The sequence below is a fragment of the Fistularia commersonii genome, chromosome 23 (genome assembly GCF_037954325.1).
Source record: "Fistularia commersonii isolate RoL2024-O1a breed Wild chromosome 23, RoL_Fcom_v1.0, whole genome shotgun sequence".
Lineage (NCBI taxonomy): Eukaryota > Metazoa > Chordata > Actinopteri > Syngnathiformes > Fistulariidae > Fistularia > Fistularia commersonii.
Window position 1 is genome coordinate 8,522,655 of NC_141306.1, and position 141,000 is coordinate 8,663,654.

At 43.3% G+C, this 141,000-nt stretch overlaps 8 protein-coding genes, 1 long non-coding RNA gene and 1 other non-coding gene across 22 annotated transcripts; 5 read left to right on the top strand and 5 right to left on the bottom strand.

Moving 5' to 3' along the window:
- The first annotated feature begins 1,202 nt into the window (after positions 1–1,202).
- On the top strand, positions 1,203–7,038 carry LOC147220950 (AN1-type zinc finger protein 5-like). The gene is made up of 6 exons (XM_086170630.1): positions 1,203–1,398; positions 3,599–3,783; positions 3,894–4,044; positions 4,283–4,386; positions 4,870–4,998; positions 5,700–7,038. Exons 2-6 carry the CDS (start codon positions 3,627–3,629, stop codon positions 5,846–5,848), a joined length of 690 nt encoding a protein of 229 aa, XP_086026756.1. The 5' UTR covers positions 1,203–1,398; positions 3,599–3,626; the 3' UTR covers positions 5,849–7,038.
- Positions 7,039–11,391: 4,353 nt separating this feature from the next.
- tmc2a (transmembrane channel-like 2a) lies at positions 11,392–21,508 on the top strand. Its single transcript, XM_086170615.1, has 20 exons — positions 11,392–11,428; positions 12,507–12,545; positions 12,634–13,075; positions 13,202–13,360; positions 13,448–13,538; positions 13,631–13,712; positions 13,780–13,886; positions 14,792–14,890; positions 15,630–15,772; positions 17,449–17,596; positions 17,678–17,866; positions 17,958–18,149; positions 18,548–18,730; positions 19,026–19,154; positions 19,234–19,301; positions 19,522–19,761; positions 19,832–19,957; positions 20,079–20,157; positions 20,298–20,418; positions 20,710–21,508. Exons 1-20 carry the CDS (start codon positions 11,392–11,394, stop codon positions 20,904–20,906), a joined length of 2,871 nt encoding a protein of 956 aa, XP_086026741.1. The 3' UTR covers positions 20,907–21,508.
- A 452-nt stretch (positions 21,509–21,960) lies between these two features.
- On the top strand, positions 21,961–27,207 carry LOC147220952 (annexin A1-like). The gene is made up of 12 exons (XM_086170518.1): positions 21,961–22,032; positions 22,138–22,211; positions 22,354–22,459; positions 22,564–22,658; positions 23,316–23,429; positions 23,824–23,914; positions 23,993–24,129; positions 24,519–24,612; positions 25,665–25,760; positions 26,221–26,279; positions 26,873–26,995; positions 27,077–27,207. Exons 2-12 carry the CDS (start codon positions 22,143–22,145, stop codon positions 27,131–27,133), a joined length of 1,041 nt encoding a protein of 346 aa, XP_086026644.1. The 5' UTR covers positions 21,961–22,032; positions 22,138–22,142; the 3' UTR covers positions 27,134–27,207.
- A 1,090-nt stretch (positions 27,208–28,297) lies between these two features.
- On the top strand, positions 28,298–34,860 carry slc30a5 (solute carrier family 30 member 5). The gene is made up of 16 exons (XM_086170307.1): positions 28,298–28,787; positions 29,030–29,152; positions 29,447–29,513; positions 29,617–29,702; positions 29,859–29,946; positions 30,238–30,325; positions 30,414–30,490; positions 30,575–30,745; positions 30,854–31,142; positions 31,743–31,951; positions 32,412–32,569; positions 32,671–32,800; positions 33,321–33,573; positions 33,652–33,878; positions 33,971–34,099; positions 34,572–34,860. The coding sequence occupies exons 1-16, from the start codon at positions 28,717–28,719 to the stop codon at positions 34,740–34,742; spliced, it is 2,337 nt and encodes a 778-aa protein (XP_086026433.1). The 5' UTR covers positions 28,298–28,716; the 3' UTR covers positions 34,743–34,860.
- A 933-nt stretch (positions 34,861–35,793) lies between these two features.
- Positions 35,794–47,368, bottom strand: LOC147220954 (MAM domain-containing protein 2-like). Its single transcript, XM_086170308.1, has 15 exons — positions 47,149–47,368; positions 46,909–47,019; positions 44,380–44,657; positions 42,931–43,015; positions 42,562–42,699; positions 42,196–42,473; positions 41,139–41,232; positions 40,121–40,258; positions 39,682–39,801; positions 39,455–39,594; positions 39,053–39,149; positions 37,914–38,069; positions 36,773–37,026; positions 36,167–36,251; positions 35,794–36,072 (listed from the first exon to the last, which is right to left on the bottom strand). Exons 1-15 carry the CDS (start codon positions 47,177–47,179, stop codon positions 36,026–36,028), a joined length of 2,052 nt encoding a protein of 683 aa, XP_086026434.1. The 5' UTR covers positions 47,180–47,368; the 3' UTR covers positions 35,794–36,025.
- Positions 47,369–54,252: 6,884 nt separating this feature from the next.
- LOC147220955 (uncharacterized) lies at positions 54,253–69,702 on the top strand. Of its 4 annotated transcripts, none has more exons than XM_086171086.1 (13): positions 54,253–54,414; positions 57,930–59,682; positions 60,558–60,857; positions 61,533–61,572; positions 61,740–61,885; positions 65,044–65,076; positions 65,200–65,286; positions 65,376–65,576; positions 66,385–66,564; positions 66,974–67,186; positions 67,270–67,389; positions 68,442–68,582; positions 69,243–69,702. In XM_086171086.1, exons 2-13 carry the CDS (start codon positions 57,997–57,999, stop codon positions 69,312–69,314), a joined length of 3,219 nt encoding a protein of 1,072 aa, XP_086027212.1. In that variant the 5' UTR covers positions 54,253–54,414; positions 57,930–57,996; the 3' UTR covers positions 69,315–69,702. The 4 variants fall into 4 exon arrangements, with proteins under 4 accessions (XP_086027212.1, XP_086027215.1, XP_086027213.1 ...); XM_086171089.1 differs by having other exon boundaries at positions 57,934–59,682; XM_086171087.1 differs by lacking the exon at positions 54,253–54,414 and adding an exon at positions 54,441–54,930.
- Positions 60,793–63,428, bottom strand: LOC147220956 (uncharacterized). The gene is made up of 3 exons (XR_015107986.1): positions 62,015–63,428; positions 61,799–61,933; positions 60,793–60,882 (listed from the first exon to the last, which is right to left on the bottom strand). It is a non-coding gene; the product is annotated as an uncharacterized LOC147220956 (long non-coding RNA).
- Positions 69,703–70,006: 304 nt separating the features above from the next.
- Positions 70,007–99,731, bottom strand: tjp2a (tight junction protein 2a (zona occludens 2)). 8 transcript variants are annotated; one of them, XM_086171084.1, is made up of 26 exons: positions 99,567–99,731; positions 91,586–91,627; positions 90,889–91,018; positions 86,096–86,149; positions 81,917–82,041; positions 80,965–81,067; positions 79,692–80,442; positions 79,349–79,452; positions 78,794–78,947; positions 77,636–77,747; positions 76,409–76,539; positions 76,229–76,313; positions 75,973–76,123; positions 75,637–75,745; positions 75,187–75,406; positions 74,862–75,049; positions 74,688–74,783; positions 74,483–74,562; positions 74,188–74,398; positions 73,883–73,983; positions 73,581–73,805; positions 73,358–73,462; positions 72,562–72,756; positions 72,183–72,260; positions 71,961–72,046; positions 70,007–71,309 (listed from the first exon to the last, which is right to left on the bottom strand). In XM_086171084.1, the coding sequence occupies exons 3-26, from the start codon at positions 90,892–90,894 to the stop codon at positions 71,153–71,155; spliced, it is 3,627 nt and encodes a 1,208-aa protein (XP_086027210.1). In that variant the 5' UTR covers positions 90,895–91,018; positions 91,586–91,627; positions 99,567–99,731; the 3' UTR covers positions 70,007–71,152. The 8 variants fall into 8 exon arrangements, with proteins under 8 accessions (XP_086027210.1, XP_086027205.1, XP_086027209.1 ...); XM_086171079.1 differs by lacking the exons at positions 91,586–91,627; positions 99,567–99,731 and adding an exon at positions 94,856–95,138 and having other exon boundaries at positions 79,692–79,939; positions 80,090–80,442; XM_086171083.1 differs by lacking the exon at positions 91,586–91,627.
- A 1,098-nt stretch (positions 99,732–100,829) lies between these two features.
- Positions 100,830–112,029, bottom strand: pip5k1ba (phosphatidylinositol-4-phosphate 5-kinase, type I, beta a). Of its 3 annotated transcripts, XM_086170810.1 has the most exons (16): positions 111,894–112,029; positions 111,712–111,755; positions 111,538–111,606; positions 108,411–108,541; positions 107,957–108,074; positions 107,729–107,881; positions 106,822–107,118; positions 105,441–105,625; positions 105,004–105,084; positions 104,653–104,701; positions 104,471–104,555; positions 104,242–104,379; positions 104,059–104,149; positions 103,485–103,581; positions 102,735–102,800; positions 100,830–101,643 (listed from the first exon to the last, which is right to left on the bottom strand). In XM_086170810.1, the coding sequence occupies exons 3-15, from the start codon at positions 111,604–111,606 to the stop codon at positions 102,762–102,764; spliced, it is 1,533 nt and encodes a 510-aa protein (XP_086026936.1). In that variant the 5' UTR covers positions 111,712–111,755; positions 111,894–112,029; the 3' UTR covers positions 100,830–101,643; positions 102,735–102,761. The 3 variants fall into 3 exon arrangements, with proteins under 3 accessions (XP_086026936.1, XP_086026935.1, XP_086026937.1); XM_086170809.1 differs by having other exon boundaries at positions 111,712–112,028; XM_086170811.1 differs by lacking the exon at positions 102,735–102,800 and having other exon boundaries at positions 100,832–101,643; positions 111,712–112,026.
- A 5,867-nt stretch (positions 112,030–117,896) lies between these two features.
- Positions 117,897–117,968, bottom strand: trnad-guc (transfer RNA aspartic acid (anticodon GUC)). Its single transcript has one exon. It is a non-coding gene; the product is annotated as a tRNA-Asp (tRNA).
- Positions 117,969–141,000: the final 23,032 nt, after the last annotated feature.

A 141,000-nucleotide genomic window follows, 5' to 3' on the forward strand; every position in this document is an offset into this window, starting at 1 on the left:
CTTCCTCTCAAATGCGTTTCCAGGACTACAATTGGTCACATGGTGTATTTTTTCATGTATTTCCTTTTCCGGTATTCCGTTCCCAAATGCTGAAAAAAACATATTTATTGTTAAAAAATAACAATAACTTTAGTTTAATCTTTAAAAAAAAATGTCTGATATCTATGAGTAGTATTTTTTTACTAACACAATTCTACTCGTACATTTTACACCGGATAATTTTCAACTCCAGAGAGTCAACAACATGTGACCGTACACGATGGCTTTTCACAAACAAACAAAAAAAACGTTCAATAACCTAAAATTGTGAGTAATATTTTCTAATCGGACAACACAGTAAGCAAGAAACAGTCTGCTATAACATAGAACAAATGGATCACAGATGGTATTTTCATCTCAAACACTGAAAGCAACCAAACACAACTGAGCAACTGTTAACAAATTAGGATAAGAAGGAAAAATAGCAATGATAAGTATGATACAATTGCAATAAGAAAAACAATACAAATACAATAAACATACTAGCAAAGGCTCAGATAAAATTGAAGGGAAAAATAATTAGTATTATTTTTAGTGTTTTCATACTTATTTTTTAATCATTATCCGTATCGTCTTCTTTTGTTAGGGTATTTATTATTTTATGTTGAAATTGCTTTTTAATGTTGAGCTTTTCGACGCTTCAGTGTGTTTCGTTAATGAGATTGATGGTTTTGTATTTCAACAGACGTTGTTATTCTGGATTTGTTTAGCGTATTTGTTGTGACCTGTAACAAAAAACATTTTGAATAAATCAATGAGCCTCTAAAGGCTCTTATAATAGTCATAGGCAGTGAATACGTGTCACTTTTTGTGCACATTTCAGCTTGTCTATTTTAAGGGGGCACCACGTTGTGTTAATCCAGACCGAATCCATGCCAGTAGAGAATTAATCTGATAGAATGATCATTATCCAGTTTTGCAGGGCAGATTATTTAGCATAATCCTCGGTTAGAATACAAAATGTGAGGGAAATTATTCCCGGGTCTCTGAGGGCAACATATATTATTGTCATGTTGTTTTTTTTTTTTATTGAACTCGTGTTGCTTTACGGAGCTCTAATGTGGGGTCAAAACCTCTGTTGACCAATCATAGTTCCGCGATGTATATGACGTCAGCGGAAAAAAGCTACGCAATCGCACTACGTAAAACACAACAGATGCCACCACACACACACACACACACACACACACAGGCGACAGAGAGCGACGACATTAGCCCGGGAGACAAGCATATTTCGGCTGGAAAAGCTTAAAGAAACAAACCATTTACCTAGACGGCCCTAGTTCATGTCCTCCGATATAATCTAGTTATTTGGTGAATTCAGACAGATTCTAAAACCAGCGATCATCTGTCAGGGAGGTACGTAAAGAATTGAAGTATAGGTTTTTGTCTGAAGTTTCGATGTGAACAGTTAACGGCATTTGCCTATGCTGACAGTCACACTTTACCTTAAAGCTAATGTCGTGCTGAGTCTAAAGGAAGTAATTCCTTGAACTGAATTGATACCTAGTCTTTAGCATGTGTCGACAGAAACATTATTTTCATCAGAAAACATTCACAGCTTTTTAATGGCTACCGGGAACTTAACTAATAGGAATATGTCTCTTTTCAGCATTTTTGTCCTTGCATCGAATAAACGTTCATTTGCTAACAGCACTAGCATCCTTAAGACTTATGTTAACTTCTTTTTTGGGGGCTTTAATTTAAGACAATCATCGTTGATGTTTATGCTTCACTTCCTTTGACACCACATTCATTCCACGTACTTTTAACGGGACAGTGTGCGGTGTCATAATTTTTAAATTACACCGACCGTCTGCGAGGAGAAAACACGAAGAACAGACAAAGCGAAAATAACCGAATTGCAAACGCTCTTCCGTTCAAGCAAACCGCTAATGTGATATTAGCATGATCACGTGAAGCTGCTTCCATTACCATTGTGCTAAATAGCAATAGCGTACTAGCATTAGCATCAAAACCATGCCTTTCTAACTTCTCCCAGGATGCGTGTGCTATTATCTGTGTCCTTACAGACTGTCTACGTATAATAATAACCCCGCCGTCTGCTGACATTATCAGAAGCTACATAAAAACGTGAATGTTAGCTGTTTGCCACGGACTTTAGCTTGCTAGCATGACTCAGTGGATTTGTACCAAGACATGGTTGTGGCCTGCGTTTTGTCTCGACACAGGGACTGATCGATTTAAATTAACATTTTAGTGTGCTTATATCACACAGATGTTGAGTGTGATTAGCGATGGGTTCATAACGACAGAATCGCTGCTCTGATGCTTGCATGATGAAAGCGTTACTGCGCTAGAGGTAATGGAGTGACCTGCCTTTGTTTATAAATGTAATGTAATCAGGTCTCTGTACGATCTACAGGTGTTTTATTCTCGCCTAACATTACAATCGGCTCACACTAATGCAGAACTGTCTCGATCATTAAATTAAGCGTTGATCATTGTGCTCTTCTAACAAGCAACGTGATGGTATTTTTGAAGTATCCCTTAACAGGATTCGTTTTTTTGGAATCACCGAAGCGCTGATGGCAGGAGGCATGCTATAAATAAACGTGTTCACGGCTTTGCTCCACCGACTGCGTGCATGCATATGTGTTTATGCACCGTTGAGATCAGTGCCACATTACACCTCAGTGTCACAGCGGAGCTATCATGCACCGGTCCATGTGAGCGGAGACTTTGAGTGTTTCTGCAGACTGCAGGCTCCCACACGTGAAGGGACTGGCAGCGTTTTGTTAAAGGAGCCTCGGATGCACTTGGCTGGAATCCGAGCCCTCAGATGTGAATGCTACCCCGATGTTTTATCAGTAATTTGAACTTTGCCTCGGGTAATACCATCACAGCGCATGTTTAACCTTGCATGGTAATCTGGGGTGACTTTTGGTTAAGAAAGCAGTCGTTCAGTTTGTCATTATTCGGATTAGTAACTGATTAGATCAATATTCGTTCAACACCTAGGTATAATATTTATCCAAGGACATAAAATGGTGTCATTGTATGTAAAAAAGATGTAACTGAGTGATTGTCAATGTCACAGGGTTGTGGTTGAATGATAAAGAAAAGTTACATTTCCTCATTTTGATGGCTGTTGAGTCGACAGGTTTTAGTATCAAATTTGCACACTTGCAAAATTACGTTTTGGATTTTAATGTTCTTTCCATTTAACTTTACCATAAACTGCACCTCTAATCAAACAACACTGCAAGCTAAGCATTCTTTGGCAGTAATGTGATTTAAAAAACTCAAGGATTCATGATAATTCTAATCCATACTAATAATTGATACATAATCCATGAAACCAAAATCTTGAAATGTGAACTCCTCAGTCACCATTTTTTGTGTGTGTATGTTTGATATAGTAGTTTCCGGTGTATGGAATGACTGACAATCACCATCCTAGCTCATGTTTTTGTGTCTCTGACTCACACCATAATAATAGAGATTTTAGATGGTTGTCAATTTCGGACTGATAATTTAAAAAAAAAAAAAAAAAAAAATGGAACAACAACTTTTGTCTCTTTCTTCTTGTCTCCAGGACAGTTTACTTAGCATCAAAGTTCACTATGGCCCAGGAGACCAATCAGAGCCCAGCTCCAATGCTCTGTGCCACTGGCTGTGGTTTCTATGGTAACCCCAGGACTAATGGCATGTGCTCTGTGTGCCACAAGGAGCACCTTTCAAGACAGAACAATGGAGGAGTTGGTTCTTTGAGTGCTGTGGGTAAGACCCGCTTTGTCTGTCACAGGTGTTGTATTGTTCCCGTGTTGACAGAAAAAAAAAAAAACCTTATCCCGCCGTCTTACCATTCCATGTGATGAATCCACCCCCAGGCAGCAGCAGCGGGCCCACAGCGGAGGCCTCGGCAATCCAGAGGTTAGAGGCCACTCTGAATAATGCCGCAGCTGCTGCTGTCGCTGCTGCAGAGGTGGCAGCTGAGGCTGCTGCTGCTTCGGCTGAGGCTGCAGCCACCGACGCTTTCAGGTGAGTCACTGTTTGTCTGCTTCCGTGGAGATCTCAGCAGTCCTGTTTGGTGCCGACATCAGAAAGAAAAAGTCATGGCAAAATATTAGAATGAACTTCGCTCAGTCTATGTACGGCCGTGACCTGAAACTGCTAGCATCTCATTGCTTGTATTCTCCAAATTCAACAGAAATGTGGAGAATATGGTAATGTGTGACTTGCTTTCAAAATCCTTTCCTCTTATTATTTATCCTCACAGTGGGATTTCATCAGCCTTCTCAGTAACGCAGCAGATGGCTGAGATGAGTCTCTCCAGTGAGGAGAATGGAGCATCAGGCAGCAAAGTAGATTTCATAGAACCAGGTGGGTGAAAAAGATCTGTGTGGTATCTCTTGAGAGATGATTAGTGTTGGTTAAGAGATACATGGTCTGTGATATTAGATACATATGATTACTTTGAAACAAGTGAGTCATCTGTGTTATGCTACATTGGATGCAATTTGATATCAGCCACTGACTGAAGACTCGTGTCATGTCTATTTTGGAGTTTCTCTCCAGAATTTGATCGAACTTATTTTTGATTGTACTGTGGTAAATTATCTTCAACAAGAAAGTTGACCTCAGTAAATTGGCCGCAGGTTGGAGGAAAAAATAAGCTCCAGCAGGACCTCATGGCGTGACATGCGTGTGATATATTGTCTGTACCAGTTTCCTAATATTGGCCTCCACCCAATGTTACAGAGAATTTTCAGAACTGGCTTAGCAGGCTTTCCTCTGAATTATCGTTTTATTGAAACATGCAGTGTAGTCTTGAGGAAGGAGATCTAACTGAGTATTTGTTTGCAGTGTTGATTCAGCCAACAGTCTTGGCCTGTCATCCTTCCGCTGCTGACAGTGAAGAGTCCAAGGCCCCGGAGCCCCCCAAGCCCAAGAAAAAACGTTGCTTTATGTGTCGCAAAAAAGTAGGCCTGACAGGTAAGATGTTTAAGTGCACGTCGTCTCCTTTGTTTTCCGCTGGAATTTGCAATCAGATGCCAACAGTGCGTTCACAGTGCCGTGACCTGTTTCTCAAAATGTAACTCCGGTATGAGCTGTAAAACACACAACATATTGACACTTAAACCTCAACAGAATCCATCAAACTGTTATTCATCAAGGAGTTGGCTGCGATAATTATGCCGCACACACTTCTGAGTCAGTCAGGTTTTCCATTACACACAAAACACGACTTCCAATGCTCTCATGAGCGAGAGAAAATAAGCACTAATTTTCTTATCATTAGAAATAGTCAAATGATTCCCTATTAAGTGGTATAACAGGATGTGGCTGAAATATCTTCATTAAACATTTCAGTAACTTTTTTTTTTTTTCACTAACTCTGTTTTTCATAGGGTTGCAGACAGTTTTCTGTTGGTTTGTCGTGCACCGACCTCCAGCAGTCAAAACTGTATAAATGTACATTGAAGAATTGCAGGTTTAGCACAGAGAATAGAAACTGCAGAATTATTCACAATCATTAATAGGAAAATAATTGAAAATGAACTCCCTGTGCTTTAAGGTGTTGTTCTTATCCATCTTCTGAAATACAAGAAGACTTTTCCTGATAACGGGTTAACTACTTAATGAGAGAAGGAGCTGTCTGACCGTGTCCTTACTGATCTGTCCCCTCGTTTCAGGTTTCGACTGCCGTTGCGGGAACCTGTTCTGTGGACTCCACCGTTACTCAGATAAGCACAACTGCCCGTACGACTACAAAGCGGAAGCTGCTGCCAAAATCCGCAAAGAGAACCCCGTGGTTGTTGCCGACAAGATCCAGAGAATATAAAAGAGCGTTAAACTCTCGAGACTCTTATCCCTCAATGTTACAGACCGTGGACTAGAGCCCAACGTTCCCTCTGTCAAAGGACCCATTATCGCTTTGTTCGTTAACACGTTCAGGATCCCCCCCCCCCATGCATGGAAATTCACTCATGATTTCATCGATGTTTGTGTGACTTAACAACTTTTTTTGAAGGCTTGTATTGAATGAAATGTGTGAGAGAGAATTGTTTGGTCGGTGTTACCTAACAGGGCCGAGGAATGCCGTTTTTAGAAGAGGTTTTTAATGGTAGCCAGCCGCCTTCGGATCCCCGTACTGACTGTTACTGCTGTCGGCTGCCGCTGGCGGATCGCTCCTGTGAACTGAGGAAGGAGAGGAAATGCCGGTGTTTCTTTTGCGTCCTTTACCGTTCTGGTTTTAAGTTCAACCCACCTGGTCAGATGTCACGTCCTCCCAACTTTGATTCCTCGTCCATCCTGCTTCATACACCTCAAGACGTATTGCTACAGAAAGACTGCAAGCTTGCGTGCGTGCGCGTGTCTTTTTCTTTGCCCCCCCAAGAGTCATTGAAGCACAATAAGGGCCAGCTGGGACCTGGATGACAGGAGGGGCTACATTCTTTTTAAGGCCTTGAAAACATCACTGGGGTCACGTGATAATGATGATCTGCTAACCCTTTTTTTTTTTTTTTTTTTTTTTTTTTTAATGAAAGCTGTAAAAGCTGTGTGCTGTATGACAAGTAGATTAAACCCAAATTGTTCCTGCCTTCGAAAGGGTTGATTTCCACTAATGTTTTCCTCTCTGACTTCACTTTTGAATGTTTTTATGTTTTATGCGAGTTGACAAATTCAGTGTTCAGAGTGTCGGACTGCTGCTGTGTATCAAACGCAGGTGTGTGTGTGTGTGTCTGTGTGTGTGTGTGTTGTTGGGGAGGTGTTGTGTGTCTGTGTGTGTGCGTGTGTGTGTCGGTGTGGAGGTGTCTGGTAAAGTGCAGCACTGACTTAGTGAGCCGTGTTCGTAGGTTATCAATTTTCTGTGTTTTTGGTGTGTGTGTGTTTTTTTTTCTTTCTTTTTTTTTTTACCCTTTAGTTATGCAAGTTTGTACAGTACTTTATTTATATACTGCAGTTTGCCTATTCTTCCAATAATACAAAATAAATTGTATGTTGTAAATAAATTATGTTCACAAAGATTAAGTTAACTGTTTTCGGCCCTTTATTTTCCACATCAGTGGTGTTCAGACCAGATGCTTCCCCTCTTTCTACAGATGTTTTCTTTACAATAAACGTTGTAACCCTGACCTGAACAGCCTTAACACATTACATTCAGTCTTAATTTGTAGAGGTAGAGAAATTAATGTGCCTCAATCAATAATGGAAAAGTCCTCGAGGGCCCTTTTTTTTATTCTGGGCCAATATAACCATGGAGGACATTTTACCTTTGACATGCATTTCTGCTTTTTTTTTCTTCACCAAACCAAAAAGTTGACAAATTACGAGGTCGAAGAGGTCAAAATTATTTGGAGTAAACAAACCACATGTTTGCCAACATAACGTCTCATAATAAAATAACATGCTGTGTTGTTTTGTGGCTCGAGGTGATGAGCTCAATAAAATATTGACATTGTATATGTGTCATTGAGTTTAAAATGGCCTGGTGAAAAGTCTCATATTTCACCAAGTTTCAAGCTGGTGATGTATCTCCCTCATGAACCTCATGACCTTTGACCTCAGATGACCTTTTAGAAAAGGCCACATTGTCTTACATGAAGGGGAATGACAGGCAGGTGGTTCGGAAATGTGAACATTAAACAAACTATCCAAAGGTATATGGATGTCGTGGGGAAGCATCGTTGTGGGTTGATATTATGTTTTTTTGCTCAGAAAGAGCCAAGCGACACTGCCTCGGTCTCGAAAACAACGTGTCAGTTGATCCGTCTGCGTGTCATGAGACCTACTGGTGGTGGAAAAAAGAAGGATCTACTTGCTGGGGAAAGCCTTGGGTCACATTCTGACACCCGCTCTCTTCCCTGCTGTGTGTGTGTGTGTGTGTGTGTGTGTGTGTGTGTGTGTGTTTGTGTGTGTGTGTATTTACAGTAATGACATGTACAAGCAGGGCAACCCCCATCCTTAAGACCCTCTACAGTTACCCCATTTTATGGGCTTCATGCTATAAGTCCTTCCATTGCTTTTAAAATAATTTGACTATGCTGATTTGAAGTTCTGTGTTACTTTGACGGTGAATTCTGAAATTCATCTGCCCTCATAAAAGACTGCGCCAGCAATGTCACCCATCCAGATAGATGTCACTCCAAGTGTGTCAGATTTGTCTGATCGCCAATATTCTGTTCGGACTCAACCCTATGAATCCCCTGGATAAAGTGTCTGTAATAGCTGTGGTTACAGAAACACCCCTCTCTGTATTTCAGCTGACACGGGATCTATAGCTTTCGAAACCTTTGAATGGCAACACCGACTGATGTTCCTAACATGGTGCTTTACAACTGTAATTTACAATTGTTTCCACTGTAGTTATACAAATATGTACATAATATATATATTTGGAGCAATCAAGAAAATTGAAACGGATTTTCATACTTGGTGTACTCACACCATAACTATTTGTACGATCAAAGTAATTAAATAAGAATAAGAATAAGAACGACGTTAATTATCCCAAGGAAATTATTGTGTCAGAGTTACAAGAAAAACATAACAATAATAAATAATAGTAGAAAATTGTATAAACAATATAAACAGTAAAAAAAAGGGGGGGGATAAGACATACAAATAAGCTATAAAGTGTCTTAAGTAACAAGTGAAGACTATAAAGTGTCTTAAGGTCTTAAGTACCGAGTGAAAGATAAGGAATGCACAAGAGTATGAAAAAATATTGTACATGTAGCTGTTATGAAGTTAAATATTGCACAGTTATGAACATATTTACAGATAAATGATTACAATTTACAGTAAGTGGGTGAGATTTTTTTTTTTTAAGGTTTAAGATTTTGAGATTCCCTGCAGCTGAAGGGAGAGGAATTAAAAAGTATGATAGCCTCAGGTAGGACAGACTGTAAAAGGTAAAATCCTTCTAATACACAGAAGTGCGAAAAGAACAAATCTATAAAATTTCATAAAAAAGCAGTTCTGCTATTTGCAGCTGAAAGAAACTAATTCAGATACTACTAAATACCCATTAACCTCCTGAATGTTTTCGGACTGCGGGGGGAAACCAAACAACTTGGAGGAAATCCATCCAGACATGAGGAGAACCCACTACCAACTGTTAATAATAAAAAAAAATGCATCCACTATAAATGTGTATCCAAACATGACTCTTTTGTAGTTATTCGTTTTTTGTTTTTTTTTGGTTCAATAAATTAGATCACTGTCCTCTGAGTGTTGCAGCCATGCAGCAGGATCACACTGCAGGCCAGACACATTAACTTTTAATTTCTCATGTATCTTTCAGTGCAATCACGCATGAAACATTGATGGAACATCTGAAGGCTGTTTTAAGACTTGTCTTTTTACATATTTTGTCACGACCGATAATTTGTCCTGATTGCCTCCCCACCCACAAAAATTAAAAATAAACGAAGAAGCCAGTTTCTGCTCAGGCTCTCTCCAGCTTGCTCACATGCAATGTTTCATACAGTGTACAAAGTCTGCATACTCAATTTGTATGGAATGCTACTATTTTTGTCATGCAATTTGACACTTGCTCATTTTATCGGAAAGTTTTAAAAGATCCATTAAATCTTGTTGCGTTGGACACAAACCTGTATTCACGTTTGCTAATTTTTTTACTTTTTTAAATTTGGATCAACTCGTAACACTGCAATACTTTTACTGTACATTGTCTCCATCACTTTTAATCTCTCAAATAAACGGATAACTACGCAATCTGCAGATTTAAAACATGTAGTCAAAATAATGACCTTACCAATGTTATTATCCTGAAGCACCTTTTCCACTGTTATGTGCCGCACAGCAATGCAGCAAATGACCTCGAATAGAATATTGTCATGTTTTCAAACTGAAATATATTCAAATACATTCACTTTAAATATTTCAAAATACTGCTACTGCATCTTCTTCTTCTTTCCCCTTCAGGGTTCGCCACAGTGAATAAACCCTCTCCAACTAACGCTATTCTCTGAATCCTCTTCTGTCACACCAACTAACTTCATGTCCTCTTTAACTACATCCATAAATCTTCTCTTAGATCTTCCTCTAGTCCTCCTGCCCAGCAGATCCAACCCCAACATCCTTTTACCAAAACATTCACTATTCCTCTTCTATATATGACCCAACCATGTCAGTTTTGCACACCTTTCCTTTTATTCTGGCTGATACTCTTACATCACACTTTCCCCTAACACTTTTCTACAGCCTTTCCAACCTGCTTGAATCCGTTTTTTCAACTCTTTTCCACACTCTACATTGCACTGAATTGTTGAGCATAAGCACTTAAAATCCTCCACCTCCTTCATCTCCACTTCCTGTAGTCTCACCGTTCCAATTGGGTGCCTCTCATTCACGCACATGTATTCTGTCTCCCTTTCCAGGGCATTCCGCTACCTCTCGAGATTTTCTTCAACCTGTTCCCTGCTCTTACTACAGATCACATTGTCATCTCCAAACATCATGATCTATATAGATTCCTGTCAAAACCTCATCTATCAGCCTCTGTCACAGCTACAGCACACCTCGCCTCGGTCTCACAGCATACATGTCCTGCACCAGTCTTCTCTGCCACTCCAGACTTCCACATACAGTACCATATTTTCTCCTTCAGCACCTTCTCGTATGCTTTTTCTAGGTCTCCAAAGGTAAAATGAAGCTCCCCCTGACCTGCTCTGTGCTCCTCTATCGACATTTTTAAAGCAAATACTGCATCTACAGTACTCAAATACTGCTACTGCAGTACATATTGAGTATGTGTGTTTTCTGCACTGCTATATGTGCCCGAATGTGACCTGATCACTATTAAGAAGATTCAGTGATGTAAAAACTGAACTCATGTTTTATTCAATGAGAGTTTCTCTGCATCTTTACTCTCCACCTGCTGCGTTTGGCTGGAGCGAGTCAAAACACAGACACCCGCTGCTTTAGGCTCGAGGTGGGGTATTTACTGCTTACCTGGGATACGGAAACCTGAACCCTCATTAAATCTTAAAGTGTCTGGACTTTTGTGTCTCTCCAATAGCAAGAAGTGAGAGTTTCTCTGACAGATAATAGAGCTTTTGGTTTCAGGTGGAAAAAAATAAATGTTTTCAGGTAAATACTGACATGTTTACCTGAAAGAATTTTTAAAATATAATGCACTTCGAGGTGAGCCACACCTGAGTATCAGCATCTGCCGGATGAAACCTCCGATATCAACTTCAGGCGCTGGAATTTACAGTAACCTCACCAAGAGCATCCCTGTGAACGGGAGTTGTGGCAGCGGTCGGCATAGAGACGGCAACAACCTAGGAGAGGAGTGCGGAGAGAGGAGAGCGACAGAAACACTTCAGAAACACTCTTGGATATTCACGGTTCACAATGCCAAGGAAAAGTGACCTAGCTGTGATGGACGAAGGTGAGCTACTGTCTCTGCTGTGTCTTTGGTGGTGGTTTATGGGGTTCCATGAACTAACGTGTGATTTGTTCTTCAAACACCAAATCATGTGGGCCAACTTAATCGCTTATCAATGGTAACATTTAATTTACAAAGTATTTGAAAGTGCAAATTCATTCCTGCAATTTCCACGCGGCTGCACACCGGGTCACTCGATAGTCTAAACTGTTTGTGCAGTGAGTAAAAGGTCTTAACCACAAGTAACACATTTGCTAAAGTCACTTTCCAGAATTTTTTTAAAAGCTGGAACTTATTGCTGTGCGATGTTGTAATGTGTTGCTGCGTTACTGATCTCCAGTTAAGCTCTGTAACTTTTTTTTTTTTTACATTAAATGAAAAACAAACTACTCTGTGAGAGTGAGGGTAAAAACAATAATCATTCTCATTTGCCATTTTTATCTCAGTGAAAGACGACACCCAGGGTGCACGCAATGTCAAGGTAGCCATGTAACCCGTCTGGTGCCAAAGTGTTATTTGATAATTACTGACATTGACCCTTTACTATAGAGTGTTGAGTTGATGGCAGACTCTGCAGGGGGATTCTAATGCTAATCAGAATGGCCCTGGATTTCATATAAAAGCAAGAGCAAGTGCAAGGTGAGATCTATAACAGTGCCTGCCTATAGATTCCAGGCCAGCTGCAAAGAAATACTCCTTGTCACAGCTCCACAGTTTGGAAAACATAGTCAGTGCTGAAAAGAGAGAAGAGGTCAACTGTTTTCAATAGTAGTATATAAGCATTCATTTCAACTTAAAGGATGTGTCGAGATGAAAATGTCCATCTGAGTGGGTCTGAGGGTCTCCTGTGAAAAGTTGACCTCCACAGTTACATGTCGAGGTCATGGATGAAGGAAGCTCTCCAACCCTGGGGTTTTGTCCATGAGTGGGCTGATGCTCCTCCAAGGGGAGACAATATGGATTCTTGCACAGTGGAGATCTTGCGTATCGTGTATTTTATCTTGCAATGTTGGTGCCTCATTTGCTTGGATTCGCTGTGTTTTGAGGTAAATATGTGTGTTCTGTGTGTTTTGATCCTCAGTTGGGATTGAAATAGACGCAGAGCTGAGTGACAACAGTGGTAAGTGGATGTAAAGAAGTTTTGTTGGAAGTGTTGAAGAAGAAGAGGAGGAGGAGGAGGAGTCTCTCAGGTGTGTTTCTCATCGCAGCTGGTACAGAGAGCAGAGCGAACAGGAGACGGCCGGCTGGACGAGGCGGCGCGAGAGGAAGAGGCCACGGGAGAAAACCAGTGGGCAAGGATGATGAGGATGAAGATGAAGATGAAGATGACGATGAACCTCCAAGGAGACAAAGGGGAGCAAATACAAAGAAGGTGGCCAAGAAACGTGGTGGTGGTGGTGGTGATGATGATGAAGAAAGCGACGATCAAGTTTCCAAGAAGAGGAAGCGAGGAGCGGCGGCGAAGAGGAGAGGTGGAAAAGCAGCGGACAGCGAGGAGGAGAACAGTGATACAGAGAAAGGAAAGAAGGGGAAAAAGGCTGGAGGGAAGAGCGGGGGGAAGGAGGAGGTGAACGGTAAGGGAAAGAAGGCCGGAGCCAAGGAGAAGGAAGCAGAAAAGGACAAGAAGAAGAAGAAAAAGAAAGGTGACAGGTAAACTAGAGGATGGTGATAGTTATGTTTTTTCTCACTGTTTTTTATTGTAATGCAAGCGATACAATAGCAGAAAGATAATCAGTCTGACTTACAGAGCGGATTTACGGCCCGTTTCTCCCGCAGCTCCTCAGACTCCAGCTCCGGCTCTGACTCGGAGGAGGAGGACTCCATGTCGGAGGGAGAAATGAGCCGCCTGATGGAGGAGGTGGAGGAGAAGAAGAAGCTGATCGCCAATATCAGGAACAAGCCGTGGAGAATGAAGAGGAGGCTCACACACCTGAAGTATGTCCAGCATCACTTCGAGCATCCATAATGATTTGGTTTAAAATCTCAGTAAATCTGTGTTATTTGTCTCATGTTCTCACACAGAGAAGCTCAAGAGTTTGTGGATAAATTTGAAGGCGCTTTGGGCAAAGGAAAAGGCAGGAAGTGGTACGCCTACAAAGTGATGATGATGAAGGTTAGAGACCAGACTTTACAGTCCTTGTCTGTCATTTACTTCATACTTTTGCCTGTTTGTCCTTTTTTTAAATTAATCAATCCATTTGTCAGAAATGGATCAAGTTCCAGAGAGATTTTGAGAACTTCAGAACAGCCTGCATCCCCTGGGAGAGGAAGATCAAGGAGGTGGAGAGTAAGTTCACATGGGCCAATGTCGCCCCCTAGTGGTCAGATTTGGAACTGTCTCTGGTTGTCCTCAGGTCACTTTGGATCATCGGTCGCATCGTACTTTATCTTCCTGCGCTGGATGTACGGGATGAACCTCGTCCTTTTCGGCCTGACTTTTGGTCTGGTGGTCATTCCGGAGGTGAGATTATGACCTTCCGTCTGTTCTGTCTCTAGTCAAATTGTAAATTCAACGCAGAACAGCGGCTCCTTACCTGTAGAAGAATCCCAATTTTGCGCCACTTTAGCACCCACTAGCGGCAAACCTCAATAAATGAATGCGATTTAATAGCATGAATTTAGAATATAAAACTCTTAAAATAACAACACCGACAGAAATAATTTTAACCAAGATGTCGTAGAAATTGGAAAATAGAAAAGCGTTTCTTTATGTTCTATAATCCGAAGGCAAAATAACTATTAGCATTGAGTTAACTAACACTAGCAGCAAACCCCTAGCAGCTCAGGCCCCTACAGTATGTGTGTTTGTGTGTGTTTGTGTGTGTATGTGTATGTATGTGTGTGTGTGTGTGTGTATGTGTATGTGTGTGTGTCTGTATGTGTATGTGTATGTGTGTGTGTGTATGTGTATGTGTGTGTGTATGTATGTGTATGTGTATGTGTGTATGTGTATGTGTATGTGTGTGTGTGTATGTGTATGTGTATGTGTATGTATGTGTGTGTGTATGTATGTGTATGTATGTGTATGTGTGTGTATGTATGTGTGTGTGTATGTATGTGTGTGTGTGTGTGTGTGTGTGTGTGTGTGTGTGTATGTATGTATGTGTGTGTGTGTGTGTGTGTGTGTGTGTGTGTGTGTGTGGTGTCTATGAGTGAGAGTAGAAAGGTGGACAGGAAATTACAAAATAATAAAGTAAAATATTTTTTAAAAGTTTTAAGAATGGATCTTTTAACATTGCCTCAAATCTGCATTTAAAAACACCATGTGTTTAATTTTAATATATATATATATATATATATATATATATATAGATAGATAGATAACATAGATAACAATGTTATAGATAACAAAGATTTATTTTGCAGGTACTGATGGGCCTTCCTTACGGATCAATTCCCAGGAAGACGGTACCAAGAGCGGAGCAACCCACCGCCCAGGACTACTCTGTCCTGATGGACTTCAATGTGAGTCTCCGCAATGATGGACAGAGCTACTTCAGTTCAATAATTAATTTAACACAATAAAAACAATTAACTCTTTTTTCAGCTGCTGTCAGCAGGAACAAAACCAAATACAATTTTCCAGGATCATATTTTAATGCAAAATGTAATTATATTTATGCACTCACTTACAAACCGCAAGATAAATAAAAGGAACAGTTGATTGGTACTGGGAGCAAATTAAAAAAAATAAATCATAAACTAATTTTAAAATATTTGTTGGTTAGCAGTGAGATCTGAAATGCTTTTAAAGCTTGAAATGGATTCAAATGAATAATGTGTTCTTTGTGGGTAGAGGTAGCTGCTGTTTTTCTGTGCCATCAGGGCTGAAGTTTGAAAACCCTGCAAGCCAGGTCATGGATTCTATTCAGATTATAATTCAAAAAGCATCAGTCAGTGTTTTTACATCAAGCATGGGTATGATAAATATTCAGCTTTTTACCTTCTAATTACTGAAGAATTTATATTTCAATGGTTCAATATTTCCACAGGTCATTTCTGAAGAAAAAGCAGGGTTTTGTTTTTATTCTGATGTGACAAATAGAAATATATCCTGATTTATATATAAAATGCCCAAGAGCAGTTGCTGTGCAGGATTCATCCGGATATCCTGGATAGGAAACCAGCTGTTTACACAAAATTCCACTAAAATAGGACAAAAAAGGAAGGCGTGAATCAAACTGAAGTAGGTCTGTTTCCTCAGGGTTACTGCAAATATTCGGTACTTTTCTACGGATATTACAACAGCCAGAGGACCATCGGCCTGCTGAAGTTCCGGTTACCTCTCTCTTACCTCATGGTTGGAATCGGCACGTTCGGCTACAGCCTGATGGTTGTGATTCGCACGTGAGTCTGGCTGCGTATATATATTCTCACCTGGCCGACACTTTGAGCTAACCAGGTTAATGTTTCCTGTCAAGGTCTGATCATTTGGTTTTCTAGGCTGTAAAACAAAGGCATCGGGGATCAGTAAAGCTTAATTAAGTGAAAAAAATGATCATTCTAATTGAGCATACAGTCAGTTTTGAGGAAAGATGTCTTCATATGTGATTGTTTTATTTTACTGTAGCGAGATGTTATCGTTTATTATTTATTATCTATACTACTATTATCTATACATGCCTAGAAAGAGTACTACAGATGCAGTATTTGCTTTGAGAATGCTAATAGAGAAGTACAGAGAAGGCCAGAGGGAGCCGCATTGTGTTTTTGTAGACCTAGAAAAAGCATATGACAGGGTGCCAAGAGAGGAGCTTTGGTATTATATGAGGAAATCTGGAATGGGAGAGACATATGTTAGACTGCTGCAGGTGTTAGACATGTATGCTGGCTGTGAGACAGTGGTGTGGTGTGCTGTAGGGGTAACAGAGAAGTTCAAGGTGGAGGTGGGACTCCATCAGGGACCAGCTCTGAGCCCCTTCCTGTTTGCAGGCTGACAGATGAGGTAAGACAGGGATCTCCATGGACAATGATGTTTGCAGATGACATTGTGATCTGCAGTGAGAGCAGAGAACAGGTTAAGGAAAATGTAGAGAGGTGGAGATATGCTCTGGAAAGGAGAGGAATGAAAGTTAGTCGAAGCAAGACAGAATATATGTGTGTGAATGAGAGAACCTCGGGTGGAACGGTGAGGCTACAGGGGTTGGAGATCAAGAAGTTGGAGGATTTCAGGTACTTTGGATCAACAGTCCAGAGCAACGGAGAGTGTGGAAAAGAGGTGAAGAGACGGTTCAAGCAGGTTGGAATGGGTGGAGAACAGTGTCAGGGGTACTATGTGGTAGAAGACTATCAGCCAGAATGAAAGGAAAGATGTACAAGACAGTGGTGAGATCAACGATGCTGTATGGGCCAGAAACAGTTACAATGGCGAAAAGACAGGAGGCAGAGAGGCAGAGCTAGCGGCCACAAAGATGAAAATGCTAAGGTTCTCTTTGGGAGTGACCAGGATGGATAGGCTCAGGAATGAGTCTTTCTGAGGGACGGCTCCTGTTAGATGTTTTGGAGAGAAGGTCAGAGAACCCGGAGTGAGATGGTTCAGTCATGTACAGAGGAGAGCCAGTGAATATATTGGTAGATGGATGCTGGAATTGAAGCTGCCAGGCAGGAGGTCTCGAGGAAGACCAAGGAGAAGATTTATGGACATAGTAAGAGAGGATATGAAGGTAGTTTGTGGGAGAGAAGAGGATACAAGAATCGGGTTAGGTGGAGAAGGTTGATTCATTGTGGCGACCCCTGAAGGGAATAGCCGAAACGAGAAGAAGATCTATACCACTGATCCTGCAGTCAGGGTTGTGGGGGGAGCTTATTGTTGTCTATTTTTGACCAATTACCCCTCTTCCAGTGCGGATCGTAACAACACAAGATGTTCTTTCCTCAAGCCAGCATTTTCAAAAAGTTCATGTTTATGTGTTTGCCATCGAGCGTTATGTAGAAAGAAGTAGTAAAAGAGGTTTAAGGTCTCTGGATTACAAGTGTTTTTTTTTTTTTTTGGTTGTCTTCTGTCTGCTCCGTTCTCCAACAAGAATGGCCAAGAATGCAGATGTTGGCGGTGGAGACGGAGATGAGAGTGAGTTCACCTTCGCATGGAAGATGTTCACCAGCTGGGATTACCTTATCGGAAACGCGGAGACGGCCGACAACAAGTATGCCTCCATCACCACCAGCTTCAAGGTAACCCTGGCAACTGAGCGGATCATGGGCATTATATTTGCTTTATATTATATTAATATTTGCCATCCCGCACAAGAATAGGAGTCCATTGTGGATGAGCAGGAGAACCAGAAGGATGAGAACATCCACCTACGCAGGTTCCTAAGGGTTCTTGCCAACTTCCTGATTACCTGCAGCCTCGGCGGCAGTGGGTACCTCATCTACTTCGTAGTGAAGAGGTCACAGGAGTTTGCCAACCGTGATGACCTCAGCTGGTACGAGAAGAACGAGGTAATGACCAGAGGAAGCGTGAAATACTGGGAGCTCGATGATTAAATGTTCATCGGCAGTAAGGATGTGACTGGTGACCTGTGGGTTCCAGTTGGAGATCATCATGTCTTTGCTGGGTCTGGTTTGCCCTCCGCTGTTTGAGACCATCGCAGAGCTGGAGGACTATCACCCCCGCATCGCCCTCAAGTGGCAGCTGGGACGCATCTTCGCCCTGTTCCTAGGAAACCTCTATACCTTTCTGTTCGCTCTGTTCGACGAGGTCAACACCAAGGTCTGCGCGCGTGTGTTTGTGTATGTCTGTGGCAGCGTGCACATGTGTGTTTCCTATTTTCACCTCCAGCATCAGGACATTGCCCATTTCCAGTTCTTAGACGAGCTCTCCATCCGACAAAGCATAAATATATACTTTTAATAACATAACATAAGGTAACTCTTTGATATTTTGAGCAACATTTAACCATTTTCTGATTTATTTACTGAAATGTACTTTTCTACAGTCTTGTCGATTAATTTTTTCATTTACTATATGGAGTCTAAAAACATTGTGTTAATGGTTAAAATAAAATGAAGGGGGAAAAAAAGATAAAGCTTTGTTAAATATAAAAATCCTGACTGGGAGGTAGCTGTGGGTTTGAATGAGGGGGGAGGTTCTGCCAAAACCTGAAAGTGTGAAAATGCCAGGAATCTCCTTGTCTGTGTCTCCAGCTGGAAGAAGAGCAGTCCATCAAGAACGCCTCCATCTGGGCCATGAAGGAATACTATGCCAACTACTCCCGCCTGGTCAACGACACTGAGGCCACCCCGCCCCCCATGAACCCCGCTGATGTGATCAGGGGACCCTGCTGGGAGACGGCTGTCGGCATAGTTACGGAGACAAATGACTATTTACGCTCGGGGATTGAATCCATTCCTGTTATTATGACCGAGAAACAGCAGTTTCAAGCTATGTCTGTGTTTAAGTCTCATTTTAAAATGATGCTGGTTGATTCAGCTCATACAGACACAGAACATCACTGATCTGACCCTAAGAATGGATTCAACATGAACGAAATTGAATAACTACAATTAATTACATGTCAATTTCAGATCAGAAGCATCCAATTGTAAGACAGACACATGATGATGATGTTGGGGACCTGAAGGTTTTGTCACCTTGCAGGAGTTCGTGAAGCTCACAGTGTCGGACATCCAGGTGACGTACCTGACCATCCTGATTGGCGACTTCGCCAGAGCCGTCATCGTCCGCTTCCTCAACTACTGCTGGTGCTGGGACCTGGAAGCCGGATTTGTGAGGCGACCTTTTGTTTTGACAAACCTAAACTGAGATGATTGACGAAATGGTCAGTGATGAGTTTTTTTCCTTGCAGCCGTCATACGGAGAGTTTGACATCAGTGGGAATGTTCTGGGCCTGGTCTTTAACCAGGGGATGATCTGGTATGAATATGTTAACATAATGTGGTGTTTACAAACACTTTTTAATGCTTTTTTTCTTTTAACAATTTGATTGATTAATACCCTCAAAATGGGACTAGCATTAGTAAAACATTGATTTCCTCTGCCTGGCATTCAACATATGTATTTCCTATACAAGTGAGCCATTTAAGCTGGATAGTGTGTGTGTGTGTGTGTGTGTGTGTGTGTGTGTGTGTTTCAGGATGGGTGCATTTTACGCTCCCGGTCTGGTGGGTATCAATGTGCTTCGGCTCCTCACCTCCATGTACTATCAGTGCTGGGCTGTAATGGCCACCAACGTCCCCCACGAGAGGGTCTTCAAGGCATCCAAGTCCAACAACTTCTACATGGGGCTGTTGCTCCTCATCCTCTTCCTCAGCTTGCTGCCGGTGGTGTACACCATCATGTCGCTGCCGCCCTCGTTCGACTGTGGGCCCTTCAGGTAAGGACGCGCACCAGACGGACCGACCCCTAAGGCTTGAGCGTCTCCGTCAGCGTGTGGATGTTTGCAGTGGGAAGACCAAGATGTTCGATGTCATCATCGAGACCATCGACCTGGACCTGCCGGCCTTCTTGGGGACGCTCTTCGGCTACGTGGCCAATCCGGGCCTCATCATACCCGCCGTCCTCCTCATGGTGTGAGTCTCTCGAATCACTTCTCAAATCACCTTTTCTCTGCACGTTTCCACGAGCGACAAACCTTCCCTCCTGATCTGTGCAGTCAGAGAAGAGTAAAGCAAGCCATTCCTCCCTCCGCAGCCTCGCCATCTATTACCTGAACTCGGTTTCTGAGGCCTACCAAAACGCCAACGTGGAGCTGAAGAAGAAGATGCAGATGGTAAATAGAAAAACAAATCAGGGCTTTCTCAAATTGAGAATTACCAGTGAATTTCATGTAGGCGAGGGTTTCTTACAATTTACATATGTACATTTAAGCCCCTCATGTAATTTGGCCCTTCTCTGTTTGTCTGGTGACAGGCCCGAGATGAAGAGAAGAACCGAAGGAACAACACCGACAGCACCAACCAGGTCATGAAGGACCTGGAGGACCTGCTGCCCAACCGCTCCCTTGCCCCTCCTTCTCCCCCACCCGAGCCCGGTCAGTCCACAGAGAAAAATAGGTCATGGCAAAAAGGTCATGGCGTCTATTCCATCTGGGTTTATGGGAAGAATGTGACACAAACATTTTAAGATGTGATTATATAGCCAGTAGAAATGAATAAACTCAATTAAAAGTTGTTTTGTCTATTTGTTACTAATTCTAAGCAAAAACATGCTCTCTGTGTATGTAAACATCAGTATTAATGTTGTAAAATTTCAAGTTGATATTGTTATTGAAAATCATCAGATTACTGTTTTTGTCTAAATGTTATTTGCGCTGTCCAAACAGAAAAGCAAGAAGATGTGAAACCGACCAAGACGAAGCCCGGAGAGGCAGGTAAAGCCGTCAACCTGCAAAAAAACATCACCCTGGCATCCCCCAACCCTAACGTCCAAGGGCCGGTCAGCCGGGCACCAGGCCCCCGGGGGCCAGGCCCTGGGGCCGGCAGGGGTCGGAGCCCCGGCAGAGCCCCTCCTCCCAGGTAGCTGGATGTAGAGTCCAATTACTGTTTATTTGATGACTGAGGACAAAGAGGACCGACACATGGCTTGGATGTTCTTCTCCTCCTCTTGATATAAATTCAGTCGCCATGTATTTAGCCAGACAACAACTGTGTTTCAAAACCTGCAACTGGTCAAGATCGGAACTGTGTTGTCGCCGCTCATGTTTCCTCACCGACATCGGAGCAATTGCCTGTTTCAAGTAACCCAAGTCCATTTCAAGACATTGCCATTGGACGAGCAATTTTAAGGTTTTCTTCCTCGAGTCTTACAGCTTTTGTCTTCAACATAGATATCGGGCTGCAGTAGAAACACACACTGTCAGAAACAATGGGGAAACTAAAAGGTCCATGCATTTTGTTTCTGCTTTAAGTCTCAGACTCAATTGTGTCGAAATGTCTTGCATGAGGTGATGATCTCTGTCAAAGGAGCGATGTTTATTCTTTATGACAGCCAATAAAGTTTAAGTGTTGATAATATACATATGACTTGTAAAAATGAGACCAAAAAACGGTATCAACCGCTTTGACAATCCTTTGAATGGACCCCCTTAGAAAGGATGAGAAAGCTTAGTCATGTTCCCAAGAGTTGGATGCTGTCCTGGATTTCTTCCTGTATTTTCTTAATTATTCAACATATTTTGTTTTAATTGGTTCATTTTTTTGGCTTAAAAAATAAAATAAAAAATGTAATCAATCTTGTTCTTATGTGCTTGACACAAGAGCAAAAAATAAGAGTTAGCAAATGGGCCGTGGCTGGATTTGTTGCGTGTGACTCTGTGGCCACATTAGCTACAGAGGTAAATATGGGTTAGCAGGGTTCGGTCACGAAATTGTACAGAAAAAAATATATAATAAGTCAGTGTTTATGTGTTTACTCCGCTAGGAAGCTATGAAATCCAGCTGCTAGTTGTACCTCGTAGGTTTGCACGTGAGAGAGAATTCCACGTTATTTGATGAGAGGGTGAAGTCGCCAGACCAGTCAGACTGTCACCAGACAGGTATTCTGTCAGGGGGGCAGGGAAAACCTCTGCGGGACGAAAATAAATCAGCCCAAGAATCATCCGGAGGCTCACTCCAACGGGGCTGAATACTAGGAACAGGCCAGGCAGGTGAGCTGTCTCTGATATTTGTATTTAAAGAAGACACATAGATTTTCTTGTCCTCCTTCGCTGCTTGCCAGTCTACTTGACTTTTGGTTTAATCTTTCCTTCCAGTCAACATGTCGTTTTTCAAGAAGTTCTTCAACAATATCGTCCATGACAGAGACCCGAAGGACGACACCGTCACCGTGAGTACCTGCTGTGTTCAGTGTTGCAAGCCTGTTAGTGTGCAGGAAGCTGTGTAGTTTTTGCAGTGATTCGGAAGATAGTCATTTTGAATCCCTAGTGTTTTGCTCGGTGAAACGGTTGTGCGATTTCATGTTCCGACAGGTGAAAGGCAAGCCGGAAACGAAGTTCTACGGAACCGTGACTCCTTACCCCGGCTTCAGCGCCAGCAAGGACGTGTCGGTTCTGGAGAGCGCCATCGAAAGCAAAGGTGAGCGTGACCTCACACCGTTTATCGGGGATGGGGGGGATCGGTGCGAAAAGTCAAGTGATGGAACAAACAGCGAGATAACACCTGACCTTCTGTCCTCGCAGGAGTGGATGAAGATGTGATCATTTCAGTTCTGGTGAGGAGAAACAATGAGCAGAGACAGAAGATTAAGGCGGTTTATGAGTCATCGACCGGCAAGGTGAGTCAACGCATGCTGACTTTTCTCCCCGGCTGGTTGGCGTGACTTCATATTAACATCACCATTATTTCGAACTTTTATTTTGGTGAGGATCAGTGCCGCTGGCCATCTGGGTACTCCACATCTTAACTGAAGTGGAACTGAGTCAAATCAAAGCAGGAGGGGTGTTCTCGGTCCGATCCCCGCCTCTACTTTCATTTATGCAGTACAGGCTGACAGTCTGAGGAGGAAGGAACAAAAGGCTCCTCACTTTAGACCAAATTTTATTAAAACCCAAAGGGAAAAGCGGTTGTTCAACAAAAAGCACAACCATACATTTACCAGAGAGAGCAAATAAAAAGACAGTCTGTAGAATAGAAATATTAATTAATGAGTTCAACAATAAAATCCTCCATTCACTTCACACTGCTTATTGTCCCTAATGTTTGGCTAATATTGAATACCTTTTATCCTATTTGATTGGATATTTCTATGCATTAATCTTTTGCTTTTCAATTGGGCCTTATTTAAAATAAAATAAAAAGGGATTGAAAATAATATAAAAAGCGATACTTATGTGTGCAATTTCTAATTTCTGATTTTCTGTGTGGTTAAAGAGAAGACAGTTTTTTGCCTCTAACCCAGCGCGGTCCAACCTGCATTATACTCTCACCGCAGAGACTGGAAGATGCTCTGGAATCTGCTCTCCGGTCCGATTTAGAGGACATCTCTCTGGCTCTGCTGATGCCACCCGCACACTTCGACGCCAAACTTCTCAGGGATGCCACCAAGGTAAGGTCACTGGAAGTATACCAAACGAAACAAGAAAAAAAAATAGTGAATATTTAGGATGTTTTTTTTCCACTATACCAAGTCTTTCATGAATATGCGTCGATACTTTTAAGTGAAACTCTTGCACAGTAAAAGAAATCCATCGTCCTCTTATCGTGACATTTTTTTAAAAAGAGGAAAAAGAAGAAGCTGCTCTTGTTCAAGAGCTACAGATCCAAAATAGCCAGGAAACCCGAAAAGTGCGTAACAAACGGTAGATAAAAAGCAAAATGTATCAAAGTCGGACACATGTGTTCTCAGATTTGAAACAAGGGAGGGAACCCTGAATCAAGATTCCTGATTGACAGCTAGTATCAAAACAGTGTTTTTGAGCCTCGTCTAACTGCTCCACCAGGGTCTGGGCACAGATGAGGACATCCTGGTGGAGGTTCTGGCTACAAGAACAAACAAGGAGATGCAGGAGATCAAGAAAGTCTTCAAAGAAGGTCTGGTGAGATTCAGCACAGTTTAATCACAGCTGAACATTTGCTCCCATGTAAAAATGACCTCTCTGGCACCCTCAGAGTACGACCGGGACCTGGAGGATGTTATCAAGGACGAAACCAGTGGAGATTTTGCAACGGCCCTTCTCGCTTTGCTGGAACACAACAGAGACGAGAGCGACAAGGTCGATATGGCTCGAGCTCAAAAGGATGCAGAGGTACGCCTCATCATTTCTGACAGTCAGGTGAAGTTAAAGCAAATAAAAAAAATGAATCAAATGTGTTTAGAAAAGAATTTATGAAAAGTAGACTCCTTGTGTCAGAATGACCTTTCATTCCGTCTGTGCTTTCTGTCCCCCTGCCCCATCACATTGAGAATGTGTAAAGCACTGTATTCTGCTTTCATTTGCTGCTACACAGTACATGCAATGTTTCATACCACGTTACTTACGGCGAGTTGTTAGCAACTATACGAACATTTCTTTTGCCGGCATTCAAATTAAAGTCAGGACTTGTTAAATTTTTTGGTGAGGAATTTGTTCTCTCTCAGCAACACACTGTAAGACCAGGACTGAGGTACATAACCTGATTTTGTCTGTCGGCCCAGACTCTGTTTGAAGCGGGAGAGAATCACGCGGGAATCGACGTCTCGACCTTCATCGACATACTGACGTCACGCAGCGGCCCGCAGCTCTGCAAAAGTAAGCGTCTGATGGTTTCAGCTCTAAGAGTCCTTTTACTTTAACTTCACACACACACACACACGTACACACATACCTGGACGGACCGGTGGAACCAAACTGGTCTGGTGAGAACACACCCAACACTGTTGGAAAAACAGAGCAAAGTCAGGCTGATTTGTGGAAACTGAATTTTAGATTTTTCTTTTTATTGTCACCAGTGGGTTAATATTTTTTTCACATTTTCGAAACAAAGAAATCTCAGTTAATAATCCAATATTTGGTCATTGTTATTTGCACAAAACCAGATATATTGATCCAAAGGAATAGCTGTTGAGGTTCCTTTCTGTGAAATAATTTGGATTCCAGGAGTGTTTTGCACAGTAACAGTGTTGCTTCATTTAAAACCCAAGTGTGGGTTGTTTCTTGTTAATAAATCCCATCACAAAGAGAAGATAACCATCTAGCACAGTATTTCACAACCTTTTTTGAGCCCTTTCTTTTTTACAGTAGAAATATCACACAACACACCACCAAATAAATATGTCAAAAACATTTTCAATGAAATAGAATAAAACTGTAGTCTCTGGCCCTGTTTGGTTGATCACAAAGCTGATATTCTTGCAGGAACTGAGAAAATGCAATATAACATTCATTATTGAACATAAGCATCACTAATTACTCTGCTGTTTGAGCAGCATCAGGTAGATACACAGGTTAATTTACTCGTTGCCATCTAGTGGAAGAGCATTTAATTATTCTGCTTTACTGCATGCCCACATAAATAGAAGAAGACACATTATTTGCATTGAATAAATCATTTTTGGACCAAACAGGTGAAATTGGGCATTTTTCCACAGCACAGTAGTTGGGAAACACTGATCCAGCATATGGTTCTGGTCTCACACTAATCTATTCACACTCTTTTTCATGTCAATGAAATGCTACTCGCTGCGTGATTGAGTCTCATCTCCAATGTCATGAGAGTTTTGTTACCAAAAAAGCAACTAGAAAGATAAAATGACATTAGATTAATATACTTTGTGTATTATGTTTGACTGTATCTCCACCAGCATTCCAGAAATATGCCCTGGTCAGCGACATCACATTACCCAAAGCCCTGGACCTGGAGCTGAAGGGAGACATTGAGGACTGTCTGGTTGACATTGGTGAGGGCAATGGCCTCTTTTCTTTCCCAATCCATTTGATTCAGGATCAGGAGATTCTCACTGGTGACTACAATAGTGGCGTGAGAGAGCGAGGAGGAGGAGGAGAAGGAGGGTGGACTGACCTTTGAAAGCCCCCTTTCAGCTGCAAGTTTCATAACTTAATGTGAAGTTGCAAAATACTGATAACTACAACCCAGAGATGCTAATGCAATGTGACTGGGGATTGTTTTCTTTCCTGGGAGTGTTTCAAATTCTTACAACAGGCTTTGTTGTGCAAGAAAACACAGTTGTGAGATTCCACATATCCACCAATTACGGAGATTTGTGAGTCTTTTGGAGTGATTGTTTGATGAAAATGCTTTAAGGTGACATTAGTGCACAAACAAGACTGAAAACTGTATCGCCTCCTGGTTCCAGGAGAATTGTTTTTTTTATACAAAACATTTTGTTTATCTTTTAGTTAAATGTGCCTGGAACATGCCAGCCTTCTTTGCGGAGAAGCTCCATCGGGCTATGGAGGTTAGTAGCGGGACAGGTCAAGAATGCTGAAATGCTTTCGCGCAAGATGAAACAATGTGCCTTTGGTCAAAATAAGCAAAACACAAGAGTGCATTGTCTCAACTTGTACATTTGAAAAAAAAAGAAGGTCAACAAATACCAATCTTTCTGTAAACATCCATCCACCCATCTTCTTCCGCTTATCCTGCACTTTCAGTAAACATCTTATTTCAAAATGATTTGTAATATTTGCTGTTCAGAAACTAGGACAGCGGGATCAATTTACTATGTAATAGCTACACAGAACAAGTGAAAGGTTGCCACTGCTAGCAGGCACGTAAAAAAAAACAAAAAACATTCCTATATGATGCAAAAAGTGAAAGTTGAATAGAATGAAGTATCAGGTGTAGCTAGCTTCAGTTGTTGTGTCATCACATGAGGACTAATGTTTGGAGAAGAATGTAAAAAATGAATATGGTTGGGACTTTTAGTTTCAGTCATTGATAAGCCTGACAAAGTGTGTTAAATAATCACATCTGAAATTGTGCTACCAACTCTGACCTGTGGGATGAGGTTCTGGATGAACCCCTCAGTGACCGAGTCTGTCCTTGCAGCGTTACGGGACATGTGAGAAGACGCTGATCAGGATCCTAGTGAGCCGCTCGGAGGTCGACCTGAAGAAGATTGTGGCGGAATACGGCGCCATGTACGACAAAACCCTGCAGGAAGCCATTCTGGTAAACTGAAATCATCCAAATGATCATCCGAGCCTTTTTGCCGCTTTTTTTCCAATGAGCTCCCGCCTGTGTCTTTCACAGATGGACACCAAGAACCATTTTGAGAAGATCTTGCTTGGTTTGTGTGGCCCCTGCTGAAGCTTCCACTGTTGGACTGATACCTCAAATCCATCATAATGATTTGATGCACTAATAAAATCCTCATATGTACAAACCCTTTGGTCAGAAGTTGAAACATGAAGTTGAAAACATTTTTTCTCTGTAGCTACTTTTTGTACTAGTAGGAAAGTCAGAGGCTGAACACAGTTCTAGCATCCACAAGCTTTGATGATTATTTAATTTCCTCATTGAAGTTACACACACACACACACACACACACACACACACACACACACACAGATGCAAAATTGAATACCACTGAGACTCTCTTCCGGCCACACAGAGGACAAAATGATTAACTTAAAAGATAGTAATTAAAGTTGGGAAAGACGAGCAACTCACAATCATGTGACTGTTATGACAAATAGTCAATGACCATTAGCCACTGGCACACACTCCCACACACTGATCGTGTCAGAGCTGCCATGCAAGGCAGTAACCAGGCCATCGGGAGAAGGTGGTTCTTCGGGCATTTTGCCCAAGGATGCTTCAGCATGCAGACAGGAGAAGCCAGGAATCAGACGCCTGCGCTACCAATTCAGCTACGGCCGAACCCCTGTATGGATTGTTCATTTTGATTTTTCCACTCAAATAGCTATGTGGGAGATGAATGGCTAAATAATTGTTCAGCTCTGTGTACGTATGATACTAAAAGCTTCTCAATTTTTGTTAAAGACAAAACAACCCACTCGCATTGCAAAAAAACAAACATCCTAGTTATAACTGCAATATACAATTAAATAATTACATGACCCCTAACTCTCGCCCAATGGCAACTGGGATAGAACCCCAGAACCCCTGCAATCTTAAGTATAGGAGTTATACATAAGTTATATAGATAGCAAATGAATGAATGAATAGTTCCATGGTAAACTCCAAAAATTTAGAATCACATAAATAACAAGAAATATTGAAAAGGTTTATGATGTGATATGGGCATGATAAAACAGAGATTTGGTTTTGAAAAAAAAATCATGTAATATGATAAACATGTAATGAGGTTATGATCTCAATAAATAAAGGTATAAAGATAAAAAGTAAAGTCATTGGAGGAAATAATCATCGTGAGCTAAAACGTGGCATTGATCCTTTTTCCTCGGTCTGCTGCGCAGTTGTGTACTGCGCAGACATACGTCACTAGTAGATACACATGTGACGTGAAACTGTTTACCGTGTCCGGAAGTGCGTTGTGGCTCTGAGTTCTGCTCCCAGATGGAGCGTTTTTGTCTTGTAATTACATAATTTATTCTTCATTTTCATGGATTTTAACCTTGAAATATTCATTGTCCTAACTGGAGCTAAACAAGGAAGTATATTCGCTTGACATACAAAGAATAAAACCGGACGCGTTTAAGCTGGAAAGTTTTGGTCGAAATTTGGTAGAATGCCGGCTAAAAGGTTAGCTAGAGGCTAACAGACGAGTAGTTGCTAGTTCTATTAAATTCTAAGGCAAAGTGTCGGTGAGCTCAACCATAAATGGCCCGCAGCTCAGACTCACCTCTTAGATAACAGTAATGTCACCGATACCGGGTAGATTAACGGGTTGAAGCGGCCTGTCGACAATGGAGGAGAAATACAGCAGCAACGTCCTCTCCGGGGGGAGACTGGGGATGGTGGAGGTCCCAGACTCCAGGTGTGTTAACTGTCACTCAACGTCAGATTGCTGACTTCCTGCTAACTATTGTTAATAAACAGTCGATCTATCCAAACGACTTTTCCATTTGACCCACATTAGTTTATGATGAATGAGATGTGACCGATCCGCACAACGATGATGGCGAATGTTAATCCACAACATGAGAGCTGATCATCTCAGTGTCAGAGTCTCTTTGCACTGGAAACAGTAATTTGGGTGATGATCAATGTTCTCCGCAGGTTAACCAGGTACATCGTGTTGCTGGTCGTCTCCAAAGTCCTGAAAGCCCTGGGAATATTTGAATCCTATGATATCCTCAAAGTCGTGCACATCGTCCAGTTCATCTTCATACTGAAGTTTGGGTAAGGGATCCAGGTGTTAGCTGCTTGGGTTTAAACCACAAATGTGTAAAGTAGAGCACACATATCAGTAAGATCTGAATCCTTTGTGTGAAATTTCTTAGATAAGTGCTGGCAGATCTCCTCCTCTCGTGTTTTAGAAAACGTCTAGAAATTAGACAGGTTCAAGGAAATGTCAAACAGTCCTTGATGTATGTCAGCTGTCTATTGAAACTGCAGCTATTTGATGGGCTATTGATTGTTGATGTGATGGGTGGGGCGGTGCTATTGCTGACAGTGATCTGACCTCTGTCACAGGAGTGCTGTTATTTTGCTGTTCTTTCAAAAGCCCTTCTCCTCTGGTAAAGTCATCTCGAAAAGACAGGTTGGTTGGATTACTTCCCCCTCGTCCTAATGTGTGTATTCAGTTCCTTATGTTCTACCTTGATGATTCACCGGCTCCCTTTTTATATCTGCCCTCCTTGCAGTGGATAAAGTTACTGAAGCATGCAGTTTTCAGCTGTGTCATATCCTTGCTGGGATTCTTTGGTCTCACTCTCTGCGGGCCTTTAAGGTAAAACATTTAACTCACCAGAAAAATGATACATATCTGAAAGTGTTTTCCGATAACATTAAATGTAATAGGACATTTTAATCTTCCTGCTGTATTAGACATTTTTATTTTGGACTGCGTTGTTGAAACTCTTATTCATGCATGTTTTTTGTGCAGAACGCTGCTGTTGTTTGAGCACAGTGACGTGGTGGTCATTGCTCTCCTTGGTGTCCTCTTCACGAGCTCGGGAGGCGGGCCCTCCAAGGTAGAAGCTCACAAAGGCTCTAAAATCTTGCAGTTTTATTGTGTTTTCTTTTCTGGAAAATAAGCCTGGGAAGTATGCGTATTTGACCCTGATGAATGTGCAATGACATGTTATAGAACTTATACATATTATATCTATTTATATTACACGGTTTATATTCAGATTTTTGTTGGAATTCTTTTTGCAGATGTTTTGTGTGTTTTTACTTGATACGGTTTCGGGCCCAGTTAGATTCAAGCAACTGTCACCCAGTAACAAATAGTCATGTATTTTTGTTTTTTTGTTTTTCAGACCAGAGGAGCTGCTTTCTTCATTATCGCCGTGATTTGCCTGCTCCTCTTCGACAACGATGATCTGATGGCAAAGATGGCAGAGCACCGTATCTTTTTTTTTTTTTTTCTTTCAATGTAGTTGATGCTAGTGTGTTTTTGAGGCACGTGCCTTCCTTAACCCGTAACACTGCCCAGCTGAGGGACACCATGACAGCACGCTCACTCATTTCCTCTACACAGCCATTGCTTTCTTAGGAGTAGCGGATCACAAAGTAAGAGAAGCTCACATCACACGTGTGATCGGATGCGAAGAGCAGTGACGGTTCAGAAGGTCAGCGTCTGCCTTTCGCCATCAGGGTGGCGTAGTGTTGCTGGTGGCCTCCCTGTGCCTGAAGGTGGGCTTCCACACCGCCTCCAGGAAGCTGTCGGTGGAAATCGGCGGAGCCAAGCGACTGTATGCCCTGGACAACCTGGTGTCGGCTGCGGTGCTGCTGCCCTGGGTCATCGTTCTGTCGGCCTCCACCGAGGTGGGACGGATCGCGACCTTTACATAAGGCCCATGGCGTCTCAGATTGACGTCCATGTATCTCCGTTGCCGCAGACACGAGCTTCATATTTTCCCTCTCTCACCTCAGAGTAAAGTGGAATCCTGGTCGTCCCTCATCCTGCCCTTCGGGATGATCATCTTCTCTGTGATGATCCTCGAGTTTTACGTGGAATCCATCTGCAGCGCAAAGATGGAGACACCGAGATGCGCCCGCTACGGCGCCTTCTCCCTCTTCCTCAGTGCCCTCCTGCTGGCCAACTTCTGGACCCACCCGCTGACCGACCAGCTCCGCTCCATGAGCAAGCCAGGCCAGCAGATCAGTACGGAGCACGTGCTGTCCGGGGGGGTGCTGGTCAGTGCCGTCTTCTTCATCCTGTGTGAGTTACTGAAGTGAAAGTTTCATTCATTCACACATCTTTTTGCTATGAGGCTTAGAAATGCCAAGAATCAGAATAAGGTTTGTGTTCTTAGATCTTTCAATAGTGCTGTTTCTATGATATGTGTCATCCATTTAGGATAATTAGCATTGTAACTTTTCCCATGATGGGAACCAAAGCTAATTTCACATTGTCTTGTTTTTACACACAGCTAGTTAAGACTAGTGGGATTTCCTTTCCTTTTTTTGTTCTAATGAAGTCACGAGATTCAGAGTCAATATTAGCTATTAAAATACACATTCATATGTTTTCTACCTTACATGCCGTCTTATGAATCCCACAAAAGAAATAAATACGAAAGAAATGTATCCACTGTTTTTCATGGCACCGTAATTTGAATGCGGTTTTAACATGTAGCCAATGGGAAAGGAGAAGCAATTCTTCAACACACTTCCACAATTCATAGGGGCGGAAAACAACGATCGAAAAGAAAGAATCAAAATTTTACCTTTTCTGAGCAAACCTGGAGCACACCTTGGCCGATAAATGCGCAAATTTGCCCATTGGCTCTTTATTATCCGGTGTCGTCTTCCCCCGCAGCCTCCAGCATCCTCTCCAGTCCTACAAGGAAGGGCCAGAAGGGCACGCTGGTGGGTTACTCACCCGAAGGTACGCCATTGTACAACTTCATGGGGGACGCCCTGCAGCACACATCCCAGTCCCTGCCCCGCTTCATCAAGGACTCCCTGAAGCAGATCCTGGAGGAGTACGACTCCAGGCAGATCTTCTACTTCCTGTGTCTCAACCTGGTGCGTTCCCCGACACCCGGAATAGAACAGTGCTTCATGATCGTCACTTGCTTGCATGCCTAATTTCATTTGATTCATTTGCTCCAAATTTGTAATTTCAAAATAAAAGCCTTGAAAATAAAGTAACAGAAAGGAAAATTCTACAAATGACAGTGTGATAACTTGATCAAATCGTTATCGATTTTGAACTATGAATTTCATTACTTGACATAAAAGTTTGGGAAAGTACATCCTTAAAAAAGTAAAAAGAAATTTGACTTCATATTCAGATGCGGGTCGAGAAACTCAGTTTTCAACATCATTTCAGTTGTCGATCCGTGCACAGCATCTTCTTAAAATGTCCCCAAAATGTTGTATATTTCTTACTCCGGTCTTTTAAGTGGAGGTCGATGGTCCCAAAGCAGGGAGATTGAAAAAGAAAAACACTCCGGCTGCGTGTGATTGTGAGTGTGTGTTTCAGGCGTTCACTTTCGTGGAGCTGTTTTACGGCGTTTGGACCAACAGCCTGGGTTTGATCTCCGACGGCTTCCACATGCTGTTCGACTGCTCGGCTCTGGTCCTCGGCCTCTTCGCCGCCCTGATGACCCGCTGGAAGGCCAGCAGGATCTTCTCCTACGGGTATATCTGCGCTCGAGGAAGGGGGGTTACTGAGAGGTGCTTGGAGAATTCAGCTGGACGTTTGAAATCCGGCCTCTGTTTTTTTTTTTCCCGGGCTGCAGGTACGGCCGTGTGGAAATACTCTCGGGGTTCATCAACGGCCTGTTCCTGATGGTCATCGCTTTCTTTGTGTTTATGGAGTCAGTCACCCGTTTGGTGGATCCTCCCAATATAAACACAGACATGCTGACGGTGAGCAAAGCACTTTCATTCCACGGCGGGCTCAGGTTCGACGTGTCACATCAATGTGATTTGACAATTCTGGCTTCAGCTCTCAATTGTTTGTTTATTTGTGCACGATTGTTCGAATGATCATTGTTTTCACTGTAAATCACCGGGCTTGTAAAGTTTCAAAGCCTTTGAATGTAGCATCAGTATGGAATTGAAAGACTTTCTTGGGGGTTTAAGAGCTTTCCCACTTCTAAAGTTGTGAAGACGTGTCCATAAAATCGCTAAGCGCATCCTGAATATTCTTGCGACCATTGAACGAATTATATACCCCAAAAAATATCGGTCCCAGTTGGTGGAATTGAAAGTGGACCAATCAGGAAACAGCTACGTCTGGTTCTGGGTGATACTGGCGATGTAATGTCTCACACTTCCTGTTTACTGTCCAGAAGCCAGTCATATTTGTCGCTGTTTTTGTTTTTTTAAACCATCTAATGTGCTCATCATCGCTCGATTCTGACGTCTGTGGCTTTGGCCTCTGCAGCCGGTGTCCGTGGGTGGTCTGCTGGTCAACCTGGTTGGGATCTGTGCCTTCAGTCACGCTCACTCTCACGGCGGCAAAAGCTGCTCTTCGCACGACCACGGCCACTCCCACCACGGCCACTCTCACAGCGAGCACGGCCACGGCGTTCACGGCCACTCCCACGGTGGACACGGACACGGGCACGGCGGCCACGGACACGCCCACGGCGGACACGCCCACAGCTCCGGCGGCGGAATGAATGCCAACATGAGAGGTGTGTGTCGGGATGCGCCAGGGGACGGGTAGAAGGATTTGGAAACGATAACGTTTTTGTTTCCCTCTCCTCTCCCAGGCGTCTTCCTGCACGTCCTGGCCGACACCCTCGGTAGCGTCGGCGTCATTATCTCCACCGTCCTCATCCGCCAGTTCGGCTGGCTGATAGCCGACCCCATCTGCTCGCTCTTCATCGCCACGCTAATCTTCCTGAGCGTCATCCCCCTGCTGAAGGACGCCTGCGAGGTCCTTCTCCTGCGAACCCCCCCCGAGAACGAGAAGGACCTGAACAGCGCTCTGGAGAAGGTGACCGCTCTGTGACCCCCGACCCGTTGAATTTGCCGCGAAGCGCTCGCTACTTTTTTTTTTAAACAAAGGGGTTTCACTCGCCACCTCAGGTGGAGAAGATCGAAGGAGTCCTGTCGTACAGAGACCCTCACTTCTGGAGGCATTCGGCCAGCGTCATCGCCGGGACCATCCACCTGCAGATCATGTCGGACGTGGTGGAGCAGCGGATCATACAGCAGGTCAGCATGGAGGCATTCATCTCCACCAGCTCCTGCAGACGCTGTTTCTTTACCGCAGCTTTGCGATTCATTTTTTTCCACACACTATCAATATGCGTTCACCCGATCAGTCTGGCCATGCTTGGATTTCCATTCAGAGTCAATCATGACTGTTAACAGTGACATCAAGTCTCTGAAACACAGTTATTAAAACAAAACACAGAGTAGATTCAGACCACAGCTCGTCATTTGACATTTCATGAAACTGTTTCAATCACTTACTGATTTGTGGTTAGATTTGAGCTTCGTTATGACAGTAAATTTTAAATCTGAGTAAATTATTACAACACAGCAGTATATTTTACCCAAATCGAATCCATGACCGATGACTGATGACGATTAGTCAGACCGCCAGTAATCTGTTAAGCGGTGAAATTTGTTATCAATGAAATCTGTCCGACCTGATCGACCGCTGCTGTTCTGGGGAAAACAGGTGACGGCCATCCTGAAAGACGCCGGAGTGAACAACTTGTCGGTGCAAGTGGAGAAGGAGGCCTACTTCCAGCACATGTCTGGCCTCAGCACCGGATTTCATGAAGTTCTGGCAATGACGCAGCAGATGGAGTCCATGAAATACCCGAGTGATGGGACGTGCATCATGTGACACGCTTCTCCTCTGTGGGACCAAACCAAACTATTCCAACTTGCCGTCGCTTTTTCGATGAAATGTACAGTGTGTTTATGTGGGTTAAATAAATTTCAATATATTTGTTTTATCTTTACTTGAGATGTTTTTTTGAAACAAGGCATCTTTACCCATGCATTATTACAAACGTGAAAAAAGGGAAGCATAATATATTAAAATGAGGGAGAAGATGTGACATTCACAGGGTTTTTAATCTGGTTGTTTTTTTTTTTTCCCTCGAAAATCGAAAAGAGGCAGGAGAGGCTGCAGACACTGATATTTAATGCAGGATTATTTTACAGGGATCATTACGATATGGATACCTGTCAACAAATGAAATTTTGTCTCAGTAGATGAATGTACTGGATAGACGTTGCCTCAGAACCGCAACTCCCAAGGGATGCTGCCAGAAAACCGACGAAGCCAGATGGTCCCGAGCCAGGTGACCCGGGGTCACATTTACACCGTAGCCCTTAATCCTCTCGTTCCATTTCGTCAGTCGCTAATATCCGAATGTCTCATAAGTCCTCTTAAAACTTACCGCAATCCAGGACGTGTCAGTTGACTGATAGTTAGATAAATAGGCGTTAAACACGTGAACTAGCAAGCATCGTTCCGTATTAGACTGACGTCTAAATGACGTCTGTGTCTGATGCTTATTGAAGATAAACACGCAGACAGAAACTGCAGTACATTCTAGTCCTTATATGTCGTGTTTTAGCCTTTATAAATGTGTGGAAAGAGGATCTGTAGTGATGCGTGTTTCCTCCTGAGTGCGTAACATCCAGTGAAACGTGGCGTGTGTTTCTCATCCATAACACACACCGATGCTGCAGAGTTACTATTTTCCTCCCCGGAGAATTTGGCTCTTGCTCCGCCAGGCTACTGTGTGGGATTTGATTTAATGGGAGGGACATTTACAAGAAAAACAGCCTTTCCGTCGACGGATAATGCTCTGTTGTTTTTACCAGTGGGTGAAAGCATAATCCTGTATTTCCAGTATCTATAGTAACCCAAAAAAACCACATTGAATAACCACGTTGCTTTATTTGAGCAATGAGCATTAATCTAATGCATATAGATGTGAGAAGGAACTCAGTGTGACGCTCCGTTGCTACAGTGCAGAGAAAGGCTTCAGACATACCTACATGGATAAGATTCCTTCTACCCACATGCCTACGTGTAAAGGTGACGTGCAGCTGTGAGGGGTCGCTTCTGAAATGTGCAAAAACATTCATGCATCCGATGCGGCATCCGTCCTCCTACACGATGTCATTGGACGTCTCCACGACAGTCTGATTTACTTTGGCTGCGGAAGAAACGGAACGCATTCAAACTATAATAATGGCGCATGCTAACAAACAATATAATTAATTGTTTGTTTGAGATGGATGGCAACGTACCAGGGCAAGGTCCGCTTTCCAGCACGATGTCATCGATGGCAATGTCGCTCCTGACGGACGAACCCCTCGTTGCCTCGAATACAATCTGGACCGGAGAGACAAAGAGGAACCGCAATTTTGAGAGGTTTTCTGATACAACGATGACATTCTGAAACTGTTCTTGTTTCTTTGACGGTCATTTTATTGTATCAGTGCTTTTCTAGCGGCCCTTTCAGGGGAGGGATGAGTGATGATGAATCTGTACAGGTGCCAGAAGAAGTATCATGAGGTGACAAAATAAAGAATGGATACTTTGGGGTTTGCAGGTTTGGGATGTGACCATTCTATTGGACAAGGAAGCTTCTACAACCCCCATTATTTTCTTTTTTTTTCGATCGCCTCTGCAGTTAATTGAAAATTCCTGCGTATTTGATTATTAGACCGATGAAACGATCAATTGTCTAAATTTTACAGTGAAAGAACTATTGATCGTCTGACCCTCCGAAGACCAAACAATAAAAGTCTATGAATAAAAGAAAAACAGCTCTCAAAGTTGCATATTTGGCATTGATTTTCCTTCAACCCGAACTCCGGAGACAAAATGCCCCTGAGATCGTGGCGCCTCACCTGATGCGGCCTGTCAGTCCGGAACTGGACGGTGGCTCTCAGCCAGGCGATGCTCTGCTCGCCGCTGCGTTGCCACAGCAACACGGCATCCCCGTCCTTCTCCAGGCGAACGGCGAGCTGGCCGGTGCCCGAGCCGTACATGTGGTAGAAGAACTGTAGGCACTGCGGCCCCGGGGAGCCCCTGAGGGCCCGGGACAGCAGGCGGACGCTCTGGCCGGGCAGCATGGGAGACGCCTCCATGTGCAAGTAGTATCCTACACGACAGAAACACAGATTTTTCTTTTCTCTTTGTCCAAGTCACGATGACTCACGATAAATAACATTCAATTAGAATTAAGCGTCGTAATTACAGCTCACGCAAAAGGGTGTGTGTTGGCTGCGAAGCAAAGTTTAGATAAGGGGTCGGCAACCCTTAACACCCAAAGAGCCATCTGGACTCGGTTTCCTCGGAAAAGAAAACACTGGGAGCCGCAATTACTTTTTGACGTCTAAAATAAAGGTACCACTGTATATATTGCTTTTCATTACCTTTACACTTTGTATGAACAAGTGTAAAGTGTGTTGCTTCTGAAATTCACAAAGTATTACGGAAAAAAAATAAGTTTTATTTATGTAATGAACTCATTTTGAGCTTTGGGCTTTCAGAGCGTGTAGCGGAGCCTTGACCTGAATTTCAAAAATAAATCGGGAAAAAAAATCACAGTGTCAGTAAATGATAAAAAATAAATATTTGCAAAATATCTTCATAAATATTTATTTTACCTGGTTTATGGAACTTCTGCTCCCGAACTTCTGCGCACAGCATCTGAAAATCAGGACTTTACCGGCTTCCGCGAGTATGACGTTATTTTGAGCGGCGAAAAATAATAAATATAATTTCATGCAATATTTCAAGATCACAATAATCTTCCAACTTAGAAATAAAAGTAAAAAAAAAAAAAAAAAGGAATTAACACAAATGAAATACACTTCAATTAAATATCTATAATTTATTTTCCCAAGCCACTCGGAGCCGCAGTGTAAAGATGAGAGAGACGCGGGTTGCCGACCCCTGGTTTAGATGAAAAGTACTACATATTTCAATTTGAACGGTAACACCGTCTTTTAAATGACAAATACGTCAGACTCGAACGACCCTCACCCAGCCCCGAGGTGTGGTCCCCCCTGGGCCCGGTGTACGAGGTAGGGGTGGGCCCTCGCCTCCTCTCCCAGTCGGCGGCGTCGCCTTGCTTGTCCTGAGTGTAACCGCACAGGCCTCCCTCGAAGTCGCAGTGTCCAGAGAGGGAGGACGGCGTTCCTGCGGCGGGGAGGGAAACCATCAGTTCGACTGAATCTACACTTAACCTTCAGTTACCAAATGTGAGCCTTCATTGGTGTTGGGAGGGAGGAGGGAGGGAGGGTTCACCTTCAAAAAAAACCAGAGGTCCTTCTTTATATTGATTACATTTAATATCTTCTGGATCTGTGCAACCTCAACAAACATAACGGCATTTAAAGAGCGGCATTTAAAGAGCGGCGACCCTCACTAACCCAAGCTTACTGTTCTGTATATTTCCTGTGCATCGTGTATTTGCAAGTGTATTTGCAGTCCCTATGTCCTCTATTGTAAGTCGCTTTGGATAAAAGCGGCTGCCAAATGCAATGTAATGTAATGTAATGTAATGTAATGTAATGTAATGAGCAGATTTGTCCTTATATGGGGACAATGGTTCTCTTCACTGTATGACAGTTACAATAAAACAGTCCATAAATCAAATGTTCCCAATTTTTATGTCCATTTAACAAGAGGATTCAGTCCTTTTGATAAATGGATTCAACCGCTTGTCATTGACTCGACTCGCGTAGAATCGAAGGGAAAAAAAGGAGGGATGGATACGTTTTATATGGGGAGGGATCTTCATTAAGTAAAGGAGGAGAGGAGGGAAGAGGAGAGCTTTCATTTAGCGGATACAGAAAAGAAATAAGGAAGAAAGAAGCCTCTTTGTGGAATGAAGGAGGGGGTTGTAGAAATAAGAAAAGCGAGGAAAGGAGGAGAGAAGGAAGAAAGGAAAGACCCTCATTAAGTGGGGGAGCGAATGTATGTGAAAGACGGAGGAAGGGACTTCATTAAACCAGGATTTTTCCTTCTACGATGGAGGGAAAGGAAGAAATAAGGATGGAAAGACCCTGTTTAGAGGCTGAAAGTGGAAAAGGCAGGGGGGCGTTGGAGAGCAGGAAAGAAGGAAGCGAGGGATGGAGGAGTGATGAAGGACACGTGAGGGAAGCAGCTCCAGCTGTTACCCGCGGTGAGCTCGCAGTCTCCCAGGGTGAGGTTGACGTCGTCCACGGCGACCGAGCCGCAGTCCCACAGACTCTTACAGGTGCTGATGAAGACCATCTGGCGGGAGGCAGGAATACCAGTCACCGCCTCGGCGGGAAGAAGGCGTGTTCGTACACACACACACACACACACACACACAAACGTCCACGCGTGATGTTGTGAGAGATGAGGGTTAAATCCCTTTAAATCGTCCGTTTGACTTCCTCCATCCTTCCATCAGTCATGCATCCCTCCTTCCATCATGTCCTCCGTTGATTTGATTTCTCCTCCCTTCCTTCCTTCCTGCTTCCAACCTGTCAAGAGATTCTTTCCCTCCTCCCAACATGTTCTGGGGGCAGATCCCGAAAACCCCGTCTCCTGACCTTGGCGGGTTTCGAGGTCTGAAAGGTGACGTCGGTGGCGATCCAGATGCCGATGGATTTCTCCCCCAGCACCCAGATCTTTTCCTGGCTCCTTTCCTGCTGCAGGTAAACCGTGAGGGCCTGGCCCGTCTGGTTAAAACCTGCGGGGCGGCGAGATGAGTCACGGCGGCGGACGGGTGGACGGAAAAAAAATCTGAAAACAGACAAGCGGTATCGTCGCCACTGACCCCGTAGAGAGAAGTAAAACCGGAGGCAGAACTTGGTGTTGCCAGGTAGGGTCGGACCCAGCAGGCTGCTGACGTAGCCGGAGCGTGGGTTCAGCCGGGAGTGAGTCATCAGGAAAGATCCTGAGAGAGAAAAAAACGGACATATTTCTTCGCGAGGCTCTTCCTGTGAATCTGCTGGCCATCAACGCTCCCGCTCTTAATCCCGCTTCTAAACTATTCAATTATTCCCAGCTGCGCAGCCTGCTCTGCATCAAAACCTTTACAAAAGGCCCCGAGTGATTTATCGACCCGCGGGGGAATAATTTACATGACCTTATTAACATCCATGCTCTGATCGGCCGGGGAGTTTTGGCAGGAATTATGAATGGTGTAAAAAAAAAAAAAAAACTGAACATTCCTGAAAATAAAAACAAAAACAAATTCCAAAACCCAATCTGACCTTCTCCGGTGGTGTGGTCTCCGCTCCTGAAGATGTTGGGCTCCACAGAAACCCTCTTCCACATCTCCTGTGTCTGGCTGTACTTGCAGAAACCTGACTCAAAGTCGCAGTTGGCGATGGAAGGGTCAAAGGTCGGCTCTGTGGGCGGGTCGGAACAAGGCGTATATCAGCCGGCTCTCTGGTTTTGCAGATTCCCCGAGGGGGAGCGAGGCTTGATCTACTGCTGCCTTTTGACGGGTGTCTGCTGTTTCTTTTAGGAATATTAACGCTATAAAGGGTAACATCTGGCCGTTTGTCATCGACTAAGGTGAGCCCGGCCTCTCGCCCGATGAGAAATGGGATAAGCTACATAGATAATGAATGAATCTACCGTTTCAACTATTACCATGTAACTATCAGCGCTACTGGCATCAATATCCCCTCTGTTTCCGTCCAAACCAGTTGAGGCAGAAAGTCGACCAAACTGAGCTGGGATCCGTTTCCGCACGGTAAAAGGCAGCGTTTCCTAGCAGCTGTCGCCAAGTGTTTGCTCGTGAGGATACGTCGAGTTTTCGTTTGCATTACTGTTTCCCAGACCTTCTCTATATGTAAAGCGTTTTGATTTATTACTTTTTTTTTTATGAATCCCTTGCATGAAATCATTTCTCTGCATTTAACCCATCGTGGCTGCAGTTAGAGGTTCAGTGTCTTGCTCGACAACACGTGCAGGGAATCGAACCGGGAACGTTCGGTTCCAAGGACAACCACCTTTTTCTTTTTTTTTTTTTACTATATTTGATTTGGCACAATAAAACTAAAATCTTACAATACAGAAAATATAGCTGTCCGCTTTGTTTGGGGTAAATAATCAGGCGGGGGATAAGGAAGAGCATTAAAAATCGGATTAAGTTATAAAATATATAAAATGTACGTGGGGTCTGTGCAGATTTGGTCGTTGTAAAAAACAAAAAATGTGACCGTATCCATAGAGCGTTACATCACCTGTGACGGTGACGTGAGAACGGGTGTCTCAGCTCACCGGTGTCTTTGCTGCAGAACTCCGAGGAAAAGGAAATGTCATCCACCGCCACGCGGCCGCCTCTCGGGCTGCTGAAAGCCACTTCGAAGACCACCTGGAGGGAGAGACGCGCACAAACTGAGCTGCAGTGGGAGTCGGGGGATCCATCTGGGAAATCGAACGTGAATCAAAGGAGACGTTCCGCACTTTTGTCAGATCGGCCGTTGTTTTACGCCCCGTGCCGTTGGCTGCAAATAAAAGGCCGGTAGATAACTGTGCGAGATGATGCATTGTGAACAAGGCTGATTGAATGTACTGTATGTAATAGAGACCAGCAGAGCGGTGACGCCGGCTGTTTCCTGTCCAGATGGACTTGGAATGACATGGAACGCGTTCGTGCATGTTGTTGTTGTATGTTTAGGGGGGAAAGATTAGAACACTGATTTGGTGATCGCCAGGATTTTATTTTAACTCTTATGTCATCATGGAGGAAATGCAAAGTGGAGTAGTTTATCTCACCCCCTTTGCACCACATTTTATCCAGGTTATGAATTTCTCAGCAGATCTTAAATATTTGTAATCGCTGGTGTATTAGTAAGTAGTAAACTTAAGTACTTGTACTTTGTACTTAAGACCTTAAAACACTTGATAGCCTTAACCTTGGCAATTTATATTTTATTGTATTTCTTATTCTCCCTCCTTCCTACTATTATCTATTACTGTTATGTTTTTGCTTGAAACTCTGGCACAACAATTTCCTTCGGAATAAATAAAGTTGTTCTCATCTCATCTCAAACATATCGAACAATCACATTTTCCAAATCCAGCTTCGTGATAAACATTCAACAAAGAGTCCGTCCTGTAAACAACTGTCGATCTTTTATAATGATTGCAGCCGTAATATTTCCTGTGCATCGTGTATTTGCAAGTGTATTTGCAGTCCTTATGTCCTCTATTGTAAGTCGCTTTGGATAAAAGCGTCTGCCAAATGCAATGTAATGTAATGTAATGTAATGATCAAATATTGAAACGGTACTTCAGCTTGTTATCACTCGGAAAAGACGTTGCTCGGACTGACCTGGACCGAGTACGGCGCCTTCAGGTCCACCTGCATGGGCGTCCATTCTCCCGGCGTCGCCCTCCACTCGCTCTGGTTCTCCGGCCCCGCCCTCCACAGCTCCTGGTACTGGCCGAGCCGGTCGCGGGTGAAAACGGAGAAAAGGTTTCCCCTTCCCTCGCCGCGCTGGTAGTGAAAGCTCAGGCAGCCGGACATGGGCGCCCTGGTCATGGGAGACACCAGCCGGGCCACCTCTTTGAAGGTCTTGGAGTAGATGGAGTCCACGTACATGTAGTGACCTGCAAAAAGATGTCACGTGCACTGATGAATTTACAGCTGTTATCCAAAATTACCATCCCCGAGCGTGTCGGCCCCGCCATCCCTCACCCGTGCTGTTTTTGTAGGTGTGATCGTCCGGCAGGTTGTTGTGGACCAGCTGCCCGCCGCCGCCGCCCACGAACCAGTTCACATTGGCGTTCCACTGGTTACTGTATCCACAAAGGTGAGACTCCTCGAAGTCACAATCTACGTGTGGAGAAACCGGGAGGACTCATTAGTGACGCCGTTACAAAATCAGCCCCGGGGAAAATGAGCTCACTGTTCAAACTGGATTAAAAAGGAAAACTTTTGCAATGGAAAGTGAGACCGGTGACATGATTTTAGTTCCCTTTACATTGACGACAGTGACAAATTACATTGGAAACCATTTCAACATGCGTGAGTGATGTCGGGCTACGGGGCTGATGTGTCGCTGACCCAGGCAAAACCCCGAGCTGATGTGGATCTCGAATATGGCCACGCTGCTCCCGGACGCCCCTCCGGCTTTGCCTTCGATCACCACCTAATCGACAACATGTGGTCAGCAACGCACTGATTCGGAGACACATGACATCATATAGGCTGCGCAGCAAAGGTTAACGGTGAATATGCGTGTGTGTCCGCAGGAATCGTGGACACACACGCATTCTTTCTTCAAAACTCTTGTATCTAGGGAGTTGACATTTATAATGAAACTCATGTAAGTTTAACAAACTAAAGTGTCAATTATTAGTCACGACTCAATCGTTTCAGGTCATCCGGCCCAAGAATCCAGCAGAGTAGCGCTAACAGAAATTTCCACATTTTTTGAAATTATAAAGATGTACTTCAATGTTTATGTTTTTGGTTGAGTGGGCTTCCCTCCAATGTGAAGATCGGGGGTTCGATCACCAGCTCCTCCTGTCTTCATGTTGAAGTGTCCTCGGGCAAAACACTGAACCCGAAGATGCTGGGTATCATTTACCAGCTAACTAATTATCTTACCAACTAAAGCTACCACCGTTTCTTTTTCTAAAGCATTTGTCAATGAATTACTAGGGGGAATGAGGTTGTGCAGACATTGCAGAAACACAATGCAGCAAAACACAAACTAGTGCTTGTTCCCAGATGTTTTATTTTGCAACCTCTGCAGCTCATCAGGGAAGCAGGAAATTGTGCATCCACATTAAAAGCACCACAGAGGAACAGACTCCCAAACCAGAATGATGCGCGCCTGTTTCATTTTAAGGTTGTTTCACACGTTTGACATAGATAATAACAGAAAGATAAATATCTACTTTACCTTCGGCTGATGAACGGCAAAGTGTTGCTTGAAAAATACCTACGCATCAGTTGTGATGACCGATAAAAGATCAACATTTGATTTCACACAACGTCAACGTTGAACTCCACTGAGACGACGTCTTACACAGCGATGTGACGTCTTTCTGGCGCTGTAATTGTTGTAAAGTGGAAAGCCCGGACACGTACGTCTATCCGCCAGATCTTGGCTGATAGGTTAAACCTCCGAGGGGCCCACGGCAACAACTCCGACAAGACTCACCCTCGTACGGGTCGTGACCCGATCACAATGAGCTCCACCTCGGCATGTAATGTAAACATGTGCTGCTCTGCCTCCACAAAATGTTTACATTATGTATATGTATATGTGTGTGAGTAGTGTGTGAGTAGGGTGTGCGTGTGGTTTTCCACCCACATCATACCGTTCCTCAGTTTGTTTAATTTTAGCTTACGTGTGTTGCTTGTGATCTATTTATAGTCTAAATGGATAATAGATTCACGCCGGGGTTGTATTTTTCTTACTGTTGACTACTGACGTCAATCCTTAACGTTTGTGATCATTAAAGAAATATTATGGAAACAGATATAATGGAGATTGTTTTTGACCTTGAAGGGCTCGGTGCTGTTCTGCAGGTCCATGCTGGAGATGATCCAGCTGTCGGAGGCCTCCTGGCTGCTCCACAGCGGCCTGTCAAAGCTCTTCCCCTCCGAACGCCGCAGAACCTCCAGGCTTCCGGAATCGCTGATCTGGTAGACGAGCCTCAGGCAGCTCCAGTCCCCGTTCTCGAGAGACGGACTCAACAGGACTCCGGTGGTCGCCCGAACCGGATCAGCCTCCGCGACATCGGCCTCGTTGGACTTTGTATCCAAGGCGACGAACCGGCCTGAAACAAGAGTGCGTGGAGTTTTGAGACGGATGGAATTTGCGATTCTATTTTTCTGTATCCTCAACCTTTTATGAGTTGGCTTTCTTTTTACGCTGGCAAAAGGAGGTCCGGCACTTCACCTCCCTCAATGTCACATCAGTTTTACATTACATTACATTTGGCAGACGCTTTTATTCAATGCGACTTACAATAGAGGACGTAAGCACTGCAAATAACACTTGCAAATACAAGATGCACAGGAAATATACAGAACAGTAAGCTGGGGTTAGTTGTTTTTTTTTTGTTTTTTTTTAAGACAAAGACGTACACATACGTACACACACACACACATCATGTACCCAGATTCTTTTTTTTTTAAACCCTAAGATTCTACAAGCTCCCTTGTTTATTTAAATAAGAGCTCCTCTTTGTGTGACATACAGTTTATGTTTCAGTCTACAAGTCTGGCCTAAACAGAGTGTCAGTATGTAATGTATGCTTTTATTCTCTTGAGTCACAAGACAATCAGCAATTTCAGGGAAGGAGTAACGTTGATATTTCACAGTGCGCTACTTTTGGAACTAAAAAGGGGCACAATACAGGACATCCTTTGTATTTGTTATAACACACACGCACACACACTGAAACTGTGCCTGATGGGAATGTTAAAAAAAAACATTGAATGTTTCTTCAGTTGGGTTTCCAGATGTGTGTCACCTGCCCATTGGAAGTCCTTTCCCTTGTTGTGAGTCAGAACTAGCTCTCCCTTTGTGTTTTATGCCGTAATCCCCTGGGCAATGTGTCCACGGTACCTGCTCCCAGATGGTGATTGGTTAATTTTCATTTTACTTCCTGACCCAGGTGTCCAATCAGCTCCTCCCTTCACCTTCTCGCTCCCTCGTCTTCTTGCTCCAGTATCATTTTAGTCATCTGTCCTCCATTTGCTTCTCCGGGGGGCCAGTCTTCCAGGGACCGGGTCCCGTCGCCCCAAAAACCCTGCTAATCACAGTTAGGCCATGTTTGGTCCGAATGCGGCGGTCGGGATCATCTGATTAGGCGACGCTGAAAAACCGCTACTGCTTTGCTCATCTGTTTCTCTTGTCCTGACGGATTCACCGCAGCAGGGGGGGGCCGGTTGTTGATCTTTTGTGGATATCAGATCCAAATTTTTGTTCTACCTTAAAATCCTCCCAGCTGTGGAGTTTAATATCACCGTTTTAGATCCATCGCTATATAAAGTAGAAATACATATTAACATATCAACTATGCTGAACTCAAACCTGGGTGGCAGCAACAGTGAAAAAGGTTGGAAAACAGGAAACAGAAGCAGTCGATTACTCCCAGAATGAAGACAAACAGCGAGGCAAGAAACAGGAAGGATCTTGGTGGAAAAATGGAATTTAAAAGTTCTTTTTTACCTTTTTGGCTACAGATACAGTAGTTTTGCAGCTCTTGGAGCAGCAGGACGCTGCCATGCTGGAAACTACTCTGAATCACCCGTCAAAAGGATATAAATTAGAGATTATTCTTAAAATGAGGTCAACGTTTTGCTAATATAAAAAAAAAAATGGCAGCTGAAAAAAAATTGTCTCAGTGGAAAATAAAAAAAATATTTGACTGTAGTCAAACTGTTGGCTCAGGAGGGAGCAGGTCAAAACTGCCGGAAAACTAAGGTAACCAGCCGTTTATATGAGAAATACATTTTTTAAACCGTCAAAACAAATAACTGCAATGCTGAAATGTACTGTGCATATGTTGGCAGAGTTTTTATTGATTATCTACATTGCTTAGTCTGCACTCACAGAAAGACATTCACCCTCTCATTCACACATCTGGGCAATTTAGAGTCTCCGATGAACGTCCTGCATGTTTTTGGACTGTGGGAGGAAACAGGAGAACCTGCTTAAACAGGGTGAACACGCACGCTCAACACAGAAAGGCCTAAAGCACTGATTCAATGATTTGCGTTCAGCGGTTATCTACAATCACGCTGACATGACTTAAACAGCAGCGTTCACGGCGTACTCCTGTGCCGGCCACAGCCTTGAAACTTCATAAATGTCTGCTTTTACTGTCTCCATATGACCAAGGACCAGACGGAGGGGCCTGCAGACCAGATGTGCCCCAGTGGAAAGGACAGAATCGCACAACACAGCTGCGGCATCACAGCAAAACCAGCTCAGAGGGTCAAAGACAAACAGCTTTACATGAGCCATATTCACTCATTAGGGTGAAAGATGAGGTGCGATATCTATTAAATGCCTCGTACCGTCTCTGTGGAGGTTCCACGCGGTGAAGTCTGGATCTGACGTGTAGCCGCAGGTGTCCAAGTCAAAGTTGCAAGAGCCTGGAAGCAACTGGGTTTGGGCCTGGATGGTGGCTTGGAGCGGGACAGGGGAGAAAAAGTGAGAGCGAACGGTAAGAGTGAATCATAGCAGTACAGCCCTGCCATCTTTCACCAGTGCTGGTATGGGCATTAAAAATGTTGAAATAGGAAAAAAGTACTCACCAGCAAAAGTCAGCAGGTAGAAAAGAAGCATTGCGGCTTTGGGGGCAAGTTGAATTTACGAAGAAAAGAACAAAAGCAGAATCCGGGATCTGAAAATAATCCGAGGAGCTGCTTGAAAAGTTTTCATTTGAGAGTTAGTTTGTGTGTGTTTGTGTGTGTGTTTCTTCTGAGTGTCTCTCCAGCTAAACGATTGGCAGCACACTGACGATCCTGCTTGGGAATCGAGTGCTCAGGCAAGAGAAGCAGAAGAGGGAGGGAGAGGGTGTGTGTGTGTGTGTGTGTGTGTGTGTGATGGTCTGGAAAGGAGGAGTGGATGGTGAGAGAGAGGGAGGAGGAGAGGAAGGAGAGATTAAAGAGTTCTGAGGAAAGGAAGCGGATGGGAAAAACAAATACAGATGAAAGTTATAAGTTTATTAATATTTTCCCGTATTGTACTTTCCCCATTGTGGGACAATTAAAGACGCATTATATTCTATTTTATTAGTTGCAATGGATGCAAAGGGTGTAGAACAAGAAATTAATACATAAACAAAGTTCAGAAATGCACAACATGAACCTGTACGAAAAAACAAAACATCAGCTATATTCACGGTTCTTGTCGAAATCTTCTTGTTGTGAAACCGGACTTGCATTTCTCACACTTGAAGACATTTCACCCCTGAAGAATTGAAGAAGCCTCTAGAATGATGAATGTCGTTGCCCCGACAAAAAGATTTCGGCAAGAATTCACCATGAGCTGGATGACCGAGAACCTCCACAGATATACACTGCTCAAAAAAATAAAGGGAACACTTAAAAAACACATCCTAGATCTAAATGAATGAAATATTCTTATGAAATACTTTGCTCTTTACACAGTTGAATGTGCTGACAACAAAATCACACAAAAATGATCAATGGAAATCAATTGTATCAACCCATGGAGGTCTGATTAGGAATCACACTCAAAATTAAAGTGTAAAAACAAACTCCAGGCTGATCCAACTTTGATGTAATGTCCTTAAAACGAGTCAAAATGAATCTGTGTTGCTTCCTGAGTGGACACTATGATTTCACAGAAGTGTGACTGACTTGGAGTTACATTGTGTTGTTCAAGTGTTCCCTTTATTTTTTCGAGCAGTATATTTTACAATCGTATATAAGATTTTCTGAGAAAGGTTGGGTTCACCAGTCGACCACAGAGCAACGTATAGAGACACTGATGTTTTAAACCGCTCCATGGAAATATAATGCAATGCAAATAACAGGATTGCATTTCAGCGTTCACCTGCAGTTTGGTGGTTGATTGTAAACATGCAGGGAATTCAAAATCTAGATGCAGTGACACACTGCAGTGTCTTTAAAATGTATTTTAAAATGTATAGGGAGGGATGTTAAAAGGTGCCTCTGTCCACGGTCCCTTCCTCTTCCCTCCTTCTCGTTTCAGCATTTGAATGAGATGCCATGAACATTTTCAGGCCAGATGGGAAGATGAATCCTCCACTGATCAGACCCAGATGGCAGCTGCTCGATGTTCCCCAGGAAACCACTGAAAATCCAAATAATCTCCTTCACTTGTAAAAAGAAAATGATACGCCCAATCACGACGGACGGTATCTGTGGATTTCTGGGTTGATCCTGCTCGACGGCATCTTTCGTCACAGATCATCACTCATTCTCTGCTTGTTTCTGCTCTGTTAACAAACTCAGTTAATAATGTGATGCTGAAAAATAGAAATGTCCTTCTGATGATCCTGTAGTACAGTTTGTTCTCCGTGTGTGATTCACTGCAGGTCAAAGTGACGCCGCCCTTCCCCTGGGACCACCAGACTCGTGCCTCAGCCCCCAGACTATATAATATTCATTCATTAATTTATCATCCAGGGTTGGGTTGGGTTTGGGGCCAATCCTCGTACACAAACAAAGAAAAAAAAAACAGGATCCTTTTAGACGCTTCAGAAATGAATACGCTTTAAAACAATGACATAATCCATATATTGCAAATATAGCAAGGGGAAATATGCCTCAAACAGTGTGCTCCACCTGCTGGGAGAATTACATTTAGCTGTTGTTCTGTACAAAATATGACCAATATATAGAAGTGATCTAACGAATAATGAAAGGAAATTTAAAACAATAAATAAATTAAGAATTGTTTAAAAAAAAAAAATCAGATTTGTATCAACCATCTTTATCAACAGAATTTCAATCAAAAGGTTTAATTTGAGGGGGTTTGTGAATGGTCACTGTAAAAGACCACATGCTAAATCTACCTCTTCACCAAGCACTACTGCACTAATTGCACTAAGCCCCCCAATCCAAAAAAAAAAAAAAAAATGAAGAAATAAATGTATGCATGTATACGATTTTGAGATGGTTATTTGGTAGAGTGGTCACTTCTGACTTCCAACTACTGGTACTTTGGATCTTCGGTGACGGAATTGCACTTTTTGTAAGTTGCTTTGGATAAAAGCGCCAAATTACTGTAATGTAATGTAATGTAATCAACATTTGGATAGTCTGCTTGCTCCATCAGGGGTTGTCAACTCTAAAATTGCCAACTGAAACTGAATTACTTCCTGATTGAAAAGTGTTTACACCAAAGGTTAAGTGCTGGATAAAAATAAATGAATAAAAAATAAATCAAGCTGTACCCATTAGCTCTCCGTGTCTGGATAGAGACTACATTTGACGTGAAGGATTTAATGGCTGACAAGGAATGCTGTTTTGAGGGTGTATTTTGATAAACTGTGCAATGGATTTAAGTATGTCTGTCATTTAAAGGGCTATTGTGATGATTGTGTATATGTATATGTTATTGTGCTTCAATGACATATCATTAACATGTTGCTCATGTTGCTGTGTTGTTTTAGATGTTCAATGAAAAAGCCCAACGGTGAAAAAGAGTCGAACATTTGCAGTAGCTGTCCCCAATTGCTTCCTATTTAAATAAAATAAAATTCCATTTTTTTCTTGAAATAATTTTGTTTGGCTTTCAGGACGAATATGAAGCAAAATCACTTTCAGCCAGTATTTAATGTCACGCTTATTCAAAAAGAAGATGAGAGGAAACGCTTTTCACTCATATTAGGTCAGAGAAACATACCTGCAGTCATCAGGCACGTGGTTATTTTGTAAAAACATTTTTACCTAATTATTAAATGATATAAAATTATCCATATCATCAATGTTTAAAACAGATGTTATAGTTAAATGATCTTTAAACATCTGAACATTTTTTGAGGTACTCTAAAGCATCCCGAAAAGAATCATTTGGATAAAGACCGGCACCTCATTATAAGTCACGGACATGAGTTGCCATGGCAACGCTTAACTCAGGACCAAAAGCAGAGCAGAAGACTGGAAAAATAGCATACTGTTAGTGCATTAGCCTTTATCATACATTTATGTTTTACAGTGTTTTCTGTGTATTCAAAGGAATAATGGGAGAGAAACATAACAGCAGGTTGGTTGGAAAATATGATGGATTTTCTACTCAGGGCCTTTTCAGACAGGAAGTGACTGATGCGCCTCCTTATTAATTTTCAGTGGGAGGTGAGCAGGTGCCATCAGGCTCTCAGCACTCACACAGAACGCTCTGTCTACTGAGAAGTGTATCATGTATTTTAGGACATGGGCACCATATGGAGAGGATAAGTGGCTGTGTGAGCTATTTGACTCTAATAGATGCAGCGCTGACTTGCTGACTTTTATGAAATCATAGCGCAAAATGTAAAAAGGCTCTTCAGATTGTAGAGCTGACTCACCAACATTCTCCAAACAGCTATTTTCATAGGTGGCAACGGGACCAAGTGCGTACCCTGTACCTGCAGAGCGATGAGATGAGTTAACAACATTCTTGAATACAAAAAGGGAGCGGAAAAGCTGTGAATAAAACTTGCCATAAATGTGTTAAAGCAAAATTGACAGCGGTTATATGCTATTACACCTTAACCTGCTCAGTAGTGGGTTTGGCTCCAGTGCTGCTGCGGTGACTCATCTCACACAGAAGTGATCCAAATTAGTGATGCTGAAAATCCCTTATTTAACGTAAAGTTACCAGCCAATATTAATCTTAATTTGTATTACAGAGTTGCACACAGTCTCCAGCTGTGACGGTGCTAAAGATGCTAATTGATGAGAGTGTGATTACACCCCCCAACTGAATAGCACCATCTACAGATAGGCCGTAAGCCGGAGGGCGAGGGCAGGTGAATACTCAGCCCTTAAAAACATATTGTATAGTCTTACGCGTCTGAAAATGAGGCCATGGGTTTTCTACATGATAAGAGATAACTCTGTTATGGGACCCGATGAAACATTAATGTGCCTTAATGTCAGTAATGGATTCGGTCTCGACTTGTGGCATTACATCACCCGCAACGGAGCATGTTCATTGGACCCTCAACCGTTTAGGCGGGGAGACTATCTATGTTACATCTCGAAATATGCCGGCTGAGTCCGGACTAGCAGCAAAAAATCCAAAGGCTGCGTGACATGAATTAACAGCAGCAGGCACACGTCACCTCACATACTCGGATGACCTAAATGTCCCGTGGCCTTTTGATTGGCCCAGGCCTGCCACACATGCCTCAGAAGGTCACTCCCCGTTTATTTTGTTTCCAAATTACGCAATCAGCTACTGTACGTGACTGCGGACCTGACAGATTGGATGCCATGGTTACTACTATCGCCATCCTACATCACATGTTGTTGTCACGGTAACGGCTGCTCTGATGCAAAGATGCATGTGATTGAGGTGTGAAACTAGTAGCTCAGCAATGAGAGCACAGTCCGGCTCTATCGATCTCACTGTCCGAAATACGCCAGAATCAACCGTCTGTAGTAATGGCTGCTCAGACAGAGTGAAGCATCTTAATAATTGATAGATGGCCCTTGAACATATTGTGAGTAATTTAAAGTAGACACACACAATTATGTCATTGGTTTTCACATGAATAAATCCCCAAATCTTGTCATTTACAGGGCTCATGTCAATCCAATGTATATTATTGAGGAGAGAGGTGTTAAATAGAGTAACTAATGTGCTAGTAATGTTTTTAACAACCAGTAATGATAATGTAATTGAAGTGAGGTACCCATGATCTGAATATCAAAACATGAATGCGTGCTCTTATGTGAAGGTGACAGGGACAGGAGGTGATGCACACTGATGGGTGAGTGGCAAAGATATGGATCCGTACCATCTATAATGGTGAGACGTTTTGTTTAAGAGGAAAATTTAAGACAAAGATTAAACGGTCTTTAAAAGTGGGCGCAAATTGGCCAAACTTATGCCATAAAGGCATAAACAATGAGAAAATGGAATTTAGATATTTAATCCTCCCATTCAACCAACTCCTCTACCCAATACAAGTTACTCAAACAACATGATTAATCATCGCTTCCCAAATTTAGCAGCATTTATGATCTACACAATGTGGCCAACATTTTAAAAAACCAACACTTTTGCACCTGTGCTTTCTTGAATTTTCCACGCAAGCGTTTTAGCTTTTTGCACAGTGGAGCACTTCTGCCCGGCTCCTGCTCCGATTCTGATTTGGGCCGTTCTGTGCTCTCCCTGGGCTTTCTTCGAGATCTCCTGGTCACTGCTACAGTCCAAAAAACAGCCAGTAAGTCAGATAAAGCCTCTAAATTGCCCAGGTTTATCAATGATAGTGACTTGTGGTATGTTTTTCTTTGATTGACCGGCGACCCGTCTTGGTTGTACACTCCCTCTCCCCCAGTGACAGCAGGAATCTGTTCCAGCCCCGCTGCAAACAAAAAGAGCTTGGAACGGTCACAGAGATGGGTGGATGCGATGTCATCTGCAGCAACACATGTCCATTGGCAAAATACTAATTGTTTTCAAATTTGACCTTGTCGACCTTTTAAACCAATTAAATAACAGCTGAATAGGAGAGGAATATGTGGGGGGATAAGGAGGCTATCGTCACTCACAACAACTAGCTAAATGGGAGCAAAATGGGGGAGAGGAAAAATGCACCAAAAGTACTTATTAGTAGTAAAAGTAAAACTATAAATAAAAGTAATAAAAACACCCTTTTATTTAGCTTGATATATGTATATATACAGGGATGGATGGATGGATGGATGGATGGATGGATGGATGGATGGATGGATGGATGGATGGATGGATGGATGGATGGATGGATAGATAGATAGATAGATAGATAGATAGATAGATAGATAGATAGATAGATAGATAGATAGATAGATAGATAGATAGATAATACTGCCCTGAAAACCATGAAGTCACTTCCGTCTGCCAGGTTTTATTAGAAGGACTAAACAGCTGAATAAAGTTGTTCACAGACAATTTTTAATTACATAAAATATTTTTTTTGAATTTATGTTTAGTCTTTTAAAATGGGGAGCGAGAACCGCTAGCTTGTTTATTAAAGCCGACGCCGTCTAAGTGAGTTAGCTAGTGAGTTATCAAGGTGAGTTGGCAAGATGATAGATAGATAGATAGATAGATAGATAGATAGATAGATAGATAGATAGATAGATAGATAGATAGATAGATAGATAGATAGATAGATAGATAGATAGATAGATAGATAGATAGATGGATGGATGGATGGATGGATGGATGGATGGATGGATGGATGGATGGATAATACTGCCCTGAAAACCATGAAGTCACTTCCGTCTGCCAGCTCTGATTAGAATGACTAAATACCTGAATGAAGTCGCTTACAGACAATTTTTAATTGAATTAAATCTTTTTTTTTATGATTTTTAGTCTTTTAAAACGGGGAGCGATAACCGCTAGCTTGTTTATTAAAGCCGACGCCGTCTAGGTGAGTTAGCTAGGTGAGTTAGCAAGGTGAGTTAGCACGGTGAGTTAGCAAGGTGAGTTAGCCGTTGCTGCTCCTACTTCGACGTCAAATGAAAATAGTTAACGGAAAAGAAATAAGTCCGGTAGGCCACCTGCCCAGGTGTTTGACACCACCGGAATGAGCCGTCAGAGACACCCGGTCAGGTACCGGACGGTGTCAGTGTACTGCGGTGAGCCGGTGCTGCGGTGGGAGGAGTGTCCTGTCCTCCATCAGCAGCGCTTGTAAAGGCGCTTTGTGTGCCGTTAATCCGCGCTGATGTCACGGTGCAGAAGGAGGGGTTGAGCTCTGCTTTTATCCGGCCAACTTACTCGAAGGGACAAAACCGGACCGAACCCAGAACAGTCCCTCCTCCCCGCAACCACCCGCCGAACGCGAGGGGCCGAGGATGTTTGCTGCAGCGGCCGGAACCTCCGACGTGCAGGTAGGCGACGATGCCGCAATCGGACGGCCGAGTTACGGAGCGGGAGGCCGGCGTGAGATGCTGTCAGAGCGCGTTCGAGAAGCGGGGGTTTGGAGCCCGACACTTGCCTGGATTTAACCCGGACAGCACCGAGATGTAATCTAGACAGGTGGCGGATGCTGCAGAATTCTCCCTTTTCACCAGAAACATTCGTTTTTAATGATTTGGATGCCTGTCATTTACGGCGAGGGGGGAAAAGAGAGGCGCATTTCCCTGGAAATAAGTGCAGCACGTCCGCAACACGACCGGAGGGAATTGTGAAGAGATGTATCACAGAACTGATCTCTCGTCGATAACTCACAGTAATAGTAAAACGATCGGCTTAGTTTGATCTTTTTTTTCGTGAGAACACATGAATCGCAAGACCACGGGAGTGGATTTAAATCCGTTTCAAAATAAAAGCACTCGACAGTTTGGTACTTGTTCAGGGATTATTATTTTTTCGCTCCCATTTGGAGCCATGACGGAGAGCATCATGTAAGTAACATGACAATCATAACATGGACCTTTACTGTGGCTCTGTTAGTACGACCTGTGTGTGTGTGTGTGTGTGTGTGTGTGTGTGTGTGTGTGCACGCATTGCTCCGTGGGGGGTGGGGGGTGGGGGTAAAAACCATAACATTGATTAACAATGCAATCAATTTGCCTTGCAATAAATCCGCCTTTCCCAGGTGGCATCTTTGGATTTGTTGTGAGGAGACAAGCAAACAAGGTCCGACAGTCCGAGATATTTGATTAAGTTTCGCATACTGTCCCAAGTTCTGGTTTTAATGCAGAATTAAGAGGCCTGGATTCAGGTTAAAACTGAAATTCAGGATCAAATGGTTGGAAGTAGTCGAATGAGGTAAGACACCACTTGCATAAGGCACCGATGCGGAATCCTGATTATTCACCTTGGTGACATCCTCGCCTTTCCTGAACATTGCATTTGAGTTATTAATCCCACATTTCGAAGAATATTAATTGGCTTAAGATGACACAGTGATGCTTTGGACACGAGCCGATCATTGTACAGTTACAGTGTGTATGCCATGCCTGTCTATAAATAATACAACATTATAACGTAACATTGTGACAAAGAGCCTCAGTGCATAAGTGTCTCAATGCAAACTCAGAAGCTTTTAAGTTTACGTCGTCCATAAAACAAGAATCTAATATTAAGTAGATTAAAAAGGAACCATTAGGGCAACAGGAAACAAATCATTTTTCGAGGGAAACCGTGAACCATACAGCTATTCAGACTACACATTGAAATCCATTAAGGCATCGTAATTAATAGCGAAATCAGCCATCGCAACAGTGGCGTAATGAGAAATACTCTTTGCTGTATCCACCGGTATTGAGTGGAGTCTTAAGTGTGCAAGTAGTGTGTTGTCAGCAGTGCAAGATTAAGGAGTTAATGGTTTTGTAAGCCCCACCCCCTGCAGCTTTCACTGCTGCTGGCAGATGAGGGTTTGATGCCATCTGTGACCCTCATCTCTCCGAGGCACCGACCTCCGCCGCCCATCCCGAGCGCCAGCCAGAGAGGGATAATAACAGCCCCCTGACCTCTGTGCCAGGTCTCGACTCTCATTTTTGTTTCAATTATCACATTTGATTCACTCTATGTTTCAGTTGATACTTCTGTAAGATTTATTATAATCAGTCATGCCAGTGATTCACCAAGTGTGGGCCATAAAGTAGTGTACATTTTCATTTGTAGTTCACAAATCAGCATAAAATACGATATTTCAATTTCACTCGGAAATTGTCTAACGTCAGTCGTTTCAAATCCTCAGGTATAACAGCTTGGTGACTTTGCAAGTTATTTTTGCCCCTTACGATCTTCTCTATGTCACTTAATCAGTCAGTATGTGGATGTGTGTGGATTTTATAACAGAAACACATTTACAGGGTCTTGGTCTGTTTTTTGTTTTAGTAGGATTAAAGGTCCGTTGGTCTGCGAACTATTTTAACATTTCATATTCAGCCTTAACTGTCTAAATGATTTCAATACAGTCAACAAACAGAGTAATTCATTGAAGGGAAAGAGCTTCATAAATCAAGCACATGATCGCAATTAACTTACAAAGCATATAAACGTAATTAACTTGGTAGTTATTTTTGCTTATTAGAAACTAAATTGTCTCACACGTTTTTCAAGTTTTGGTTCCCGGCTCTCATGTTTGCCAAATAGACCGGAATGATGTGTGGTAACGATAGATAGTACTGTTATGATCATCTTTGCTGTACTTGACACATTTTTGAAGCCCTTCCGTAAGTACATATTACATAATGTATTGACTTATGAATAACACAGAATCCACCCACTGAGATATGTCCCGCTGTCCCTTTCTCAGGGCTTACCAGGTATTTGAACCGCGCCTCGCTGTCCAGCCATAGATTTGAGTGTTTTGCAGACTGTGAAGCCCAGGCTTTACATTTAGTAGTACATCAAGCGGAACAAACTTGCTTCACACTCGCAGTCACGCATGGACTTTTATAATTAAAGCCAGATAAATAACTTATGAATGCTGCGCCGTTAGATACTAAGAAATACTTTTAAGCTTTCATGTGACCTTTATTCCAAGCTTTGACTTTTTCTTTTAATCACACTGTGCAGTTTTGGCATTCTGCAACCTTTTCATTTTCCGATTTCTAAACGACTGAATTAGCCAGTAGGCTTATATTCACGGTGTCCTTTGGTTCATAAGTGTATTAGGATATTACTGATGGAGACACTCACATCCTATTCATATTAACACACTATCAAAAATGGAACTCTAAATCTCACGGGGCATTAATTTTTAAGATCACTGGCTTGTCCGTCTCGTGTCGGCGCTGCTTTCTCCGCCTTCTCCTCTTTTGTCTGTTCTCTCCTCTGCGATCCTCTAACTGTATTTGCCAGCTGCTGTACTGGATATGGACCGGAGGAATCCCAGAAGACTCGGGTTTTAGCCATTAGCATTATCAAGAGAGGGAGTTCCCGGCTTGATACTCCCGATCTCCATAAATATTCTCTTTTGAGTGTTGGGAATAATTTCAGTTCAGACTGAAGATGTTGTTAAAGTCATACTGTAAACTATGTGCGTTTCTACTTCAATACTGCAACAGTGGGAAAATAAGGGAACGCTTAGAAGTGCAAATTATGGCACTGAATGCAAGCAAGTAGAGAACAGGTCTCTTTACTGCAGGATCAGTGTGTGTGTATGTGTGTCAGAGTCATGTGATTTGTCTAAAAAGTTCAAAATATAAACCTACTGAATTGGAAATGGAGATAATCCTCAAAGTTAAGGGTAGCTAGAAGCGGAGGATGTTGGCCTGTTAATGAAAATCGAAACAAAACAGTGTTTAACCCCTTGTTGTCTTGACTTTCAGCAATAAATCAAACAAGATTTAGAAATGTGGTAATTCTATCATTACCTGGTTCACCCAGACTGTGTAGAAGTCACCATTCTCTGATAAATTAATTTGATTCCTGTCTCTTTGTCTTCCAGACAGTTATGAGCAAGGTTTCCTTTTAGAATGAGAAGGATCGTGTTCTGAAAGAATCCGATCACAGCCATGAGCGAGGCGTATGAAGGAGAGGTGACAGGCGAGGCGGAAATGGCGTCCGAGTCCCTCAGGAGGCAGCCGCACAATAAGGAACCGCACGTACGTCGCTCCTGGAGGCCGTGTCAGATGCTCATCCAGGAGGGAGAACCCAACCCTCATCATCCTCACCACCATCACGCACCGTCCGGTCGCGGTCAGCATCGGCACCGCCGGCGGCCCCCGTCGGGGCAGGGTCACAGTCAGGCTCAGTGTCCCGCCGTGGTCCCGGAGGCGGCTCCTTCTACTGCAAATCAAACCGCAGAGCCGCGTCCTGTCCAACACCCCCGACCTGCCGTCGCCCGTTACCGTCGCCACGGCGACCCGAATCCCAGGTTCCGAGGTCACAGACAGAGGCCTCAGGTCAGGGCGGTGCAAGAGTCTTCGTCCGCCACGGAAAAGAGGGAAGGTCCGGCAGAGGCGCGGACGCAGCAGAGCGCAGATGATCCTCCGAGGGAGCGGTTGCAGGACGGTGGTTCCCCGCAACTCACTCCCGTCGCTGTCGTCACCCCCACTCACCTCTCGCCGGGTCCACAGAACCACAGTCCCAAGCGCACTCTGCCCGGTAAGCCTGAACCAGAACCCAACGGCGAGTGTGAAAAAGAGTCCGAGCCGGCTCGGGAGAAGGACAAGGAACGAGAACCGGCAGAGGATAACGGAGACCGGCATTCGACCTCAGATCTCTCCGGTTTTTGCCACGGCGACGTGCAGACAGAGGATGACGGTGCAGAAGTATGTGAGGAGACGGAGGATCGGGAGGACGCGGCGGCGGCGGATGTCGCAGCTCAGGGAAGTGAAATAACCGAAGTTTTCTCCGACACCGAGAGCGCCGCCTCTCTCAGCATGGACGGGCCGCTCCACAGCCCGCCGCCTCTCCAGTCACCGACCCCTCCTTCGTCCCCCGAAGCCCCGCGCTTCCCGCAGATGGACCACTTCGGCGAAGACGCCAGTTTGAGCCCCCTGCCTGACAATGACCTGCTACCTGAAGATGATGAGGATTCCTCTGAGTCCCTGTACCTCTCCAACTGCCGCTCTGAATATTACCCCAAAACCTATGCAGACTTTTATACCGAGTCTTACCAGAAGACCTGCCCGGAGCCCGACAAGTACTCCAAGCCCACGGGCGTTCCCAATTCTTTCCCCGAGTCCCTGAACACCTCCTATCTTGAGTCGCATAGGCAGTCCGGTCCCAGGACCGAGCCCGATGAGGCCCAACAGGAGCCGTTTACCCGCCATAGACAGGAGAATGTAAACAGAGGGGTTCCCTCCTCCCCCACCAAGGGCTCCCATCACGCGCCCAGGCAGGCCAGACTTCACTTCCCCTTGGACCGCTCCGTCGGCTGCCGGCTGCATAACTACGACGGCCAGTCCGACGGCGAGGGGGTCGGCGGTGACCAAAGACCCGGCTCCAAAAGTCACAGACACGATCCCAGGAAGGCCACCAGCCCGTCGCCAGCCCAGGATGAGGACGGTACTCAGGTCTCCAGAGACGCCATCAACCTGGCGATTAAAGACATCAGGGAGGCTATCGAGGAGGTGAAGACAAAAGCGGTCCGGTCCCCCTACACGCCCGACCAGCCCGTGGAGCCCATCTGGGTGATGAGGCAGGAGCTGAGCCCCTCGGAGGAGGTCTACCAGCTGCAGACCGTGGCCGGCCACGTTAGTGTCCCTTTCCATCATACGCGTGCATTTTAGGGGATTTCAATTTTTTTAAGGAAAAATAACAGGGAATCGATTCCCCACAGCCTGTTTCCGCTTTCTTTTCTCTGCCGGGTAATAATCGAGCACACCAGTAGGGTGGAAAAACCTTTTGAGGAAAAGAAAAGAAAAGCATCACCAGGCTCAGCTTAGAGAAACCAAAGAAATTTGAATCCCTGAATATATAAAAGCTATAAATAGGGCAAAATACCTGAAATTAAAATTCACGCTCTTGCCTTATGACAAATGTTGATGATGCATCATACAGCCTCAGTATATGAACACATTATTTCTTTTATATGAATCACCGTTGGGATTTATTTCCCTAAAAGCCGAACTAATCAATTGAAACTATTCCAATGAATTGCATGGAACGGCATCAAGAGATCACAGAGAGAAGGGACTCTGATGTAACTGCGATGTGTTTCCTAAAAACACTTCATTTCTAAATTGATGAATGTCAGCTGATTGATGGAGATGCTCGCAAGAGCGTCGTGTGTTCAACCGTCTGGTGAAGTTAGAGGCAATTACAATTAATGAAGCGTTCTTCGAGTCATTAAGTATTTATACTGGCATTATTTATTTACTTTCATTTAACATATAGGTCAGAAAATTGTACATATTTAATATTGAACATTATCATTAGCTCTAGAAATACAGCGTATTGGATTCTTGCAGTAATTTGAAATGTAACGTTTACGTAACAAGATTTAAATGTTCTGTACTCACTTAATTTTAATCCACGCCCTGATCCTAAATGTTCCCGTGTCAGAACACGGCACGCTCACTCCGATTGTTCGTCGGACATGTTTTCTCTTCCTCTCTGTTTCCGTCAGTCTTCTCCTCACTCGCCGTCTCAGTTGGTGTCCGAGCCGGTCAGTCCGCTGGCCGACGAGTCACCCAGGCCCCTTCACGCCCACCTTTATCAGCAGCAGCAGCAGCAGCAGCAGCACAACCACCATCCTCGGCCAGGCCGCCCGCCTCAGTCTAGGGACGCCGCCAGGCAGCCGAACCCGCAGCACCCGCACACACTGGCCAGTCAGCATCCACCGCAACAACAGCAACAGCCTCCACCTCAAAAACCGCAGCCTTCGGTCCAACCTCAGTCTCCTCCACAGCAGACAACCACGCAGGAGGTGAGCTCAGACGTCTGCTGTTCAGCTGCAGGTTAGAAGATCGGGATGAACTTTAAAGTATTAGGTTGAATTGCGGACCACCGGTGTAGCCTGAAAACACGCACTAGAAATTATATTCTGTTCTGTATATTTCCTGTGCATCGTGTATTTGCAAGTGTATTTGCAGTCCCTATGTCCTCTATTGTAAGTCGCTTTGGATAAAAGCGTCTGCCAAATGCAATGTAACATAATGTAATATATTCGGGACTGAAGTTTAGAAAATGAAACCGGGACCGCATCATAACTGGACGTTCCATAAATGAACGTGGCGAGCTGGGTCTGAGAACCGGGACGAAATGATCCCCCACTTGATGAAGCGACTCCAAGTGCGAAAGGAGCAGTTTGTAATGGGATGGCATTTAGAAAGGTATCAGGCAAATGGTATTATAGAATGAAGAGTTTCCTTTCCTGAGTCCAACTAATTTTGGAAGTCCGACATCAACTCTTTTCACAATCCGAACCGGATCCGGGCTCTCGAAAGGAGGAGCCCCGGCACCCTTTACCAAGTTGTTGTGCGGCAGCAGACAAACGGCTGACAGCAGTAAACGTCCTGCAGAATGTAAATGAGTCAGGAGTCTGCAGTATGTGAGCGGAAAGATAAGAGCGGTGACGGCCTTTTTCTTTGTGTTTGTATAGATTCGAAGGTCTCTTCCCCAATTTCCCACGTTTGTGGAGGGTGAGTGTGATCATCCTTTTCTTCTGGGCCTGGCCTAACTACTTTTCGCCGTGTTAGATCCATATCAGCTATTTAAATATTTCTTTTCCGTCTTTGGATAACTAGTTTCCATCTCCGGTGCACACCTGTCTGTACCCGTGCCTAAGGAGGCGTGTGTGTTTTCGCAGTTCCGGGACCATGTGACCCAGAGGACCTTATCGACGGCATCATCTTCGCAGCTACTTACCTGGGCTGCACCCACCTGCTGTCAGAGAGGATGCCGACAAAGAACGCTCGTATGCAGCAGGCGCAGGAGGCCATGAGCAGAGTCCGGGTGAGAATGTGGATCAGTTAGATGGGACAGTTTGGTCCCTGCTCTGCCCTGTAGGGTAAATACAATTTTTAGATACTCGACGTCAAAGTTAGCCTCTTTTTAGCCGAAAGGGCTACGCTCTTGACTTACTGTTAGCCATCGAAGAGGTGACTAGTCAGACGACACGGTGGAGATTTTCTTCATGTCTGGGTCTTTTAGTGTCAGCGAAGCTTCCGGGCACCACAGCCCGTGGCTCCGTGCTCACGTATCGTGCACAGATCACTGCTCTCGAGCCTCAGTCGCACAGATTCCCGGAGACGATCCATGAAGTGTCTGTCGAGACTTTTGAGCTTCGACCTCGACTCTGTCCGTCGGTATTAAACACGCGGCGCTCTGAGAGCGATACTTCAAATTACATTCACAGCCTGATATTGAAATTTCAAGGTTTTTTTTTTCTGCAGTTAATATGAAAAGAAATAGCTCACCATGACCGTGTACTCGGTGACAAGGTGACGAGTGCAGCCCGCGTGGATTCGGGCCGGATCGGTGGCTCTGGTTATAGAAGGAGGCCGGAGGGACAGTTTAAATGCAGGAAGGTTCTGATGAAAAGGTGAAAAACAACAAATACATTTGTGTACGTGACTCACCAGTCTGATGTTTTCACTTTTTTCCGGAACTCGAGGCTGTAGCGGAGAAAACATCAGCTCACAAAGTAGAACACAAAGATGGTTGTTCGGGGGTTTACAAAACCCGATTGTAGTTTTGTGCTCCATACCAGACTTCAGTGCCAGAACATTTCTTAACTGAGTTACAGGCCAAATGTAACTTGTGCAGCATGTGATTTGCGATAGCTACCAAATTTAGTGCTCGGTTTACAGTTCGGGCTTTACTTCTGCTTTTGCCTAAAAACCACGTTTCTGTCAGGAGCATTCAGGCGGCGATGAGTCAGTTTGCAGCAGCTTCATTTATTGGTCTACATTCATCACCGCAGATCTGGGGACAGGAAGTGTGATTTATTCTGCCTGGCTGATCAGCTTCAGCGGGCTTTCAATAAGAAACTGTAAAACCTCATTCAGTTCGTGCCTGCCAGTAATTACAGAAGTGTCTTCTGCGGGAGGCAGATAATCCAGCTGTAACACGAAGGATACCATCTGCAAACAAAACGGGATGGAGACCCAACCCGCCTGAAAATCATAGAGGAGGATAGATGAGTCATGTTATCTTGTCTTTTGTCAGACAGCGTAAATCAAATCAGTCCGTAGTAGTTTATAAATCAACTCATGGACTAAACACCACCTGAAGCAGGATGGCAGGATGGTAGACAAGGGAGTTGACCGTTTTAGTCGAGGAAAAGAAATTTCATTTATCCTTTAATTGTTGAAATGCAAGCGCACGAGATCTTTCTTGCTCTTTCTAGCTCTCTCTCTCTCTCTCTCTCTCTCTCTCTCTCTCACACACACACACTCACACACACACACACACACACACGTTCTAAAAATAAAAGATATTTCAAGGCTCCATTTATAGCTGCTGATATGATTTTATCTCTTCAATAAATCCGCTACGAGCCTATGAAAGATTTCAATTTTTCACAGAATTGAAAAAAAAAAATAAATAAATACATAGAAATATATATATATATACATATATATTTTAAATATAAAATATATTTTTATTTATGTACATATATATATATATATATATATATATATATATATATATATATATATATATGTATATATATATATACTGCTCAAAAAAATAAAGGGAGCACTTAAAAAACACATCCTAGATCTAAATGAATGAAATATTCTTATGAAATACTTTGCTCTTTACACAGTTGAATGTGCTGACAACAAAATCACACAAAAATTATCAATGGAAATCAAATGTATCAACCCATGGAGGTCTGGATTAGGAATCACACTCAAAATTAAAGTGTAAAAACACACTCCAGGCTGATCCAACTTTGATGTAATGTCCTTAAAACAAGTCAAAATGAATCTGTGTTGCTTCCTGAGTGGACACTATGATTTCACAGAAGTGTGATTGACTTGGAGTTACATTGTGTTGTTCAAGTGTTCCCTTTATTTTTTTCGAGCAGTATATATATATATATATATATATATATATATATAGGACAGTCAAGATTTTGTCCTTGGAAAAATCTGTTTTGAATTTTTACCAATAACAATTAGAGTTCCACATCCTTCCCCTGCTGCGGATAAGATAACACAAAGACAGAGCGGCACTTTGTCAGCAGACCCTCGTGGTTGTCGGGACCCGAAGGTGAGAAGATGACATGCAGCACAGATGGGGGCGTCACACTCCTGCTCAGGGTGATTATGAACAGCCTGCTGAGTTTTGTGATGACACACTCTCACTGACCAGCGTGAAAACGTGCTTGTGGTGGCGATACGTCAGCTCGGATAAACATCAGATCACCAGCATTTGTATCAGAGCGAGATGATACAGTCATAACAACTTTTGTTTTTTTTTGTCGATGCTTCACCTGCAAAGAGCTCCTTAAATCACATCAACAATAACAAAGTTAAGCCTGGAGATGCTGTTTGTCGGATTTACTATATAAATAGTCATATAATAGTCTTTTTTTTCAACAGTGCGAAGCAGTATTTCTTAAATTAAGAGGAACCTCTAAAATCCTCAGTGACAGACTTGGCATCTTCGGAAATGTAAAAAAAAAATTCTACATTTTTGGGGTGACTCGAGCCTTTTTAAAAGTAATTGATCGACGGCTAAAAAACGAACACACACACACAGCACTGTGAACGCCTGATCTGTCAGTTTGGATTGTGACAATTCGCAAGTAAAACCTCTGACCCGCTTACATCACGTCCGCGCCGATGACAGTGACGAGAACATCAAAATCGCCAAACAACGCGGACACGTTTCGGCCAAATGAAACTTGCCAGAGTTGTTGATGCTCCGTCCGCGGCGGTGCTGCAGCCTCCAGGGTCCTCCGTGTCACGCCGATGTGCGGTCGTCTTCTGCCGTCAGACCTGACGGACAGTAGCGTCACTGTCCTCCCACGCACATATTAGCCTTTAGCTTTTCTTGTCCCTTAATTTGGCATTAGGATCGGGGATCCTGTGCGGCGAAGGAAGGCGTCTTGCGCTGTCTTGACTGGTGTGTTTGTGTCTTTGCTCCGGTCTCTGCAGGCGGCTCAAAAGCAGGCCAGCAGCAGGAAGAAGGTGAGTTTGTGTAAAACCAGAAGCTATTTTCTTGCTTGTTGCGTCGGTCGTATTTATAGTGGTCGGACGTGACGCTTTGCCGTCGGCTCCGGTTTAACGTTTTTCTCCGTGTTGTCGATGCAGAGCCCTAACGGCGAGGGCCTGCCGACCGCCGAGGTGGATCTTTTCATGTCGACGCAGAGAATCAAAGTCCTCAATGCAGACACTCAGGTGAGGATTTAATGACCCGCCCGTCGGCGCTTCGACCTCCAGGGGGGGGAACTGTGAAGGTCTGATCCCTGCTTGTCTTTGGCCAACAGGAGTCCCTAATGGATCTGCCGCTGAGAACCATCTCCTACATCGCTGACATCGGCAACATGGTGGTATTGATGGCACGGGGGAAGATGGTCCGGTCCCGCAGCGCGCAGGAGAACCTGGAGCACTCGGGGGAGGAGACCACGATGAGCCACGACGACAGGAGGCTTTACAGGATGATCTGCCACGTTTTTGAGTCCGAGGACGTGAGTCTGGGATTTAGAACGAACCGCTAAAGCTGTCAGGTTGTCCTCATAATGAAATGGAGAGGAGCCACTTCTGTCTGCCTCTACTTTTTTTTATTCAAAGTTCTGTGTTACCGTCACTTTTTTTAACACCTGTATAGAGAAATCCACTTTAAGATTCGAATCATCACCATCAGTGATAAGCGATTCTTCACTCCTGGCACTTTCTGCACAGCCAGTGTTTTCAAGACATTAACCCAGGGGTGGGCGATTATTTTTATATTTAATTTTTATGCGCCGGCTAACTAGGTATCATGTAAATTGAACAAAATGAAAATTGCAATTTAAATATTTACACTTTATGGCATTTTATTTCATGATCATATAAATATACTGACATTATTTTGAATCAAATCATCCATACAAAATTAAACATAAGGAAAAAATAAGGAGTTTCTAAATTTGATTTTGATTGAAAATACTTGTTGAAATATTCAAAGAAAATTGCTTGCCGGGCCGGATAAAAAAAGCAAAATGGCCTGTAAAATGCCCAGGTCTGCATTAACCTGTAGTGCCGGTGCTAAGCTAGGCTAAACACCTGACGGCAAACCTTATAGCAAGTCACTGAAAGAATCCTACCGGTCATTTTCACAAACTCTTTATCTCAATTCACTTACACTTCATACGAATCAGTCAAAAGCAAGATATGGCAACTGGCTCAGACCCTTCGGCGCCAAAGTGAAGGCGAGCATCCGTTCTGACTTTGAGGTTGTAATTGGATCTAAATAATCCCTTTAAAGCGCCGTGGCGATTCTGTCGTCCCGCTCAGGCCCAGCTCATCGCCCAGTCCATCGGGCAGTCCTTCAGCGTCGCCTACCAGGAGTTCCTGCGAGCAAACGGCATTGACCCCGAGGACCTGAGCCAGCGGGAGTACAGCGACCTGCTCAACACTCAGGACATGTACAATGATGACCTCATCCACTTCTCCAAGTCAGAGAACTGCAGAGATGTAAGTCATCCAGTGGGTGGCAGCGGAGACACGGGGATCAGAACCCCGGGAGTATCTTTACCTGATTAAAAGCTTAAAAACACGTATATGAGTCTGAAGGGATGCCACGCATTTATGGCCACTGCAAATTCACGACACGGAGCGCTGAAACGCATCCTTCCTGTTGGTCATCGTATCAGATAGGACGTTTTTTTTTTCCGCTCCGCTTGCCTGCCAGTAGTTTGGCTGAGCAGCTGGTTCAATGGCATGAGCATGAAAACAACATTCCTCATCATCACAGCATGAAGGTGAATTTGAGATGCTCCGCCCGGTCCACTGCGCTCATTTTTCACAATCTTGAGCAATTCCGGATCCGGCCCGAAATCGTTTCCCGCGGTTGATCCGGCAATACGAAACGATCTCTCGGCAGGTTTACATAGAGAAGCAGAAAGGGGAGATTCTCGGGGTGGTGATAGTCGAGTCGGGCTGGGGATCCATCCTCCCCACCGTCATCATCGCCAGCCTGATGCACGGCGGTCCGGCCGAGAAGTCCGGACGCCTAAACATCGGAGACCAGATCATGACCGTCAACGGGACGAGCCTGGTCGGTTTATCGCTCAGCACCTGCCAGAGCATCATCAAGGTACCGAGGTCACCGGCTTTTAAGCTTCTCGCTGTCCTGTGTTTTTGTTCCAGTAAGTCTCTAAGCGCCTCATCTGTCCTCAGGGCCTGAAGTCTCAGAGCAGAATCAAGATGAACATCGTCAGGTGCCCCCCCGTCACCATGGTGCTAATTCGCAGGCCAGACCTCCGTTATCAGCTGGGTTTCAGTGTCCAGAACGGCATTGTGAGTTTTTTTTTTCGTCCCCACTTATGTGTGTCTGTGGTGCCGCTTCAACTTAAAAATGCAAAATCAACCACACGTGAAGAAGAATATCAAGGCGAAGCACAAAATCAAGATACCTTGAATGACCCGGATGTTTACATCTTCCACATTCACAGGTTAAAATTGAAGTACATGAAATACACCAAGTTCGGGGTTCCTCCCTGAGTCTTAAAAGGTCCAAAATACAATATTCTCAATTTTAAGCCTTCAAATGTACATAAAAAGCCAAAACAACTTGCTGGACAACAGTCATTACTGTGCCGGAGCAAGAACACGGAAACCTGGCCCCAGCGCAATGAGACGCCCCAGAGTTAGGGAACCTTTGCAAGCTGTTTGGATCTGCGTCACCATCAGAAGCGGACTCACTCCGAGAAAGGCACGCAATCACCTCACGTCGTCACATTCCAGTAATAAACACATCATTGAGCTTTTTGTGACAATACTCCAGATTCACAGTGAGGAAAGGGCAACACTGCCTATATTAATTTGTACCGGTACACCGCTATACGACTAGATCAAGACAGAAGGAAGTCGGAGTCAGTCTGCAAAGAGTCAGAAAAGACAGGCAGAAAATAACCCGAAGGACCAAAAAAAAAAAAGAAAACTCCCCCGGAGGTTTCTGAAAGTCTGGCTGGAGATGCAGACAAGTTTGCAGAAGAAGCTGAAGGCCATCTGAGTGGCAGTCAGATGGGCTGCTTATGACAAAATCAGGCACTCTGAGGAGAGGCTGCAAGGAGAAGTTAACTTAGCGAGAGAGGGAGAGGAACTTAATGTACCCATGACACACACACACACACACACACACACACACACACACACACATGCCCAAAACCAGCACTTTTTCTCATCTTTGCAACTTATTCTGGGATTCTGATTTTCCTTCAAATTTATTTACTAATATGGAGGTGAATCAGGTGTCACATTGTGTTCATGAGTCTTAACGTTGACTTGTAGAAATATGCAGAAACCAAATAAGTCGTCGCCTCCCTGCGTGTGTGTGTGTGTGTACGCAGATCTGCAGCCTGATGAGAGGAGGGATCGCTGAGAGGGGGGGTGTTCGTGTCGGACACCGCATCATTGAGATCAACAGCCAGAGTGTCGTGGCGACGCCTCATGAGAGGATCGTTCAAATCCTGTCTAACGCCATGGGGGAGGTGGGTCTGCAGCCCCTTTCACAGCATCCCCGCAACCCTCACGTGCACAGAGGTAGAACACTGGTAAAACAACGCAGGCCATCCCACTGGAAAAGGGATTAATGGGAAATGCCAAGTAAACACGTTCTCCATTTTCTCAGCCTGGACCAGCCGCGCACGTCTACAGACAACTCTGATGTCTCCTCGCTGTGACGTGGATCAATGCGCCGCAGATCAATGTTCTTTGGTCTGCTCGAGACCACATGTAGAAAGAAATCTGATCAAAGGTGGCTGACGGTGGGGCTCCTAAATATCTAATACTGCAAAGGAAACATGAGGAGGGTCCACAGAAGCTCCTTTAGAAGCTACCTACCCTTTTGTTTACTTTCAGGTCTGAAGCAAGACCTGTTTTTCACATTCAGGCAGGCAAAGAAGCAGAACTGAGCAACAATACCTGGAGATCAGCTGTCTCAAAAACGTCTCATATCGACTGAGCGAATGTTTATCCGTGACACCACACGCTTCCTCTCGTTCAAACGTCCCGGCAGCGCCGACCCGTAACAGCCGTCACCGCTGCCAGGAGGCGCCGGCCAGCATTTAGTGTTTAAAAAAAAAAAAAAAAAAGAGGATCGAGGCTGAGACATTCAAATGTTGGTCTCCCGTCTTTGCTCTTGTGTCCAGATACACATGAAGACGATGCCTGCGGCCATGTATCGCCTGCTGACGGCTCAGGAGCAGCCCGTGTACATCTGAGCACATCACCTCCACCTCCACCTCCACCTCCACCTCCTCCTCCGCTCTTCATCTCCTCTGTCCCTGGTTTGATGTCACATGCCTTAATCTGTAAAGTTCACTGTGGTGTCAGCGTGAGAATCTACAGCGAGACAACAGATTAATTACTTAGGCTGCTTGTTAATTAATGTGACCTAACGTGTTCAGTTCCACCAAAGAGAAAGTGTGGGTTTTATTGTTTATACATAGGTGGCAAACAAGAGTATCTGGTGAAATAGCTGTTATATCTGAATGTACTCTAATGTTGGACCTATACATTGTCATGGCAACCCAGATGATATACAACTTTGAAATTATGTGGAGGGGTATGCATGTACAGTCCTGACGAATAAACATAAGAAAAGGCCAATTCTGTGTGTTTTTCTTATTCGGCAGGGTAAAAGAAGCTGACGTTAGAGAGGAACTGACAGAATTCAGTGAGACAAAAAAACCCAGTCAAGCCCAGATTGTCTTCAAATCGACACTACGTCCGCTGGTCTCTTACCGCTTGGCCGGTAAAAGCTTACTGGACGATATAAGCTTGGGCAAACTTTCAATTCGGCGCCGGGTTTGATCATTGAAATGAGTTTGTGTCTTCTGCGAGTACGTCCCCTGCAGTGACAGCCGTCCCTTTGGATGTAAGTATCTCCAGTCAGCACCCAAGAACAAACATGTAAATGTAAAAAAAAAACAACAATATTTTATTTGAATAGCGCCAGTAGTCTGTCGTGTAACACTCATGAGATCACAAGCTATAAAAAGGAATCACAAACGAAGGTACATTTAAAGTCAGAAACATGATTGTCATCACCGAAGACTCGACTGTTTCATCATTAAAAATAATAAAATGTGTTTTTTTTGTTTTTCTTTTACTGTAAAATGACTATTCCTAAATCCACTCACACTTTCCTCCCCCCTGAATAAGACAGTTTTACAGGTTCAAGAATCTCAGAGCTCAAATACAAACAGGCTCCATTATCCTGTGATTTTATATCCTATTTCTCAGATTTATACGATTCTCCATCACATTTCCTCCTCAGTGTTACAGATCATTAGGACACATTTTCATCGACTGGGTAACAAGATTTACTAAAACTCAATTTCTTAGCGTCCGTTCATGACCCGATTCCAAACCAACAGCATTTCACTTCCTTGCCGGTCTGTTTTAAGTGATCAGCTGACAGTTTTGACCTTTTTTTTTTGTTATAAATGCTACAAGGCACTTGGAAAGGGCATAGTGTCCCATGTGCATGGTGAAGCAGGAGGAGCGGGAGGGCATTTGTGGAAGGCCAGTCTCAAACTGCGGATTTATGAAAAGACGCTGTCAAACTGGCAGCTGATGGGAATCACGTCCAGTCTTTTGATCGGAAACGGCCCTCTTTGGGAGCTGGAAACTTAGAAAACACACTTGCCTGAGACTTTCTGATGAGCAGAGAGGTGCAATCGTGATAGCATCAATAGGTCAAAGGTCAAGCCCCCCCTCCGACCCAAAGTTCGTGCTTCTCAGGTATTACCAAGTATAACAAACCATACGCGGAAATGTTAAAAATGCTAGCAAGAGCTCTGCGTGGGGAGTGAGTGACGGCGCTTTTCTCTTGGTCGACACACACACACACACACCGTTCGCACGTGAGGCTCGGCTCGACACGCACACGGCATCAAAATGTATTCCTGAAGCCTGACATGAGTTTTGTGGTAAAGCTGCATAAAGTTACTGGAGGAATTAAAAAGATAGAGCTGCCAGTAGAAACAGAGTGGAAGGACCCCCCGCAGTTAGCGATGATGTCACCATCACGATGATGTCAGAGTCCGCTCGGGAACTACAGCTCGGTGTCCTTGTACTTCTGGGTGTCGTAGTATCCTCGTTTGGTCTGGTCGGCCAGCTGCTGGCGATACTGGGCCTCCTCGTCCTCGTGTCCTCTGCTCTCTGAGTAAGGAGCCCTGGGAGGGGTCTGTGGCTCGGGGTTGGAGCTGGATCTGCTCGCACGCAAACACAAACACAAACGGAAAGATGAAAGTGAGGAAGCGGCGTCACGCTGGCATCCGGTTACTGCGACGCTTTCGGTGAAAAAGGGTCTATTTTCACCGGAAGTGGCGTCGGTTCGCTCGGGGGGGTGGGTGACGTGGAAGGGCAGGAAGTCGGGTGTGAAAATAAGATGCGGCCAGTTGATTTTCAACATAAAACGCAAATCTCCGGACGTGCCAGCTCAGCTCAGAAACCCTGTCAGAGGAATATGGGCCCGACGGAGGGCGTATATGTTGTTCAGACTGAAAAGCCCTCTAGGTCAATTATATCTTTGTCATTTCAACTGACTTGACTTTCACCATCTTTTTTTTCCACCCTGGATGAGCTTCGTCTTTGGAGGAAAGTGAATGGACTTTATACAGAGTTGCAACAACGAGGCATGGAAACAGCAGAAATGACCATTATGGAAATAGATTTAACTGCATGAAGCTTTTTATTTATTGATGGGAAGAATCACAAAACTCAAGGCGAAATGAAAAAAAAAAAAAACCAACACAAAATCAGACGGCGGGTGCGGAGAAAAGGCCTGAGTTGGGCTCGACACGGTGCAGGGGACTTCGCTAAACTGCGACGCAGTTGGAATTTCCAGGCGACACTCTCACCCGATTGGCTGGGGACGGTTGAGGTTGGGCTTTGGCATTTTGACTGGAATGGCGTAGATGTCTGGATGCTTCTGGGCAATTTCCAGCTGGAGAGACGGTGGAGAGATGAGACCCGGGCACCAAACTCCGAACGACACACATCTCAACTCGTCATGCAGCTATCTGTTCTCAAGGAAAGACGATGCAAATATTGTTGGAAGTGAAATAAAGAGTGTCGCGTACTCGGGCGTTTTCAGCCTCCTGCAGTTCCAGGAGCCTCTGGGCTCGGGCCAAGTGATCCATCTTCTCAAAGGCCCGGATCTGGGTGGAAACAAAAGTGGACGTGAACTCTGGGAAACGATGTCGAGCGGTGAATAAACAGCGGGATCGTGGCCGATGGAGGAGCGAGAGGCCGACAGTCACAAGACACACTCGGGTGGTGAAATGGACTCCATGCAGACGTTCGGTTACCTGCTCCGGCATTTGCTATTTTATTTTAGAGTCCAGACGAGCGATAGAAGAAGAAAGTAGAATAAAAAAGAAAAAGCTTTAAAAAGCTCGATGAACCAGTAAAGCCAATACAAGGAGAATCAACGGATGAACGGGAGGAGGAAACGTTTACTTTTCCCAGGAAGGACTTGTTGGCCGGGTCCTCCTCCTCCCTGTCCGGACTGGGCTCCTCGGACGGGCGGCGGGTCGGCTTCAGGGCCACCGGAGGCGGGAGTGGCCTGTTAGCTCCCGCTGCGTCGCTGCTAATGGTGCTGCTGGAGTGCGAGTCGTAGCTGCGCGTCGAGTCGGTCCTGGTCTGAGCCCGGGCCTGCGGGAGTAACGTAATGGTCGATCGAATACTGTCGTCAGATCGAGTTTTCCCAGATTATTTATAGACTAAGGTGAAAAGAGCAGCGGAGATGATCTGAATGAGATGAAGACGTTCTCCTTTTAAAAGTGAGGGGTCATGCGCGGGCGAATCAATAAATTTGGAGGCCCGGCGGAGGATCGCGTCCGGTAAAATGATGACCTTTGACCCGCACACACCATTTGAAATGTTCGGTCTCGTATTTTGAGGCTGCACCCGGCTGGTCCAGCGTCATGTGACACACAGTAGCTTTTCACAGTAATGAGCATCCCTGTTCCTGCATATTGTGTTTTTTCGTCCGGTCTCGCCCTGGGGCGAGGTGACGCTAACCATCCAGACCCTCGGGATCAGGATTATTGCCGTCAGGGGTGACTCATGATACTCACCCGTCTATCTTTACTTTAATAAATAATACACAAAGTACCATGTGGGGTTAGTGACGGTGGGAGGCGTGAGTGAGGAGGAAATGCAGACATGGCGAGGGCGGAGGTGGGATGTTAGTTTAGTTACTTTCGGTCAGTTCTGACTCATGAGAGCGGAGGGTGGGTGGGGGGGAGCTCACCTTCGGGGGCTCAGGGACAAAAGCAGGGGGGGGACTGGGGTCTCTGTTCAGCACTTCTCTGCTGCCTGACCGCCTCATACGAGCCCGGGGTTCAGGGTGGATTTTCTACACGCATACACACACGCAGGAAGCATGGGGGTTAATGGGAATGAATTTGATTATTTCTTGTGCACGCAATCACACACACACACGTAGCATGGTTTCGTGACGAGCGAGCCCCCACCTCGTCCGGCAGCACCGGCTCTGAAGATCGACCGATGGCCGACATGGGCTGCGGTTCATCCATCGGCTCGTCCAGCTCGTTGTCGGTGTAAGCTCCGCCCTCGTCCGCCGTGTCGTCGTAGTCGCTGGTCAAGCGGCTGTCCATGCTCAGGTAGTCGGCGCTCATGGCCGACAGGTAAGACATGCGGTCGTCGTGCAGGTCGAGGTCCTCGTCAGAACCATCCAGCTGCGGAGGATTTGGAGACTGAGACGCTCTGGTCTTCTACTCCCGGAGTGAAACCCGGACGCGTCTCTGAGACCCACCTTGCCCTCGCTGACCCAAACGGCTCTGTCCTGCTGTTCCCGGATCGAGTCCTTCACGCTGCCGTACCAACCGTCATTAGCCGAGTTCAGGTCAACCGTGGCTGTGAGGGAGTGACAAAAAGCAACCGGCGATCTCTGAGGCGTGTCGGGGTAGCGAGCAAAAGATCTTGCCGTGCAGATTCTGGAACCCCTTTAGAGGGTCTCTGGGTTTCAAAATCATTTTCAAAAGTCATCTGAGCACGTTTGAATGGTGTTTCTTTCCTCGGTCGTATTTTAACCCGGCCGTTTCTTGGTTGTTTACCCACCAGTGAAGAGGTGAGAGCAGGTCTTCCTCAGCTTCACCGCCTGCTCGTACAGCTTGCGGGCGCTGCGATTGGATCCGGGCAACAGCCGGTTCCTCATGGTCTTGAGGCCCTGCTTGCTGTCGGGGTTGAGGAAGATGACGATGGGGTACCACTGGGTGTAGTTCAGTGTGTCCACAGCTTTGGGGGTCACGTCCAGCAGGGCGTGGCAGTCCTGTGGGAACGGGAAGTGAGCGGGTTCCATTCCTCAAGCTGTCTCTGGGCTCCCCATTGAGCGGCATCTTCTTTAAGATCCTACCTGCTCGATGATTTGCCTGATGGTGTTCAGTCTCACCACGCCGGAGGACTTCTCGCTTCCCGCATCCTTGGGTTCGGTTTCTGAGAGCGGAAATAAATTGGTGACCAAACGATGAGGATACGAGCTGAAACGTAATGTCCTGACAGAGAGTTTAAGACTGAATCGCCGATTGTTACTCAGCTATAGAAACGATGCGACGACTTACTGGCGATGACAAACTGGTTCGGCATGTCGTTGGCCAGCTTTTCATTCACGACATCAGCAATGGGCCCGAAAATCACCACCGGCCTCCTGAATCCAGCTGGAAGAGATCCGTCGAAGCACGGATGAAGGAAGAGGCCACCGCGTCGTCGTCTTACGGCGGCCGGAGTTCACCTACCTTCGCGTAAGACCACTCTCTCATAGGCCGGGAAACGCGTGGCCACCGGCGTAGAGATCAGATCCTCGCGGCTCTTGCGAAGATCTTTCTTCTTTGCTGCCCTTTGACCCCTCAGCCTCCAGAAGTCTCCTCTGTCGTTACCGGATGCGGCCCGGGCGGCATTTTGGACGTTGGCCATTTGCTCGGCCCTGTTACGCAGATCCAACATGCGCTGTCAGCATAGCCTCGCGTTTCACACGTCCTGCATAATTCTTTGCCCCTTTAGATGCTCGTGGGTGTTCAATTCTCGGCGTGACAAGACAGAGACGACCGGTTCAACCCTCACCTGCTCTTGTTGGGGATGATCCCCTTCTCTAACAGCTGGTTCTCTTTGTTTGTGCGAATGGCCAGCCAGTTCCCCAGCTTCCCGTCGTACAGGGTGTCGGTCACTTTGAAAATCTCCCCCCTGGAGAAGGGGAGGCTCTGAGGGGCCTCCTTGTCGTACTCAAAGTGCGTCCTGACGAAGAAGGAGTCGCCTCTGCCCGACGCCAAAATATCCTTGTACACTGAAACCAAGAGCAAATTTTTAAAAAGCCTGGTAACGGGTTTGGTTTTCAGTGTTAATTAAGATCAAAACGCATTGAAAACTGAAGAACAAATACAAGATGTGCCTTGTACTGATTGTGGGAAAGTTGAAAAACAACTTGGAAAAAAAAAACAACCCAAACATTACTTTTCCATTATATTCTCATCTGTATGAGTTGTAACTGATGAAACACGTGATGACCATTTGTACCTTCTGGTTTGCTCTGAACAAGGATGGTAATGTCATCTCCTTTAGGAAGCTCCAGGAGGTAGAGGACGGCCTCCTCACGCACCAACCCTCTGAAGTCCGTGTTGTTTACCTGAAACGACACAAAACCGTGTGAGACGAGAAACGACAGTAGAAACTATAACGATCATCTAAACCACTCGCAACTTGATTCGTGAGTAATTCATATTCTGATAACATAGAGTGTGGGATTTCTTTCCTCTCACATTTTCTGATTTACAAAAGGCTACTATCTGTTTATTCCGTGTCTTTGTACTCAGTTGTTATAAATATGAAATTAAAAAAAAAAGGAATTCTCACTTTCATGATCTGGTCTCCCGTTTTTAGACCCTCCAGCTCAGCGGCGCTGTCCTCCTGGACGCCGGCGATGAAGATGCCCACGTCGTTTCCTCCTGCTAGCCTCATTCCCACACTTTCGCCCTTCTGGAAACGGACCATGGCCGTGTTAAAGCTGAAAGGAAAGAGGTTTTCATTTGGAAGAAAAAAAAAAAAAGTCACGTAAACATGAGCGACGCATAGGAGACGGGCAGAAGTAGCATTTAGCAACATTCCTCACCCATAGACATCCTGGTCTTCAGCGCTCGGCTTCAGAGGCACCTTCGGGGGAGCGTGAACCTTCGGGGCCACGGTGGCTGCTTGCGCTACCAGAGCAAAACATCGGAAATAAATAATTGGTTGGGGGTTGAGGGGTTGGGGGGGGTCTAAATTTGGGATATCAGAAAGAGCAACGAGTTACCAGGTGGAGTTTGTGACCGTGGTTCTTCCCTCTCTGCGGCCAATGGGGGCGTGTCATCCACGGCTCTGTCGGCACCTCTGAAAGGCGTCGGCATGGCGCCCATTTTGGCCAGCCGGTTAGGCGGGTCATCTCTGGTGAGAGGAAATGTTGCATAAGTGTGTGTCTGAGCATCATTAGGAACGGTCTACACACACACACCAACACCGGATGTGTGTGTGAGTGGTCACCAGTGTAATATTCTCTGTCATATCTCTTTGACCATTCAGGGGATTCAAGGATTTTCCTGCTGAAACACACACTCCTGCAGTGCCTCCACTGAGATTTCCATGGAAAGGTGAACTTGTTTCGAGATGCTCCACAGCAAAATAATGTTCGCATGACAGGAATGACAGGAGCCATGGTTTCCCAGCAGAACATTATCTGGAGTATCGACCACCAGCGGCCTGCTCTCTCCACGTGATGCAACAGAGGTTCATATCTGCATTGCTCTGTGGTCCAGCTCGCTATTATGACGCTATGCAGGGGTTTTACACAACAAAATGTGTCACACTGTGTGTTCGTTCCCTTCCACCAACTTTGCGGTGGATCTTCTGCTTGAAGGAACCACACAGGGATTACCATTACTCCATTACTCTTATCAGTAAATTTCCCTACCAACAATGTGAGTTTGGCGTTCACTCAAATATCCAGCAAACCAACTGCTACCATCATAATCACTACTCACTTCACCTGTTAGTTTTCTCATTGTCGTATTCAATTACTCACAAAATATCCGAAACAGATGTGACTATATCGTGCCCTGGCATCTGTGCTCACTGATGAGAAATTATTAGAAAATCAAAATTTTTTTAGCTGCTCATTTCAGAAAAACGCTAAGTGAGTTCTCTCCGACAACCTTACAGGCACCCCAGCTCAACGGTTGAAAAATTCCAAGCACGTTTGTCCACCAAGCTCAGACAATGGTTAGTAAAATTCACATGCACCGTTAGTAATCTAGAATTGTACATTCTGTTTCGGAATTATTCACTATATGTGATTATATTGGTTTATTGAAGTACTGTATGGATACAAATCCGTACCTATGGAACTGCTTCTTGTAGCGATAGAGCAAAATTCTTTAAAAGTTTACACTCTATGAAGATGTTTCACCTTCAGTGTTGTGTGATTTTAAACTGAGATGTTATGGGGCGGTTAACCCCCGCATGTGCCTGAAGGTGTCCTGGTTACCTGGCCTTCTCCCTGAGCCTTTCATTGGATGAGTGGGACGAGAGGTCGGAGTGGTGACCCCGCCGGTCGTCCTGGGGAGAATAGGAGCGATACGACTCGATCTCTGAGATATCTGTAACACACAAGCAAGTCGAACAACATCATGACCCTCCTGCTCGAGCTTTGCTTTGCAATGTCTGCTTTTTTTTTCTCTGGATCTAGTTTTCAACTCATCCTGCGGCTACAAAAGTGACTCTCCTGCATTCATTTATTATGTAACATGGCTAGTGCACAGTCCAAATAGCCCACGGGGTCGTGAAAGTATGAAAACACACTGATGGCTGAAGGTCAGGACACAGGAAGTTGGAACATTCAGCAACAACACACATCACATGGGTTTATGATCAGTACAAACAGCAGGGAAACAGTCATTTGACACGTTCTATCCGATTCACCGTCGACGTGGATGCAGTGGGAAACAATCACAGAGCAAAATGTATGGAGATGCACTTAAGGTGATTTGAACCTTTCCAACTGAACATCCCTCCGCCTCCTCATCATTCACCATTGTTCCGGCAGGGAGCAGACGGTGGGTGGTGTGAACCCCTAACATGATGAAATTCTGTCATATCCAATACCAGGATTATGCTGGTGGATTAGATCACCCTGCCAACAGCGAGTGAGCACTTTCTCACACACGCGCACACATACACACACACACACATGCGAGCATGCACACACCCAAAAGCAGACAAAGTGGGTCACAAGTCCTCTGGCTCGCCCTCCCCACCCCCTCAGACGTTTGGGTGAGCCAACAATCCACTCACACCACTTAACTAGATTGTTCCTGACCAATCGGTGCACCGTTTCTGGTCATGTGATGTTAAAACTAGGTATAAAAGACAGTTATCACTAAGGGTGTTCTGGACCTCTGGGTGTCTCGTGGTGTCATTTTCTCTTTTGTTAAGAATTTGAACATAAAAATAAAACTAAAAACTGATGAGTGAGTAAAGCCTTTATTTAATGAAGGGGAGCAGATACAAACAACAAAAGCAACAATGTTTCCACAGTTGACTCTTATTTATCTCAAATGTTGCGGGTTGATACATGATGATGATGGTGATGTTTGTCGTTACACAGGAAAGGAGCTGCTGCTTTTCATTTTCATGAGTCTCTCACCATCGAGCTCCGAGTCGCTGTCGACCATCGGAGGGACGCGGATAAGCACCTGCCGCCTATCTCTCTGCACCACCAGCTGCAGCTTCCCGCGGGATTTCTCGATCAGCTTCCCTGCGTCGCTCAGTGACAAATTTTCGGTCACTGTGCCGTTAATCTGACGGAGGAGAAGATTCGAAAACTTTTAGCTGTTTTGCAGGAGGCGAACTTCAAATAAACAAAATAGATGATGTGCGTCCGCAGTGGATTGAATAATAAGAGAATCTCGGGAAAGAAATCTTCCTCTTATTACAAAAAGCATAATATTCTAAGCTTCACAATCTTGACTGACTAAACTCACCATTTAGTAATGAACCAAAGTGTAATTTGTTACGCACCAACACATGCCGTATCTCTTGTTGCTACTTACTTACAATACTTTTGTGTTTTGTAAAATTAACAAAACACAGTGGGCAGGAAGTAAACCTGATGAGTTGCCATTGTTCTGCTAAGATGGGAACTTTCTGCGTTGTGAAAAAGGTACAAAGCGATAACCGTTATCCGAAACGCTGCTCTAACCTTAAGTATTATGTCTCCCTCCTGCAAGTTTCCATCCCGGCTGGCGAGCCCGGTGCTGGTCATCTCTTTGATGAAGAGCTGGCTTCCCAGGCGAAGGCCATACTCTGAAAGACAAAATGCGGAAACAACATCTCTGCAGGTGGTTTTAGCGGTCTCATGATAAAAGTACCGCGATACCATTATCTCAGACATTTTGCTTGATATTCTGGAGGGGCCAACTTTTGCCCAATTTAAGTTTCTCTGAGAGTCATTTTGAGACATTTGGCCTCATCGACAGCTCCCACATGGATGATTTAAACATTGAAGTCATCCAGGTAACTCAAAGCTAAGTGTTTGTTTTTACCTTCGTTGGGTCGATTCTTCAGCAGCAGCACGCTCAGCGGTTTCTCCAGCGGCTCCAGGTCACGGGGAGGGTGGGGTAGTGGGAGGGGCAAGGCCGCGGGGGACGGGGAGCGGTCGAGGCGGTCTCTGCTCCCGCTTCGCCTAACTGGATCATCATATTTCCTTGGATCGCTGGGGAGGCGCTCTCGCCCGCCACGCTCGAAACTGTGGTCACGGCCGTGGCCGCGTCTCGGACTGTGGCCGTCACGCCTGTAACGGGAATCGGGGCTGTTGGCACGGTCCAGTGCCCGGTCGCTGCGGTAGCGGCGGTCTGGGCTGTATTCCCTGTTGAGGGCTCGGTCGCTGCGGTAGTGCTGGTCGGGGCTGTGGTCTCGGTCTAACATGCGCTCGCTACGGTACCTCCTGTCGGGACTGTAGCGGCGCTCCGGGCTGCGCTCTCTATCCAGGGTGCGGCCTCGGCTGCCATCTCTGCGGTAGGAATGATCTGGACTCAGGTCCCGCTCCACGCTCCTGCCACGTTCCCGCCGATCATAGTCTCTGTCATAGTCACGCTCTCGTGTCTGGTAGCCAGAGTCCATGTAGCCGCCCCCACCTCGTTCCCGCTCTGGGCTGTGGTCCCGCCCACTGTACACACTGCGCCGTTCCTGGTCGTAGCCATAGTCTTCAGTGTAATCATTATTGAAGACTCTGTCATCGGGAGAGGCGGGCCGGTTAAGAAGGTTCACTGGAACCTTCCTGGGCCTTTTTACTATCTGAAAATAATACAGAAGGAGAGTTTCTAGCAACATGGAACTTAAGAAGCACTTTGATGGGATGTCTGCCAGGGGGCAAACATTACCCACATTAACCACAACAGTGACGGCTAAGATAAATGTGATCATCCTTAATGATGGTAGTATCTCATACTACCTGCCACTGATGCACTTGCTAATGTTTGGAAAACAGCCTAGCTACTGCTATTTACACTTGTTAGCAGTGCAAGAACTTTACAATGTCAAGTTTGTAAGGATTGGGGCGATTTGCTGCGGAAAGTATTTGACACAAAGACATGCTGGTATGTTTGACATTTCCTTATTCAGATGCACATCTATAAACAGATGTACATTCACACTGAATTTCCAGGTCTTCCCGAGTCGGGCCGTAGATTTAACTTTAGTTGCCTGTATTGCGGCCCCGGTTTTGTCGCTTGCCTTAAGTAAGCCAGTTTCTTGCTTTGTCTTACTAGCTCATTACGCTACGATTACCAAAGGGGCAGGAACAAAACATGAGCTTACAATTTTCGCCACTTTGCCACATTTCCTCAGGGTTTGGACGGCGAAGGAGTGGACGACCCCTTCCATGGGGACGGCGTTCACCTGTACCACACGGTCATTCTCACTACACAGAGACGACAAGAGAGGTGAAAAGGGACAAAATTAAGTGCTCAACGCTTTGTGTTTCAGATTTCAACTGTCTTTCAAAAAGGCAGTCACTCAAGCTGACAGGTGTGTTTCAAACACATTTTAATAGATGTGAAATAGGGAGGATAACCAAGAAAGGATCTCTTTTTCAGGTGATTGTGTAATGACAATGTAAATTCAGTGTGATCGTCTCTGCCGACAGACTCTTTCTTACTATGAAGTGTCTCTGCTTTTCTACTGGAGTCCAAAAATAGCGAGCAAATATCCACTTAGTGCTTCGGGCAGTTAACTGGATCTTTAGTAATTAACTGAGTAAATTCAAAAATCGTATTTGGGCAGTTAATCTTAAAGCCATTCTCTCTTTTATACCAACATCAATAAAGAATGATTAATGTCAATGAGTTTTGTTCAGATCCTCCTGTATTTTTTAGAAGGTGATTTGTGAGATAATAGTGTGAGGCTGCTTTTGCAGTGCAAACACAATTCACCGACTCAGAAGTGAAAGAAAAATTTTAGCTATTAATAAAGATTTCTAAAAAAAGACAGTGCATATTTATCTCCAGTCAGAAAAGGCTTCATGAAGGTTTTCATTATACCACTGCTACAAGGCGGAATTTATTTTTAGGCATCCTTAACGAAAATTCAGCTTTCGTAACAAGTTTTAACAAAACATTAGCATTACTTCATCTCACATTTTATGAAATATTGTTTCAAAAATAAGCAAACAACCATCAATTGAAAAAAAAACAGGACATAAAGACATTTAGCACCCTTGTTTGGTTTCACTAGTTTTTAAAATATACTAAGAATAAGTAGTAGAACGTACTACAAAAGGCCATCAGCAGGCCCCCCCTGCAGGACATCAGACACCACGATGGAAGTCTCGCCACTCTCCTCATTCGGGTTGTCGCGCCCTCCCGACACTGCAATGCCGAAGCCCATCTTTGGATCCTACGAAGGTAGAAAAGGCAGAAATCATTCGGTGTTAACAGTTTGTGTGTGCGTATGTGCAAGCGAGGTCTCGTAATCCTTCTGTTGTGAGTGTGTGTCGGCTAGAGCAGTAATGTCATGATAGAGTGTGTATATTGTACAGAGCGATTTGAGGGATTGTAGTTTTGTGATTACAGTTTTGTGTTTGGAGTCATGTATGACTGCTACTGTTTCTGTGTTTGTCCATCCCCTGTAGATCTGCATAAAGTGTGTGATTAACATCTGCTAACTCATGACCCTGTGACATTAAGGGTCGAGAGTGGCAAAGGCAGTATGCGACCTCCCCCAAAGCAATCGCACACTGCAAAGGTGACAGTGTTCAGCTCTATCTATTTCTACCTGCCAGTGTTCCAGTTTGCTCAGATTAGATTAGGTCAGAGATTTGATGAACCTCTTTATCCCTCCCTTCCATCTGTGTGTGTGCGTGCACACATGCACGCACGCACACACACACACACACACACACACACACAATTCACCATTTTCCTCTGTCTGTAGCAGATGGAGGGAGGGGATGGGGGTGGGATGAAAGTGTGACAGAGCAACAAACAAGGGGAATGAAGTCAGCCTCTCTGTGATACAACGCATGTACGTGGTGGATGGGATGAGGTAAACATTCAACTTCAGTCTCAATCTGGGATAAAGATACTCATCACCAGGTCTGCAAAAATTGATGTTCAAATATTCATTAAAAAATCATGCTGAAATACAGACCAACAGTCAGAAAGATGTTAAAAGAGATTTTGAGAGCTCACAGCTCATTACGCATTCGCACATACCCATGTCCATTTTTTGACCATTTGACTATGCTTTTTTGAATATGAAATAACAGTGAAGATTAGAATGATACAGCCATTGGGTTGCAAAAAATACACTGTATACTAGCACAGTTATCAACACCATCATCAGGAAGTGAGTCTTGGATTGGACACAGGATTCCTACTTTTGTTTTAAACAAACAGTCATGAAGTACATTTAGTGCCAGTCATTAATCTGACCCGGTCGATATTTTTACAGGCTGGGTTTTGTGCAACTGCCAGTGCAACACCATCTCTGGTACAGCTCACTTTAGACAAAACAACTGGTGGTTCTGCTTGCAAACATTACAAGCATCCACGGTGCATGATTGATGTCGTGAGGGCGTAATGCCCAAACACACCCAGGCACACAGACGGGACGCCAACAAAACAATAGCCTTTCGTTCAGTTTTGTCTGTCTCATGCAACACGTATTTCGATCTTCCATTGGAAACAAAGTTTTTGAAGGGGCACACGTGGTGAAGATAAGTTGTTTTTATGCTAAATGAATGTTGGTGTAACTAATGTGAGCACAAGCTCGGTGTTTCACTTATTTTCCTCAAGCCAAGGCTGTTAAATTTAGCAGCTGTCTTCTGACATCAGTGTAGCGGAGTCTGCATCGCAAAGCTCCCTCTGATGCGTGGAAATGAGGAAGTGCTCCCCTTGAGCTCCTGAAAACGCAGTCTTCACCACCGACACATGAACGCGCTGAGGGGGACCTGCTTTCTCCTTCAATCACTTGTGCACTCCTTTCTTTCACTTTGTCCTGCATCAACCTTGATCTCAGTGGGAAAAACTACTTCTGTGGCAATACCACTGTGCTGAGACAAGTGTCCTACTGAGGCATCTGCTGGCGCAGTCTGCCTTTTAAAAACGTCGGGAACCTGATCTTCGGATTGCTTTGTTTGATTTCAGACATTAAGAAATAGTACATCAACTACATCCCCATGTTCACCGAGTTACCTGACAGAAACCGCTTGACCATATCTGAGAATGTGCTGAATAAGCGTTTTTATCTTGTTTTTCCAATCTAACATTGCGAAATTCCAAAACAGAGCTGAGGCTGAAGCCTCCACACGCTGTGTGTTTAATCTACCAGCAGTGAGAACATTTTTAAGGTGACCACACTTGAAACAGGATTACATAAGCTCAAAAGCAGGCCAAGGATTTAGTCTCATATGAACCTTGAAGTTTATCCACCGTGAATTAAACTACAACTCTGCAAGCCTTTGGCTTTTAAAGCTGACAGTCTATGACGACACGTTTTATGCGTCCGAAAAACTGCAAAACAACAACATCTGGCAGAATTGCAAAATTATATAATGTAAACAACAATATAGGCACAGCTGAAAATACATTGTGATAATTTTTTTCCATTTCTATCTCTGTTGGTTTATTGGATTTAGTTTTCCTCATTTAGAAGACATGAGCAACATGACACAAATGTAGGGGAGTAAGAACATTCTGGCCAACCAAAGAATGTGCTATGATTTCCCAACTGTCCACTCACTGCATTATGCAAGGGAAAAAGTACAATCATTCGTAATGCTCATCCTAGATCCCACTGACTGACAAGATGAGACAACATCTGAATGCATGTCAAACATACGGTTAATCTCAGTTAACAATAAAAAGTCCATTCTATAACAAGTCTATTCAAAATATAGTTTATGTTAAGCCAGTGATGCAATATACAATTTGAGAGGCAAGCAATATCAAAATATACCCGGTAGTAACACCTTTCCTAACATTCCATACTTCAGCTTTAATTTGCAACGATGAGGATATCATTATGTTACATGTTACTGGGACTTGGTTACAAATAACTCTGCAATGGAAAAACTTTTAGTCAACTGAATGATCCTGTTCCATAGGAAGAGTGGGAATTAATGACTGCATTTTACTCTGCATTTCTGTAACAACATTTTGCAGCTGCAGCTCAACCTCTCACACCACCACCTTTTATTCCAAAGTCAAGTCAATTTCTACCTTCCATGTGTTAGTTGAATGACGGGGGAGAGGAGGGGTGGTTGTAGCAAGCGAGCAGTGGAACATGACAGCTCAACATCATGATGTTTCACTCTCCTGAGCGTCACATTGATTCATGTTCAATTCACTTCCAACCATGTGCGGACAATATGAATTCACTTAGGGGGATCACTCAGTTCATGTCACTGCATAGCTGACATGTGTCTTCGGTCTGGATGCATGAGGGAATCTATTTAACCCTCATTTGCTCTTGTCTAAGTTAGTCTGATGTTATTCTGAGCTTGGGAACCCATGTCTCTTCCTCAAGCAGACCGAGAGAGAGTGAAGGAAAACTCCAGGTATAAAGCACAGAGTGACGGCATGTTATGTCAACCAAGATACACCTGCTGCAAACCTGACACTTTAACACAATCACTCCCTGTGTCACAAGCAGAATTTGAAGCCTTCAGCAGCACCTGAAGGACATAGCGTTCTTAATTTTTAAATGCGTAGCTGTTGAATTAGGAGTTTCAAAATGTAAATGCAGCATTTAAGAGACAATTTGACAACCCGCCCCATTATAAAAGTTCTTGAAAACCTTAGATTTGCCCAGCAGAGAGACTTAAATACAAACAACAGCGGCAAAAACAGCAAAACTTCTTAACAACATTCTATATTTCTTTGGCAATAAAAGTAAAATTGTCGAATATGCCATTTGATATTTGTCTGACACCAATTTCTAGAAAAAAAGCATCAAACATTGATCTTTACATTTCAAAATAAAAGCCTATTGGCAGGTTGAGGTTAGAAATGCCCACTAATGAATACTTTAACTCCATTTGTTTCTCAATCAAGCCCTGAGGGAGATACTTTCCTCTTCACCTGTTATTTGTCACCGGGTTAGATGTTGTGATGTTATTCTCAGTTAACACACTGACACTGGCTCCTTTCACAGATGTTTAAAAAAACTTTGAGTTGTGCCAAGTTTTTTCCATTATTTAATGTTTCGCACCTGCCAGGGTTCTGATCCGATCTGATAAGACTCGCATTCTGAAAAGTGAAAATCTTTTCCTCATGTAGCATAGGTGTACTTTGGCTGTGGTACAGCGGTCAGCCGGGTTTGGTACGTCCTAGTCACTATTCATTCTTGGGTGTCAGCTGATAATTCCTCGTCAGTAAACCAGCTGATAATTCGGCCTCAGTAAACCAGCGAGGGTTAATATTGTAAATGGAGGCACAGATGGACTCACCCTCTGCAGGGTCACAGTGTACTGCTCCCACACTGTCTCTTCCATGACTGGGTTCTGTCGAGAGAAAGGAAAGATTAAGGCTGGTTTCATTTCACTGCACAGATTAATAATGTAGTACGTGATGTAACGACAAAGCCACTTCATTAGCTCGCCGTCGTTACACAACCAGGAGCCTCGGAGGAACAATGACAGACGTTCATAGCAACAACAGGTTCCACCGGGAAACTTATGCCTCGTCTTGCTTAAATATTATGATGCAAATATGATAGTGTGCTATCCCCTGGAAACAAACTCAGAAAGAAGTCAGCTGACTTAGAACAGGTAGACAACCTTTGCAACATGTCCTTGTATCTTGGTATCTTCACAACAAATGAGTGACTGCTTTTCTTTTATTTGGCAAGATATAAGAGGAAAAGCCAGACCAGAGTGTTAACCGTTCAAACCGACAGACATGTAAATAAAGTCAAAAACAAACAAAACTGAAACCCTGTGATTCAACTTTGGCAAACAGATGAAAAAAAAAGTACGAGTTATAGCTAGTCCTATTATCCCACCCTACCAAATGAAGAAAATACATCTAAGAGTTCACTTTCTGTAAATTCAATCTCCTGAATGAAAACTTACTTCACTTCCCTTTCTAATTCCATCAATCTAAGCCACAGTCAAAGTTCAAGCCACCTTTCTGCTGCTGACAATATCGTCAGGAATCTGAAAATCATAACACATATGATAAAAACTGGACCAATCAGATTGGGTCACTTGGACAAGACACAAGTGGGATCAAAAAGGGAGGTCGCGTCACAATCACACTCACAAGTCCTTGTAGGATGCGGATGGTCTTGACCGCATGAGCCCACTTCCTATGCAGGCTAAGCACAGTCTTCATGGTGTTCCTCCTTGCTTAATGCCAGCGGTGATCTGGCAGACTGATGTGGCCGCAGCCTCCTCCATGGCCACAGCTGCACCACCAGCTGCTCCGCCTGCATCTGCCCGCCTGCTTTGACGCAAGCGTGACTCTGCTGGCCTACATTCAGCTCAAATCCCACCGTCTGCAACCCCGCACAACACACTGACACACCAACTCTTCCATGTGGTGATTAAAGTTCTCAGATAAACAAACTGACTCACCACAGACCAGATTCCCACCCCAATGTTTTTCACACCTGCTCACTTACAAGTTCTGGTATCTAATTGGTTTTTAGAGTGGAAAACAGCATCATCGGAGAATTATGTGCGCTGTATAACAGAACATCACCTCTATCACTAGATTTGGCTTACTGATATCCTGACAATCTGAACACAGCTTTCCAAGGGAATCATTATATTGCAGCCTTTTGCATACACTATGCAAACAGGAAGGTATCTTGAGAAGCCATAAGAACTGAAAAACCAAACAATGAGATATATAAACAAATAAAAATAAAATAGGAAACTGACACTATTTTTCACAGGTGACTTTTAGGGAATGATATGATAGTGATGGTTGTCTGTGGTGTAAGTCATTGTCTCCTGGGAGTCAGCAGTTACATAACATAAATACTCTCCACTAATGAGGGGTGGAATACTGGGTCAGCCTGGTACAGCGCCAGATCACAAGCAAATTATTTCAAAACGCAGGAACTTTTTAAAATCAGAAATATTATGAAGGTGGATTTTCGTTAAAGCGCCTGAATTCAAAATTCAAACAAGATATAAATTATGGCAGATATATCAACAAATTAACCAATTCTCAAATAAAGGATGGGATGAAGGATTTACGTGAACAGATATAGAAATGTCTATGACATATGAAAGAACATTTAAACAATGTGCTAAATGAACGCCTTGTGGTAATATATTTGTTTACGACTATAGGAAAGAACAAAATAACCAGACACCAATTTGATATTTTGTTATAGGAAGATATTTTTTTGCTGACAACAAATGTAACAATAAATATGAATACAGTTGCCAATTTCATCTGTAAAATATCAAGGTAGTGAGGGGGGAAAAAAAATAAACAAAAAAAAATGCATATATAAAAGGAGAAAGCAAATAAACTTTGAACATTCTTGTACATGTTCTATAACGATAAAAAAAATTCTATCCACATATTTTCTGCAAACTTTTGTTGATAGGCCGGGGGAACAATATCCTCATAGACATTTTTTTTAATTCACTTTTTCCGAAGTTTATTTGGAGTTCACCGCTTTTACCTGCAGTAGCAGCAGCGTGTGGGAGAAACGCTGTCCGAGTCTGCCCCTGTGTGGCGGCGGGGCGGACTTACAGCGTCGGACAGGAATTCCAATGTTTACATCGAAGACAAAATGCAGCTCCTGATAAGCCGACTTCAAAAGAATCACTAAGGGCGTTGTCTCTTAGCACTCGAGCATTTTAATAGAAACTTCTATTAGGGATTAAAAATAATGGTCCGAATACGACAAAGTACGAGGACAGGGAGGCTAAACCGTCGAGTTCATTCGGAAAATAAAAGAGGGAAAAAAAGACTTCACATTTCCAAGCGTTACTAGCTAATTACCGTCGATTACAAAATACAGTGATTTGTTTCCCAGCTTTCTTTCCAAACCGAGGACTAGCGTACGGCTAGCTTCCATAGCAGGTGCGACAGACCGCGGAGAGCAGACATTTCCTCTGGAGTTTCGACAAGAAGAACTGGAAGGAGGGGAGGGCGATAACGACTTAACTTTGTTGTAATATTATAATAATTTCAGATACTTACGGTAAAATGGTGATTTGCATATCGGCGCAGAGAGAGCACCCCCTCCCCGTTCACTGGCATCACGAACTTTGAACTGTTCTGTACTCTAACACCCAACTACACCCAGTTGGTTCTTTCCGGTGGGATTTGTGACGAAACCTTCCGGGTAAAAAAAAGAATTCCAAGACCAAAAAAAAAGGGAAATGTTTGAGTCCCTTCAAGTGGACATCACAGTTTGATGAGTTTAAACAAAAACTTTTTTTCCATTCAGGGAAGAAATTAGGGCCAAGTCTGCTTTTAGCCGCTTCGGATGGTACCAAGCGGGAGCTGTGGGGTGGAGTTAGATATGAAGTGTTCTCCTAACTTGGAAAAATGAAAATTAAAGAAAAAAAATGTAACGTTTTAATATATACACTTATCTATTGACTTTAAATATGTGATTCATTGTGAGAAATAAATACATTTTGAAAACTAGGCTAAAAAAATATTAAGTCTGACTCCGGCTAATACCCCGCGCTGATAGACTCGTCCAAAGTTCGCATTGATTTTCGGGGTCCTGCTGTGAGGCTCCAGACACAAAACAGACTTAATACAACCTCCTCCTCATTGTTGACACTTTCCGAGGGGACGGGGCGTTGCTTTTGAATATTCTATTAAGTGATTTAAATAAATTCTGTATTGCTCAAAGTTGACATCTAACTGCAAATGACAAATCATGAGGAATAAACACACAGAACAAAGTAATGGATAAAGATGAAACACAGATACAACATGGCATTAACACCTAAACTCTAATTTCTGCATAGTTTCCCGCAGCCACTGGGTTACAGAGGTCTTGTTCACAAGCAGCAAAGAACAAGTAGTTCCCGCAGCACATCATGACTGAAAACAATAGAACAAGAACATATGAAAATGGCTGTCATATGATTACAGAAATAGGATTTCTAATCCAAACACTGCTTGCTTTGAGATTTAACAAGGAAGGAATGTCTTAAAGGATGTGGTCTGCACACAGAATCACTCTGTTGAAGAAGGTTCAAAGCACTCCAAATAAAACACTGCAGCCTAAGACCTACTTTAATTTGAATCATCATTGAGCCAAAACAACAACAACAACAAAAACAACGATAATAATCAGCTAGAGTATATGGCTTGGTAAGTAGATACAGTCATGCAGTGACCTGTGTATGTGTGTGTGTGTGTGTGTGTGTGTTTGTATAAAAAAAAACCTACTCATTCCAACATGGTCTTATCTTGTATCAGCATGACACAAAATACAGATTAAACACCACCTGACCAGGAAAATATTCCAAGTCCTTAATACCACATTGAACCAAACCATTCCTTTTAATATTCACAAAAAACTGCTCTGACAAAAAGGATAACTTTTTTACAATTGCATACCAATGTCATATTCAGAAAAATCAAGCTTTGTGATGTTAATAAAGATAAATCATCCAATTTCACAGACAGAGAAATGGAATATAGGCATTAAACGAGGTCATTCTGCAGCAGAATAGCTTCACTCGACTGAGCAAATTGCTCAAACAATGAAATTCCGTGCCTCCATGTTTAATCATCATCCTGAAAGCAGGAAGGGTCACTGAAGTACACATTCAAACAACGGAAGAGAAGACGAGGAGTAAACAGTGAGTCACTAACCCTCGCATAAAGTGTGGAGGAAGAGACCTTATTTCCAGCGGAGGGCTATTTTTAGGTAGAATACATGCATTTTTCAGATAGCCATGAGATGGGATTATGGAAGGGTTTCCTGAGATCAAAATTCATGTAATTTACATCGGATAAAAAAAAAAAGCAACAACAGCACAAAGATTCAAACCACTAAAGGGACCATTGTTTTTCGTGTAACAGCAACGACCGATGGCCAGAACTACGTTAAACATAAACAAACGGCATGTGGAAACATGCAGATGCAGCATGAACACAGCAGCCAGTGATGCCAATGCTACGGAGTGACCTCCAATATGAGAGTTGTAGGCTAGTTTTAAAGAGGTTATCATGGTCGCGGATGGTAAGAGGACCAGCTGATCAGGGAGTCGGGAGAGTGAAAAGTAAAAGCATCAAAGCAACGTACCATCATGATAGCCGAGTAGCTGCGTGAGGAGAGGCGCCGCAGATACAAGTACTGGGCTTCTCGGGACCAGCAGAATCTGCGGTTGGACTTGAGGAGGGCAGTGGAGGTTTGGTCAGAACCAGGCTGGTCCCTGCAGAAACACAACTCTTTAGTACCACAAATGTTCCTGCTGCTACATGTCATTATAATCACATAACAATGTCAGTGATGTCCCCAGTTTTTTTTTTAAATTCAAAATTACTTCTATTTAATCAGGTATATGTATTTAATACAACTAAGGTTACCTTTCTCTTCAAAAAAAAACAAAAAAAAAACAAAAGTGAAAATTTAGATAACTTGAAGGAGCTTTGAGAAACCACAGGAAGGCTAATGATCTGGAGTAAGCGCATTACTTTCCCTGATGAGTCATGTAGGCTTTGAGCTAGTCTGTTTCTACTGGCATTTCCCACCAAAACTGTGATACTCAATAATAAGGAAAGGATTTTTAAACACTCACTATTATAACTCCAATAGCGATGAACAAGAAGTGAAAAGTGTTTTAACTTCTTATCCCACAATTAAATGTGACAAAACTGTGATTTGTGCTCTGTTTCGAAGTGCTGCATTTAAGAATTGTTATTTCTTAACTGGCAATCATTCTTCAATATGAATTCTTGTCAAAATCTTTTTCTCTTAGCAACTGGACTTGATGTTTTACCTCTCATCCGAGAGACTTCTTCAGTTTCTTAAAGTCCCGTTGCTACGAGAAAAAAGATTTTGACAAGAATTAGCCATGAGCTGGATGACCGAGAACCTCCACAGACATGATTCCTCAATAAGATATACATTTTAAAAACTCAGAGCACAAAGTAAAATTATAAGTGAGTACAAGAATATTATCAAGACAATTTAAATTTAATTTTGTAAGATGTTCTTTTTTTTCTACAATATGCTTATATCCAATGTCCTTATTTCCGAGAGGAATAATGTTCTAATATCATGATTTTTCTTTTACATCTCATCAAAATCTGGTAAACAGTAGAAAAAACCTTTGCATATCAAAATTAAATGAGTTACATAGTATAGACATTGATAATTAGTTTCACCCTGAAACTAAGTAAATATGCAATAATAAAGATCAGTTGGTTTAAACACCACATGGTTTGAAAGCAAATAAGAGAAAGGAACATCTTTACTGGCGTTAAAATAACACTGAATTCACTTCTTTAACATCAAACATAAATTCCAACACATCATATTAAGATTTTATTACTATTTATGTCATGCTGCTGTGAAATGTTACTTTTATTATCTATACTGTACTTCTATTATCTTGCCTGCACTCCTATTATCTCCAGCAAAAGACTTGTAGACTGCAAATATTAGTATATGGTTACAAAATAGGCACAGATAAGAAGCTGTCATACCTGACAATAAAAAAAGACAGGAAACAAAAATGAAATTAATAAAAAGTAAAGATCGTAAGTGTGATAATAATGAATCAATGCCTTGTGTGACCTGCTGACCTAAAGACAAAACTAGGGAATTAATGCAAACATTGATCACATGTTAATAGAGAATGAAATCTTCAAATACTTAACCTCACAGAACACTGTTGCAATTTTTCTCAGAACCCAGTTTCACCAACGCAGGATTTACATGGCTTTAGACTAACTGAACATTTGGATTATTAATATTTATAAATGTGAAAAGTCAGGCCTTCACTGGAATGGTGCATCTCCTAACTTCTAACAGTCAATATTGTAATGAACTTTGACAATTCAATAACTGTTTTTAGCCTCTAAAACCCAGTATATTTCAAATATGATAACAAGACTTTGCACAGATTTGCAGACGCTGTCTAAATATTGTATGAAACAGACCTGCTTGCAGGTGAGTTACAAGGTCAGAGTTAAAGACAATTTTTATTAATTTATGGAAACGGAGTAGTTGTATGAGCCATTAGCAAACAAAACCCTGATTGTTGAAGAAATGGAGAATAAGTGTGCTGCATGGACAAGTATGGTTGCAACTTGTTAATATTGCAAAATAATCTGCAAACTCGATCACTGAAAGCATGTCTCAACGGGCGCCTCGTGCACTTTAAGAGAACATGTTCTCGACTTCAAGGCAGCAAGTCAGAGGAGAGATTCTCTCTAAGTGACTGCACTGGCTTCACTACAGCAGTTTAGCACTAAGTTCTCTGGCACTGTAGTGTTGAAGTGCCATGAACGTCAACGACACCCAACGAAATACGGAAAAAAAGGCCACCTGTTCCTCCTCAGTCACACTGACGCCTAAGAGAATTTTACTTGACAGTAGGATTGAAACCAGAGAAGAACTTCCGCTCTCTGAACTAAGAGTAGCTTACTATCTGCAGTTAAAGAAATGAACCGCAGACATTTGAGATGAGAACAAATGCAACCAACTCAGCACTTTATCATGATATTGCCTTCATAAACCATTACACATTCACACTGAAGGTAAATGAACTTGCTATTATTCAGGTATTAGCACTAAGGAGCAGACAAGGCAAAGTCTGTTTAATGCGTGATCCGACTTCCTCTGACATTTGCCTTCAGACATGCAGCCCAACCAGCTAAGACATGGCCAATGTTGAGCGCTTAAGTTACAGTTAAGCCCAATCGAAAGTACGCATGTTATGATTCTGGTTTAGTGGACTAGTGTAACAACAACATTAAGATATCCTATAAAAATCATAATCTCACATTCCAAGCTGAAAAGTATAATACCTTGTGATGGGTCCAATGATAGATGCTGCATCACTATGAATATCAGATAATAAAAAAACAAGTGGAAACGTGGCGTTCTGCTTCAGCTAAAGGAATAAAAGTTGGACAAATAGTGTACTAAGCAAGGTTATATTTGAAATGTGGCAAACACTGTACAGTATTCTTATTAGCACCGGCAGGTGTCTGTTTTACACAATAACCTTAAGTTGACCATACAGTCAAACACATTTAGTCAAGCACATGTGTGTGAATATCACTGAATAAGATTTTTTTAATAAATGTATATTTGTAAACTGCGATTTTATCATTTCAATACAAGCAAGATTTTGAACCTTCCTGACTGCTGTTGTAATTACTTACATATATTCGCCTTCTCAAAATAATTGGCCAAGTAATTTTTCAGGTTTTTCAGAAAACACAGAAAAACTGAGCCATATATTAAATTAAGAGTTGACAAGATGGCAATATACATTCATATGAACACAATCAAATATATCCAATAATTAAATGTTTCAAGATTTGTGCTTCAAACTGGGTTACCTCAAGAATTATGAAATATTTAGTGTCACTAAATTATTAAGATCATGAGACTGATTAAAACATCCAGGTCAATGGGATTGCATGTTTTTTCAGTCAAGACCAAATGTGATACAACATTCATTGGCACAAACAAACAACTCTAAAAAGATGCTGCTTGTTTAATGAACATTTGTCACTCCCTCTCATTAGAATGAAATGCAGAAATCACTTGCACTGCAATCGGGTCAAATGTTAATTTCAAAATATCTGTTACCTGACTTGATTCTTTTACTCAACATCATTCAAATTTCTTTACAGATTCTTAACTGTAGGAACATATCTAGAGCAAAGAAAGAAAAAGAGGACTGTCAAATGCATCCATAAGTGATTTGAGGGACAAGCGTGTTGGACATGACTTGTCCAAGTAATGTCGTGCACAGCCGGCAGTCACTACCAAGCCGACCACGTGACGATTACAACTATAACTGTCACCCTTTGATCAGCGTTTGGTTGAAAAATAAAACGGAGCAGCATCTCCAATTCTGTTTTTAGTGTACGTGCTCCTACAAATGATTGACAGTTTCCAAGCAGATGCCGGGAAAAGGATGCCTAGACATGCATCGCATCACCAGAGAGGAGAGTAGTCCTTCTCCTCACTACGACCGCGTGTGCAATCTTACAAACAGCACAGAGACACGCGCAGCGATAGGACTCACCCAGGAGGTCTCCACAGCTTCCTGCCTGGGGGAAGCAGCTCTCGTTTATTCAGAGGCACAATCCCCATGGCAGCCTGCATGATGGTGATGAACTTTTTGAACTTCATCTTCCAGTTGCCACCGAGACCCTCTCACGGTCGCTTAAATCCCTCCACTCGCGTCCCTTTTTCTTACGAAGACCGAGACCCCCCTCTGCATCATTAGCGGCACTTGCTCTCACAGCATCAGCGTTTCCATGTCGACATTCAACAAGCCCACATTCAGCGCCGGAGCTCTGAGGCGCCTGCGACTCCAGCCCCGACCGCGGGCTCTCAGATGTCCTTTTGCTTTTTCAAGGAGGGATGAAAAAGAAAACAAGCGGGCACGTTCCCGCCAGGCTGGGGGTTGGGTGGTGATGATGACAGCACGTCACTCTTACATAATTCTGGAGCTTCTTTGGATATTACACTAATGAAAATGCAGCCTTTGCCACCATCACTACAGCTGCAGCCGCAGGGATAATTATGGTAGTAAGCCCTGTCAGGTCATGAATCCCCGCCCCCCCCTCACTATAATCGCCATGCCAAGATAAGCCTTGTCACCATTTCTGCCCGCGACAGTCTATCCACTTCCATCATCAGAGCTGGACCTTTGTGGAGGTTATTTTATTTATTAATTTTTTTTAAAAGTCAAAATTAAGTTAGACAATGTAAGCAGTTATTAACGTGCACTTTAAAATGTGCAGGGAGGGATTTGAAATGCAGACCGTGCCCTGATTTCGAGCTGCTGCTGCTGCTGAAATGCAAATCTTCCCCCAGCTGCTTTGGTATACAGCGATGAATTACGAGCCAACGCTTTGAATTTTCTACAATTGTCAGTCGGTATTGTCAAAAAAGGTATTTCCATCTCTTAAATCCTTTCATGACCCCGTTATCACATTACCGTGAGTTAGATTTTGACACAATGTTTCTTACTCTAAAATAAATACATCTTTTTTTTACCAAACGAAAAAAATCAGATTTGATCCTTTCATTTTATTAAAGGCTCAGTAACATCCTAAAACAGCTGGTGGACAGTAGTGCTTCGACAGAGATTACTTGCAGTAAAAGGAGTTAACAATAAACCGCTTTCATTTTGGACTATTTCCAGCTATGGACAGAGTGAATGGATCGCAGGTACACGAGCTGATTGCTACCAGTTCACATGAATCCCCAGGAAATCAAACGATATCAGAGGAAGAGCCGCATCAAAGATAGGTCGTCCACGGCAACCTCTTCTATAAACCACAAATCAGCAATTTCAGCATTAGGAAAATGTACAGCTGTCCTCTACGGTGCTGCCGTTCTTTGTATTCATTGTAATTGTGATTTGGATTACTCACATATAAAAGGCTCTCTGATGGCTGTCTCCGCAATATAGTCAAACTGAAAGGAAGCTTGACTCATTTTTCAATCAGCTCAAACAGAATTACAAGACAAACAAGGATTTGCTTTGATTTAGTTCGACCTCAATTTATGAAAGCAAAGAGATTTTAAAATGAAGGTTGACTTTATAATCATTTATTTATTCTGATAACAATGTCTATGTCTGGAGTTAAAAATGGAGTTGTTAGAAATAGACAGGACTGTTGACTCTTGACCTCCTGTCTCCAGCAGACAAAGACTCCACCCCCCGCTCCCATCCTCACCCCGTCTCACACACACCGATCAAACCCCAGTGGATCTGGTTCCAGAGTGACCAGCCGACAGCAGGACGAAATATATAAATAATCTGGGCTCTCTTGATAAGCCGCCGGCCAGCGCTCACTCCAGCAGGATTTACATTCTAGCCTCCTGAATACGGGGATTATAGCTGTGGATGGTCAGGAACGGCAGCACGTTCCTTCTGTACAGCGAGGCTGGAGATTTTTTTTAACATTTATTTGAGAAAAAAAAAAAAAACGCACATAAAAGAGGGTAGCGGTTTAAAATATAGATATTCCTCTATTGTTTCAAATGGCTGGGGTTTATTGTGTATTATTTACACATGGTGTGAGAGAATAATTTTATTTTTTGGTTTCATAACTAATTGAAAAATTTAAATCACAATCATCCCTAGTCATTCTGTCGTTCGAAATAACATATATATGTTATAGATGACACCCATTTTCAAACACACAAACATCAGTCAATGGATATAATGAGAGACATATTTAGGTCACTTGTACTGAAATAGTGGGCAATTACTGTAAAGGTAAACATATTATTTACTTAAATGTAGGGGGGTCAGGACTGTGTAATGCTCAAGGACGTTAAAAAGTGTCAACGCTGGATTTTCTTGAATCGAGGCTTTCTACCATGTGTCTATCACATAAAAAGTTAAACTGGCTCAGTTGATTAGCTGAGCATTCCACATCAGGAAAATTGAGCGCGGTTGAATAACCATTCCATCCAAAGTCATTTGTTTTCTTATCTGTCGAGAGCTGTATAAAAGAAAAAATTAAAAACATCATTTACTATACTGTTCGGTCTTTGCTGTCGCAGAAATCCCCGTTCTGACCAATGGGAGAGTTATGACTAACTGTAGATGCAGGCCTCCCGTACTCACCTCCAGACAACACCAGATCACATTGAAAGTCTTTGTCCATCTTAAATCTTTACGCCTCATTCAGTTATTAAATGTGTTAAAAAGTAATTATTACAGAGAAATGCTATGAATCACCAACATCACTGCAAGTTTTAACTAGCGGGACCACGCAGATGTCGGTGAAGAAGAAGACTCCGTAATTTATCTTTAAGCTGGCTCTTTTGTCCCTATGAGCCTTCGCGATTCAATCTATTTCTTCTTCTTACTCCACCAAGCAGCTGGAGCTGCTTGTCATCTTAATGCTTTTACATAAGCATTTTTTTTTTTCACTTGTCATGTTTCCACGTGATGATGTTGCTAAGACCTGGGACATTATGCAATGTCCGTATGTAACACATGTGCGGCCAGATGGAGGGACACATGCCACTCACAACTCTGTGATGAGTGTGAAGGGAGAGATGGTGGGAGGGAAGGAGGGAGAGAGAGACGGGGACAGAGAGAGAGAGCGGGGGGAGGGACAGAGCGAGAGAGACTGAGAAGTGACAGAAGTGTGACCTGCATTATCAGAGAAGTCTTACAGTCGCTTAATATTCATCATTTCAGTCGTACTCAATCATTTTCCTTTTCTAGAGATGTAAAAGTAAAACACTGAGGTTTAGACACGGTCCAGCCTCGACGCTCAACACCAGTAGGTTCCCCTCCTTAATCCTCACAGTGTGAGTGGCAGCTGACACACACTGCCTCTCTTTCACCCCGTAACACACTTGTACATGAAAGCAAATGAATAATTGAGTGATTTGAGGACATGCGGACTGAAGAGCGGGGCAAATGATGTTCACACAGAAACAAGAGCACTGGGGTAAATAATAAACTCTGAAATACACGTCCAGGGTTAAGGTATGTTGTGATTTATTCCTACTCAAAATGTCTTGAAATGTTGGGCTTTTGGGGGGGGGGGGGTCAATTTTGACTGTCAACATCACATATGGAAATGTAGCACATATTCTTCAACTGCTATACAACTGTAAGGGAGAGATTAAATTAAATTTAAATGCCAAGTATCACAATTATGTGAACATTAATTGACAGTGTTTATTTTCTGATATTTTCCAATACCTTTGTATGCTACTGCCTTAATATGGCAGTAGCATATATAATGAATTGTTACTTAACTCGGTTGAGTGCACAGTTCACTTTCTACTGTGTGAATTGAACTTTCTTATTGATGACACATTCAATACTACTCCATTCAGTGGTATCAAGAGTAAAAAACAAGGAAAAAAAAACACACGTCCAAAACACTAACATAGTAGCAGTGGAAGAAAACACACCTACATCTGAATATTCTTTGACTAGAAATCTGAAAAAAATTACAGCCCAGGGGTGGAAACATGACTATTAACAACATAGTCATTAGTAATGGAAATTGGATACGAGTTGTTGACACACAAACACACACACACACACACACACACACACACACACACACACACACACACACACACACACACACACTCCCCTAATGCTTTAATAATATCTTACGACATCGTCGACATAACTTTTCTTTCTATTCCGAATGTGTAGGTGAGCTAGTAGAATCATGAAACACACGCACACTCGCACAAATGTTCGACACTGATTGAACAGGAAGAATTATTGATTATTTATTGATTTGTTGTAACAAAGAAACATGATTTCCTATTTTGCCTGCAATTCGACATAGTAATTTCATCCGTTTCCAGTGTAAAGCGGTTTCCGTAGGCAGGAGTTAGGTTAGTTTGTAGTAAAAAGTGGCAGATAAGACGATATTGACAAAAAGTTATAAGTAAATTTGAATGTTTACGCCCAACATTTATTTTTGGATTGTGTGTGTGTGTGTGTGTGGGGGGGGGGGGGGGGGGGTGACAACACAGCTTGAGGACTTCCTGGTGAAGGTACAACTACAGTATGCTATGCTAACAAACTGACCGGAAGTTACAAACATTCGCTCGTCGGTAGACAACAACTACAGCGCAGAAAAGGTAAACACACAAAATGTCAACATTTAAAACACACAGTAAAACACAAATTTCACATTTTCACGGTTGTAGCGACGACATTTCCTCAAAAGTGGTGGACTGGGGCCCATACGTTTCCTGAATAAAGCTGGCGGTAGAATAACACTTACCGGGTGAAACGACGTCGCTTTCTTCCGCCGGAAGTGTCTGATCCAAGCTACGCGAAGATAGTTCGAGGGAGGAGGAGGGCAATATGGCTTTAACGGGTCTAAAATATATTTTATTTGCGTGTTCGGGCTTCGTCTGTCTGGAAAAGTGACTTCCTGGTTTTAGCAGGTACGTGGGTGTGGCGTCTCAGACAGGTGTGTGTGCAGGAGAGGAAGACTGTAACTGCGCAGGCGCGAATGCATTTCCGCTTGTGGACAACAGAGGCTGTCGCTCCCCAGAAATCACTCACCCTCTCGACCACATGGTGACTCATGTAATTAAAAAGTAAAATTAAAATTAATTGAAATGTTGTATTAGTTAAAATATAACAATGTTTTAATTTATCATTTTAATTATTATAAAATTATTCGGGATTCAAGAGGTTGTCATAAATAACTGTTGCATTTACCAAAAGGTAGAGAAACCTTCCTGTCAATATCACAAAATGGCTCAAGGGAACGTGGATAAAGAGTTTATACAAACATCTGGCTTTTCTCAGAGTAAACAATAGGGTGTGTGTATGTATAACAGGAAAGGTGACGTCAGAGGATAGATAAGAGAGCGAGCAGTCCATTAGGCACGTCTTGAAAATACTCGGGCAAAAGGAATTTTAGTCCTCTTGTTTTATTGAGAAATATTTTTGAATTTTTGATTATATAATCAATATTTATTTCAATTTTATTTTTTTGAGGGAAATGTTTTGGGGCAGCCCAAAAACTACTTCTGTAAATTATGTCACATTACTCATAGATAATCAATTATTCTATGTTATCTATGATCAATTATTAATCATAGATAACCTAGCAAAATTATAGCACACTAAAGTTGAGTATAATCCAGATAGATAAGATTTATGCATATATGTTGATGATTTCCACAAAAAAATAATATTTATCATTATTATTCTAATTATAATTAGAATATAACAGTTAGCAGCTATTCCATTAATCAATCTTTACAATCAGAGATCATTTCAATCAATTCACTGATTTTTTTTTAAACAAGGTATTTTGAAATAAACAGGTTTTCTCCACACGTTGACATTACATACAAACAGCTATAAACACAAATTCAAATTTTTTAAAATGTGTTATAGTTATGATACTAGTACTGCTAATGTTCATTCGGTGCAACTGTCTGTTGAAGAAAACATACAAATGATATATATGGCAAAAATCCTGAATGATTTGAAATACAAACATTGTAAGTTAAATAATAATTTGTTTATTTTACACAAGCAAGTTTTGCTATAATACAGTGGGAAGGTCTAAAAATTACACATATACAATCACATTGGGAAAAGAAAAAAACGCTTTTCTTCCGGAAGAAAAAAGCCAAGGCTTATGCATTAGAGCTGAATTGTTTACCTTCCAAGATTCACAGCAAGATTGTAAAAGGCGTGCGTTTTAGTTGAAGACAAATTATGTTCCCATGGAGACTTGAGAGTCAGGAAACAGGAAACAGGATGCAGAACTGATAACAAGCATCCACGTTCTTATTTATAGTTTCCCATTCCAGAACAACTCTTACTGAAAAAGTATTTAAATATATTTAATATATATTGGGGGTTTCTATAGAACAATAATGTTGCACAGTGTAACAAGTTTAAAGATATGCTGTAAATCACAAGTCGATAAATAGTATACTACTATGTATTTTACCATGGATAAATGAATAATACACTTCATTATGATAACGATAATGAAAAATATCCTTGATTTTTTACCTGTAACAATGAAAGTATTACGATGTAAGAATCTGGCTGCTAATATCAATTAATAGCAGCAAAATGGACAGTGACAGGACAAGAAACCGCATCATAGTGTTTCATATCAACACAGTGGCTCATTAATATAACAGCCTGTGTCTTCATCCAAAAATATTTAAGTCAACTAAGATTGAAAAGACAGCGTGGCAGGGGAGACGTGGACATTTTACTGGTTTACGTGACATACACACAGCTCGTCCTGATGTTTTCACCTCAAGGGATACAGAGGTCAAAGGTTCTTCCTGTCCAGACAGAGCTGCCATTTCTTCTTACTAGAAAAACAGATAAATGCAATTAATAGAGCTTCGCATACAACTTGCAGAGCACAAGTCGTTCGCAGACATCTTTTACTGCAGTGTTTTTCATTTTAAAAATCTCATAACCTTGCTGGCTTGAACTCTTGACTATTTTGCATCATTACTCCAAACACAAAGAAGGCAGACATCCAATCCAGGCTAGGTTCAGGTGAACAATACAAAAGTAAAAATAGGGACGGCTCACATTCAGAGCCACGCTGACCTCAGCTGACCCTGAATCACTTCTTATGATGTGATGAATCCTTTAAAGGAATGAAATGAAAATGAAAGCATGCTTCGAATGTGTGGTGATAGCTGTGAGATAAGAGGAGGAAATGGTTTGTTTGGGTGTCATTTGGATGGACTGGGTCTGTTAGGATGAATGTCGCTTCCTCAAGATGGTGTTTTCATTATCAAGGGCAAATACCTGAACCATATGCCTGTGTGTGTTATGAGTTCTAAACTGTGTCACTATTGTTCACTTACTTGGGCTCATGGATTTCGGCCCTCTATCTTTAAACTCTGGTGTTTTTTTTTTTAATCAAATGGCAATATAATCCAATAAAGTGTCAACAATTGCTGGAGAGGAAGTCTCTTTTCCCTCTCTCTGTAGTTTCCGAAACCCGCCTTTTTTTTTCCTGCACGAGGCTTTGAGATTAACCCCGACTCCTCATGCAGAGCAGAACTGCTTAATGTGGGCTGACAGACAGTTTCATATAAGCCTGAGTGAGGATTTGATGGTTATATAAGAGACGTGCTACTGAAAAAGTGAATCAGAGGACTCTGGTTTTGTCAGGGCAAGAGCCCTGAGTGAGACTGAGTCTGGGACTGAGTCAGTTTCCACGTCAGAGGATGGAAACCGCATCTGCGACCCATCGGTGCAAAGGAGGACTGGCCCAGTAAGACAAGAGAGAAGCATATAAAAGACAAATAGAAGCCTCAGGTAAAGGGGCTGCAAGCTATGACTCAGCGCTGATGCACTGAAAAAACCCAACATGGGGATCAGCGTCACAAAAAAGAAAGTCAGGAGGAAATGAGTAGGAGAGTTCATGTCATCTGTTGCTTACAGTTTATGGCTGCTGGGACAGAAAGGGTCAGCTCCAGCTCGGTTGCCAGTGTGACAGTGAGTTAGGCTGAAAATGCAGAGACCCAGGGACCCTAAATTAATTGTGACATCGGCACAACATAGGGCCGCTGCTCGGGCAACAACTGAGAAAGAGCGCTAACGGAAGATGATTGTAATGTCATTAGAAATATCCATGATTCAAAAGTATAGCACAGATATTTTTATAATAACATGCTGCTATGTTTTTGGAGAAGGCGAGTATTGTGAAGAAAAACAAATTTCAAATAGACGCTATAGAGTGAATGGATGAGTGGAGACAAAGGTTGTAATTTATTTTCTAACCTTTAGACTTTTTCCTGAATTCCCGGAATCAACACCGTGTTTCACATCCGGCGTTCTCTTCTCCTGATTTATCTTTATCACTGCGGCACACAAGCTGCCCTCGTCCACAGTGGACTTTACACAAGAGTCGTTTGGGAAAATCAGTTGGGTGATAAGTTCGATTTCTGTCTCTTTTGATTTATAAATGATTAACTCCATCCTGTAGCTCTTTAGCATAGCTTAGCTCGAGAAATCATGTTTTGAGAGGGCCTCACGCTGTTAGCTTAGCCGCTAAGCTAAAAGTAAGATTGATTTAAAGATGTAGAAATTAGTCACTGAAAGTAAAATAAGGTGTCAAAACAAAATGGTCACCACGCAAGGTTGCAAATTCAGTCTTTGTTGGACCTGTTTGAAATGAGAAGCTCCATACCAAGTAAACGTCCAGCTCAGAGTCTGACTGGCTCCTGCTGAGGCAGGGAAGAGGATCATCCAGTGCGATGGTAGAACTGGAGGCTCGTCTATCATCCCTGCAAAAAAAAAAAAAAAAAACAGCAAATTCAAGGAAGTTGGATTACTTTTGAACAAAATTTGTCACTGTGATTATATTTTTCACACTACTATTTTATTATTTGTGGTAGTCATTCATTCATTATCCATATCCCACAGGGGTGATGGAGCCTATCCCAGCAGGCGTTGGGTGAGACATTGGATCACAAGAAGTCGCAGGGCCACATATGTTTTTCACGTATGGGCAATTTAGAGCCTCCAAATAAAGTGCTGTCTGTTTTTGGACAAGGGGTAGAAACCGGAGGACCCAGAGGAAAGCCACATGGAAGCGAGAAGAACATGTAAACTCTACATAGAAAGGCCTCCTGCCAGAATCCAACCAAGAATCTTGCTGTTGTAAGGCAGAAGCGCTAACCACTGCGCCACCAAACTGCATTATTTACAGAATAGTTCTCGTTATCTCAACATCCTACTGGTGTCAGGTGGGGAAATGTTACCAGATGTCCGTGTCCTCTCTGTCTTGACAAATGGACTTGCAGGAAACAGCTGGTGCTGGCAGAAGATCTGGTGGCTTTGAGGAACCAAAAGCTGTAAAAAACATGTAATAATTCATCAGAGACAATTACCGACAAACATTTGACAGAAGAACACATCACCGAAAATGTTTCTTCCCGTCTTACAGGCTTCATCGAGATTGTTCATGCTTTGTGTTTTCTGTTCAGCCTTGCTCTCCTTCTGCAAAGACAGAAACTCCTGAGAGGTTGACTTTGCCGCGTAGAGGGAATTCTTCTTCCTCTTTGAAGACGCTCCTCTTAAAGCTGAAACACAGCCGAGCAATTTGGAGCGAAAGCAGACTTTTATTTTTTCTTCCAACGGGACACACAGCACAAAGGTTTCGTGGAAACTCACTGTGAATCTTTTTGAAAACCGTTGAGCTCATGAACTTGAGAAATCTGTCGGCGTAAAAGCTGGGCCTGTGGACTGAAACTGTGTCCTGGAAAAGGAAGGAGAGCTGTCACACACACACGCTTGTGCACACACACACGCACACACATATTATTGCACTCGAGGAAACATGTGACTTTACACACCCCGTCGTGTACAAGTGCCTTCCAGGAATGTTCCACCTTCTTAATGAACCTGAAAATAATGGGAAAATCAAATGAGTTAATATTCTGTGTGAGTCATTCGCGCAACAGAAGCATTGGTAAATATCAGTCAATAGATAAAATGTGTATCACAAAAAAATCATCACATTGCATATAACTGCAAGAAGACATTTGATTTAGTCAGCTGAACTTCTTCTGAACTTTACTCTCCTGAACTAGACTGAAGTGAAAGAGTGATATATAATTATTTTCAAAGCTTAAAGCAGAAATTAAATATCAGACGTGAGACATTGTCCTTGAGTCAGTGTGTGTGTTGACAGGTGTGTGTTTTACCTGTAGGACTGCAGGATGTCAATGATCCCTAAAAAGATGAGCAGGTTTTCATCTCTGTGTTTGGCAGGAATCCCACCAAATCTGTAGAAAGAACAGACCGTGTCATCCAAAGGTATGCAAACGGGCCGCCTTACTTTAAATAACATTTAAATGCTTTGAGATCAGAAATGTTCAACATTAAAAATCAGTCAATAGTGAGTTTTGGTTACGAGAGAAGGGAGCACGGGAGAATTCAGACGGGACAATCAAACAGGAAAACATGAATTAGCCATTAAAATAAAATGAAGATATGCTCAACACAGTCATCGTGCATTTCTACATAGACTGTGAGTTTTTTGAATGAATACAAATATTGATAAGAAATACAGTTTAAGAGAAACAAAGTGTTCTTTGGGTCACATACATCTGGGGAGCGCTAACAAAGTGAGTTTCCTCACGTGTCATCGTCGGCCACTGGCTCTGGATCCTTCACGCTCCCCTGGATGGACTCGAAGGCGGTCGAATAGAGGACCTTCTGTCCCTTCCTGCTGTCACAGCGGCTCCCTCTGCTCAGGGGCTTCCGGTCCAACACGTGGATTCCCAGCAGGAGACTGTAGTCCATGATCTTGAAGCTCTCCAGCACCTAAAAGCCGTAGGAACGACATGTCACCGACCGAGAAGCGAGCCTGCGTTTACAACACGCCGGTCGGCTTTGTGGCACGACGAGCCCGCTCGACTTCACAGTGGACCGAACGCAACTCATTCCTTTCATAGGTTTTCCTTGTGTGGAAATTTGATGAGAAATATTTGTCATTGACTTTATGCACCCTTTATGCAACAAAATGCTAATTTGAAAGACGTAAAGCCGGAACAAGCTTCGAGCCGACCTCCCGCCACCTGAGCGGCTGCACTTAAATGGGCCAAAAAAGGGATCTGTAATCAGTGCAAGGAAAGGCTCCGATCATCCAACAAACATGAGGTAACTTGTAAACAAAGAGGCCTTTGTGGTGTGTTACCGAACGGTCCGGCCGAGGTCACGCGGGTGTGCGGAAAGAGCTACGGCCAGACGGCAGCTGCTCAGCCTGACCGCAAGTCAGGTGGTTCACTCATCTGGGTGTTAATCCTCCATCAAGTGGCCACTGTTGTTTCACACAAACAGGAGCTAATGACATCATCATCAGCGCCCGGCTCGCTGTCATGGTTACATAAACGCCTTCCACAGCGTACAGTCACTGTGTGTGATGCCTCGGCTGAATTAGGGGAAGAAAAATAACCCTATGTCTTGTGTATCCGCAAAAGGTGGTGCGATATATAACAATTTGACTCGCGTCATACAAATGACTTTTTCTGACTTTTACAGGGAAATAAATGATACAAAAAACAGCCAGGTGCATGGGTTTGCTGCGGGATGGAGATCAGACAGAATTTCCTGTCCAGGGTATACAGACACCAACTGTTACTGTCTGGATAACAATTAATTTAATTGCGGCTGCTTGGCCTCCTCTAACCGAATCACAGCAAATACCTCCTGATGTACTACGTCAGGTCAGACTGGGACAGCTGTGGAAAATCCAAAAGATAGAAACTTTTTATAGAAAAGATAGAAACTACAAACTTTTTTTTTTTTGCTTTAAGTTGAAATCCTTAACTTTTTTTTCAGGAAAAATGTCAGCGATGGCTTATCTTATTACGATGATGTTGCGTGACTGAGGATTATTTTTTCCAGCCGGGTGAGGCCCTCATACCTCAGCAGCTTGCTGTTTATTCACCGCGACATCATCGATGACCTTTACCTGGTCCAATATAACTGTTTCTGTGTGGACGTAAGTGGGGGCTCACCCGGCAGTCCCTCTGAAGGGTCTTCATCAGAGCATTGTATGTGTCGGGATCAAAGTGCAGGCCCTCGTGCATCTCCTGGAAGTCCAGGTCCTTGAACGTCGGCGAGCGCTTGGAACGCTCTTTCCGCGAGGCTCGGCGTTTGTACGAGGACCCCTTCAGGTCGTACTTGTAGTGCATCTTCATGGCCTGAGGCAGAATGTTGTTCATCACCACCACGCGGACGGTGACGCCCCCGGTCTGGATGCAGTAAAGACCGTAGAACTTGGGCAGCAAAGTCCTCGGATTCTGGTTGAGGTTCTGTGGGGAAAAAAAATAAAAGGCGATGCAGATTATGTTTCAATTTGAGGCTCGTGATGGTGAAACACAGTTTCAGCACAGGAAGCACTTTGACACGTACATGACTGAATTTAACCCTGGGTAATTAAGCAGATCCATGTCAAACAAAAACAATTACAGACGTTTATCCAGACAGTAACAGAATAATCTGGTTAACGCCCGCAGCCCTGTTCATGTTTGAATAAAAAGGAACATTAGTGAAAATAAAAAGCACTGTCCCGAATTAACCAGCCATGACATCTCCGAGCAGCGCTGCTCTGCCCTGGGCTAGAATTCTAAATACTCAGCAGCGCAAACTGTTTGGCAAGAAATATTTTGAAAGAATGCGAACCTGCTCGCACATGACACATTCATGTTACAGAATGCATCAGTTGAAATGTATCAATAACACGCCGCGTTCAAGTTAGGAAGGGCGGAAATTAAAGTCGCGGCTGAACATATATCACATTGAAGTTATCAGTGCGCGGCACAGTCAGACTGTGTCTCAGTCAAGAGTGGGAGTCAGGAATATTAAAGTCCTAATCTTCATTTGCTTCTCTGCCGCTCTGTGCTTCTCTGAGTCTCTTCTCACCATGTAGTAACCAGGAAGTAGCTTCTGCAGGAACTCGGCCTCTTTATGCTGCACGGTCTTGATGATAAACTCATCGTCGCTGGTGAGGTAGAAGCAGGAGCTGCTGGCCCCGGGATTGGACAGCTCAATGAGAGGCTCCTTGCAGATGGAGCACTGAAAGGAACAGCCGTATTATTAGTATTGCTATCGTTATTACTGCGGTGACTTGCAGGATGTGTGTTTGGTCACCAGATAGTCATCTGGTTTGATGCCGAACAGCTCTCTGAAGTAGCGGAAGGCCAGGGGAGCGTATGTTTTCAGCCGGAAGTCCGGGAAATGATGTGCCGGAGTCAGATTACTGCCTTCACTGAGCAACAGACAGCACACATTTATTAGGTATGATAAGCAATTTAAAGATTCACATCATCAAAGAAAACAAAACGGGAAACACTCGGTGAAACCACTTGCTGGTTTTTCACATGACAATTTAGTTATCTTATTTTTACAGATATTGTTAAACTTGCACCTGTTATCTGAATAGCAGAAAGGATTTATTTTCTGAATTGACTCATTTCTGTTTACAATTTCAAATGCAATGTTCACTACAGTGACAGTATTACAATGAGAATGCTGCATTTCCGTGTTGAATTCAAAATTCTCTTTGATTACACATGTGTGTTTCATCACAGTAGCAGAGTAGCACCTTGGCAAGAAGACACTCTCCACCACCGAGAAGTCCTGCATGAGAACATCCCTGTCGGGCTTGGAGCTCAGGTTTCCAACTGCGTAGCCAATTCCGAGCTGAATGGATCCTTTCAGCGCGGCCGCTGTTGGCTGAGAAAGAAGAAACCAATCCACCGGTCAGTGTTCCCATCGCTCAAATCCCACAGGTATTTTCACAAACCGCACAAATTCCCATTTAATTCCTTCATTATTTAGTGAAGCTAATTAGACGATGGATCCTAAATTAAGTATGATGTAACAGTGGCATGATTTAGGGTGGAGTGAAGCCTAGTTTCCACCTCAGCATCTCTGTGAGCCCCACTTTGACACACAGATATGGTCACTTCCTGCTCCAGTAAATTAAGATAGCGACACCAGAAAGGTCTGCAAAACAGGTAGACCTGTGGCTCCACCCTCTTTTCATACAGTTGATACTCAAGGTCATTTTGTGAAAGCCTGAAAATGAGGCTTATCTGGCCAGGGAACAGAAGGGATGCAATGCGTGCAGGTGTTGTCATTCAGTTTGTCCTGGTTGTCGTGTCATGCAGTCCTTTACTCTGATTGGCTCTTATTTCGGCCTGTTGTCTCTGCAGCAGTGGTTTTGTGTGCAACTCTTAATACTTCCTGGAAATTTAAAATAATCAAAGCGAGACCAGGCAAAATCACCCCGGCAGTCTGGTCTGGTCAAGTCATGCCCAACTGATTTAGAAGGAGTCAGCAAACATAATACTGGAGGGTCCAAAGGACAATCCTCCCTCATTGTTGGTGCAGGGCTCAAACAACAATAACAACACCTGAAGTTAAAAAAAAAAAAAAAAAAAAAAAAAAAAAGAAAGAAGGGGAAAAGATGGATAAACCTGGTTGCTAAATAATTAACCCTTTATAATAACATGGTGAAAACTGCTTTTTGGACACAAACATTACACAAATCTTTACATGAACCATCTTAAGCCTGAATTTGTTTTTTTGGTTCCATGAAAATTTAGAATTCAATTTTAAAAAAAGAACACACAATTTAATGGTTTTGCAGGTATTTGGCTTGGATCATTCAAAAAATGTCACATGAAATCTTTTTTATGACTGAGTTGAGATTCTGAAAGAATTTAATATTCTTCCACATATAATTCTTAAAACCCTCAATCCCGAATGTTGAAAAGATAGGTTGTCTTACTGTTTCATGAATTCAGTGGTGACTTCTATACAAGTCGTATGAAAAAGTTTGGGCACCCCGATCATTTTCAAGATTTTCCTTTATAAATCATTGGTTGTTTGGATAAGCAATTTCAGTTAAATATATCATATAGCAGACAAACACAGTGATATGTGAGAAGTGAAATGAAGTTTATAGGATTTACAGAAAGTGAGCTATAATTACTTGAAGTAGGCAGGTGCATAAATTGGGGCATCCTTGTTTTTTTATTGATTTGAATACCTTTAGCACTAATTATTGGAACACAAAATTTGTTTGGTAAGCTCATTGACCCTTGACCTACATACACAGGTGAAGCCAATTATGAGAAAGGATATTTAAGGTGGCAGGTTGCAAGTTGTTCTCCTTTTTGCATCTTCTCTAAAGAATGGGAGCCTCAAAACAACTGTAAAATGACCTGAAAACAAAGACTGTTCAACATCATGGTTTAGGGGAAGGATACAAAAAGCTAGCTCAGAAATTTCAGCTGTCAGTTTCCACTGTGAGAAACACAGTGAGGAAATGGAAGACCACAGGCGCAGTTCTAGTTAAGGCCCAGAGTGGCAGGCCAAGAAAAATCTCAGATAAGCAGAGGCGAAGGATGGTGAAACCAGTCAAACTCAACCCACAGACCAACTCCAAAGACGTACAACATGATCTTGCTGCAGATGGTGTCACTGTGCATGCACGTTGCACAAGGACATGCTGTATGGGAGAGTAATGCGGCAGAAGCCTTTTCTGCGCACATGCCACAAACAGAGTCGCTTGAGGTATGCTAAAGCACATTTGGACAAGCCAGCTTCATTTTGGAATAAGGTGCCGTGGACTGACAAAACTAAAATTGAGTTATTTGGACATAACAAGGGGCGGTATGCATGGCGGAAGAACACAGCATTCCAAGACAAACACTTGCTACCCGCAGTAATATTTGGTGGTGGTTCCATCACGCTGTGTGGCCAGTGCAGAGACTGACAATGTTGTTAAAGTTGAAGGTTGCATGGATTCCTGTCAGTATCAGCAGATACTTATGAACAATGTTCAAGAATCAGTGACAAAGTTGAAGTTGCGGCGGGGCTGGATACTTCAACAACACAACGACCCGAAACACTGCTCAAATTCTACTGAGACATTCATGCAGAGGAACAAGTATGACGTTCTGTGGTGTGAAAATCTGTGGTGTGATTTCATGCTTGGAAACCATCAAACCTGTCTGAACTGGAGATGTTTTGTAAAGAAGTGTCAAAAATACCTTCAACCAGAATCCAGACCCTCATTGGAAGCTATAGGAAGCATTAAGAGGCTGTTATTTCTGCAAAAGGAGGATCTACTAAATATCAATGTAATTTTTCTGTTGGGGTGCCCAAATTTATGCACCTGCCTACTTTTGTTTTAAGTAATTATTGTACACTTTCTGTAAATCCTATAAACTTCATTTCACTTCTCAATATCACTGTGTTTGTCTGCTATATGATATATTTAACTGAAATTGCTTATCCGAACAACCAATGATTTATAAAGGAAAAGCTTGAAAATGATCAGGGGTGCCCAAACTTTTTCATACGACTGTAGCTCTGAACATCAGTGATAAATCAATAAGACAAATCTGATATCATAAGGCACTTCAGCATACAGTCGTTCACGGCGAGAAGAAATGTCTTGATGCGGTAAAAGTAAACCACAAATGTCAAACGCAAAACAAGCAAACAAAACCGCCGTCATTGCAGACAAACCGATGCCGGTCAGTGATGCTCGTGAAAAACATTGCGACATTTAAATGGAAAGAGGAGCATCTTTCCTTGACACCCCCGGCGAGGTCATGGAACACCCTGCGGGCTCGCCACTGCGTTTGGAACCCTAATTCAAGTTGTTGTTGCCGATGCCCGCCTCTGTTCGTTTCCCTTTCTGCGGTAACACTCACCTTTGACTGATCCCTGGACCCTTTAGAAGTTTGGCCGGCTCTCATCATACGGTCCGCTGTGCTCGACATCTTTGGGACAGAGAGTACCCAATCAGCGGGAAGTTTAAATGTTCCTCTTGCGCTAAGTCACAGTCACTTCCTATTTCCTCTCAGTGACAGGGAGATGCTAATTACCTTGAAAGGATGTTACTGCTGCTGCATCTCCTGATCTACGGTTCCTGCGCGAGTTACAAAGCAGAGTCAGACTGGCATCAGATCGTCAAATGATCGCAGCGGGAGGGGAGCTGTCACCCCCGGCCGCTCGGCCCCCTCCCGAGCTTAGAGGTCCACGGACATCGGCGTGTGGCCTGACTTACAAAGTAGATCAGGGCCTTTCTGTCCGCGGGGCCGCGACATTCTGAAGGAACCCTTGTGGTCTCAGTGTTCCTTTAACTCCAGAATCGTCACGACAACCTTTGATCCCAGCTAAGAAGGATCGGGAACCACTGAGAACCAAATCCCCGATTTTATAACACCGGCATCCGACCAGGGACGCAACCAAACACAAAAACAACACACGTGTACAAAACAAATATATATTGGTGGATCATGATGGTGTTATTTATTTTAAGCAACATTAGCATTGACTTTTACCTGTGACAAGAAGGAGATGCTGGATCTTTAAATGTGATGAAAGTCATTTGTATCCACAAAATATGGAAGTTTCTTAAAGTTCTCCATACATATCAACATCTTAATAAAATGTAAAACAAATATATATTGGTGGATCATGATGGTGTTATTTATTTTAAGCAACATTAGCATTGACTTTTATCTGTGACAAGAAGGAGATGCTGGATCTTTAAATGTGATGAAAGTCATTTCTATCCACAAAATATGGAAGTTTTTTTAAAGTTCTCCATGCATATCAACATCTTAATAAAATGTAATTGTATGTAACTTTATTTAAAAAAAAAAAAGCTGTTGTTAAAATTGTGGCTGCGCATATTGGCACACAACTATCACTTCCAGAAAAATAGAGAAAAACCTATAAATCGAAACCTATAAAAAAAACGATAAATATATTAAAGAATTGCCACACATTGTCCAATCTTCCACTTCTCTATGTGGAAAAAGCAAATTCCTTACTATTAGGTGATACTTGAGCAACATGTGTTTATGTAACATTGAATACCTGACTTTCTTCAGAGGTTGCATTTTTTTTAATATATTCCATCCATTCAGGAACATTTTTATCATTTCATACATTTTGAAATTGAGACTTGTTGACTTAATTAATGCATTTGCGTTCACATAAAACAAAAACCTCTCGTACCCGAAGTAGAATGACATGTGAGTCTTTTGTTTCCAGTCTTTTGTTTCTGGATTTCCCTACGCTGAAGCCGAATTTACGCTGTTCTGCATTTGACTCTGTCAGATCGTCATCAGCTTTGTGACAATGGATTATTTCGGCTGTTCTGGGAGGGTGAGTTAATTTACGTTAAGCTCATCACATATACTCTAAATGTAATCATTTAGAAATGCAGTACTATCACCGGGAAGGAATAAAGGTATCACAAATTTATACTTGGGTATAATAATACATCATATCATTTTTTTCTGCCCCAATAAGCCCTAATCCTTTGTCTTGATTTGCAAAATCTTTATGGGACCAGGTTTATTTTCAGAGCTGCCTCAGGATGTGGTCGCTCGGTTGTGGCGGTAGAATGAAATGCTTCATAATTGTCATGAAAGGGCCTGTTTCTCCCGGACCTGCCAGTTAGAGATTATTTTGGCGAGTAAAAAAACAACAAAAAAAGAGAGAGATTAGCAGCTACAGTAATGAAGGGGTTATAGCATGTACCGCAGCGTGAAACGCTGATGTAACAACACAAAAAAAGGCTGAAAACACGGTGGATTGAGTGCATTTATTTGATCTCAGCGCAGCTAAAGAGCTTAGATACATGGCGTTCTATGTAGAGCGGGAGAAAAAATAAAATCGGCTCAGCCTGATTCATTAAATACTGGATTTGACTGCTAATTATTCACAAAAAAAGTGAGACTCATGTCCTTGTTTTTGCATCGACTACTTTGATTTGAAACTCGAAATGTATCCGCTTATCTTCACTTTGGCTCAGGTCGATTTACCAAAGTACATTTTTACAAAATGTTCTGACAGCTAGAGTGAGTTATGCTGATTATTTACTGATCCTGCAAACCCCAAACCAATCATTTCAACTGAATCAACTTAATTACCAATATCACTATGTAATAGGCTTTCAATACTTAATGGGATTAAAGCAGACATTACTGAGTAATGATTTAATACCTGGTACAGAATGCATGTAATCCAGGGTTACGCTGTTCATTGTTGTGTTCAATCTGAATGACGTCTGTTGTATTGCATACACCACATACAGTATCACATATTTCCACCGAGTCAGTGGCAACCTCTTACAGTTTATTATGCAGTCTTTTTTTCCCTCTCTCTCTCTCTCTCTAGCTGACAGGAAGTTTATTTCCGCTTTCAACCACATCATCAACATATCTTCCTCATTTATGTGAATAGCAATATTATTGTTGTTAGACGGCACAAAGTCCAATCCTAAAGCGTATTTGTTTTATATCTTTTCAAACCAGCTCCAGGTCCTGCATCATCACACAAGAGACAGTTCAGTGACATTTGATTGTCATCCCAAAACCTTCTAATGAACACATTTCTTAGGAGTTTATCTTTCACTTACATGTCTTCTTTTACCCCTTCTGCAAACACTTTGTGTGTGTATTTGTGAGTGTGATATAAAGAGGGATCCGATGGAATGAGTGAAATGCACCAGACATACTGCTTACTAGCACAATTTTGTTGTGTTCAGTAATTCATCCTGACTAAAATAAATGTTTTAAAAAAATTCTAAAAAATTCAGCTGAAGACACTCAGTCTTACCGCAGTCTTACCAAAGCAGGAAAGTCAGACAGGTGATTTCCAAAATTAAGCTAAAGGTCACTATGTACAACTGATATTTATCGATAAATGAACACATTTATCTTACCTTGACATGCATGTTTAATGACGGTCAGAGAATGCGACGCTATGAACGGCGAAACAGGGAGCAAGGCACTCTATCACTGAAGAGCACCTCACCACTTCCTGTCCCCATCTCTCCGCCTTCCGCTTAAACTTGTCTGTGCTGCACCTGCAGGAGTCAGAGCGAGATAGCGTCTAATGTTTCATTTAAGCTTTTGTGTGTTTTCCAGTTTGTTTGCTTTATATCTGATGGATTAGGAATTTATTTCAATTGATGATGATGGTGTCTGTGGTTAATTAAGCTGACAAAACTTGTCATGAATCAGACGCTGGAATAAAATCCTGTCCATTGAATACCAGCCGATGGCCGGACCACATCCAGATGTGATAAAGTGTCCTTGTGGGTAAAGTTTACAACAAAAAAATACAAAGAACTTCATAACTCATTCAAGGATAAACATTTGTTTTGTTTGTTTTTTATCCAATACTTGAAATATGCCTGGTTCACAAATGGTTTTATAATCATAAAACACTCATATATGTCATGTTTACTCGGCATGTGAATGCCATATCTACAAATAATGCATAGTCCCAAATGTGGTCAGTTTCAGGTTAAACAAATGTATTTAGGATCATGTATCTTGTCCTACTATATTACTTGAGAGATTGAGACAAGTTCATCTTTATCATATCCAGAAGCCACAAAAGATGATGCCAAAGGCCCCGCAGTAGTCGAGCGCTCACTCTATGCACATGGATAAACTTAATTACAATCTGAAAGTGACAAAAATGGCTATGTTTTTTCATTATTTGAAACGCAGAAGGTTGTTTACTCACACATGCCGGAGGCATTCAAGCCAGGGTTTGCTAGAATCCCTCCACCGTGTTCTGTTTCTCATGGATAAACTTGGATTGGAGGCACCAGAAGGCACCTGAACTCCCTCAGGTGACCGGGAAAACGCAGCAGCAGCTGTGAGCTTTACTTTCACTCCATCTGCAAGATCACTTTTCATCTTTCATTTGCAGTATGTTCTTGACTCATGATTCATATCTTGGTCTTTCATGGCACTTCCAGTTCCCCATTTAACTATCGGTGAGGACATTCTACAAGCCGTAAAACACATTGTGTTTGCAACAAAGGGGTAATACTCTGACTTTTTAAATAAACTGCAATGCCTTATCCTAAACGTTGTCTTCTTTTGTACCTCATCTTTTATTCAGTATATTGTCATTTTTATAGTAGTATATGCCATTGTTTTCAACGTACTATTTATTTCTTTAACAGTAAGTTTAAAAATTGTAAAAATCTAAAAACACAGTTTTAGATTTGAACTGACAGCTGCAATTTCATGTTAGCGTGCTGCTTAATTTTGGTCGGTTTAAAGCAAACGCATGAATTGGATTAAGGCATATACTGCTATCTGCTGTTCATTGGGAGAACTGCAATTTACAGCTGCCTTGCTGTTATAACGTTGAAGTGAAAAGTAAATATTGAAAAAAAAGATGGGGGGGGGGGTAGTACAAACAAACAACCATAACAAAAGAAAAAGGAATAAAACAAAGAAAAACAACAGTAGCAGTAAAGTAGGTTAGCCTATGATCAGGTCGTTGGACTGTAATGTTTCGAATACTTTGACAGCATTATATTCAAAGACAGACATTAACTGAACACATGAATCAATGCGTAACAGAGTAAACATAGATTATTTATTTTAAGCAACAAGCAGCAACATATTTTCATATACACAATATTTACTGTCGAAAGAAACAGCTGTGAACAGATACTGGGAGCTAATATTGACATCGGCGAGTTAGCATTCAGAGAGCATAATGGCTCATTAGTTTAATAGTTTTGAATTATAGATGTATTACTTTCATCGGAATGACTCTACAATCACTAAATCAATCCAACAACTTTAAAATGTTTGGTCAAATTTAAAGTGTGACTTTTACTATCTTCACATTTAAGGAAGTTGTCACTTTTCCTCACCAGGAAACCGCAGCAGCAGGTAGCTAGCAGGTGAGGGCTGGTAGCTTTAGCTGCCCTGCTGACTGCCTGAACAAAAATATTTCCCTTTAAACTAGTCTGGTAACTAAGGTTAGATAAATTAAGTTAATGTTGCATTATTCAAGCATAGTATTTAGACAGAAAGATGGAAAAAACAGACAGGAAAATTTACTATTGTATTTCTGAACCAGGGGTGGGCAATTATTATGTCTGGCGGTATTTCTTATTTAATTTTTATGTGCGGGCTAACTAGCTATCATGTAAATCGAACAAATTGCAATTTAAATATTTAAATTTTGCGGCTTTTCATTTCAACTTTAAAATCGTTAGCGATCATATAAATGTACCAACGTTATCGACGTTAAAAAAACAAGGAGTTATTAAATTCAATATTGATTGAAAATACCCGGTCTGTTCTAAACGCGATACTGCTTCTATATGCTATAATCCAAACAAATGTACCGACATAATGAATATGTGATATAAATTTGAGTATTAAATGCACAATATGCGCATATTGTAAAACCGTAACGCTGGGATCAGAACATATATCGTCACCCTCTTAAAATAATCGCCCAAGTCATTTTTTCAGATTTTTCAGACAAAAAAAAAAACTGAACTATTTGACACACTCTTGACTCAGGCAATTTCTACTAAAGGGGTAGAATGGCACAATCTGTTTAACTGAGGATGTAGGCAATTTTGCCAGAGGTGGTTAGCATCATGAAAAGATGATTTAGGCAAAAAAAAAAACATCTTTGTAAAAAATGACTTAGGCGATTATTTTAAAAGGGTGACGATATATGAGTCCTTCTCCATGATGGATGTCACTGTTTGACCTCCTCCTCCTTCAGCTCAAAGGGATGCCACGGGATGGAGTTAACCTTGATCAATTTATCAAGTGTCTTCCTGTCCATGGATGATCTGTGCAGGACTTCAGGGGCCTGGAGCCGATGCCATCGCAGCCTGCAGGCCCCTCTTGCCTCCCCCTCTTGATCTTGCTCCTCATCTGGATTGCTCTGAGGGACAATCTGGGAGCAGGCTGGGTGCCTGGGAGAGGAAACAGGGATGTGGAAAGGAGATGGGCTGCTGGGAATATTTATTTATAGGGGTATATTTAGGGATGGAAACTCTATCATGGGGATCATGGGGTCAAGGCTATTTCTCGTGGATGCGGATTAGTGGCAGCGCGGTTGCGACTGGATGGGCGTAGTGATATGTGTTTAACAATGTAGAGAAATAAAGCAAATTAAGAAAATAAATGAAAGAAAAAGTGCGTAAAGAGGATCAATGACCGAAAAACGGAAAGTTAGTGAAAAATAAAGTATTTGAAATAAAAAAAAATGCCTCCCCGTCGGGGAATCGAACCCCGGTCTCCCGCGTGACAGGCGGGGATACTTACCACTATACTAACGAGGAAGAGACAGGCTGTTTCCATGGTATTATGAAATATATACATATGAATCACCCTATTTTATGACCTAGATCGGTCTTTTGGCAAAACGTCTCACCAAAGGTTAGTCTCGGAGTTAACTTTGCATTGCATAGACAGCAGGCTGCTCAGAGGAAAGGGTTAATGCTTTGTGGCTGCTTGGAGGATCCAGGCCCCTGGAAGTCTTTCAGGGACCTAGAAGCCATCGGATCCTGGTCCTCTAGATCCTTCTCTGGGCAGTACCAGCGTTAGTACAGGTCTGACCGGGACCTAATTTTGACTTATGTTGACTGAGGACCTGAAATGATAAGCATGTTCATATTATGTTTACATGTGTGGAAAAGGACAACACAAGCCCTTCAGTGATCTAGTTAATGTTAAAATCGAAATATGCTTTAGAAGTAATTTCCAATGTATGAATGTTGAAAACAATGTGTGTGATGTCAAGGGTGGCCACGGAGGAGGGGACTTCTTTATTGCATTTGAAATATTACCATTTCAATCCTCTAGTCCATGAAGGCCCCACCTTGTTATCATACTGACCTGTGACTTGAAGGGTCAAAGGTCAGATAGCTGAAGAGCGGCCAGGGGTCACATTGCCTGGATTACGCCCCATGTGTCATTCCTCTACAACTCAAACCAGGGAAAATGACTTTGGAGCGAGTGCGCTTTTCTGGTGTGATTCTTTCATAAAGTGTGATAATGTCCATTCCAGCCGTCACCCCGCCACATGATCCTCACATTCGCTTAAGCTCACAAGATGCTACAATTGACCAAGTGATTAGTTATGCAAGTCATTAGAGCGACATAACAGCGTGGATGATTGATGGCTTTGAAACGCACTGCTGGAGTTGATCGGTGATCCATAAATCATCTCTGATTGGCTCGGGAGATAATTCATTACTCCTGCCAGCATATTCCCGCAGTGTTCCACACCAGCATTGAACCCTGTGTTTAGCCTCTGATGGATAACATGATAAAATGAAGACTTTAATCACAATAATGGCCTCAATTGTTTTTCCTTTGACAGTTAACTATTACGTAAATCTCATTTGTTGTGTGATAATAAACCACCGCTAATACAAAGAAATCAATCTGGACTCCAAAGATGAATTCATTCCTGACAGTAGGTAAAGGTCGAGGCCAAAGTGTTTCCTTTCTATTTTCTCTCGAGATAAATGCTAGAAATGAAAAGATAATAACTTCCCTATGGTCAAAATGTTGTTTTCTGATTACAGGGAAAGGTTCTAGACACTTCTCCGAGCACCATGAAAATGTGATTTGTGACATCACAAATGTGTGGGCACATGGAGGCTCCAGATCTTACGCACACACACACACACACACACACACACACACACACACACACACACACACACACACACACACACATACACACATACACACATACACACACACAGCACAGACTGAAGTGACTTTACAGTATATTGATGCTGAAACATTCGCTAAACACGCATTAGATACATACTGCCTTGAATAAGTCGTATGCATCAGGTATAGGCTATTTCATATCACTGTATATTTAATGCTAAGCTTGAGAATAAAGACCACACTGACATTTTTGTGCTAAACATCTCTTTAGACTTTAAAAACGGACGCTGAATACATTTATTTTTCCTCCGGCAGACAGAATAAGGTCAACACAATAAAGATGCACAGTTACAGTGCCCTTCAGTGAAGAGCCGACCTTATAAGGGAGCGCTTTTCTGCGGAAATTAAGCCCATCATTGAAATCCCGTCAGGTCTCTGTGTTGGTCAGAATGCTTGGTAACTGAGGAAACGGCAGATTTATCCCCCGGCTCTGCCTTTGCGACCTGTATTTTCCACATTTGGCGTAACAGCCTTGGACAGGGCATATTTGCCTGTTGCACCTGAGCCGTCTGACCGACGTCTGACCTGAGTCAATCCCAGCTCCACGGGGTTCTTGACATAAAGGGTAATATTATTATGCGAAATAAAATGCCACTAGATAATGGTTAAGAAGAGGAGTGTGGAAGTTATAAAATTAGAGGTGTAAATTTGTGAACTCACAAACAAGTGGATGTGTGTGGGTGAATGTGTCAAAGTGTTTGAAGGGTTAATAGTAAGTGAGACTTCAATCATAAAGTATGATGCATTTATGACATTTCAACATATTTAATTTAATCTATTTGGCAGCAGCAGCTTGTGGCTTGTAGGATGGCATCAGCAAGAAAAAATTATTATTTTGAAGGTGAAGCACCAATATTGTGACAACATATTGCAATTACTTATATTTTGCTGAATTGACCTTGATATATGTATGATACATCCAGATTTAAATCATCCGCTTGTAGAGATTATTTTATTCTATTTGATTTTTCTTTTCTTGCTAAATGCTCCAGAACCATGAACACAGGTTCTGACAAACTCTCTTTATTTTATATTCTCAGGATGTGGAAAATAAGATTTCTCAGTCATTGAGAAGAATATACGCTCTATTCGGGGCCCTGAAATATAAATGACATTTTTATTTGCCCTGACAATCTTTACCCCATTTTATAGACTACAATACTTGATTTCCAAGGTTACAAGGCTGAGGCTGCATTTATAGCTTTAGCCACTAGATGACAGTAGAGCAAAACAAATTTGGCATTCAGTGAAACGCCTCACTATCTCGTGCTTATTTTTTTTTAAGGAAATTGTGGTGTATTTTAAACTTATATTCATAATCTGCCACAGCTTTTTGTATTGTGAATCATTTCTGTTGACTTTTTCTCGTATCCGCTCGGTCACTTACTGAACGGTCGCTTCATTTTTCATGATCTTCAACAAAATCGCCTCGAAAACTGAGCAAGAAACAGATGAAAAAGAAAAAGTAACATGCAAATGTATAACAGAAATTAAAGAGGATCGTTTTTATTTTTCTTTTGCTCTCTGCTGGACTCTGTCTCCTGCGGCTCTAAGCAGGTCAAGCTCTTCTAATGCCTGTTTATTGCATTTAGTGTAACCTTTCACCAGTGGTGCTTAATGCTTTGAGGAATGTGGGGTTTTTACAGAGATTAAACTCCCACTGATGGGGATGGTGTTTTTTTTCCTCCTCCACCATTTTAAAGGACCGATTGGATGGACAAATTAAAAGGTTTTCAGATAGTCAAACACTTGCTCCTAAATAATAATATCTTATTTCCGTTAACAACATCTCCAGGGGTTCGACAGAAAATATAATTTAATTGATAAGTTACCATCGCATCCTTATACTTAAGTGTCCTCACCCTGCAGAGAAATCATGATCGAATTATAAATACAAATAAATAGGTCATGAAATAATGACAGTTCATTATTGATATGACTATGCCGTAACCAATCGCAAAGAGGGGGGGTTTAACCTGGGTAAACTTTGTGAAACGCTTGAAATAAAAAAAAAAGTTGATGATAATAATAGCAGAAATAATAATAACAGAGCTTGTTACTTGATAGTAGCATGGCGTGTTCAGGTGCTGCCGTGCATCTCCTGACCTCTCGGTCCTGTGATTAATGGAGGACAGTTTCAGGGATCACCGGACCCTCGGATATTGACGGCTGCTGCGTGAGACAGGAAAGACCAATCAGCAGCAGATATGCTTTCAGATTCTCCAATCAGATTTCTGGATTTAATCATGACCTTCGATCTCCGAAGAGACGGGAGGGAGGAGGTATTTTCTCTTTAAGTTCCTGTTTAAAACATCTCTAAATATCTGCAGGGGCTTCCATACTTAAACTTGACCAATAGTTATTTCAACAGGTGGTCACACAGATGGATTCAAGTCAATTTTAATTTTATTTTTTTTTTGTCTTTTAAAATGGGGAGCAATAACCGCTAGCTTGTTTATTAAAGCCGACGCCATCTAGGTGAGCTAGCAAGGTGAGTTAGCAACATTAGTTAGCAAGGTGATAGATAGATAGATAGATAGATAGATAGATAGATAGATAGATAGATAGATAGATAGATAGATAGATAGATAGATAGATAGATAGATAGATAGATAGATAGATAGATAGATAGATGAAAATAAATACAATAATAATACCGCCCTGAAAACCATGAAGTGACTCCCATCTGCCAGCTTTGTTTAGAATGACTAAACACCTGAATGAAGTTGCTTACAGCCAATTTTTAATTCAATTCAATGGTCTTTTTTTTTATTGTTTGTTTATTACAGCCGACATCGTCTAGGGGAGTTAGCTAGACGAGTTAGCTAGATGAGTTAAGTAGGTGAGTTAGAAAGGTGATAGATAGATAGATAGATAGATAGATAGATAGATAGATAGATAGATAGATGGATGGATGGATGGATGGATGGATGGATGGATGGATGGATGGATGGATGGATGGATGGATAGATAGATAGATAGATAGATAGATAGATAGATAGATAGATAGATAGATAGATAGATAGATAGATAGATACAGAGTTCTTCTAACTCTTTATATTACATATAAAAGTTGAAGGGATGGATCGCTGGATAGGTGAATGGATAAGTACGTGGACCCCTTGGATGAGTGTGTGTGTGACTAGACTGGTCTTGTCCCCGCATGGGGATGGATGGATGATAAACCGCCAGGTAGAGGAATGGACGATGGATGAGTCGTCACACGCTGCAGATCAATGACTTGTATTGGCCGCCGGTCATGTGATCAATCAGTTGTGGGGCCTCTCTGACGTGCCACGTCTGACCTTGGACAGACAACATTACTTAAAGACCAGCGACTGCCACACCTCTTGCACACACACACACACACACGTAAACACTTACCTTCTGTCTTATTCACTAGTAATAAATGTCATCACAGGTGATCGGGGACATTTCAGCAGTCATTCACGACATGCTGATAAAATATATGATCCCACCTTCTGACAGTGACTCCCTTTTGGAAGATGATCATTTCCATGTCAAATATCAGTCATCAAACTAGCAGCGCAAGAGATAAAGCCCAGAGTGTTTGAACCGCAGAACCAACGTGCTGTCCGATCCGCAGAAACCCAGCTGGCTGTCACGGACGATGACATTTACAATATCTAACCTATCAAATGCTTTAAAGAAACTGTTTTATTACTTAGTTATCTATCATTCTGTTATTTTACTGAATTCTTTCAGATCATCTGTCAAGTGTATGAGCAGCAGCGTTGCGAAGATGTTGCTGCAGAAACGGACTCTACTGCTTTATAAGAAATCTTCCCATTTCCAGACGGTTCTCTATGTATGGCCGGGTGAAATGCATTAAAAAAACATTTCCCTCAAAATTCTTTCATTTTCTACATCGGGGGGGGCGAAATCTGGGCAGTGTTTCTCTTGCATGTTTTTGGATTGTGGGAGGAACTCGGAGACGCTGGAAGAAAAAGGGGGAGAACAACCTCATTGTTAGCGGTGCTAACTGCTGTGCCCCCCCCGCCCCTACTTGCCTTGAAATGTTCCAGTAAATCCATTTCGCCCACTGTAAACACTCAAACCTACCGAGGGCCGTTATTTTTTAGGTTTAAAAATATTAATGGAACGATAGATTAAATGTTTTTAATCACAACTTGACCCCCGAGGACGTTTGAAAACATTTGGTTTCCCAGGTTCCGGGTGTGGACGGCACAGTAAATACAAACTCCGTCCCAAACAAAGCCGTCTCTTACTTTTAATACCACGCGGCTTATTTGACGTTTCTAATCGTGCAAATCCAACAATTGTGTTTCGTAAATTCTGTTTTCCTCCATCGGTCCGGGGGAGGGAGGGGGGGATCAGGATGGAGGTGGTGAAGCGTCTCGCGGTCAATTGCGTCACGGTAAATGATGAATTAATTCTTCCTCTGGGTCATTTATTTTCTTGACTGACAGGGAAAGGTTAGAGAGGGAATGCACTCCCTGCTCTTTAATGACGGAGTGATATTTCATCGGGGAGAATCAAAACAACGGGCCTAAATGGAGCCAGGAGGGCGGCGGGGGCGAAAGGAGGGAGGCATGAGCCGCTGCACTTATCGACAAGGGAGGCAACAACATGGACGAACATCATTGTAGCTTTCCGGCTATTATAATATAGCTTTCAGCGCTACTGTTAATATTAATAAGAGATCGCTGTCCCTCCTGACTCCCGGTATCCCGACCGGTCGAGGCAAAAGGCCGCCTTTATTGAGCGGGGATTTGTTATAGGTGGTGTTTCCTGTGTTGTCACACATCCGCATTGGGATTTGGACGCCATATTAATTAAAATCCGACGGGAGGCCGAGAGGGATCGGATTTGAAATTCTTGCCGTCGGGACGATTCCGCGCCTGGACGACGGATCCAAAGCAATCGAGGACGTCATCTGAGGAATCTGGAGCTCAGTGGGAACAAGCAGCCTGCGGGTTTACACGATGAGTTTTCAACCAAATAAGATAAACAAGATGTGTGTGTGAGACGAACTTGCCCTCCCGGTGACCTCTTTGGGGATAAACACAATAATGGATCAAACCCAGAGAATCGCTTTAGGCGCCGGTAGAAAAAGATCCGCCGGCTGAGTCCTGTTTGTTCAGGTCGCCAAAGTGTCAAACCGTCAACCACCGGAGCTTCGACCGCCCGATATAAATAAACATCTTGAGCAGGAAGAGCCATTTTGCTCCCTTGTTCAGGTGGCTGCACTCTCCGCGGTGACAGACGCGCAACACTCGCCATCTTAAAAACCCTCCGTGGCAAATTTCCAATAAACCCAGTTCATTCACACCCTCCGGGCGTGAGCTCCTGCCAAACCGCAGACTTACGGCGGGGCCGTGAGTCGAATGCCAACGCGGACGGGGGCCCCGATTGGTCGCTTTAAAATATTTTCGTCTCGATCCTTGTGATAAAACCTTGTTTTTCCTCAAAGCAACGACGAGGAAGACGGAAATCTGCGGCGAGATCAATATTAAGTAAATGATGTGAGGAAAGAAACCCCTCTGAAGTTTTCCTTTCCTGTTTCTTTTCCCCACGGCATTCGCATCGTGAACAGGTCGCCGGGCGCCGGCGCAGGCGAGCGTGCACATGCGCCTAATCTAGTTGCTCTAATGGCACCATTAGGGTGTTTCATTGGGGCCCAAATAGGCTGAGGCCTGCTCCTAATGGAGCCAGCGAGTCTCTAAACCCAAAGCACAGTCCAGTGGCTGGAGAAGGACATTTTGCTCTGGCAATAATAAGGCATAACGAGATCTGCAAAGTGTTCTAATGGCAAAATCAATACGAAACTGAAATGTTGCCATGGACATGTGGAAGCCACTGGAGGAGAGCTGAGAGGCGGCGCAAGAGAGAGAGAGAGAGAGAGAGAGAGAGCATGGCCTGGTTTTATTTTCAGGGATGGAGGGTGAGATGAAAATGTTTACAGAACTTATCGTATCCGTCCTCTGGAACATTCTACCACGGCGATTCTACGCACACGGATAATAAACATTTTGCCAGGCTCTACGTTTCTGACGTCGGTGCATGGAAATTTAATTTGCCGGTTAATGAAGGCCGTTCATTTCAGGAGTGCATTGGACAAATCAAAAGCTGCTTTCGGATAGAGAAAGTTCTGAGAAATGTCCCGATTTTAGTTCCGGGAACTACCCTCACCCAGGTGGACCTTTTAATTCACGCTCAAAAAAAACAAAACAAATCACCACGAAAAAGACGAAGACACTAGGGATGACATGGAAGGAGAAGTTGCCAGCATCCACGCTCTGGATGCTGGGAATAATAACCATGCACTACCAGATGGGTTGAAGTGTTTTTAATTTGCTGGCTTTCTGCACAAGGAACTCCACCTTTAGCTAACGCCGACCTTATTTCAGCCAAAATGTTTATGTTCCTCTCTGGCCAGAAGAGCTGGGATCTCTCGTTGGTCCATTTCTCGCTGGTTCTGTCCATTTTGTCGCAAGAAAACAACTGACCAGTGACCACAGCTGTATTTAAAAATAGCGTACCGCAAGAGGTATCCGGTGAAACCCTGGCAGTTACATTCAGAACTGAAGAAGCCTCTTGGATGAGGGCTGAAACATCTTCAAGTGAAGAAATTCAAGTCCGGTTGCAAGATTTTGACAAGAAGTGACTTGTATGACTGAGAACCTCCACAGATATATCTGGTAATGGCCAGTGAGTTCCACCGGTTGCCAACCACCAAGCACCTACATCATATGACTAATGGCTAAAATTTTCCAATGCCTGAAAAACAGCCTTACTCCTGAGAATGTTCAAGGAACTGCAAAAAGTTTGCGCATTGGGAAAGAGGCTAAAGCTTCTCGCTTTTCTCCTGCAGACCATAGCAGGTCGTGGGCAGGTAGCTGGTAAACGTTTGTCCCCAAGGGAAGTTTCCCCCCCTACAGGGGCCTAGTTTGGGAGTAGCATTTTTTCTCTCCCCTTGTCCTCCCTATTTACTCCCTTTTCTTAGACAACGTGACGCCCTCTGTGGCAGACGTGTTACATGCCGGCCGAATGCAGCAAGGACAGCAAACTAAGGGTTTTATTGAACGGTGTAATACGTTTCTACCCTGTTCATATGACAATAGACACTTTGATTTTTGAATCTTGAAGGTTACCGGTTCTTTCTCCCTAATTGAACACAAAATAGACAAAGGCGTGTACTTCTACTATTTTTTTTTTCTTGCAGGACTGGTTCAGCGTCGGGCGATCGCAATGGCAATGACAATGGCAGCTTTACTGCAGCATTACCTCTCAAACAGTGAAATGCTCCTCACGATACTCTTTCAACGTGTCGTAAACGCTCTTTTTCCACAGGCCCCTGTACATTTTGCTTTTATTCATTCGTTATTTCATTATCTACAGTATACTGTACGCTGCTCTCAGGGTTGCCAGGGGAGCTGTAGCCCATCCCAGGTGTCATTGCCTCCACTCGGTCGCCAGGCGATTGCAGGATCAACAATGCAACCGTTCATCTTCTCATAACTCATCCGTCTCCAAAAAACCTACTACATGTTTTTGGTCCATGGGAGGAAACCGTAGAAGCCGAGGAGGAAACCCACGCAGATACAGGGAGAACATGGAGACTCCCCCACACACAGAAAGGCTCCCCCAGTTGAAATCCAACCAGACCTTCAGGCTGCGAGTTAGAAGCGCTAACCACTGCTCCAACGTGCTGTCCAATTCATTTCATTATTTGAAGCTTGCTTTTCTTCATCAGTATGCAACATCATGCATAAAAAATGAAGTGGCCAACAAAGAGGGGGCCACTAGCTCATGCTCGGTGGAGCCTCTCGAATTTACAGCAACGGGAACAATCCTTTTCTTTTGGTCCCTGCACTGCCGATATATTTATGCCGGCAAACGATAAATCCAACACTCCGGCGCGGCCGAGCAAACGTGACGTTGGCTTCTGTTCACTGGGTAGAGACGGCTATCGCTGTTAGCATCGGAGACACCGTGCACACACACAGGTTTTGTTTTCCTTGTACTTGTCCAACTGTGTGTGTAAAAAGGAACATGCGCGCGAAAGGGTGAGCTCAAAACCGAAATTCCGATTATCTGCAGCTTTCCGGAAGGCTGCGTTGAGATGGGAAGTCGATGCGTTCGGTGCTGAAACATGTTACAGCTGCCGGAGGAAACTCCCTCACAGTTTCTTCCTGTCAGTTGCCTCTTTGGGTCCAGAACCTCCATCGGTCGAGGATTTCTCTCTGGATTATGAAACTTGTGTCATCCGTTACTTCACCACACCTATTCACCCATTTGAGAAAGTGTCCAGTAGGGCGGCGCTGTTGAGCGTTCCTCCTTCTCCTTATTCGGTTTCGGCTCCACTCGGCACCCTGCGTATATCCGATTGCCGGCACTTGAAGCTTGACTCGGGCGCGATCCGTTACCCCGAATAATATCCAGTTTCATTTGTTCTCACGAGCCTCACTCCGAGCACCGGATTTTTCTGCAAATGGCAGGAAATGGTCTGACATGCACTTTGACAGTCAGCAAGGCAGGCGGGCGGGGGGGGGGGGCAGGGGGGGCGATTTGTGTGCTCCCCCTTGAAAGACAGGTGAGCGCGAAAGAATTGGTTTTGGAAAAAAAAAACAAGCACTTCGGAGTTCACGAGAGAACATTCACGAGCACTTAACGAGGATGTCAAAGGCAACAAATCACCTAGAGGGCACTTCCGAGTTCACGGTTTCAGACAATAATAAATGTGGCAGCGGCGGAGGATAATGTACTTTTCAAGGAAGAAGCAAAGCATTAGATGGTGGCGGCCATTCGATACATGGCGAGAATTCTACCCTGGGTCACACCGACGCCATGGTGTCTTCTTCTTCTCTGTTCCTTTCGTTGGTCAAACTTGAGCATACTGCAAAGCACTGCCCCCAAGTACTGCCCCGTCTGCTTTGTTTAACCCTCTCAGGCTCAAATTAAGTTGTAGTTGCAGGAAAAATCTGATATTTGGCTGTCGCAAATCTGCAACATCTGCCTGGAGAAGGTTAAAATGTAGATAATTCGGCTGGGGATGAATGCAAAGGTACACAACGTTGAGCATCAATGAATCCACAAAGCTGAAACCATGACCTAAAGTCATATCCTCCACAAGTTCTACACGACTCTTCCATCGTTGAATGCATCAACGATGTGGAGGAGCGCAGAGGTTTGATTGTGAGTTTTGTTCAGCGGGTAAAATCTGAACCACCTCCAACTCATCATCTCCAAGACCAAGGAGGTGGTTGTGGATTTCTGGAAGAATGGGAGAAGACATGGACCAATCACTATCCAGGATGAGGAGCTGGAGATAGTGGACTCCTATAAGTACCTTAGGGTCCACATTGACAATGAACTGGACCAGACACACAACACAGATACACTCTGTAGGAAGAGCCAGAGCAGGATGTTGTTCCTGAGGAGACTGAGGCTGATGGGCAGCTCACTCATGTGTTTAGCTCTATGTGTGTGTGTGTGTGTGTGTGTGTGTGTGTGTCTGCGGCACCTCAGGCCAAATGACAAGAATTACTCGACTACTTTCCATGCAAGACGTAAATATTCAGGTTTAGTCTTTATCTTCGTATCTCTGCAGGTGAGTTCCACAGGCTTGAAGGCATTGCTGCATCTTTCTCTGCCTCCTTTGAGTCTCTCCTTCTCTCTCTCTCTCTCTCTCACACACACACACACACACACACACACACGCACGCACACACACATGCACACTCTTCACACTTTCCATTCATTCTTCTGCATTGTGGGATCTGTCTCAAGGTTATCCCATCGATGAGTCCCTGTGTGTTTGTGTGTTTGTGTGTGTGTGTGTGTGTGTGTGTGTGTGTGTTCGCACACACCAGTGATTCTCAAAGAAGCTGCCGTATCGATCCAGACTGCGGGGAGAAGCTGTCAGCAGTCTGTAGAACAGCACAGGCACGTGCGGCTAAAAGGAGATAGATTTCTGAGTTTACATTGTACTTAGCCCCGGTTTCTTCCCTGTAGACCGGCCTTCAGTCGGAGAAGTCAATAACGCTCATGAAAAACCAACAATGACCAGTCCAACCAAAATGCTACTGTGTTCGCGGCTGCAGCTAGACGGCTCAGGGTTTTTCATTTTTCTCAATTATATTTCAAGTATTTTTTAGATAGGTATCATCTCCTGCGTGATTCTGTGGTTCTTTTTGCAAAAGGCAGCAAATGAGGCAGGACCACTGGAAGTCGTGGAGGATGTGTGTGTGTGTGTGTGTGTGTGGGTGGGGGGGGGTGAAGTGTTGCGCAGAAGGCTCAGCGATAGGCACTGAAAGATTCAAGATTCAAAAGCTTCAATGTCAGCGTACGGTGTCCCGTGCAACGAGAAACGTGTAGAATTCTCATGTATCTGATGTCCATGCAGATCGCCGACATCTATTGCACCGTCTCTTTGAATTTCCCCAGTGGGGATCAATAAAGAATTATCTTATGTGAACTCTGCACCGCCCTCTTTAGGATGTTTTACACGTTTGACGCGGTCATAGCTACGTACGGACATAACCTGAGGCTTTGGAAGTTCAAACTACCTGGAGTCCACAACTTATGTTAGAATTATGTTCCTACGACGCAACGTTGGGTGGTTTTCACTGTTAGTCAGAAATCACTTACTGTACGAAAGTACACGCGTCACTCGCCTACACTAACACAGTGGTAAAATCATAATTTTTATGCTGCGTATAAACAGAAGATGTCTTTTATTTTTTTTAAATCAATAAACAACTGCGGAGAAATTACAATTCTGCACGCAACGAAACATTTTGAACTCGTTGGATTGAAGGTTGCTTTTCACCCAAACACTTAATGTCTATTTGACTCCTTCCTGTATGTAGGAAAAAAAGCCAAACTTAAATTATCCACTGCCAGCAAACCAAAAATTCCGCCTTCTCTCTGTGTGCCGTCATCCTATTACTGGCACGTACAAATATTAACTAATATTAAATATTATTAATAAAAATGTGAAATATTATTAATGTAAAATATTAAATATTCACATGTTTTATTTAGATGTTACAACAATGCCATCATCTTCAAATTTAAGTTATATTTTCAAAATGAACAAGCTAAAATAAAATTAATTTTAATTAAATACTTGTTTATTATTTTCAAGAGCGGCGGGGTTGCCGACCCCTGGTCTAGGGCATAAAAACAATACAGTACAGTAAAAAAAAAAAAAAAAAAGTGCTTCGGAGCCCAAAAAAACTACAAATGAAAGTAAGAAAAATGTAAAAAAGCCGTCTTCCTTGCCACCCTAATTCCTGCACAAAATTTGTTTCAAATTCGCAAATGGAATACGTTGGAATGATGGAACGGGACTTTCTTTTAACCATGAAACGCTTCCGGTTTGAGGACTTTGTAAACGGAGGACTGGCTGTATGTGATAGCTCCCTTTTTTTCCACGATGAGAGGTGGCCGTTCAAAAAAAAAAAAAAAGAAAAAAAAAAAAAAGAGTTCAAGAAGAGCTGTAACTTTTGGTATTTAATTAGTGTATAAACTCCTGCAGGTAAATGTCAGGTTCACAGGTGCAGGTTTGGGGCTGGGGGTGCACTTGAGACGAGCCAAAAGAGCAACGTCCTCGACCGGGGGACTTTTTAATGTGTGCACAAAGACACACACACACACACACACACACACACACACACACGATTAGCTGCTGCTTGGCTGAAATAGTCCAGAGTTGAGCAGTTCATGGGATGATGCGTTCGAGGAACCCACGCAGGCGAGGGTAGGACACGGACACTCTGCACAGAAAGGCCCTCCGGTCGGAATCGTCTTGCTGTGGGGCGGAAGCGCTATCTGCGCGGCGCTACCGCTACCGCCCGCCAATCATCGCATTTAAACTTTAATTACTCTAAATTTCAAAGTGATCGGCGCAGCTGCTGCTGCCCGCCGGAGGCCTCGGGGGAAGCTTCGGCTTGTGCTTCATCAACCTGCCTATTCCAGGACTATTGCTACGATGGTGATCATTATCACTCAACAAATAATAAATTACACTCCCCCACGCGCTTATTTACCGTGTTTCCTTTTTCTCGGTGCCAATACGGATGTGTGCGACGATTTTTTTTTAAAACGCCGTCCACCGACGCCACTGACAAGCAAACGACATCACACACCCCGGAAGTCAAACTTCGAAGAGTCGCGACGTGGAGCCGAACAGGAAGCGCCTAATTTCACGCGGCAGATCTTGAAAGCTCTTTGTGCCCAGGTGAAACCATCCTGTCTCCTCTGCCTCTCTGAAGGATAACCAAATTCTTCATCCCTATTTGTGGCAATCGTTTCTAAAATTTACACAAAGGCTTGCACGGGATGAACGGATACATGGGGATGTTCGCCCGCCGCCGCCTGTCAGAATGGCTTTTGCTAATCCACACATCACAGCGGGGGAAAGGATGACGGCCACTAGCACGGAGGAGAGACAAAATAAACCAAAAAAAAAAAAAAAACAGCCTCCCACTGTCTCTGAAATAAGAAATGCAAAGTGATGTTGTCTCACATTTGAAAGACAAATTGTCCGCGGCTTAGCGGGAGCCAGATAAGCCTGTTAAACAAAACAAGGACATGTGCTTGAGATGATGAGCCGCGCGGATTGCGACCGGGACTCCCTGTCTGTCAGGAGATCTGTGTGTTTAGGTGCCCGTGCATGTGTGTTTGTGAGTGTGTGTGTGTGTGTGTGTGTGTGTGTGTGGTGGGGTAGCGATGACAGAACAAAAGCAGTTAATTTTTTGGTAATTAATTTTAATTACTGAGGAGACAGGCGCAGTTTGCATAGCAGATGGAGGAGTCTGGCGGCCTGATGCTCCAGCACGCCACTGACCCCGACACACACACACACACACACACACCTCCCTCCCTTCGTAATGCAAGGTCAAGGGGGGGGCAGGGGGAGGGACCCCCCCCCTCCCGCTCCATCCACATCACTCAGCCGCGGGGGCCGGGTTAAAGAGACAAGTGTGAAACGTAAGACCCCCGTCGTTAAACTCTCGCCGCAACGCCTCCGAGATGAGAAGATGTAATCGAGCCCTGACAGCTGCTCGGAAAAAAAAAAAAAAGACAAACAGTAGGTTCTTAAATCTTCATTAGTCACCAGTAAATGGGGTTTGTTTTACACTGCAACACACACACACACACATATGCGCGCGCGAAACCTCACGCGCAAAAACCGGCCGGGTGCATATCCATTACACCTCAGCTGAGAAGCGCGGTAATGGCGCCTATTGATTCTGTTCTTCCCACCGCCAGTGGAGCGTGCAGAGTGTGGATGCCGCTAATAAAATTACCTTCGCTCCGAAGGACGACGTCAGGGAAAAGCGCGGCGGCCGGTAGGGGGAAGGCCCTCGGCGAGCGCGCGCGCGCGGGGTAAACGCCGCACCTGTTTGTGTTGCCTTGATTTCCATGCGCGCCGTCGTGCCTCAATCAAGTCGGCCTCCAACCAGGAGAGTCATTCTTTTATTATTCATGTCATCAGCGGCGCTTAATGATGTAAATGACCTTCTCTGAACTGTACGGGAGTCAATTTGGATGCAGTCAGACTGTATTAGACATTCGGCGAGCCGTTCCCTCCGGAGGGGTCACCTCTCTTAGCTCAACCCCGGTAGAAAGTGTGATGTAGCTGTGTGTGTGTGTGTGTGTGTGTGTGTGAAGCATTGAGGTGGTTCTCACGTACTCCCACCTGCTGAATACAAGCAGTGCTGGATATGTGACAGAGTGTAAGCTATGATGTAACGCGTTTGTTGTTTGTGTGTGTGTGTGTGTTTGGCGTTTGCCGTGACGGGGATTCGGTCTTGTTTTGTTCGGCAGCGAACACAATGGCGCCCTCAATTAGCTCGCCGCTTTTAATTGATTTCAGCTCCCCGCTGTGCAATTATCTGTTTCCATTCAGACGCTTTCCTTTTTTCTCTCCGCTTATTTTCTACTACTTTTCTTTGTTTTTTTTTTTCTCTCAGCTGAATACGAGAAGATCGGGGACGGGTCACATGACCGCGTGTCACATGGTTCCTCACTGTCGTTTACGGGAAGAGGTTTAACCCTCGGATCAGGAGATTCCAGTGACCGTGAAGGAAATAACATTTACGAATGAGTGGAGATTTCGTCGTGGGAAAAAGGTCTCCGGTTCTATTCCGACCCACATCAGCCAGTGGATAAATTAATAAATGAATATTTTTTCATTATTTCTATCCTCATTTCGCCAGTTTGTGTTGCAGACGTTTAACGATAGCTTTGCGAATCGCCTGATATCGACGTTTAAACGCTTCCTTTTAGAATTGCATTTTCCTCTTCGCAGTTCACGTTCCATTATTGGATGTATTGGTTGTTTTTCGCCGTGACCTTTGCTTTCGCTATTTACGAGCCCGGTTATTAGACCGCGTTCGATTATCGGCACTTGTTCGGTCATTATTTATAATTTGAACCGAGAATTTTATTTTCATGTCGGTCTTCAGATCCGATCGGGTTTGAAATCGGGCAGCGGGCTGCGTCGGTCGCTTTTATAGCTCAGAAAGAGTTCCGATTACGTCCGCGCTCCGTAATTTCGGATGAAAAATAGTTTCCCTGCCCCCGGAGACGTCGATACGATCACATGTGCTTTTTCTGGGATAATACGGGGTGTAATTTTCACCAGGAATCTCCGCTCCAAACGGCAGAACGGCACTGAATGTAGACGACGGGTGTAATTATGACAAATGACCAATAACGGCGATCCCATGGGAAAAACTCTCAGAATGTCTCAAATGAGATTATAGTCTGGAAAACTAATTATTGTCAAACCAGCAAATTCAGTCTGCAAACAAGGGGCTTCGTGTCCCAGGAGGCAAACAGCTGCACATCGTGGAAACCAGTGGACGGCGTTCTGATTTCTGCTGTCAAGAAGATGACCGGTGAATATTAAAACAGTTTATTTTCATTTATTCATTATCTGTCCTCGGTATCGTGCACTCGAGAGTTTATCCCAGCTGTCACTGGGTGAGAGGCGGACATTTTCATGACGTAGTATGATAACTGATCAATGTTTTCCCATTTCCATTCTCCGAACCTCCACTTTGGTAAGATGAGAGAAGAGAGCGCCGGGTCGGGTTTATCAAAAAGGATTTCCAGCTCGACTTACTGTATTTTCACGACTATAGTGTAGATTTTCTTCAAAATGTGTGGAGCGCCCTATAGTGCAGTGCGCCCTGTGTGTGTTATTGTTGTAAGGCGGACGAAGTAGAGAACACCATGAGAACGTTAAAGGGGCAAGTGTGGGCGTTGATTGTATATAAAAGAATGGGTATGTGTGTTATGCGGATCATCGTTGTTTTAACAACCCTAAAAACATCTCCGACAAATACAGTGAAGAAACAGTGAAGAAAGTGAACCTGGCATGTTTGATGGAGATTTAGCGCAGCTGTTTGAATCAGAAACAGAGAATGAGGACTTCCATGGGTTTGATTGATGACGTTTACCGGTAAAAAAATGTGAATACCAAACTCAGTCCAGCTCCGGCTCTATTTTGAAATACCCAAACTTGTATGCTTGTGTGTGTGTCTGTTGTTGTTGTCAGGCGGACATAGTGGAGCAGTGTTTCCCATCTCTTTTTTGAGCCACGGCACATATTTAACACCACCAAATAAATGTGTCAAAAACAGTTTTTAGCGAATTAGAATGAAACCGTAGTCTCAATTTACTTAGTGTGAAATCTAACATATCTAATATCTGTAGATTTATCAAGTTGCAATGCAAATTTCCCACTGATGTGCAACTTTTCCAGAACACTTTTTTGCAATGTCCGAAGACATGTCATCAATATGTCTGAAAATGGTATTATTTGAGAGAACTCGGGCTATTTCTTTATCAACGCCAGAGCCGAGCATTTCTTCTACAATGATTTTGCCCGGCAGGTAGTATTAATGTTTTGCTACGGTGTGTGGCTGTTTGGATTTAGAGATGAGTTCAGCAACTTTATAGCAGCTTTCACTGCTTTCTCGCTCGTCTTGGTAGTTTTCAACAATGCTGCCTGTTTGTTTACCCAGATACGAGCACTTTTTATTTTAAAAATGTATCAGGCAAAGCGTCACTAATCACTCTGATACACAGATGCACAGGTTAATTCACTACCCGTTGCCATCACATGGGCACGCTGCCCACATAGACATAGGAAGACACATTATTTGCGTTGGATATATAATTTTCGGACCAATCAGGTGAAAGTGGACCCTTTTCCACGGCACACCTGATGATCTCTCACGGCACACTAATGTGCCGCGGCACAGTGGTTGGGAAACACTGTAGTAGAGGACTCCATGAGAACGTTAAAGGGGGAAGTATGGGCGTGGATTGAAAATAAAACCCGCGCCTTATAATCAGGTGCGCCTTATAATCAGGCGCGCCTTATATGTGTGTTAAATACAGTAATGGCACACATACAGTAATGACTAAGACTGTGCCTTTTAGTACGGTGCGCCTTATGGTCGTGAAAATACGGTAACTTGCTTTTTGGGCGACAAGTCATCCCGCTAGTTGCGGGTCGCGGAGAGAAAGGCGCGTAACGCCAAGTCGTTTCACCTTAAAGAAATAACGGTCGGTCAAATGGATCTTTGAACTTGACTTCAGGCTGCGCCGCTTCATCATACAGTTGTGGTGGTGGTGGTTGGGGGGCAGGATGGCGGCGCCGTAATAAAGTACACTCTCACGCGGCGAGGAGGCCCATGAATAACAATGAGGAGCGGGACGGCGACAGCGTCGGAAACAATGAGCGGGGAAGGAAGTCTTTATACGACTCCTCCATCCGTCTTTCCTTCGCGGGCGACCGTATCAGAGCCGGCCGAGTGCGAAGGTCAGGAGGTCAACGCGGAGGAGGGTTTACGACGAGCTGATGTGATGAAGACGCCTTCAGAGGTCTCCAGCTGAACAATAAGGGCAAAGTAAATCACCGTGACTGTCTCGCCGGCGGGGGAATATAAACCTCGTGTTAAATGTGAGGCGACGGACCACACACACACACACACACACACACACACATACACTCAGCTGATAAATGGCTGAAATGGGATGTCAGGTGGACAAGTGTCCACGGAGGAAGTCAAATATCAGTGTCAGCTTGCAGTGGGTGGCTCATCACCTGCATGTGACATCATTCCAGATTATGTCATCTGCGGGGATTATGATTAAAAAAGAAAATACGACGGGATGATGAATATTTTTCATAATTTCGCCCCACATTTTTACTCGAGCGAGAGAAAGCGGCAGCGGGAGGAGGCTCACTTGTAACCCACGGTAATGGCTGATATTTTATTATAAACCAGACATCAGGAAAAAGCACTACTTTAGTTTTCTTTTGTAAATAACCGGAAATAAATCAAGATGATGGATAAAAGATTAATTACAATCACACGCTGTTTCATGTTATATTTATTCATTTCCTATTTTGTATTAACAAAACATCAGGGTTTCCTTTGGAGGTGTTTTTCAAGTCAAATAAATGGGATTAATATTTCAATCTATACACGATCACGCGCGCGCGACGTCTTGAGATGGGATATAAATGCGAGGCCGGCTGACGTCAGATACTGTAAACCCCTGCGGCGACACAACGAGAGTGATTAGCGTGAAATAACTCAGACAGTGAGTGAAAGACTGGCGAGATAAATAAGATGACGCCGGGGCTCGGGAATGGTTTTGACGCCCCCCCCCTTCCCGTCGCTCAGAGCAAACCCTCCCTTTTGCAAACAAGCGGACAGATTGGAAACGCTTCCAGCTTTGAGAAAATATCTTTTTTTTTTTTTTTTTTTACTCTTTTCCATGTCTCACAGCAAGACGGTCCCCGGTTTGGCCATTTCTGTAGGTCGAACACATGTAGGGGATTCATTGGAGACCCGAAATTTGTCCAAATGTGTGAATGAGAGGGTGAATGGTTGTTTTTCTCTCTACGTTGCTGAATGACGGCATGAGGTGCACTTTATTGATCCCAGGATTGGGAAATGATTTGAAATATTGGGTCTCTATCAGAGGGTTGAATGGCTTGAAGTTTCTATGTAACAGAGGTCGGGAACCTTTTTGACTGGGAGAGCCGTAAAAGCCAAATATTTCAAAATATATTTCATTGAGAGAAGTACAGGACTGTCTCAGAAAATTAGAATATTGCAATTACAAAAACAAAAATGTCATACATTCTGGATTCATTACAAATCAACTGAAATATTGCAAGCCTTTTATTATTTTAATATTGCTGATTATGGCTTACATCTAAAGAAAACTCAAAAATCCTATCTCAAAATATTAGAATATCATGAAAAAGTCATTTTTGTTTTTTTAATTGCATTACAGAAGATAAAGAACTTTATCACAATATTTTAATTTTCTGAGACAGTCCTGTATAGTATTTTTAACGTATACTAAATTAAATATGTCTTACTTTTAATGTGACCTCTGGTGCCGCATGGATTTGTTCAAAGTGCCGGTTTATTTTTGACCGTTTCATCGATGCGATTTTATCGTAGCATATGTGAAATACTGCAGATCCAAATGCAAATTCCTCCGCCCACGCAGCCCGAAATGCACGGTAATCATCCTCTTTTTGTCTTTCTGCCATCTTTTCCGTTACGAGGGTTGACGCCGATAAACTAGTTGGCCATCTGATAAAATTAATTTCTTCACCTTTACAACGACCAGGACATGCTCGGAAGCCATCGCTTCCCGACCCGACCGCCGGGTGACCCGAGAAATTTATCTTCAAAACTTATTTCTGTTTACTTTAAAATGACACAGTATTATGAAAAAAACATCGCAAGTATTTCAAAATCGGTTCCAAACAGACTTTTTTGTTCAACTCATATTGTCATGCACGTCTGCATGTGACCCCATAATTGCATGGCGACCGTTCCGAGGGTGAACCCCGCTTTTCGCCCAATGACAACTGGAATAGGCTGCAACCCCACGGTGTCCCTGACTGCAAGAAAAGCAGTATATAGATAATGAATGAATGAATGAATGAATGAATGAATGAATGAATGAGCAATATCAATATCATCCACCAGGAAGCTCAACTCCCTCCCTGCTCTGCCCCTTCCACCCTGTCTTTGAATAAGAATAAGAATAAGAAAAAACTTATTCACCCCGAAGGACATTGTTGTGCCAGGGTTACAAGAAAAATATAACAATGATAAATAATAGAGCAAAAATTGTATAAACAGTAAAAAAATAAGAAAAAAGGGAGAATAAGAAAGACAAATAAACTATAAAGTGTCTTAAGTAACAAGTGAAAGATAAGGAGTGCACAAGAGTATGAGAAAATATTGTACATGTAGCTGTTGTGAAATATTGCAGTTATGAACATATATACAGATAAATTATTACAGTTTAAATTATTGCAATTTACAGTAAGTGGGTGAGGTTTTTTTTTCTTTTTTTTTAAGGTTTTAAGATTTTAAGATTCCCTGCGGCTGAAGAGAGAGGAACACATTGGACTGTCACTACACATTCACTTAAATGCAAAAAAATGCACTATCAAAACTTTTGATTCAACCGCACTTTGATACTACTGTTACTTTCAAAACAAATCAAAAGAAAATTGCATCTTCACCATAACAGCATAAGTCGTCATTGTTTAGTTGTGACAAATGATTTATCCATTTTTTTGTACTTTGGCAACTGTGGGTCATTGAGTCACGCTATTTCAATGCTGTGCATGTGTGAACGGACGGCAGTATTTCAAATAAAGTTGAATTCCCGGCTCTCAGGGTGAAAAAAGGGGTTCGGCCGGCTGATAAAAGAATGATAAAGTCACCTGCCCTCGGTCACCTTGGCTCGGGTCAGACACTTTCACGATTAATCTTTCTCAATCTGCATGCAGGGTCACAGCCTGGACGCTTGGCTCCGCATCGCTTCGGCCAAAACCAACTGATTCCGCCTGTCGTCAGGAATAACTTCGGCACAGCTTGACATTTGGCACGGGGGGAAAGAGGGAGGGAGATATTGGATTTATAATTGAATTATTGTAGAGAAAAAAAAAAAAAAAAACTTGGAGGGAATTATTTTTGCTGAAACATAATAACTTTGTGCGGGTTTTTCCATCAGAGAGAAATAACAATATAAAAATGAACAAAAAACAAACGCGCCCTGATGAAGCCTGTGCGGTTTCACATTGGCGGAATGTATCTTTATTAAATCAAATCCTTTTATGGTCTAAATGGAATTCGAAGCAACTTTATACATGGACACGTCGTTCGTACAGATACACTGGAAATCCAGTGCAAAACACCTGATTCCCTTCATTATAAAAACGTGCAAATCGGAAAATAAGAATATTAAATGAATTAGCTTTGTTTTAATATCATTTAACTTTAACTTGTACATATTGATAGCTATATTGCAGATTCATGCATTTACTTTTGATCAACGGGAGCAGTTTGGTTTGAGTGGATGATAAATTAAAATATAAGTACTGATTATTTTTTTCCCATGTAACAGTGTAAGTCCAGTGTCGCTGTATGTCAGTTAATTGTAGAAAAATGGACTGTGTTGAAAAATGCTTAAAAATAAATGGAGGGAAGTTATAAAGTTCTTTAATCCCTGAGAGTCGGAGACGACGACCGGGCTGTAATTAATAATCAACTTGAAAAAAATAAATATCTTTTTAAAGTTTAATTGAGGGAAAAAAAAAAAAGGGTCGCTCCTGCAAAAAGCCAGGTAATTTGCCCGTGTCGGTCCGGCCCTGCCGTGAATAGGAGTTAAACAAGATAGAAACAATTCAAAATAAAGAATTAACTTCCCTGTGAACCCGCTTCCCGGCCTGGCTCCGTTGAAGTTTAATTATGGGAAAGTATGAAATGCTCCAAAACACCCGCCTTATCTCCAGAAAAACTTTTCAGCCGTTTGCTTTTGTGTTGGTGCGTGATAGCTGCCAGATCCCCGGGTCGCCGCGGCAACAACGACCTGTGGAGTTCGAAAAACGGCCTCATTTAGTTCCGGGCTGGAGTCTGGCTGAGGTCGCCGACCCCGGCCGGGTCCTCGCCAGCGCCGCCAAGCGCGACGACACCAACCTGATTAACCCCCCCCCACTCCACCACACACACACACACACACAAACACACACGCTCTTCCTCCGACTGTGTAATTTGATCAAGTTATTCATAACGCCGGCGCTGACGCCTTTCCCCAGAGTTAGCGTGACATTGTTATTTGCGGAGGATAAAGGCGTTGCAAGATGGTCCACTGCTAGGAAATTGAGCATTAATATTTGCTCTTGATGTGATGTATACAAACGGACAGATTTGCAGGCTCCCGGCTCCTGTGTCGGCAACGCCGGCGGGTGGGTGGCGGGGGGAGGGTACCCGCGGCCTGTTTTGGGAGATGGGAGATGGGATAATAATAATAACAATTCCTGTTTGTGTATTTATCCGCTGTGAAGGAAGCCTGCCGGCGGGCAGTCTCGGGCGGTTTATCGGGAGGCGAGGCGGCCGGCGGCGGTCGGCGGGTCCCAGCGGTGCGTCGGTTGTCACGTCGGGCTAATTTCCCCTCCAAAACGCACGCGGATGGAGAGTTTTGCTGTGTGTGTGTGTGTTTGTTGGGGGGGGGGGGGGGTGCAAATGAAAGCAGCTGGAGAAGGACGGGCCGCGGAAATCAGTCGGACGG

Coding starts and splice junctions, on each gene's coding strand:
- LOC147220950 (XM_086170630.1), top strand. CDS start 3,627: ATGGCCCAGGAGACCAATCAGAGCCCAGCTCCAATGCTCTGTGCCACT. Junction 3,784..3,893: donor TGGTTCTTTGAGTGCTGTGG/GTAAGACCCGCT, acceptor ATCCACCCCCAG/GCAGCAGCAGCGGGCCCACA. Junction 4,045..4,282: donor GCAGCCACCGACGCTTTCAG/GTGAGTCACTGT, acceptor TTATCCTCACAG/TGGGATTTCATCAGCCTTCT.
- tmc2a (XM_086170615.1), top strand. CDS start 11,392: ATGCCAAGGAAAAGTGACCTAGCTGTGATGGACGAAG. Junction 13,076..13,201: donor AAGAAAAAGAAAGGTGACAG/GTAAACTAGAGG, acceptor TTTCTCCCGCAG/CTCCTCAGACTCCAGCTCCG. Junction 18,150..18,547: donor ACACCAAGGTCTGCGCGCGT/GTGTTTGTGTAT, acceptor TGAAAATGCCAG/GAATCTCCTTGTCTGTGTCT.
- LOC147220952 (XM_086170518.1), top strand. CDS start 22,143: ATGTCGTTTTTCAAGAAGTTCTTCAACAATATCGTCCATGACAGAGAC. Junction 22,212..22,353: donor CGAAGGACGACACCGTCACC/GTGAGTACCTGC, acceptor ATGTTCCGACAG/GTGAAAGGCAAGCCGGAAAC. Junction 22,659..23,315: donor ATGAGTCATCGACCGGCAAG/GTGAGTCAACGC, acceptor CTCTCACCGCAG/AGACTGGAAGATGCTCTGGA.
- slc30a5 (XM_086170307.1), top strand. CDS start 28,717: ATGGAGGAGAAATACAGCAGCAACGTCCTCTCCGGGGGGAGACTGGGG. Junction 28,788..29,029: donor GTGGAGGTCCCAGACTCCAG/GTGTGTTAACTG, acceptor TGTTCTCCGCAG/GTTAACCAGGTACATCGTGT. Junction 31,952..32,411: donor ACTTCCTGTGTCTCAACCTG/GTGCGTTCCCCG, acceptor TGTGTGTTTCAG/GCGTTCACTTTCGTGGAGCT.
- LOC147220954 (XM_086170308.1), bottom strand. CDS start 47,179: ATGCTTCTTTTCTACCTGCTGACTTTTGCTG. Junction 42,700..42,930: donor CAGCTCGGGGTTTTGCCTGG/GTCAGCGACACA, acceptor CTCCACACGTAG/ATTGTGACTTCGAGGAGTCT. Junction 36,073..36,166: donor GGAAAGCGGACCTTGCCCTG/GTACGTTGCCAT, acceptor TTTCTTCCGCAG/CCAAAGTAAATCAGACTGTC.
- LOC147220955 (XM_086171086.1), top strand. CDS start 57,997: ATGAGCGAGGCGTATGAAGGAGAGGTGACAGGCGAGGCGGAAATGGCG. Junction 59,683..60,557: donor TGCAGACCGTGGCCGGCCAC/GTTAGTGTCCCT, acceptor TGTTTCCGTCAG/TCTTCTCCTCACTCGCCGTC. Junction 65,287..65,375: donor TCCTCAATGCAGACACTCAG/GTGAGGATTTAA, acceptor TTTGGCCAACAG/GAGTCCCTAATGGATCTGCC.
- tjp2a (XM_086171077.1), bottom strand. CDS start 94,962: ATGAAGTTCAAAAAGTTCATCACCATCATGCAGGCTGCCATGGGGATT. Junction 75,746..75,972: donor CGGGAGACCAGATCATGAAA/GTGAGAATTCCT, acceptor GTGTCGTTTCAG/GTAAACAACACGGACTTCAG. Junction 72,261..72,561: donor ACAAGTCCTTCCTGGGAAAA/GTAAACGTTTCC, acceptor GTTTCCACCCAG/ATCCGGGCCTTTGAGAAGAT.
- pip5k1ba (XM_086170810.1), bottom strand. CDS start 111,606: ATGTCGAGCACAGCGGACCGTATGATGAGAGCCGGCCAAACTTCTAAA. Junction 107,882..107,956: donor TCAAACCAGATGACTATCTG/GTGACCAAACAC, acceptor TGTTCCTTTCAG/TGCTCCATCTGCAAGGAGCC. Junction 105,085..105,440: donor CCAGTGGCCGACGATGACAC/GTGAGGAAACTC, acceptor TTCTTTCTACAG/ATTTGGTGGGATTCCTGCCA.